This window comes from Thunnus albacares, chromosome 13 (genome assembly GCF_914725855.1).
Source record: "Thunnus albacares chromosome 13, fThuAlb1.1, whole genome shotgun sequence".
Lineage (NCBI taxonomy): Eukaryota > Metazoa > Chordata > Actinopteri > Scombriformes > Scombridae > Thunnus > Thunnus albacares.
In genome coordinates, this window is record NC_058118.1 from 21,674,964 (window position 1) to 21,795,631 (window position 120,668).

Sequence of the window (120,668 nt, forward strand, 5' to 3'; positions counted from 1 at the left end):
TATAATTTCCTCTAGGTTTTACAGATGTTTAGAGATGTTTAGATAGGACTGCAGTGAGGAGTCCAAGAGAATAACCCAGCTGAGCCAAGATGACATAAATGTCACCAAACAAAAAACCCTCTAAAATACCAGTCTTGATTTCCTTGTACACTGTTCATTATTCAGTGATGCTCTATGCATTTTAGAGGTATTTTGCATCAATTTGATGATCTCCATGTTTGTTGTGACCACCTTTTTTTCCAACCTGTTTTCCGTATGTGTGACTGTGAAAGCAACATAGCCTTCAGTTCTTAATAAATAAGAAAAGTGTCCTTCGCTCGAAAATACGAAGTCTTAGCTGCAGTGCATGCTGATGTTTTCTGGCTGCTGCTGTTACTGAGAATATTGGTATCTCTGTGTCCTGCATGATTGCTTTTTCTCTGTATTATTGTTGAATTTCAGTGCAGGATAGCATCTCTAGAAAGAAGTCTGTGCTCTTTGATTCTGACTGAAAGCAGAACAGGCTCAAAAACTCAAGGTTGCATCGTTTTAGTGGCTGTTTTAATCCAGTTTCTTTTAGGAGTCTTTAAAGGTTCTATAGCATTGAGTTGAAGTAAAGCAAAGAAACACTGAAAATGTAACATTTCCTTCCAGTGGTCAAAAATAATGAGGCCAAATTACACATTAGAAAAGAGTGAGATCATTATACTGTCTGACACAATATGGTAAGAGACAGTTAAAGTAAAGTAAAATGTCGCTTTTGTTGTGGAGAGCAACTCTGACAGGTTCATTTAAGTTGATACGTGCTGAGCTTTTTATTGTGGTCGCCATTATTCTGTCCTCGTTTATGGTTTCACCCCCTTTTTTTTTCAAGTATTTAGTTCGCTCTTTTCTTTTTAATGCACTTCTTGTCTTTCCTTCATCGCTCTGATGGGGCTTTAGATCGCTCTGTTGCTCCTCCTTTACTCTGTCTTAGTTTTTCTCTTTCTATCTCTGTCTTTCTCGTGGAGTTTCCAGAGAGACGGTTGGCACCCGAGAACAATCATCAGACTGTAGTGAGGGCTTTAGACCTCGCCACACACACACATATACACACACACACACACACACAGGCCTGGTCTTGGCCCTGTCCTGCTGTTAGTGAATTCCTTACCCTGCACTGCCTTAGCAGCACTGGCTAGCAGATCATTGCTCGCTGCTACAACATCAGCTGTTCTCTAATGCCACCCTAGGGCTTTTTGTAGCTGTGAGGAGGTTTAGTGTGCACTCGCACCAAGGCCAGCTGTTCCCCAAACTGTTGTTGTCATGCAATATAGCCTTGAAAAAGGCTTTAGATGGCTTTAACTGCACCAGGACATTTGGGTGAATAGCATTAGCCTACAGTAGCACTCGCATGGCTAACAGGTGTAGCGTCTAGTTTAGCATCAGATGTGTTAGCCATAGCTAAACAAGGAGGAGGAGTCAGCGTCGTCATCTGGTTTAAAAGCTACAGCTCCTCTGTCAGTAGGCTCCTTCTTGAAATAAATATTGTTTAGGTGGCAAGTTTGATATCAGATGAAACTCAATTAACCCTCTTGGGGTTGTTTTGTCCTCCAACATGTGACAATTTTACTAGTATCATTATTTATTCATTCATTCATTCATTCATTCAAACCTTTATTTAAGCCTCGAAAATCAGTGAGGTTTCCCTCATTTGTAATGATATTTAGATACATAGTTAAAAAGAAAATATGCAGAGTTAAATGGATCAAAAGAAGACAATACTCAGTGAAAATAATGGCACACTGAGGTGAAGTGGTTTGAGATCATAGTCTTGAATTGTCCAGGGTTAGTGAGAGTGTCGATCTTGAGAATCTGCTAATGTGGCTGTAGATTCTTAGTTTTGGTTCTCTATTTTTCCAAATGTGAAGTATAGTGAAAATAATGTCAGGATGTCCAGTATGTGATAGAATTTGAACAAAGCCACAGACTACACAGTTTGCTACCTTCCTCTCTCTCTGAACTCTGCTACTCTCTCCTCCCCTCTGTCACCCCCTCCTCTCTTCTTCACACTTCTTCCCTGTCTCCCTTTTTTCCCTCCGTCACCTATTCCCTCCCTCAGTGCTCTACTGACTCCTGCAGAGACATGCTGCGTCATGGAAACGACCGGCTCTGTGTGTGTGTGTATATGTGTGTGTGTATGTGTGTGTGTGTGTGTGTGTGTGTGTGTGTGTGTGTGGGGAGGATAGCTGGTGTTAAAGCCACCCTAACAGCACCTCCTGCTGTCCTGCTTGGCAGATCATTATAGGCACTGAAGATTTACTGGGAGACTGGAAAGACAGTCGAGAAAAGGAGAGAGAAAGAGGCTCAGACCGGATAAATCTGCATGCACGCCGTACATTTTATAATGTGTTTCTGTGCAGGGTTTTTGTCAACATTATCGGCAGCTCTCCTATGGGTTGTTAAGAGGCAGTTGTTCTCCAAAGTGGATATGACAGATTCGCAGTGTTATTGTGCAGAGGTTAATGGTTGTTCCTGGCTAAACAAGAAAGCTAAATTTCATTATTATTCCATTTACTAGATGATACACCCTCTGGAGTTTAAAGTCATTTTGATTTTGCTGCACATAAAAATTTGCCTGCAGTTACATTATAAGCACACAGTTCTATTTCTGATTGGTCTAAAATAATTAAAGGTTATTTTTCTTTAGCACAAGATTTTTATACAAAATACAGAATTTCCACCAGAGATAGTAGCCCCTCTTGCTCTATGAACTTTATGCACTGATTGGATTTTTTTAGGCAGTTTCAAAAGGTTTTCTGTGATTGTTTCTATGTTTTATGCATGATAGGTATTCATAAAATTAAGATAGAAGGTTGGTTTTAGCACAGTTTTTTTTTGCGTGTAGTCTTCCTGTTCACTTCCTGTGAACACCCACTTTGTAAGAAACTAGATTCTTATCAAATCAGGGTTCATGTCTTAGTTGCATCTGTCTGGGGTTCCAACACATAAACAATGTTTGGAGAGTTTTGTCATCCATAAGAGAATAAAATATTGTCAGTTCCTCTTAGTATTAGGTTTTAATAGCTGTTTACATCTCAAATTTGGGTAGAAAATGAAGTTATTTCTAACTTTTGTTACTAAAAATGTCAAAAATTAAATGATTTTCGAGCATTTCCCTCACGTTCAGAAATGGGGATTTGACACAGGATTCAGATTTGATGAAAAGTTATCGAATGTAAGGATGTGAGGAGTAAAAGACGGGCAAGCCAAAATGTGGGCACCATCTTCTGTGGGAACAGGAGAGAAGAAGCGTATGAGCCGATGGATCCCACCCCCACCCTCTGTTCTCTTCTCTTCAAGCGTCACTGTCTTTACTGCATTGTGTATGAGTTTGTGTGTGTGTGTGTGTGTGTGTGTGTGTGTGTCAGACTAAGAAAGACTAAAAACGCCACAGACAGACACACAGTGCTTTGGCAGCACTTTCACAGCCCACAATGATAGAAAAGGAGCCATGAAAATCTCCTAATTATACAGAGACACACACACACTTAAAAGGAAGGAGCTTTGTCTGTAGCCTCCCACATACACACACAATACCGAACACACACTCATGCTGCACACAGTCCTGTACACAGACCAGAGTGTGGAGAAAGCGGTGTTGGGAAGGAGACAGGAAACAGGATTTCTGCTGTAAAATGGGTTTATATCTTCATTATTGATGAAGCCACAGAAATGGCAAGTTTGGATTTGGAGCTTATTGGCTGCATACAGTTAATGTCACTGTGATAAGTTGTTTTTTTTTTAATTATATTTCAGTTTTTTCAAACTAAAGTGAGCTCTGTGTTTCTGTTTGTCATGTAATAAGACCGTGTGACCAAGCGCCATGTGAGAGATGAACATCAATTTTGAGATGTTACATAACAATTTTGATTATATTCATTCAGAGATGTTTGGTATAATTAACATAAACAAACAAGAATATCACAGACGCAGCCTTCACTTGCCTGTTTTTACTTAATGAACACTCAGACATGTCGTCATATGCTATATCCTTTTTCTAGCAAGGAGACTTTGCAGGTTTCGCATTATTTTGTTTTAGATTTATGCTTTGATTGCTGAACGATAAGTCGTCCCAGATGCTTCTCTTTAACATTCGAAAACTGGGAATGTGATTCATAGCCAGTTTTTAATGAAAAAAATCAAAAAGCCTAATTATTACTATTAGAATTGAAGTGTCATTTTTGAATGGAGTGAATCGACAGTGAATTGAAGCTAACCCTGTATTTAATAGAAGTGTGGGATATTCAGCATTGGAGCTCTATTTGTTCCTTTTACTTCTTGACTTCATTTGAAAGACAATTACTTTCATCTCCTCATTCACTTTAAAGGCACCTTATTCTGTATTTTTTTTTTATGTATGAAAAATGTTCAGCACCCCTTACCTGTCTGCTTTGTCTCTCTCTCCCCCTTCTCTCCGTCTCTCTTTCTTCCCCTCATCCATACCAATTTTCTCCTTTCTCTTTTCCTCTCACCTTTACATCACTTGCCACTACTGCTCAATCTCTCCCCTTGTCTCTGTCTTCTTATAATCCATCTCTTTCTCCCCCTGCTCATGTCCTTTCCACCTCCCCCAGGTTTGTCAAAGTCCTTCCCATTGGACAACTCTTTGTTCGACAGCTGGCTCGCCCAGTCGGTCCAGATCACCGCTGATGACATGCTCAGCCAGTGGGCTCTGGGTGCCCAACATCGGGACAAGAGTGGCAGCCTGCTCTCCGATCAGGTAGGGCTTCAGTATCTACATACAGTAGATACTGCTTTGATAATACAGCAATAGATTGAATTCAGTTGTGGATTTTTGATTTATTTGATACTTTTAAAAAAGTGGAGCACAAGCTGGACTTAATTTCACTCCTAAGAGGGCCAGTGCATGCAGACAGCATGGAGTTAAAAGGAGGAGTAGGATTATATTCGACGGAGCTGCAGTCCGGCTCTTGGCAGCAAACGACAGCGCACATGGCAAAATTCAAAATCAGCAGCACAGTCAAACAGTCCATCACCTCTTGAACTGAATCCCAGTCTACTTCACTGGTGAAAGGAGCCAAATAAGGAAATATCCTGCCTACAGACCTGACTGAGATGGACATCCAAAGTTAGGTGGATGTATTTTTTGCAAGAAGTAAACTTTCAAACAAATTGATTAACTATCATAATCAACTGTATCAACTTTCTCTGCTCATTAATTGCAATAAAAGAATACACAGAGAAGTCGTTTTTGCCCCGTCGATGCACCGAAATCTAGCATGAAGCTCCGTTAAAGAACTGAAACTCCAACCAGGAAGAAAGTGACTTTTCCACACATGTGCTAATCCAAAATCAATTTCCCTCTAACTTATGTTGTCAGTGTTTACAGTGGAGTAAAATGGAGCACTGCTACAACCAGTCATAGTTGTGCATCAGCTTTAATAACAAAATAACCTTAAAGGATGGATTCACAATTTTTCAAGTCTGTCTTAAAACAGTAATCAGGTGCCCAAATGAACATTAAACAGGTTTTACTTGCTGTAATGATTCCCCCTGTTCATACTGAACATTGAGAGATCCCTTCATAATGCACTTTAAATGTAAGTGATGGGGGGCAAAGTCTACAGCCCTTCTTTTAAATGTATTTAAAAGTTTATTTGAAGGTAATATGAGGCTTCAGCCGTCCAAATTAGTCAAATCAAGTCAATATCTTTCAAAGTTACTGTGTTCTTAGTGCCAAATTCCCTCTTTTTGTCATCCTTATACTGCAGCTGAACAGGAAAACACTGTCCGTCGACACACAAAGAGGGAAAATTGACTAAAAAGACTGTAACTGTGTAAGATATCCCCTTTATTTGACAAACTCAGATGGCTGAAGTCTCATATTATCTTCAGATAAACTTTCAAACAAATTTTTGCTCAAAACATGGAGTGTGGATTTTATCCCCTCAGTCTTGCAATACCAGACAATCAGAGATCTTTGAAGCGTTTAGAGACTGACCTGTGAGTCTGTTTTATCCCCCATCACTTACATTGTAAGCACTTTTTTTTTTTTGAAGTGATCTTCTAATGGTCAGTATGAACAGGAAGAAAGATTACAGCGAGCAAAACCTGTTTCAGTGTTCATTTGGGCACCTGACTGTTGTTTGAAGAACCTGTCCTTCAACAGCAAATACTTAATGGCATAAAACTATTCAAGTTAGCAGCACCACCGACACTAAAAGAGATAATTAATTTATGGATCCATTGTATTGTATGATTTATGCTAGGCAGGATATGGTGCATGATGTACAATAGTTCACTGAGCTAATCAGATCATTCTAACAGTTTAAAGGATGAGTCAGGAGTCAAGACTTTTAGACTGAATCTTTTATATGAGTGGAATTTTAAGTTTTGCTCACTTCTCATTGTGGGTTGATCAGTTCAGCGAGAGCTGATGGTCAGAGCAGAGCTGCACTGTGGCTGACCTGCTGTTCTCCTGAGGAATGTTCTGTTTTTGTATTAATTGGCAGGGGGCTCCAACCAGAATGCATGATATAACTCCATTGTTTAGGGACAAGAAAATAACAGGAACATGATCATTTTTCAATAAAATAGAATGAGATTTTGATATGAAAACATGATACGCTTAGGAAGAGAAATCTGTATAAGAGCAATCACAATAATTCAGCTCTTTTATCACAATACAACAGAGCTAGTTAGAGATCTTATGATTATACTAATAATAAACATAAAGCAATAGATTACAATGTAAAATGCTTTTAAAATACCTCGGCTTTGTCGTTTGCTCTTTTGTTCGACAGTAAAAATGTCTTGCTGTTGCTCAAATCTTCTACTGTTGAGCAGTTGGAAATGTGGGTAGGTGGTGGTGGGTGGGGAGTTTCTGTTCCAAAATATTACAGGCAAGAATGTGAGGTTTCAAAACCAGAAACCCGAGTAACAGGCGAGTTAATTGTTGTATTGATCTACAACCAGATTTCCAAATACAGCGTGAACATTTTGTGTAAAACTCATTTATTGCACCTTGAAACATTAACTGCTCTTTTTTTCCCCCCCGTCTGATTTTCTCTTATCGGCCCTCCTTTTAATTCTCATCCCTTTATCTCCTGTTTGCTCTTTCCTTCCCTCTCTTTTTTCTTTTCCTTCTGTTAACCTTTCCTCACCTCCTCTCTTGTTCTCCTCCTCTCTCATGCAGCTCCTGCAGGGCGAGGAGAGCCTGCTGAATCTGATGATGGAGAACTCCATGCAGTCCACCTGGAAAACGCCCCAGCTGGGCCGCAAACCACGAGGGAGCAACAAGCCCCGCGCTCGTGGACACCCGCAATCCACTGCCCCCGCCCAGCCGGACGCGCTACTGTCTGCTGCAGCCGCCTCCGCAGCTAGCAGCCCTTCCACTGCAAAGAGCCTCTGGGCGAGTGTGGCGGAGGAAAAGCCCGGTCAAGCGGCCCGCAAAGGGGAAAGGCCAAGGGGCTCCTCCAAGACCCTACACCACCACCACCTTCATCACCACCAGACCAGGAGCTCTGACCTGCACAGGGACCCAGCGCCACAGCCACCCATCTCCAAAATGGATTCCTGTCACATCTCGGAGGACCGCGGCCCGTGGGACAGCGTCCACACTGGGAACGGTGTTGTATCAGGAGCTGGACCCGGTTTCAGCGCGAGCTCGTCCCCATATCCGGCCTCTAGCCCAGGGGTCACGGTGCCCGTCACAGGGGTGGTCCTTCGCGGCGGGGCCCCGCGGCTCCGTCTGTCCCGCCAGGGTAAATCCAGAGGGAGGGGCATCAGTGGAGGTGTAGCAGAGTCCATGGACCTGCCCTTCACAGCAAAGGACGCGTCCCTGGACACAGCTGAGACTGATGGGTATTTCTCTGATGGCGAGCAGAGCGACTTGGACACGCGCTCCGGTGGGCGCAAACTCCGCTTGCCGCAGTTGCATTCTGGGAACGAGGACCTGCTGAGAATGGGCGTGCTGGCATCCTAGAGAACTGAGACTCATACAAACACACCTACACACACACACACACACACACACACACACACATACACAATTATCCAAGCAGAGTCCCAGTCTTTGAGTCCCGCTGGTTAATTGTTTCTCTATCTGTGCCCAGTATACAATATACAAAACATGGCTGGATGGCTTTGTTCAACCAAATCCCTGTCACGTTTACCAGTGGAAAATCTCTTCAGCTCTTACCTGCTTTGTTTTTTCGGGGGAATTTGAATGTAGCTGTTTGTCTGTCGTACAGTAAAGCTTCTCCACCGGACTGTAGTTTGTTGTTAGCTCACCACAAAATGCGATACCTTCAACAAATAGGAGACGAACATTACCTTGAGTCTTTTTTTTTTGTTTGTTTGTTTGTTTGTTTTGTATTTCAGATTCATTTTGTTTCTGGGCGTTGAAGTACCCAGTTCTGGCCTCATGTCTGTGGTATCTGCCAGACTTGGGAACAAACACTTCGGGGCATTATTATTATTATTATTATTCAAGCTGGTTTCAGGGTCTGCTTCACTCCTGGTCTATATGGCCTGAGATGCATCCAATGAGTCCTTGTTTTCTTGAATATGTTCAGTGGAAAGACAATTTCACACCAGAGTTGGTCTGAATATGTACAGAGGGTGACATGGGACAACACGTATTCAGCCTTGAGAAGCACAACTAGCTAGTCATAAGAGCTGTAACGTAAGCAATTGTGTGTATAATACATGTTCATGCAGGGTTGGGGTCAATTCTCATCATGTCGACTCCAAAATGTACACTAAAGCCTTCATTCTCAAATTTATCTTCACAGACTTAAAAAAAAAAAAAAACCCAACAAAACAAAAAAACACAGATCTCCAGATTTTCCAGTTTTTGAATAGCAGAACAATTGACTCCAACCCTGATGCTCATTCTGATTGTCACACAGAGACACAAACACACACATACTGACACACATACTACTATAAGCAAATCCCTTTTGCTCACAGCCGTTGTTGAAATATTTGATCTGACTTTTTTCAGCTGCTTTTAAATTCTTCCTAATTCTGAGTTCTTTTTTTCCTGAATTTTTTGGAGAAAAATCATCGTAGAAACTCTGTGCCTTCTGTCGCTCGCCCTGTGCCCCTGCCTCCCCCTCAAACCCTCCCCCCCACCCCCCACCCACCCACACCCCACCCCTTACAACCTTCTTCTCAATCAACCAAACAATCAGTAAGTAGATCAATCAGTCATTTCTCAATCGGATTTGTAACAATCAAACTGAAAGGAAATCCCGTTGGATTGGTTTCCAGAGTGTAGCCAGCATCGGGCTCCTCGTCACCTTAATTGTCTAGTGCCTGAAATAAGGATGTAAATGCAGCGTTTGCCATTAATCAACAAAGCATCTGCAACAGTTAGGAAAGCAGAGCCACAACGTACTATCAGCGCAAAGAGCTGCCTATTGTTCTGTGCCCCCCCGCCCCCCCACTCCCCCTCACCTGTGACTAGATCACTGCAGTCCGGAGCCATTGATAAACAAGAGTTTGGTCAGGTTGCACTATGGTCAGCACCATGTCACTGCCTCTGCATGGAAATAAACACCCATCCAAACCATGTTTACTTTAGATGGTGTCAGTGCTCACTTTAGTGGTATGAATCAAGAACGTTATGCTTCATTATTGAAGTTTCTCGTGTAAAAATATACCTAAATATTGGCCTAAATCACAAAGGCTGCAGAAAACAAGAAAGAACCTCCCATTTGCATCTGGTTGAGTCGCTGAAGAGAGTCTCATTCCTTCTCCAGTGGTGAGAAAGCCTTTGACAAAATAATCTCAACACAAAAGTCTACCCATTAGCTTTTTCTGAGCTTTCAACTACATTGGCTGGCATGTTATAAAAATCTGTTTTATAAGTGTTTCTAGGTAGTGAAGTCCTCAAAAGTCACAGTTATTTTTGTTTACTATATCAAGAGAAATTAGTCATACTTTGGACCCAACTATTCTATTCATGATACTGGTTTAGTAAGATGGCCAACATTGTTTTATTTAGTCATACATCGAGCAGGTTTATGGCACAAACATGACTGCGGGTGAAGTTTGACGTGGCCAAGCTCCTGTAACCGATGGCTCTTCTGCAACTGTTCTTCTTAGATGAATGATGACAATGTAATGATCAGCTTCAGAGGCCTGCGCTCTTAAGTTCTTGAATTGAGTTGTTTGTAAATTTGTTTGTTTTTGTTTTTGTTTTTTTTTTAATACTTTTTGTTCTCTCAGAGAGTTGTATTTTGTACCTAAAGCAGTCCGTGGTATTCTCAGGGGTTTAAAAAAAAACTTTTAAAAAAGAATAAAAGGCTTAAAAGATTTATCGAAAAAGCGACGCAAGACGTAGATACATATATATACATATTTTATATCATACAGTATATATATATATATACATATATATATATATAGTGATGTGTGTATGTCTAGAAACTTCCTAATTTGGCAAACTTCACTGTTTGAAATCCTACATGACTACTACTGAGCATGTTTCTTCTCTCAGTATGACCATATGACCATCAGCACTGGGTTTAATAGTCTCTACTCTCTAATAATTAATGCTCATTTGAACTTCTTTAAGTTACCAGATGAGTGGGACAGGTCGGATAATAGTAGTCCCTTCTTGTATTAACTACAAGAAGGGACTTTCCTTTCATTTTCTCAGCCTTCTTGGAGCCAAGACCCCACCCATCTGGACCCAAATTAGGGTGAAATGAAGCATCAAAAGTGATCTTTAAGGGCTGCTTGAAGCAGGCCTCAAGAACAGACACTTAAAGAGAGGTGCAGGTCCAATCTACTTCCTCTGTTTTTTCTGTACGGACAGCTTCTAACCTGCCTGAAGTGACCACGCCAAAGAACAGATCCGTGTAATCAAGGCAGCATATTTACATCTTATCTACACACATACACATGCTCCGTCTCCGGTTTTTCAAGATGAGGAATGTTAGACAAGGAACTCTGCCAGCGCTGCCCAGGTCAGCTCGGTTTTAATCCAGTTTCCGAACCTTGGTCGACCCAGCTCGAGTTCACGGTTCAGTCAGAAATGCCGTAAGCTCAGGCACGGCAGCGCAATGTTATGTGACCTCCTCTACTGCAGGGGGCACTGTTAAATAAACTACACCACCACCAATAAACCCAACCTGGATTCTCCCAGATCTGCATTCACTGGGGTTCACATAGGAAAAAAACCTGTCGCCTCAGCAACAGGCTGGTCATTAAACACACACATATTAACCCCCTTCAGAAAAAGCCAAATGCTGCTGAACTGAACTTGCAACATACAGCTCACACACACAACCACACACACACAAACCAGAGCTGGTATAACAGGGTTATAATGTACAAGATGACTAGTTTTTTATGTATATGTGCGGTCCTGACTGCATCAGGAAGTATGAGTTTACTCAGAGTGAAATGCCCTCTAACAGCAGGAGAGTATTATTACTGGTGACAGCGAAGCGTCTCTGTCTCCTTTGTCCTTCAGGTGTAGCCATCGTAGAAGATTCACATTGTTGGTCCTCCACACATGAGGCTTCCTTCTCTTTTTCGCCATAGAGAGGAAAAGTCTGGAAAAAAAACCCTGTTTTGAAAGACAGGAAGTGTGCAGAATATTGTCTAAAGCTGAATTTTGTAAAACAGCATAAATAAAGGACAGGTGGAGGATCCTGGACTTCTATGTTGGCTACCGCTATTACAACCCCCATGGAAACTGACCATAACGACACATACAACAACAATAACAGCAACAAAGCTTGTGTTTCGAGGTGAGGACGCGGTGAAGTTATCGATACATCCCACGAATCCTCCACCGGGTGGTTGTTACCATTCATGTGTTGCTAAGACAGAAAAATGTAATGTTGGTTTCAATATTCAATGTTCAGAGTAGCCTGACTTTGTAGACAGTGGTATTAGACAAGGCCTCACATGTATGGCCTTAACATGTAGTAGCAAATGCTAAGGCTGCACAGTACTGGCAGAAAAAAAAGATTTTGGCTGAATTTCCTCCACTGAAATTTGTGGAGGTGGTTAAGTGAGATTCTGAAGATTATCTCCTGTTTTAAGCCAACGCCGTGGTACCTTGTCAGGAAAATTGCCATTTTGATGATTGCAAATTAGAATTTTTTTTTTTTTCCCCTAGATACCGTGCAGCCTTAGTAAACACAAACTGGTTATTATTCTATATTTACAGTGTGGCTTCAATGCCCTCTCCTTCCGCTTCGTAGATACTGTAGACTGGAGTCTTTTGCAGGTTCTTTTTATCAATATCCACTAGAATACAACTTCAAAGCATCGCTGTCCTCTGTGTGGTACGCCGGTGTGGGTGTTGGCTGACAGCCCAAAATGTGCTCTGATGATCTTTGAATATTGCAACTCTGTCAGGTCAGATATCCACATGATATGTGATCCGGATTAGGTTTTTTTTTCTGTTTTTTTTTTATTTTTTTGTTTTTTTTCAGGGTTTAATCTGTAACATCAGTCATGAGTGCAGCATCAGTGTCATTATCAGCAGAAGATCTGGTGAAATATTGGAGGTTTTTGTTCTTCTGTGCCAGCTTACTGCGCAATTAAGAGTGCATGGGCAAGACATTATGCGTAATGGATAAATATACAATTTTCTAAGTGATGAGCTGGTGCATGTGTCGGAACAAAACCCTCTCCTCCAGGTGTTGGCATGAATCCTACACCAGAGAAATAAGCTGGTGGGCATCGTAAATGTAATGGTAGGTCAGAAACACACCTACACACACATCCAGCGGAGCGCCGCATTCCATCTAGACTGCTGCTGAAAAGCTGGTTAAAGGCCAACACTGATTGCTGCAGGTAATTGGAACCTCGCCTACAATTCACACAGCTGCTGTCTACTGTACCGACACTGTTGTAAAACTCCTTGGAAAGACATCACTGCACAAGTAGGGCTGGGTTCCTCAGAACTTCCTCAGCTGGGCAAAGATCATGTTTAAAGCAGGAAGGCAGGTTAGGACCATCCACTGACAAAACACTGGTAAATTTTTGTTGTACAAAGCCATTTGTGCAACGCAACCATCTGTTTGACTTTCACAGAAAAACTAAAAATAGCTCCTCGAATCCAGGTGTTACACCAGGTGAATGAAACCGCAACCGCAACACAAAACATGATTATTGCGCTGAGGTGGTTTTGAGGAACCAGAAGGGCATCAGGATGCTGTTCATAGGCTGTCTCTCTTTCTCTGTGGTTGCTCCTTCATCCAATAAGAAAGTGGTTTGAGGCTGTCGTCAGGTCAGTGAAGCCAGGATTGAACAATGCCTTCTTCTCACACCATGTTTTTTTTTCCCCCCACAAAGTGAGCATTCAATTAAGCAAGTGTGATGACATAAAATGCCTGCTGGGCTCAAGTGACAGCTGTCATTATCCTTAACAAAGGCCAGTGGGATTATTAATAATAATACTGGATGATGTATATTGGATTTTGATTATTTTAAATTCTTCTTCTTCTTCTATTCTAATTCTTGAGATAAGTTGAATTTAGAAATGGCTCAAAATGACAGAACTTTCACTGTTTAATCCATTTGGAAATGCAGACTGACTTTTAGTCGTGTCATTGAGCGAGATCCACTGACTGCTCAGTGCTTCCTGTTTGTGATATCATTGTCTAGTCCTTGCTTTATTGTCCTACGCCAGCCATACAAACCCACCCACCTACCGACCACTGGAGTTTATACACATTTACAATAATGTATAATACTGTTCAACTACTACTACTACTACTAGACATTTTCCTTTTCCGTGTTTTGAAAAAGCCTTTGCAAGCTGTTTTTTTTTTTCTTTTCTTTTTTTTTTTTTTTTGGTAACGCTTTAGCTGGCCGTCGTGGCTCGTATCAAACTAGAAAGCTGACTCATTATCTGCTTCCTCTGTTTTTACTGGCGCTTTGCTCTCCTCTCCGTTACAGCAAAGTTATGGCTTCAAGGTCTCAACATCCACAACCCAGACACACTGCACAGATCGGAGGTTTAGTTATGCAAACACTTCTCACAGGCAAAGATGCTGTGGAGGCAAAACAAGCTCAGTTGTTGAGTTAAATCTGAATCAAAGAAGGTGATTTGAATCAGAGGGCTTTTTTTTCCCCATTCATTCATGAAGTTGCGGCGTAGCTAACTGGCACACAAAGATTAACAGACGCAAATACAGCCGGTTTGAACCTCGAAGGTCAGTTAGGAGAACTAGCTTTCTACTATTTTCTGATATTTTATAAACCAAACAATTATCCAAGTAGTTGCAGCCCTGCAGAGATTACACACTTCTGTTGGAACAACACTTCTGTTGCTTGTTGCTCTTTTTTTTGTGGGGCTATTAATGGCTTTATTGGACAGCAACAGTGGCAAGATGACAGGAAATGAGAGGAAAAAGAGATGGGGAATGCCAACTAAGCAACTAAAACCCCTTGATCGGCACCTCCTCCACCTCTAGGCAACCAGGAAACCCCACAGATTATTTGACGATATTTCCTAAACCACTCATTTCACCACCTGACACTTGATTTCTAAGAAATACATAAATCACATTAGGGCTGCAACGACCAGTAATTTTCAGTATCGGTTAATCTGTGGATTTTAAAGTGTCTCTGGCTCCACCTACTAAGGTTCAACACAACCAGTCAGATCACTTCAGCCTCCAGAGCAGCTCCAAGAAATGTTTATACGACTAAAGCTCCCATCTGCATAAACTGCGCACCTTACTCTGCCTCCGCCATCTAACATCTTCCTCCTCCTTCCACCAGCAGCAAAATATCCTCTTCTGCTCCATCCTGAATCCCTTGAAAAAAAAACAAAAAAAAAACAACCTCCCCTCCTGTTGTGTCCCTCCTGCCCACAACTCCTCCTTTCTCCTCTCCTGTCCGGTGATCAGCCTCCTTGGCCGGCACATGGCTCTTTTCAAAACGCTTTTGAAGCATAGGACGATCAAAAAAAAAAAAAAAGAGAGAGAGAGAGAAAAAAAAAAGTCAAAGAAGAAAAAGGGATGTCTGTAGCTTTAAGGACAAATAATGACAGGCACATGTTGTGGAAGTACGTGTGAGGAGGGAAAACATTGCACTCTGCATTGCTTTGCTCTGGCCTGGAGAGAGAGGGGGAGAGAGGGAGAAGAGAGATGGATAGAAAAGAGAGGAGAGGAGGGAGATGTTTACTGAACCGAAGCCAGAAAGGCAGACAGAGAAAGAGTACAACTTGTTCTTTCCCCTGCGTTCTGTTTGCAGCTTGTCCGCACAGTCAAGTTAACAAGCAGCTAATATAAACAACACCAGGCCCTTCCCTCCTCTATGCCGTCTCTCTCGCCTCCTCATCCCCCCCCCCCCCCCCTCTCTCTCTCTCTCTCTTTCTCTCTGTACTTTCTCTGGTCTCAGTCTCTCCACAGCCGGGTCTCCATCCAAATATTTCCTTTACAAACTGTAACAATCGAATCAGGAAAGCAGAACGGAAACAGGTCAAATTTGCATGAAATGGCATGGACAGCCTAGAAAACGATTCAATTTTGTTGCAGAAATTTATTAACATCTACCATGACTTTCAACATAAATAACTCTCTTATTTGTATTCATACAAAAAACCAAACAGCAAAGATCAATGACAAGTCTTAAAAGAGAAGACTGGCAATATTCTTTAATTTTCCTTCTGGGTGACATGTTCCTTCATCATAATGAACATGGCCACTGCAGTTTATTTTTGAGTCAATCCCACAGACAGAGTGCCAGACAGAAACACATCTTTTATTAAAATATGTTGACAGGAAGAAAATTATGAACTATCCCCTGTTTTATCCTTTAAAAATCAATCCACCCAAGCAAGTTTTTGGCTATCTAACTTGAAACCTGGATGGAAACATCGCTTGACTACGCTCTTTTTCTCCTCTTTCATTCTCTCACAACATAATCAGTCCAATTTCTCTGTTTTTTTCCACCCATTTACCGTTCCTCACTCACAATCTGAGCAATTTATTCAACTGCCCTTTACATCTGGTTTTACCATTAGGCTCCTGGGAGGTTCAGACTCTGCTCAGATGTATATCATTGCAGACAAATTGAGGTATAAATGCAACCAAGACCCACTGAAGAGCCAAAGCCGCTCTCTCTCTCTCTCTCTCTCTCTCTCTCTCTCTCTCTCTCTCTCTCTCTCTCTCTCTCTCCCTCTCCCTCTCTCCCACCGCTGGTCAAAGCTACATTTGGTCACATTAAATTTAAATCCTGCTAGAGCTACGCAAAGTGAACAGTTCACATGTTTCACAGTTTGAAAGCCATACCATAGTGCTGCTTGTCATCCTGCTGCAGGATGTAAATATAACAAAAGGTCGTGGGTGGAAATGTGTTTTAAGACGGAAAGAGTGATTTCAGTGCATGCACTGGAGACACTTTACTTCCAGGTGTAAATGTAATCTGGATAAATCACGTCTAGACACAGTCTGGATTTAAGATGCATGTTAAGACCATCTGTGCTGTATTTCTGTCTCTGCTCTCTCCCATTTGTAATTTCACCGCTCTTTCTATCCCTGATTTGTTTCTCTCCCCTGATTTTTTTTTTTTTTTTTTTTTTTTTTACCCATATCTGTCTCCCTCCCTTTACTGGTCTTCTTTGCTGTTTTCATAAACTGACTTCTTCTCTCTCTCTCACATACAAAACAAACGTTTATCTTCTTCCTCTGAGGCAAATATGTATTTATTTGCCTCCACTGTCCAATCTTTACTTCAAGCAGGGAAGGATTATGTGTTTTGATTACATAAATTGGGGAAAGTGCAGTCCCTCTGTATGCTTGTGTGTGTTTCTCTGATAATACTGGCTGTGTGTATGCAGACAGGTGTGTATGCTGTGTGTGTGAGTGAAAGCACACAGTTATCCTGGTCGTGTGTGTGTGTGTGTGTGTGTGTGTGTGTGTGTGTGTGACGAGAGCGACTCTAGGTTAAATGTAGTTAAAACTGTACAGCAGTTCATCTGCTTTCCCAGTAAGGTGACCGACCTTTGTTCTCCTAACCTCCTTTTCTTCCTCCTCCTCCTCCTCCTCCTCTCCTTCATTTACCTCTTAGACTTCGTCCATACCACTCCGGCTAAATTTTGAAAACACTGTTCACACATTTAGGTCATTGTCCTCTAAATCTGCATCCACAATGAAACAACTGACAAAAAAAAAAATGCAAAATCAGCTAAATCGCCGCTTCTTCATCCTCTTTCAGTCAGCAAACAATAAACTGCATCCCAGCCAACATCTGGTCAGCAGTGGGACAGACGGTCTGGTTAAACCTCAGTTCTGTCCCTTCTTTCTCTACGTTAACACTTACACTGTGTTTTAATACTGATAAACTCACAGTTAAGTCATTCTCACTTAAATATTTTTCAGTTTCTGTTGAATTTCTACGCTGCGCCGAGACAAACTCAGACTTTATTTGTACAGCAGCTTTCCTACAGGTTCGTGCAAAAATCAAAGTGCTTTACAGGTGACTGACAAGCTGATAATAAGATAGCACAAACATAAACAGGATAACAGTTTGAGACTAGTGCACACAAGAAATAAAATGGTTAAACCAACAAAATAGATCCAAAATAAAGAAATAGATAAATAAAATGGATAAGAGAGAATAAAAACATTTTAAAACATGAATACAAGAAATGATTAAATAAAATAAATGACGGCCACAATAACAACTTTATGTCCTCTGACAAAATCAGTAGAAATACAGGCTAATAACGACAGCTGTGCGGAGTGATTGGATATATTGATGTCTCACATTACTGATCACAGAGAAGGTTGGAGGCAACAGAAACTTTTTTTTTTTGCTCCTAACAGGCTTAGATCATCCAAAAAGTTAAGTTTTCCACATGCAAAGTGAAAGCATTCATCCACTCTGGTGACCATTTTCAGTTGAGTGAAACACCAGCTCAGAGTGGACGAGGAGCCAAAACGGAGAGAAAACAAAAAAGTGTTTTCAGATTCAGCCAGTTTACTGTGGATGTATCTGTGTGATGCATTTCACTCTTTCCTCCATCTTTCCACCCGACTTTCCTTCCCTCTGATGCTTTTTGTATTTTCTGCTCCACTTCGTGTCTTCTCTCGCTCTTTCCTCCCTTCGTTCTTCGTCCCATCTTCTCCTCCGTGCAGAGCAGGCAGTTTCTGACACTCATAAATAACAAATAGAATTCTCGCTCCTGTCTCTCATGATCTGCGATTCACAAAGTTTTCTCCCTCAGGTTTTAAAAAAAAAAAAAACATTATAAAACAAGAATTCAGTGGAGTTTTGGTGTTCAAAATTTCAGCAACTTTTAACAAGCAACTTTTTTGTTATAACTTCTCAGTACTTTCTCCTATAAGCACTTATGAATATCCTATTTTTATGTTAATCCGTTATTTTAAGCACTTATATGTCCTTGTTGGTTGAAATAAGGTTAATTAATCGAGCTGATTCTTGTTTGAACAGTCTCTCCCTTCTCTCTGCTCTCTCAAGACATTTTTTAAACATTATCGGGTGTCATTCTGCAACACCAAATTGTTTAGGCACTATTTGAATACCAATCAGCATCGTCCAATCAAAGCAGAGCTGGACACCAGCTTCTCCTCCTCCTCCTCCTGTCTTATTTGTCCTTATAAAAAGGTGTTAAAATCTCTGCTGTCGTGTCCAGTTTCTCCTCTACTCTGCATCAGTTCTTCAATACAATAATATGAATGTTGCAGGAGTTTATCCTTCTGTATTCTTTGTTTCAAAGAATGTTGTGCCATTTGTTAATAGCAAAGAGAACTATTGAACATATATGAAAAAGAAGAGCTATTTTAAATTATTTTTTGGCTTTTTTTGCTATATTTATTTTCTTGTATTAGAATCTTCTTTGTAGGAGGGAAAAATCAAAAAATGTATTTTTCATTAGTGCGAAAAACCTATTTTCTTCCTTTTTGTACAATTTCGATGTTTTAAGCGAGACTTTGAAAAGCAATATGATGATGATGACGATGTTTCCTGTGACTGTATCTGCATGCTGTTTGTGTTGCCTTAATGATGGCTGCATCCCACTATGACCCCGCCCACTCACAACCTGTCTGCCCCTACCCTCCCCCCCTCCCCTCCCTCCCCCCACCCTCCCCAACTCTGACCACACACTCCCCCCTAACTCCCACCCTCATCTGGTGGAGTCCCAGTCCCATCTGATCCAGTCCAGACCAATCCAGTCCAGTCCAGTGCAGTCAATAAAGCAGTGCTTTCTGTGTACCCAAAACTCTCTGCCTCTCTGTTCATCACACAAACATACAAGCTGAAGTCTCACTGGTAAACTGACAAAATGCTCTTGTCACTCTTTTTAGTCCTGGTTAACATATATATTCATAAATAGACCTGAATTATCTTAATAATAAATATCTTAGAAAAACTCATGCAGCAAAAGATTTTTGGTTCTATGGGTTTAGGTACAATATACTACATGTGTAAGGTAATATTTCTATGTGGTTTCTGAAAGTTCATCTGTAAAACTCTCACAGATTTTTACATTTTTCACAAACTGAAAATGAGAATATATGTCATGAGATTTCAGGCTAAATTAATGGTGTTTAGGGTGTTTTTACTGCTCTCAAATGTAAAAATGGGTCCAATTTGACTTAGACAGTATGTAAAGGTAAAAACATGAACAAAAATTACATTACCAAGACTTTCCCAAGAGCTGGTTTTTGACCAAACTAAACAAACTGCCAAGAAAGTCTTTGATCAGGAAGGCTGCCAAGAACCTCAAAACCACTTTGACAAGACTCCTGTGATTTTCTTTCTTTTTTTATTATATTAGAGTAACTTTACCAGAACAGAACCGCCCTTCACAAATTTCAGAAGTCAGCCTCTCCTGAAAAACAACACATGGCAGCAGCCAGGCGTCTGTCAAAAGACGTGTGAAAGACTTGAGAGCCTGACGCAAAAGACTCTGAGAACTGATGAGTGAAAATTCTAAACAATTCAGCTGTAGTGCAAAGTGTGTCTGTGAACCGGACAAAGCTTATCAACCCTCCAACACCATCCGTACCTCAAAGCGTGATCAGACTTGGCCAGAGGTCCAAGAGGAACAATGTGGGAATCCAAACAGGCAAATCTCGAGGAGAGAGCATGTTTGTAAGTGCCAAAGGCCTGAGAGTGAGGCCAACCATCTCTGCTCCAACAGGACTCAAACATGCTGCCAAATCAACGCTGGAGTGGCTTCACAACAAGAATGTGCAAGTCCTTCAGCAGCCTCAAAGCCCAGACTTGAATCCCAGAGAAAATCTGTGGAATGACTTCAAGATCGAGCCATATTGGCAAAATCTAAATGTGCCAAGCTGGTGCAGATGTTCCCAAGAAGAGTTGAAGCTGTGAATTATCACTGAATCAATACTGCTTTACATTTTTTGTCTCATTTCCCATATTATATTACATCAAGGAATATTTAAAGTAGGGAGATGCATTTTAAATTATTTTTGAATCCAGGCTGTAGCATTATAAAATGCAGGGAAAAGGCTGGGGTATTAAATACTTTATGAAGGCCCATTAAATACAGACACTACTCTTGTGGGTTTCCCACAGGGCCTAAAAGAGAAAAACAAGGGTTGATTAATCGACTTCTCTTCTTTTTCTGTTTTAGTCCTCTTTTTAGCCATGCTAACGGAACAGCTCCAGGGACGTCATACGGTCAGTCAACCGCATCTAGACTGAAATATCTCAATAGCTACTGGATGGATTGTCATGAAATTTTATACAGACAGTTTTGGTCACCAGAGGATGAATTTTACTGACTTACCCCTCAACTCTTCCCCTAGTGCTATCATCAGGTCAGAATTTCAATTTGTCCAATACTTTTACTACTACTGTTACTTAATAGTACTAAATATTAAACCTCCTTAAAGGATTTGGCTGGTGATTTTCTATATTTTTCTTATTGTCAATAAATCTCATGTTTGGAGCCAAACCAACAATGAACTCATCCTACTTACAAGTATTGTGTGTGTATCCAGAGCCTAATATATCGTATTCCTCTGTGCTGTAGACTTTCGTTGTTGTCCAAAAACTATTAAAAACACATCAATGAGCCACTCCGCTGCACTGGGTGACACAAAAATTATAGTTGACTTTGTGCTATATCGTAAATTTCTCAGAGAACTTCAGTACAAAGTCAAGAGGTTGTGATATGTAGCGCAACAAGCTAGCAAAACACTGTATACGTAACGCATTTCCACACATGTGCAGTGTTGTCTGCCTTACATGGAACTACTCTCCTGAGACTGAAAATGTGATTGATGTTCTCAGTCTGTGGAGCCATTTCTAAACAAACCATTGTGCCCAAACTCTTTGTGGTGAAGGAACATGTCACCCAGTGCCGCAGTGTGGCTCGTTGATGTGTTTTAAATCATTTTACTGCACAGAAGAAAACAATATATCAAGCTTTGGATAAACACACAATACTTAATCCCCTAAGCAGGATGAGTTCATTGTTGGTTTTGTTTTGCTCTGTACATGATTTGTTGACAATAAGATAAAGCCGTATCCTTTAACATCAGCATGTTAGCATACTAGAACACCTCAAAGCACTTCTGTGCAGCCTCGCAGAGCAGCCAGCATGACTTCAGACTCTTGTTCTTGTTTATTTACTAAAGCTCCATTTTCTCTCATAATTTGACCATCTCCTCCTGACTCTTTCTATCTCACTTCTGACTGCCTTATAATCTAAAACCTTCCATTGTATTCAGATAGACCTCAACTCTCCCATCTGTCATCAATTCCCACAAACACACCCTGGAAACAAGCCATACAAACAGACATATTCAAAATAATGGAGATAAATTTAGCAGCACAAAGCAAAAGCACCTGGTTAGACTTCATGCACCTGGCTTTCCTCACAAAGCTCTCATTTTCATTCTTTTCCTCTGGGGAGCTTTTGAAAATCATTTTGTTTTGCAATCTAAATGTTATTTTTCCAGGCTATTGTCAAGGCTTAACGGGCTAAATCTGCTGCACAGTTACACTACTAACCCACTATCCGACCGCAACTTCAGGGACCTCAAAATGGAGCTTTGGATTCCATTTTCTCTTGCATAAATTTGAGGTTTTTCAGCTTCACAACCTCATCTGGTGTTTGCAGAAACAGCAGAATGAAGTTTCAGAGTCAAGTTTGCAATGGGGACTCAGGAGTACTTTTTCATCCACCTGCCATAGTGCCTGGTGTTTTTTTTTTTACAAGCAGCAGTTATTTAAGCTGTGGTAGGCAATTTTTTTTAATGTGAAAATGCACCTGTGTTATCAGACTAAATCACAAAGTAAGGCTGCAACACAGAAGAACATCACATTTTCTCCCAATACCACACACTCTGGTGTCTGCTATGAGCATTTGTTCCCCCACAGGAAGTGAAAGAATGAAACTGTCTCCTATAGCTGAAATCACATTAAACCTTTTGCTTCTTTTAGTGCCTTTGGATTTCTTTGGCATTTTGTTATAAAACAGAATGTAGGTTTTTAACATGAACATGCTGTGTACCCTTTTTTTTTTGTTGGTTGGATGGTTTCTTTGTTATGGAGGTTAGATTTCGTAATGAGCTGAGTTTAAGTCAATTAAACATCTAAATCTTATAACCTTTGACATCTACAGTAGCTCATTACATCACAGGCATCAGAGCAACACTGAAACTGTACAGTATTGTACTGAACTCATAGATCATTTTGCCACAGAACAATTCCCACTTGCAAAAAAAATAAATATGTGACACGGAAAGTTCAGCCGTGTTTTCAAAAAACATATTTTATTACCTAGTTCTAGTGGTGTGCAGCCATGCAGGTAGTTTTGGTTTTATTTCACCAGGTTTTGAGATTACAAAACGACATCAACAGCAACATCTCTTACCAAAATCATTTTTTGGAACTACTTCTACTGAAGAAGCAGTCTCTCTGAAAACTCCTGACAGCAGGGATTATGGATTATCTGTAGTAGTAGGGGCACCGTTTCTGGAAACAAACACAGCTGTAGAATTTTTTTTTAATGCTGTGAGCACCACAAGCAAAATTCCATTCACGCCACTGTATTGGGGTGAAGGTTTTGACAGATAACTCAAAACCTGAACAAATGAAATCAAAACCATCTGCATGATATACACCGTACTACTAGAGATAAGTGAAAACATGTGTTGGTTTGGTTTTTTTTTTATTTGTTTGAGGTGACCATTTAAGAAACGTGTTGGGAAAAAACCCGAAGGACAAAAAGGGACTATTTCTCCACAGTCACCTCAACCTTTTATTATAAAACATTTAAATCTGACAGGAAGAATCTTGATTTAGTTGCAGTTGTTTAGTTGAAGTGTTTGAATCTAGACAGTTCATGTGAACCTCTCCTCTTATTTGAAATGGAGAAATGTGGCAATACCAAGTAATTTTGCAGGTTTGTCTATTAAATGGACTTATCAGTTACTTGCGGCAGCTTTCATGCAGTCTGTCGACTGATCTTTTATCCCCACGGTGCAGAAATTTAAGCTTGATTGACTGAAGTGGCAGAAACCCATGAGAGAAATCCACTGGGATCACCGGCTGATAACTGAAGATTGATTAAGTCTCTTAAACTCTGAAGATCGTGGATTTAATTAAAAAAAAAAAAAAAAAAAAAACTGACCATGCTTCCTGCACAGCCACTTCCCTCATTTGACCCATTGTAGGCTCACAGGATACCAGAACATTTTTGCTTCCCGTTAGATAATTTTATTTCACCAGAAATTTGTGCATTTTACTGGTGAATCACTTCTGTTTCCTGACCTGAAAGAAGGGATTTCAGCATTTCTCGGTTCCTGTCATTATATTATGCTTACAGCTAACTGTCTTCACATGTGTCAGTGAGAAATGCAAAGTATTATGGGTCATCAGCTAGCTCATTAGCCTTCTAGAAAAGACACATGGGTCAATGAGGAATGCTAATAAGCTTTGTGCTAGTCCAAACGATACAAGGCAGGAACTAGTTTCCTCCACGATGTGACAAGTGGCTGGCAAAGAAAAATGACAGATGAAAATTTAAAATGTCAAGGCATCCATTTAACAGCCTTTTCATGCTGGCAGCCAGTTAATCTGACACATTGTTGAAGAATCAATAGAGAACAGAAAGCCGTTTGGATAAACTGTTGGCAGCTGACATTCACCACTGTGAAACCGTGAAATCCACATCAGTTTCAGGACGTCCAGCAAACGACAGAGGAAGGAGGTGGGCGGCTCTGCCCGGGGGGGTTTGCACAATTCTTTCTGTTACAATCTGATATACTGTCCTTCACGCACACACACACACGCACGCACAGCGACTCCATATACACACCAGCACATCATCATAGTCCTGACACGAGCACTTGAACTCTCTTTTCTCTCTTTTTCATTCCCTTCTCCCGGGAGATCCTTATCGACTACAGTAACACATCCACACCAGACCAGTATTTTCACATGTCAGGTGTTGAAACCATCCAGTACAACAGCAGGCTGAAATGTCAAGAGGCCACTGGGGTTTAGTGTGTTCCTGATGAATTATAAGTCATCTTGCTCCTCTTAAAGCAACAAACAATGGACTCAGCAGAGGACTTGGCTTGAAAAGAAGAAGGGAAAAAAAAGACGCCAGACCCTGTGGACATGAAAGATAGTTTGTTTTTGTTTCTCTTTTCCAAGTCCGGACCACTCTGCAGTAAGTGACGCAGTGTTTCCCGTACGAGATTCCTTTTAAATACTTAGTAGAGTCAAAGGGGGGTGGAGGTGAGGTGAGAAAGAGGGATAGCCATGAAAAAATAATACCAGACAGAGAGAGCAAAGTCAGATTAAAAGACCAGTGTGTCTACAAGTTTTAGTTCCTTAACTACAAATATATTTGAATATAGACACGAAAGATATGCAAATATATAAAAACACGGTCCATAAAACGTTTTTTTAATCAAACCTATGATAAACTATACTGAACTGTTACTAAAAAAATGATGTAATCGTAGTCTTTTTGTTCCCATGTGATGCAAGCGACAGGAAAGGATTGAACTGAGAAAACTGAGGAACGCAGATTTAACTCCAATCAATTTATTTGCTAGTTATGCCAATATATCTATGAAAAGCTATGACTGGTCATGCCCTACTAAAAAAGACAGACAGACAGACAGCTTATGGTCATGATTCATTTCTGTTCAACATGGCAATACAGTTTGTGAGCAGATTGATTTGACATGTCGCCACTGCATTATCTCATAATAACAAACCAATTCGAGACGAAAATAAAATAAAACTAAACTTGGCATTCACTGTGACGGATTGCATAACTCAAGCAAGTTTTAAGAGTCTGTTAATAGATTTTCATATTGTATGGAAAAGGATTGTAACCAATAGATGCCAGGAAACATAAAAAAAACTACATTCAAATTTTTAAAGCACAGCATCATGGTCTCTCTGGTGCCTGAGCACTATAAATTAAAATGACAGCGTTTGAACATTTGCCTTTCAAAGCTCTGTTATTGGTGTTTTTATACATAAACTGACAGCTGGTTGTTTCAATGTATAGGCCTAATATTAAAATATTTAAGCTGTGTGATAATGCAAGGCCTGTCTATGGCTGTCTCATTTTTTCATTGTTCCAATTTTATTGGGTCAAAACCTTAAACTTGAATGGTTTCGGAAACAAGTCTCAACTTAACCTCCTAACATCCAGCGGGTCACTGGCAACCTGCTTAAGCCAGATGTAAGCGGTTTAGCATCACACAGTAATGAGTAAAAGCAATTGGCACGATTTGGCCACTTTTGGAGAGGTTTGGGGAAACCAGTGATACCACAAACTAAAAACTCCCTAGCTCCCATAAGGTTAGGCCTAGAGGTCTGAAATTTTATACAGGTGTGGTTGACAAGATGTAGAAGGTATGTGGTGATTTGCATGATTCTGGCATAAAGCATGTCCTAGTTATTGTTATTCAAACATGACTAAAAACACTTTTTTGAGCCATATTTGAACTGATGTAATTTTGGTTGTGTTTTAGCCACATGCTAAAGATGTTACCTTTCAAATGAAGCCTAATACATGCATTTTGGCCTCACAATTATTATGTTATAAGCGTTTCCATTTGGGTATACCAAATAGGTGAAAATTCCAAAAAAAAGGGTGGATTTTAAGAGGTTAAGTCAAGTTATCCAGCCACCACCACAAAGTCAAGTCTGAAGATATAATTTTGTGACTTCAGTCTGACCAGAGTCCAAGACTCAGATTTACTGTTACAATTCCTGTTTATATTTTGTTTCCTTTTCTCATTCTGCCTCGGTCCCTGCCTTCAGACCCACACACTCTTTCCTTGGTTTTTTCCGTTTTCCACTTGATGCCCCCTGAACTTTCTTGCACCTGTTGCAACTCCCCAATTATCCTCACCTGCTGCTCATTATCTTATCAGCCCCAGTAGCTTATACACCTGTCCTGTACCATCCATTCCCTGCCAGATCATCAAAGTTGCATTCCAGCTGCCTGCACCAGTTATGCTGTTGTTCTGTGACCTGTTCCTGCCTTTACCTGTGGTTTAGACCTTCTTCCTGTTCATAAACTGACTGCTTGCTTTGCCTCTTTGTACTTGTTTGTGTGTTTGGACTGCCTTCTCAATGCTGGGCTATAAACCTGTTATTTTTGATACTGATTTATTAAAGCCTCTTTTCTTCAACTTGTCCTGCACTGGTGTCTGCAACTGGGTCCTTCTCCTGTTTGCTTCCGTACACAACTGGCATTTACAGCTCTGGTTTGAGCTAAATACGCTCACAAAATTAAAAACAGCTTTCCCGAAACTACTGCACACTACCATAAAACAAGAAGGTGCTGGATGTGAAAAACAGCAATGAACAAGATCAAAACATCTGCACACTTACTTGCAAATGTTTTTTTTTGTTTGTTTGTTTTTTGTTTTTTTTTAAAATCTTTTTCATTGTTAATGTACCAAAACATTGGATAAGATACTTCCATCTGTTTAGAAATTATGGGTGATACACACATGCCAGTTTGGAAACAGAAGTGGGAAAACTGGGTGGCCTTCATTACATAACAATACAGTCACAGGATGCAAACTGTGTTTTTGTGAATCTATTGACCATGACTTGTTTCAAAAACTAACTATCTTCTCCTTCACTTAAGAAAAAATATTCAACAAAACATTTTTCAAAGTGAGACTGGCTCTGACAGCCGAGTAACATCAGCACAAAGACGTACCTTCAGGAAAGAACATCATCAGTGCTGTTTACACAGCAGCAGTCACTGATACTGTATACATGCAACGTCTGGAAAAATGTTTACAACAAGACTCACAAACATACAACAGTACATGAGACTAAGAGGAGAAACAACTCAGGGATAGTCTTTACTGTGTTTGTATACTTTGATTGACATAAACTTTTTGATTCAACTCCATGGTAGATCATCACCCTCTCTGTTATTATGACTTGGTTCAGTAATCTCTCGACAGGCGACAAGAACAGGTTGCAACATATAGTCAAAGTGGCCAGAAAGAAACTGCCTGATCTGTCCCATATGTTCCACAGGAGAGTAATTTCAATGGTTGGAGTCGTTTTCCAGCGTCCTCTTCATTCTTTGTATGGAGAGTTTGAGCTTCTCCCCTCCAGGCAGAGATTTATACTACCAAAGGCCAGGTCTAACAGGTTGAATAATTATTTTTTCTCTCAGGCCATCAAACTGTTAAATATTCATGACGTATCAGGTCTTGATGAGTTTCCCATGTAACTATTAGGGGGTGATGACACAACCTAGGTTTTATGTTGTCACTGGATGTAAAGGTTTCATGTATTTTTTAAAAATATTTTTGTATGTTTTATGTACCTTAGTCTGTGTGCTTCAGTCTCTGTGCGTTCTATGTTTTACCAGGCTGCAGGACAAATTTCTCTTCAGGGACAACAAAGTTGAAAGTTGATCATAAAGATGGAAAAAGGCCAAAATTTACTGCAACAGACAGGTTAGGTAGAAACTTTAGCCATATGAAGGACCAAAATCGCTTCCTTTCACCAGCTAGAATAGCATCCGGCTCCCCAATAACCCTGAAGAAGAATAAACAGATACAGATTAGAAAATGTGTTTGAGAGATCTACTGTTATATATTCATTATTAATTATTATGTAATCCATTGTGACCCTTCATTTTATTCAAACCATTACTCTCATGACTTCTGTATGATTCCTGATCATATTATTTCATCATCACATTTCATTCTACACATAATATCATGTTGTTCTAGCTGGTAGATTAAAAAAAAAAAATATATATATATATATATATATACTCATACATTATGCTGTGGTTGCCTCACATGTTTCAACACGTCTACAGTGTGTAACGAATGAGTGGACAGGACAAAGAACTTACTATATATGTTTTTTTATTGGCCTTTTAGGTTTTAAGTGCACATGCAGTGAATCATACCTGAACAGATACAATTTAACACTTGTGAATGAGGCACACAAAGATGAACTGAGAAAAGTGTCATTTACAGGTTGAATTGGATGCTTTGACCTCAGTATATCTGCTTGCAAGTCTTTAGTTTTTTTTTTGTTTAGTGCACCCTAGCACCGGAGGAAGATTTCCAGACAATGTATTGGTTACTGTTGTACAAAAGCAATCATGCCCTTTGAATATTCCTCTCTGCCATTATGTGTACTCAGTTTCACATTGCAGGTATTGCTTCACCTCTGTAGATAATATCACACTGTAAAGTGCTCTCTCAGGCCTTCTTTCCATAACAGTTATTGTCTTGCCATATTCCTTTTTCTCAAAGAGGCAATCACCTTTGTAGAAAAAGGACAACAGGATGTTCTGCTCAGATACAGCTGAGCTCAGATGAAGGGTAGGAGCCAGCCATCTAATGCTGCCTACAGTGAGTATACTGTTATAATTAGGAAGAGGAGGACAGAAGAATATGCACCTGAACCTCATTTGTAATCCAGCGGATGACTGTTTGTTTCCCTCTGGTAAATAATTCAAGTGAAATCTAGTTTTAAAGATGCACATGTATATAAAACAGCTCTCTCCCTGCAGGCATAATGTTGACTGAAGAATCTAAATCATCACAAAGAGAAAATAAAATCTGCCTCCACAGCCCACAGCGGTAAACACAACCCTGATACCAAACAAATGCAATGCTGTCAATTAAAAACCGATTACAATAACATTTAATAATGTAAGTCAGTAAGGAGTTGTGTGTTTCTAATACGGCAAAGATTACTGCCATTGTTGCATGAAACGCCATCCAAAATTTAACATAAAACAAGAAACATAATGGCTGGAGATCAGCGTTGCTACACTCTAAGAGCTTGTGAGCAAAACATTATCATCATGGTTAGTGATTTTGGTGATAAGGCAGATCAAATTTGTCATGCATGTAGGCAGTTTGTTTGACTAAAGGCCACATGACAGTCACAAACAGAGCAGAATAATCTTCCATAACTGATGGCTGATAATGTTATCTCTACACTGTGGGCTTTGTTGTTCTATCAACATAAATGTACAAAGCAGTGTAGAGAAGAGGAAAAACTACAACAAATCTTAATCTTAGTGAATCTTTTGGCTAAACTTGGCCATGGCCATTAGCCAGGTTATCTCTGTCTGTGTGTGTGTGGCGTACAGTTTAGTAATAATGAGTATTTGAAAAGAGATATTAGATAGTAGGTCTACACTGGCGCTGGCCTCAATTTAACTCAGATGACATCATTGTGTTTAAAAAAAGGGGGCGGTGCTGCACAAATAGGGGCTTAGTGTCTTTCCAGCTCATAAACACACACTGAGCTGAATACAGTGGATAGCAACGATCAAAATGACAATGGGTCAGTGATTAGGTTCGAAGATGGGCCAGTTTTTCCCAGCACTGCTTACTGGGAGGCCGACATTGACATCACAGGCACGGTGAAATCCACCACGCCTGTGATGTCTTTTGATTCATTCAAGAATAAAATTGGTAAGTTGTACCCAGTTTCATGTGAGAACAGATCATTCCAATTAGTAAATGAGGGCTAATAAGAGTTACAGCAGCTCATGTTAATACTCATCAGGCAAACAAATGACTCGTATACATGAAGATATCTTTTGCACATGTAATTGATGTCTTATTCCACACAATTATGGTTGAAGCAAAGTACTGTTATTGACATAAATCTATTCTGGTCAGATAGGCCATATTATGTTATGTAGCTGTGTTTATATGTTACAAGGTCCTAATTTTTGGAATTTATATGAGCCTTGTGTTTACATTGTTATTTGCTGTACATTTATGAGGGGTAATGTAAATGATTTGATGTAATCTATAAAAGGGAAAAATTCAGCTTTGGTTAGGTGACCAAATATTTATGTTGGAAGGCCAGATTTGGCCCACAAGCCACCATTTTCCTACAACTGTTGGAGGGTTTTCCACAGTGTTTTATAGCGGAGGTGGTCTTAATTTCAGGCGAGATGGACCGCCGAAAAAACAAATACACTTTTAATGAAATAACACATTAACCTTTACTTCACACAGAAAATGCCATATGTATATTTAATGAGTGTGACTCACTCAGGCCATCATCTACTAACTAAATTGATCACGAGACACATTAGAGTCAAGGTCTGAGTGGTTTACTACCTCAGATAAACTATTTTCTTTTGTTTTCTTAAAATAGTCTGGATTCCACATAGAGGTTAAAAAAAAAAGTTTGAACCTCCACACTGTATGAAAGAGAGGGAACTAAAGTTATTAAAGAATAATGAAGAAATTATTGTTCCTGTTTGCATCCCAGGCAGCTTTGGGAACCAATGTTTTGGACAACCAATCGTTTTTTGTCAGTCACAGCAAAAATGAATTGATTTAAAATGAAGTTCAAGGATGAAGATCTTCAACTACCTTCTTCTACTGCCCTCTGGTGGCATCATATGATATGATTTAATAGTTAAACTACACTTTCACAGAGCAATCAGCAAACAGCAAAACTCCCAAATGTAATAAACAGAAAACTATTTATATTGCAAGGGAAAAAATGCATAGAGCTGACGGCACAGATGTGGTAAAGAGGCAAATCTCAGTTATCAGCTTTCTTTACTGTTTCCCACAATACAACTGACCCACATGAACTCTGTGGTACAGTTTATTTTTGCAACATTAAAAGTTTGGATTTGAGAGTATGGGAGATTTGCAGATTATGTTGCAATAGTAGATCACTGACAAATATTCGGTAGTATCTTGAGACATTGACATCAATACTAAAAAAAGTTGTAATTATTTTGATGTGGCCTCCAGATTTTTTTAAACATTATTTTCATCCTCTAATGTGAACACATTAAAATGTACAACATGTTATCCAACTAAAGACCAATTGACTGATACATTTTCTTATTTTTCAGGTAAGCAGCCATGTATTTACAGCCCCCAGTAGTTCAAAAGTCATTTACTTTTTATTGTAGTAACACTTTATTTTACAGGTCCCATAATTTCTGAATAGTTTCCTAGGACGTTTAATTTCCTGGGAAGTGTCCCTAAAAAGAGCTACAGTATGTAAGTTGGTACCCAAGGACCCTTCCTAAGAATTTACAGTTACATATCAGCTTCCTTTTTAATTATTTAGTAAAGTATGGGACTTATGAGATAAAGCGTTTCCCATATTTTCCGTACGTTTTACCTGCTATTCAAACCTAGTTGCATGTGGCTAAGATTACCTCAGTAAAAGATCTTGTTTTCTCAACTTTAAGGTTACTGTATATAAAATAAACAACAACAACAGTAAGGCTGTCCTTCACACCTTCTGGATTTCTGTCATACCAGTTATTTTAACTGTATTCACCTGTCATTGCAGGTGTAACAGCTAATGTGTTAGCATGATAGCAATGTGGAGAATAATCAACCAGGGACAGATTTTTACGTAACATCTCATGATTTAAATGAAAACTAGACCACGGCCAGATCTTGTAAAAACTTTATTCAGTAGCCGCTTTGCTTTTATACATCAGAGAATGAAAGTTAACTCTCCTTTTCCCCTTTCCCTTTCCCTCTGGGTTTCTTTGATGTGTTTTGTGTCTGTTTATAGAGTTAACTTAACTCTCCCTCTCTCTCTTGTCTTGTTTCTTTCTCATGTTTAACATTTATGTGTATACATGTAGCTATGTTTGCTGGTTTGTACGTGAGTCTATAAATGAGATGATATTAATTGAGCCTCTTGCATGCCTGTGTTGAGCGTGGGCGTGTGTATGTGTGTGTGTGTGTATGTGTGTGTGTGTGTGTTCAAGAGTCTGGCAGGCAGCATTGTTCACAGCAGTAGTGAAGGACACATCTCCATGGCCTGTGCTGTGTACCTTTCCCTCCCTGCCTGCTACTATAAATAGCTTCCAATGTTTTTAGTTGGTGTGCGTGCGTGTGTGTGTATGTGTGTGTGTATGTGTGTGTGTGTGTGCCCTCGCTTTCAGGGATATTTACCACACTGTTGAGGAAGGTGAAAGGAGACACAGAGAAAGGACGGAAGAATATGAGAGAGAAAATGAGAGATAGAGGGAGAGGTGGTTAAATGAAATAAACAGACTGAACACATACAAATAATAACTTAAAGAAAGGACACCATTTTTCTTCTTTGCATGTTCAAATCACCTTAGTATTGTCACCTAAAAACTTTATTGGAGCATATCCAGGATATCCATTGGAGCCTCCATGTTTTTTGACCTTGTCTTTATCTGTGACACTACTCTTGAATTTGTTTTGAAGTGTATTATTCCAGCAGATGGTATAAGGAAGCATTACGGAAGAACAGTGTTTGGCATCATTTTCAAGTTTTTTTCACCTTGAAGTTCCCAGGTAATGTGGCTGTTTTGGCCCATTTAAACCCACAGGGACCATGACTGGTGCTTTTAGAGGGACGAGTTAAATTAACCCTGAAACTTGCTTTAAAAATGAATTAAAATATTAATCGATCATCAAAATAGTCGCCTATTCATTTTCTTCCACTGACTAATCAGCTAATCGTACTGCTCAATGTACTTGAGTATAAGCTTTGCACACTGTGTAGGCTACCAGTATATTTTTTTTATGCAAGAAGATGATGCAATGTGGTTTCTTGTATTACACCACCATACAGTCTGAATATGTTAACTTTGTTGATACCTCGTTAAACCTTTTCCTTTTTAGAAGACCTGTCTGACTTTTCAATCTAACAAACATTTCTTACTCACTATTAGCCACAGCTATATAAAAATATACTGGTAACCTGATAGTTGATTAATATTTTAATTAATTTTTAGAGCAAAACCATCAACCGTTCTCTGTTGCAACTTCTGCAATGTGAGGATTTTTTGCTTTTCTCTGTTTTATATCATTAAATTGAGTATATTTGTTTTTTGGACTGTTGGTTGGACAAAACAAGGCCCTGGACTGAGAGAAAGTGAGGGTAGCATTGTGAAGTACTTTTTCACTATTTTCTGACCAAGTTAGTGATTGATTAATCAAGAAAATAATCAGAGGATGAATCTATAATGACAATCTTTAGTTTAGTTTATTTCATTTCACAGAAAAGTTAAAACTCCCATCCAAAAGTATCAGTGCATGTTTCAAATACATGACTTACACATCCCTGTTACCTCTGTAGTGAATAGTTAGCCTATACATTTGTCTACTCTAGTATTTACACATCTTAGTTAATGATTACAGAGCAGCTTAAAAACTAAACAAAGATGAAAATTCAAACAAGCAACTAGCAGATCATCTGCACAGAGTACAAACAATCAAGTAAAGGTAACTTGACTATCAACCAATGCAAAATGAATTTTAAATTATGACTTTATAGTGTCAGACAGCACTCAAAGCAACTTCAGTGTTCAAGCAAACAAGGCACAGTACATTGAATCAATATAAACCACACAGCAAGTACATTCACACACATACATCCACGGTGGGCCAACAACCACAAGTGCCACAAGAGAGCAAACAGGAACAGAGAGAAGAGATACATTTAGCTCATGTTATTTGAAGATGAAGGCCGTTCTTCTTTCCTTCATGGAGACAAAGCGGTACACACAGTTTCTATATCAAATAATGTCTCACTGCTTTGGTTTTGCACCTTAACTCCAGATATAGACCCTCCATCCCCTCTTCTATGAACTCGACTCTGTTTCTATTTATTTTGAAGCCATAATGCGTAGCCTAACTTTTTTCACATGCACTGTTTATTAACAGTGGTGTGATGGCGACCACGTCCGTTCAGGTTGATACCACACAATCTGTGGTTGATACCTTCTCACTGATTAAAGGACATGAACCTGGCCTGAATTTGGCAAAGGTGCACTATCAGTTTGACCACACACACTGAGTCACATTTAAAACATACTGCAGCGCTGTTTCACACAAAGGAAACTCAATGTGTATGGAAGCAATTAATTGCCATAATAATTTGAATAATATCATCAACTGAATACCAAATTTTGAAATGTAATCACTACTGAACACTTAATGTTGAAATTTAATTTCCAATGAATTTATTGCACTGAAATATCTGACTTTGAAAACCATCTTTCTCAATTTATTCACATTGTGAAATTCTCAATAGTCAAATTGTGCAATTTCAAACACTTTATTTGCAGTATGCTTATTATAGGGTTCTCAAATTCAGATAGAAAATTCACCTGCCCAATATCCAAAAGCTATATTCAAGTCACTCTATTTCAATAAGCTCAATTCTGCAATTTCTAAGTTTTTTAGAAATTGCACACGTAGTCACATAATCAGACCACATAGTCGCAAATTGTGATAATTCAAATTATTATGGTAATGAATTGCTTTCACAAATATGAACACTGGGGAAGAGATGACAGTGATTATGAAATATACAACTGAGATGGAAACTGCTAAGTACATTTATACAAGTAGGCTACTGGCCTTTTACTGGTATTTTTCACAGCAGAGATTTTGGTTTCCTAGCATAGTTATAATTAAAATGTTGATTAGTCTGCTTCTCCTTTTAATGCTACTATGAAGCTCTACTCCACTGTATTTACTCAATCACATTGTTTTGACAGGCTACTAGTTACTTCTCACATTAAATATCCCCTCCAGATATGTTTTAAGACACATAAAAAATACTCTGCATTGACTAATAATTAGTGTCCACAAAAAAAAAATTCAATAATCTTGCTTTCCCAGGGGGGTCACATGTGGTCCAAACTTGTTGTCACAGGGGCAGTGGCCCCGCTGGGACCCGCCTCCTCAGCCTCAGTGTCCCCTGGTCGTATCTGTGAGCAGGACACTCTGTTCTCTGCTTCATGTTTGCTTTAAACTTGTTGAATGAAGACTGACTGTCATGCTGCTGCTTGTTATTCATTGTGACATGACTTACTGGCATACTGTCGCTGCCGTTTTAGTCATTTAGTTTGCTTTCCTTTTTATATAGTGTTTCTATTATTTTATCTGCCTCCGCTGTTTGTAATAGCTGTTAACGTGCCCACACACACTCTTTTCTCAGTAACAAGGAAGTACATGTACACGCTTCGTCTCTGACGTACTTCCTCACTCAAATTATCTGATCCAGGTTTTTATTTTTAGAAGATCCCAAACAACAAAAGAGTTTATTACGTCACCTGTTTGTGTTTTTATCTTGGTTACTTTTGCACTCTGTCCTTGACATCTCTGTCACTATGTTTTATTTTATTTCTGTCAAACATTTCATCCTTACCGCGACTGCTTCCACTACGACTGGTGCTACTTATAGAAAAACTACTACTACTGTTACTACTGACTGTACTGCTATGAATAATTATATGCACGTTCATCCTTACATTGATGAGACTGGGGAGGGTTTTTAAAAAAGCTCTCAAAACTCACCCTTTTAAAGCTGCTTTTAACTAATGTTCTTAGTCCAGTTCTTTTTAAGTGAGAGTGTGTTTTTATGTGTTTTTTTATTCTCTTTTGTTGTGTGCATTTGTACTTTAACACTGTGTCTTTCCTGCTGCTCTGTTGTTATTGTGTGTAACCTCTTTTTACCAGTTCATTATAGCTCTACAGTACAGCTCTGCTGGAGCTTGTAGGAATATAGTATCTTGTTCAAGGACACTTCAGCAGGGTGGCAGTCAGTAAGTCTAATTAAAGGATGGTTTCTATACTCACTGCTGCCCTGCAAACAGGTATCATAAATGTAGGGACACTCAGTATCTTCAGAGTTTAAAGCCCCCTTCCACTCAAAAATATATTTTTCTTCTTGTTCTTTCAGTTGGATGTTTGTGATTCACTGTGCAGAATGATCTAAGTGCAGAGTTTGACATTAGAAGGCTGTTTTCACATTCATCTGCAGGAAGTGGAAAGTTTCTCTGTGCTCACCTTAAATTTGAGTGCAAGGCACGTACTTACGAACATCATTTCTGACATTACAATTAGTTTGGAAGACAATCATGATCCAATACACAAATGAGATGTGGAAACTTGAAGCCTTCATTCACTGAAGTAGGAGACATCTTGTGCCCAGTAGTTAAACTTTTGAAATTAACAATATTTGCATATTCATAGATTCTTGTATCTGAAACTATTATTCAAAGCAAAGTATTTTTTATGTGTATTTAAGGGTGCCATTCAGTCAATTCACAGTTTACACCACAAGTCATTCAGTTTTTTTCCCCATACATCTGCATCAGCCAAATCCACAACCACACTGGTGGCCCCAACTGGAATAGAGAGGTCATGATCACAAGACAGTTTTGTATTTAGTTTTTTAGTTTCAGTGACATTTGACTGTTTTTGACGGCGATGTAATAGTTATAGTTTTAACATAAGGTGATTCAAGTCCACTGCGTCTTGATTAAAATGAAGGACGCTGCTGCAGGCTTTAAAATATATATTTTTTGCCTCCTTCATTTCTTGCACATATTATCAGGAAAAAAGGGGCAGAGATTTGTCTTAAAGACCCATAATGACATGTGTGATAGTTCCATCTCTTATGAGTGAGAGAGTTTCCAATGTTCAATATTCTTAAATCATTACATCTGCACCGAGAGTCTTGATAAAGTGAACCTAATGACTGCAAGCACAGGGCCCATGGGCCTCATATGCTGAAATGTCCCGTGATTGAAGATTTTCACTCCATCTCAGTCTATTTTCTCAAATTGTACATTCACCTGATTTATAAGAATGGCTTTAAGTGAATAAAGCTGCGCTCGCAACTTTCGGTTTATAAATTGAAAGCGCCTCAGGAGTGTGTGGGCTTCAGCTCCCACGGGGAAAATTTCTTATGTCAGGTTCAAGCACTATAAATAAAGGTATTGATGTTTCCACTCACTCACATTTCTAGGAACATTTTTATTTCTAGATGTGCCTACGTTGCCATGGCTACAGTATATTTACACACAGAAAAAATTGTAAATTGATGGAGCTTCAGGTGAATATTATCTGTCTGCCGTGTTTAAGTATTTTTCAGTAGGTGTTGGTTTCAGCACCTTACAATCACAAACCTTCTCTGACATTCAAACTAAGAACTTGTGACATTTTCATATAATTAAATATCTCTTTTTCCTCCTCTCTGTTGCTCATAGATGTCACAACATTCAAACAGCAGAGACCTATCGACCACTGGGAGCTGCCATAAATGTTGTTAGTAGTATTTTCAACAGCCCCAGAAGTCAAATGAACCATAGTTATTAGGCACAAACAAAGTGAGCATGAGTGCATGTCTCTCTCTCTCTCTCTCTCTTGCTCTGTATTTGTGCTCTCACCATTTTGAGCTATTTTTCTTCAGCAAATTAAATGTGGATTTAAGATGAAGAGCAGCGTTAGGATTAGGTTGAAGGCTTGTTTAAGGGTTAAAGACAGCGATGCGGATTGATATAATGAGTAAATAAATAGTCAAAGGAAAACCCACATGAAGGCAAAACAAAGGTGTGTGTATATAAGGCAGGTTGTGGGTTTGTTAATGTTTTGATGTGAGATCCAAAAATAATATCAAACATTCCCATGATGACTTCCTCAAACTGTGTGTGTGTGTGTGTTTGTGTGTGCTGAAAATTTCCCCCATCTTATCTTCAACATCTCATCTTGAGCTGACAAAGCAAACTGACTACATTGAATATTTCCTGTTGCTTTTATGTCGCTGGTACGACCGAACACCTGAAAAAGTGCGTGTATGTGTCACACGTAATCAGAGATTGGTGTTTGTGACCAGACTTTCACCAGTGTTAGCTGTGTGTTGGTGTGTTGTACTGCTAAAAGGGAGAACTACACGAACAAAGAAAATGTGTCTTAAATTCATGAATGTTGAAAAATAACAACACGGAGCTCTAATATCTCATCATAGGTCACATTGCGTTTGAGTGCGATACTACTTGGCATCTCAGGGCGAAACTCTGAGACACTTCTGCTTTTATGTCAGAGATAAATCATGCATGCATTCTTGATTGTTTTGACAACAATCTACAGATTGATCAAGATAAAGTTCAGTCTCTTATTTTTAGTAGAAATGTGTTTGATTGTGATGTTTAAGAACATTTTATCAGCAGTTAAACCAGATAAATAATCATAAGAAGGCTCCACACGTATCTCAGCATTTATTGTTAAGTGTTGTAAAGATTCTGAAAGTGCTGCTTTTAGTCTACTAATTTTTAATTATAACATGCCTCCTAGCCATCATTTCATTAGCAAAAACCAATAAATTCATCACTTATAAGAGCCCAAATTGCAAGATAAGGTTGCACCCCTTAAGCTATCCAGCATCTCTTATTTTATAATACAGTACATCTTAAGAGGATTAGTTTCTTTAAAAAAAAATCTCAGGTGAGTATGTACCGTAGATGTCCAACCCCCTCTTGTGAACTTGTGTATTGTTGTGACTTGGTTGAGGTATTTCTTGAATGCTGATTGGAGGGAAGATGGGACATGGGAGTCAAAGTCACTGGTAATAGGAAATCACCTGCTCTGGTGTCTAGTATCCTAAAATCCCTGTGAGGGAGGACAAGCAGTTTCCTCTGCAGAGCTGACCCAAGACTTCACTGTGAGGTAAGACATGATGACACTGCTGCTTTATACACCTATTCAATCAATTACTTACTAAATACTGCTATTAATGCCACTGCAAGTGATTAATTTCCTTGTCCTCACATTCTTCTTATTATCTTATTGTGGGTGATGACTGTTGTATCTGGTGCACTGCTTTGGAAATAACTTCATGTTACTGTATATAATATTAATATATACAGTCAGTGCAGCAACATATTGAGTACGTCTGTCTTTTGTTTGCTGTTTTGCAGACTCAATTTTTAGGAAATGTATTTTTATTACATTATATTTCCGTTTCTTGTTTTTCTCTAATCGTAATAAAATTCTTCCATCTTTTCCATAAACAACAGTCTTTTCTGTAACAACAGTCCAACCAGCTGAAAATCCTCCTCATCACATATTCTTCCATCATGCCAAGTCAGTCTCCCCCTGTACCGGGAACAGAAACTCTGTCCTGCACCCAGCAAACACGCCCAGGGACACCCTCAGCACTGCATCCAGGCCATGGAGCTCCATTTCTGGGTGCTCATGGCTCCACAATCCCCTCAGATCCATCAAGCCAACAGGACATTTTCCTCAGTCACACAGGCAGTAGTAAGTCCATCCAGACTGTGCTTCAGCCAGGGCAGCCACACGGGTCACAAACCTGTTCAGACATTCGCCACCAACGTCTCGGACCTCAGCCCCAAAGCAGAGCCTCAGTCCCCACTGTGAGTGCAGCCCTGGAGGGGGGAGGCGACAGGGGTAAGAGTGATGGAGCAGCTCAGACAGAGAAGTATCACTGTGGGGTATGTGGGCATCTGCTGCTGGCTGTTGTCCTGACTGTCTTCTCCCCGCTGATAGCTGTGGGAGTCTGCATGGCTGATATCCTGACTGGAAAGTGCTGTGATGTGCATGGAAAAGACATAGACTTTGCAGATGATCTAATGTGAAAGAGAGGGGCTATGCGGGTGTTGTGTGTGTTAGAATGTGGCCATTTTACCATTTTTTTTAATGAATTGTGTAAACATTACTAATAATCATTTTTCATAACATATGTTTTTAGACTGACGTCCTATTTTTAATGCAACAACAACCTCTGCAGAGTAATGCTGCAGGTGGGAGCAGGGACGATTTTTCAAAACTCTCCTTGATGCATTCATTGAACCTCCAACATTCAAGTATTTATAGCTGGTTGGTCAATATTACTGCATTCACAAGTTTTGTTGCTGGAAATGGAAACCTTGTAGACAAACAGTAACACCAGTACGCAACACACTGTGTAAATAATATGGTGCTTTTGCTCGATTCATGTATAATAAAGGTTCCTGTTCAGCCAAAAACTCTCAATTTTTTATGTAAGTACGAGTATGTGGCTGCATCCTGTTATATAACATGTGTCACTACAATAAACAAGTGTATAAGATCCGTGCATTTGCTGTGAAGTTGTGTGATTTTTGTAAAATACTAAAATAAAACCATTGGCTGCTTGAAATGTAAATCTAAAAGAAAATGCACGTGATGCTTAAGGAAACTCACTCCATCAATTTCATTATTGGGATAAAACCAATGGTGTGGGCCTTGCAGACACTGGCACATCTGTAAAACTCTAAATGCAAAATTGAACAGGAGAAAAAGAAATGTTTCCTGTTCAACAATAATGTTCGTCTGTTCTAAAAAACTCCTTTGTTGTCATTCATACTAAATATGATCCTCTGTGTAAAGAATGAAGCTCCTAAAAACACACCTTTACATGAGCACCATCTAGTGGCCTGATAGTGCAGTGCTTGTTAGGAGGTACAATATAGAGTTGGTTTGCTTTTTACATAACCTTTACAGTTAACTGTATATGTGCTGCTTTGTAAGCCTACTCCATATTCAAGCTGTCTAACAAAGACATTTCAGCTGCTGTCAATTTAATGTCAAAGAATCAAATATAGTCATCTCACCAAAGAATTGTGACCAAAAAAAAAACAAACAAAGAACAGCCTGTGTTATGGATCAATGTTAAAGACTGTTATTCATTGCAAACATTTATTACATTTTTTTTAATGATGCAAACAACAGCAAGTCCCACCCCTTGTTGGAACAGCTCATCACGTTGTCATGAGGGAATGAAAGAGACACAAAGGGACAGGGACAGAAAAAGTGTGTATTACGCGCAATTCCATTGTTTCCTTTAAAAAAAAAAAAAAAAAACAAACAAACATGACAATCAGCTCTTATTGTAAATTTTGGCATCTTCTTCCAACATGTTGTACTGTCTGGAATAATGGTCATTAAAAATCAAAAGAACAAGGCATGCATAATAGTTTCTGGTAATGCACATAGATAAAAGGATACCACCTATAAGTACAAAATCCATGTACGGTGATCATGTACATTTCATATATATGGTCCCTTTCTTATAGGTGTGTTAGGCCTATCTACCTGTTCCCACTGTGGGACTGTGTCCTCCGTTATCTACGCTTGGTCACTAGATTCACCCTGTAAAAAAAAAAAAAAAAAAAGTCTGTGCTGGAAAATACATCTGTCGATGGACTCCTAATATTGGCGAACACTAGATGTTACAACCATCTGCTTATTCTCCCTTCATCTTTCACCGCATGTTATTTTCAAGCTAGTTATTCCAAATTGTCATTTACTTAAATAGTTTTCTTTGAAGCAACTGACTGTTGTGCTATCTACACGATTTCAACAAACTTTGCTGGGGTTATAGCCAGTATTATTCTCTATTAAAAATCTCTTCCCATTTGCTTTACTACCACCCCATGCTTCTCTTTAAAAAAAAAAGGGAGCCCACAGACTACTCGGATCCACTCAGTGCTACTGTGCCCATGAGATAGAAGTCTGGAACAAAAGTATTTTAACTTCCCAGTAACTTAAAGAGATGGATCTAATTTCTGTTACACTAAGATAAATGCACTGGTTGATTTTAAATGGGTGAAACAGCCGCATGTCTATAATGGGGGCTGTATATGTGGCCACGTTTTATTTATTGAAATCATGTAAAAAAAAAAAAAAACAACAAAAAAAACAAAACAAAAAAAAAACAGGACAAACCAAAATGTGGTGATTAAATATAATGCTGAATTAATGTCTCTACTGTTAAAAAAGTGTACCCCAATGTATACAACTATGTTGCTCTGTCATTGCTCAAAATGAGTTGAAGAAAAGGGGGGAGAGGCATCAGGGATTGTTGATATACCAATGGAATCATGTACAGATTTACAGTTAGAATGCATCTATCATCACACTCAACAGATGGCAGGAAGGGAGGGAGAGAGAGGGCAGCAAACGACAGACACAATATAGAAAAGATTCATCCGTTTGAATTTGAACACCCTTTGCTGTAGAACCGATGCTATGTTACTCTCTTAGAAAAAGAAAGAGAGTGTGAAGAAACGAGTGTGTATGTCTATGTATGTGTGTGTGTGTGTGCACGCGCGTACAGGTATGAATGTTGTAAGTGCGGAACCAAGTGTTCGACCAATAAAAGTCTATTGGGATCAAGTTGTACTGGTTTCTCTGAAGGTGGAGGCAAACTTGTTTAACCGAACATGGGGCTGAGTATGATGATACTGGTGGCAACGGTGGGCGTCTTGAGTGGTTGGGATTAGCACGCCCCCCTCCCCCCCCGATGGTGGTGGTGTTGTTGGTGTGTTACGGGGTTGGCCGCTTTAGTCGATGTACTGGGAGAGCCAGCGGAAGCCCTCGCCGTAGCCCTGCCTCTTCAACACGCTGCACATGAACACTTCCAGTGGTCTCGTGTTCAGCTCCTTCATGGGAATGTTGCCCTGAGAGAAAAGCAGGAAAAAGTTACACTAAATCCACGTTGTATCCACTCCAATCTGGGCCCTCGTTATAAGGACATTTAAGAAGAGAAATCAACTCTAGTCATGTAGTGTGCCCGAAGTTGTAATTTCCAAAGAGATCAAGGGCGAGCTCTGGGTTTAAATGCATTTTTTTTTGAATATGTAAATGTGCTCAAGCTAAAATGGAGAGTTAAGCTTCTCTCGGCAAAGAGCTACAGAATTAAACTGCTGTAAGACAATACTTTACCCCGCAAACTAAAACTTAATATTTGGTAGATTTCTTTTTAATGCTAAACGGCCCTGATGACCCATTTTCTTAATTAGCTTTTACAACGAGTGATGAGCTCTCACAAGAAAACAATATTTCTGGCCGAGTTGGAACAGTTTAGATGATTTTTGGTGTTTTTTTTCTGTGCTATTCCCACTCATCAGAAGTGGGTGGGGCTCTGTTGGAAAAAGGTGATGTCATGTACTTCCATTTACCAATCAGGATTTAGCAATATATGATCAAAACAGTTGTGGGGTTGACTGTTGCTTAATTAGTTATTTTGACAACATAACTGAAAAACCTTCAACCTGACATTTCTTTCAAGGAAGTATTTGTTTTATATACACTTGTCTGACTTATAATAATTAGGATCAGATGCCCCAAAAAAGGGTATAACTCACTGTCCTGAGAGATGAATGTCTACTTACCTTGCCTGTCGTCTGTCCATACAATCCAAAAATTTCCCTCAGCCTCTCCTCACTGATGGCTTCTGGTCTGTCGATCTTGTTGCCCAGGATCAGGATAGGCACGTTTCCAATGGTCTCATCTGTCATTAATGCCTGGGAAGGTAGACAAGGTATTACAATGACGCTTTCATTTTTATCCTCATGATGATAAAAAGGAAAAAAATCTACCCTTGGATACTCTGTTGTTACATATCATCAACTGAGAGACATTTAATGCCTTCCATGAGTGATTTTGTGAGCACTTATCAATTTCTCCTTTAACTTGTCATTTTCAAAATTTTCCAGATTTACATTTGTGATATGAATATGAACTGGACTGAATTATATCTGTGAATGTTAGAGACAAATCGCATAGCATGATTTTTTGTAGGAGATGCAACAGTGCTGTGATGAGCTGTCACCTTATTCAGCTTGCAAAATTGCCCTCAAACAGAGATCGTATTTCATGAGCTATTGCAAGAGCAGAAATTCATATCTTTGCCTCCTCTGCACTGGATTCCTCTTTGCACATTTATTAAAAATTCTCTCTGAAAGGTGCATGTAGAAAAAAAAAAAAACAACCTAGCTCTGTTTCTGAGGGACTGACACTTACTGTAAGTCTGGTTTTAAATCAGCCACTTTAATAAAAATGCTTGTAATTACTAATTTGTGATAATCTACTTGGACGGGCAGCATTTCTTCAACAGTAAAAAAAAAAAATCCACAGATTTAAAAGAATTAACAAGACAGACAACAATTTTTCAAATTGATTGTGAATTAGCGACTAACCTGCCTCTATCTCAACTTTGCTGGTGCTGTAGACACCAGTAAACGGATATTTGACCCAAAACGTGTGTTGTGAACATTTAGGAGATTTCCGCTGCCAAAAAACACAGCTCTACAACAAAACTGTGACCAAGCAGGTAGCAGGTACTTACATCAAGTTCTGCTTTTGATTCACCCAATCTGGTGTGGTCTGCACAATCCACAAGGAAGACAATACCATTTATGGCAGGGAGGTAGTTTTTCCACACTCTGCGGGCTGTGTGAACACACAAACAAACACAAAAACAAACATGAGTTTCTCACTGTCTGGTCTGTCTACTTATAATACACATTATGCATTCACTGACCCTACAATGGTATATCTTATTGACCTCATGTTAGCAAGAGTGTTGGAAGGAAGGAATTTACTTAGTGCGCTCTCTGTCCCCACATGTGGAACTTGCCAGAATTAAAACTGTTAATATCTCAATCCTTTTATTTTCAGCAGTGAAAGAGTGGTATCAGAGCTTCACTAAAACATACGTCGATGAATAAAACTCAAAAAAAATTAGTAAACACACACCTTGTGCGTGGCCTCCAAGGTCAAAGGTGGTGAAAGTCATGCCAGCAATTGTCAACTCTTCCGAGGCTGGAGGAGGGAAGAAGAGATCACAGGTGAAGCTCAAAACACATCTGAAAAGTCAAGCAGCTCAAAAGTCACTGGCACAAAAGAGTTTAGAGTGTTGGCTCACATATGAAGCCTGATTGAATATATTACCAATACTATACTTATTGTCATATCACATCTATTCAATAGTGCCTTGTTTAAAAAAATGGCAAACATGTCCGTGGATAATCTGCATGGGCGGTTTTGAACACATGACTGAGAGAGTGTGCGTGGATGTGCATGTGTGTGACATAGTAGCACCAACTCACTTGGATGTAAAGTTGGCACATGCTGTCCCAATCTGTCATCTTTGAGCATGTGCAGTAGTGTCGTTTTGCCAGCATTGTCCAGGCCAAGAAATACTAACTTGCCGGATTTCTTGTACAGTCCTGAAAGGAAGCCAGAAGAATTTCAGAAAGGAAGCTTGGACACCGTAGATCGAGTTTAGATGGGCTACATCAAAATATTCAACGCTTAGTCTTTGGAAAACCGTCTGCATTGAAGGTCTGTCATGGCTTAAAAACTTAGGTTTGAAAAACAAAAATCAGTCTTTACAGTATAAAAGGTGACACTTGACTGTCAACTGTCAAGCTCAGACCTGTTCTCAGGCACGCACTAGATACTCACTTCACACACACAGCTGCACAAGTAGAGTGCTCCACCTACTGATTTTGATATGCTCCGACATCTACTACACATTTAAATGAACAAAAAAAGCTGCCCGAGTTAACTTATGCTCTCATATTCTCTGTTGTGTCTAGTTGGAAAAAATACATAGTGATTGATTTGTAATTCCTTGGAGGAGTGGCGTTTGATCACTGATGAAAATACACAAATCCTCACAATAAAACTATTTACTTAAAATGCACTTAAGTGCTTTCTGTTTCAAAGGGAAACGGACACGATTTACACTTTTCAGTCCTCTCAGATTGGTGAACCGACTGACTGAATACAGGAGAGAAGGTGAAACTAAGATAACGCCTTCCTCAACTTTCCTGTACTTAGAAAGACAAGATTATAAGGCTTTGTGTTTACCCCCCTCTGAGCCAACATAGTGATACCCAGCGGATTTGTGAATTTTTTTGACTGAGTCAGCTCTACTAGAAGTCACCATTGCTCACAGCACTATGCTACCTGTCTGACAGGGAGAACAGGATCGACAGCTTCGCAGGAGCAGCTCTGACATAGAAACTAGAACAGCACACTCTGGAGAGAAGAGCAGCTGGTACACATAAGATTTTCCACTAGATTTCAAATGGACACATTGAATACAGAGACATTTAAAAAGTCAGGGTGAGAAATCATGTTATCTTTCTAAGAGACACTTACTTTGTGTGTCTTTCATGTTCACATAACACATGCCATTTAGTGGATGCCTTTAGTTGAGTCACTTTACAGGAGAATGACTGCATCAGTAGCTTGTGTGGCCCGAAAGGTAATCAAACTCATTAGACAGCTTGTGTTAGTGCTCTAACCAAGGACCTAAAAAACATCCATTTCAAGCTACACAGTAGCATTTAAAGGAATGGTAGCCACCAGCGATGATGCTGATTCATTCATTTCTTACTACATGGACCACATTACAAGAAACTGTGAAAAGGGGCCTTGTGATGCCTTTGATTAGGAAATAAACTAATGTGTTTTGCCTTACAAAGTGTTTAGCTGAGCAGGCAACATTTGTTGGAAATTAAATGAAATCATATAGCGTGGATCAGCCTTTAAGGAGTAGTGCCTGCTGAACCGTGTGTTTCAGATTTGTGTCTGCAGGTCACAAAGGAAACCAATACTTGTAGAGAAACTCTGTTTCTTCCTATCAAGCTTCTACCACAACTAGGATGGATTTCTAGGAACAAAGCCTACTATTGTGCACAATACTCTGAGCCCCGCTTTTCACTGAACACTCAAAGACCAAGGTCTAAGACGAGGTCTACTGGTCCAAGAAGACCAGTAGCTGGAACAATTAAAGTTGTTCTTGTGATCATTAAAGACATTAATCAGACTCTCACATCATCAACTAAGTTCATCATGTTACTTAAAGAGGACATAATATGCACATTTCCAAGTTTATATATATATTCTGGGGCTCTACTGGAATATCTTCATGTTTCATGATTTACAGTTCAAAAGATTCTTTATTTAACTCATTCAGCCCCTTTACACAGCCCTTCAGTTCAGCCTCTTATCTGAAACAGGTCGTTTTAGCTCCTGTCTCTTTAAGGCCCGTCTCCTGATAAGCCCACTCTGTTCTGATTGGTCAGCTTATGATAGGTTAGCTACATCACCAATGATATCCGGCCACTTGGGAGGCCACGTCAACAAACTATGAAACAAACTAAAGTAGTAGAATTTCACTACTTTTTTGTCATTCTTTACTGGAAATGTCAACTTCTTAAATACATCTGTACATGATTGAACCAGAATCCGATCTGAAATATGTGAGTGGACAGTGCAAACAACACATGGAAAAACCTTAGCAACCAAGGCTATGGAACAGACGGAGGTGTATGGGCACGCGTGACGATCGACAGGGTAGAAAAAAACGTTGCGAACGAAGTGTTCAGAGCACATTGAAGCCCTGGCGTTTGATTTGCAGGGAGCATTTCTACATAGGTTCACCTCAAGTATTGGAACGTTGACCATATTTAACTAGAAATCAAACGTCATAACAGTATATAAATAACAGAAAATCCCAAAAAGCGTGATATGTCCCCTTTAACATTTTAATAGTAGTTCACTGTGGCTCACAATAGGGTAACACCATTTTGATTAAAGACTTAAATACCAAAGCAGTCAAACCTTTCTAAAGCTTTCAAAATTGAGTTAATTAATTATAAGTTATGATGTTTGATCAACAGTACTCACCTAAAAACTGTAGTACACTATTGAAACCGCTATAAATCCAATCAAATATGAAAGCCATATCCGGAGCTGTTCAATCCTGAAAAACAACAAATAGAAAAAAAAACAAAACACAAAGGTAAGCAAACACATGAATTCACACAGACATCCAGATGCAAGGAGAAACAAAACAGCTGCAATATATTATTTTGGCTGTAACATTCATCGTTAACCTACAGTGAGTGACCAAAATCTCACCAAGACCATGTGACCTGATAGATGTCATCTGATGTTTGTCCCTTTTTCCTTAACAATCCCTCTAAATATTTTTCAGTAACTTTAAAATTGTATTTATTTTTGTTGTCCACCGAGTTGCCATTCCCTCTGACAGACTTTTTACCTATACTGTGCAGCGTACATCAAAAAAAGAGTGTCAGCATTAATTTGAGGTGGAGGGAATCTCTGGAGGGGATTAAGACAGTCTCTTCATCCCCAGCATGGACAAAATACTGAAGCTGAAATAGTTTTCACAGTAGCAGCACTTAAGGGGCACCTTAAGAGCACACCTGTAAAATCTCCACAGACAAACATCGGATGGCAGGGAAAGGTGTAACGTTAAACTTATCATATGATATATAATGCTAAGATTAAAATTTTTAATGAAGATAAATTGACAAATTATTGCAATGTATGCATATGGACACAAACGTTTTAACAGTAATACAGTTATTCATTTCAGTGGCACATTGTTGGAATAAATTATTTATTATTTTTTATTAATATTAATTATTAAAATATCTATTACATGCCTAAAGCCTACAGGTGAAAGTACCTGAAAAAACCAAGAGACAAACAGAATATTATTAAAAGTATCAGACAACAGCAGACAGTAAGAACCAATGAGCACCCCTCACCACAAACGTAATAGAAGTGACGGCAATGAGTTCTATAAATATGCAATCAGCCTATCAGATAGATATTGGCAACTGCTGATAAGAACAGTGATTGGCTTCTACAGCAAATGATTAGCTTGTTCCAGCAGGAGTCTTTGGACAGCAGGCCAGAAGATTCAGAGCAATGATCAAACAACATCATCTCCTCAACAGGCAACATGAGGGTTTTGTTCAACAAAGATTGGAAATGAAGCCTAAACTCAGCTTTTTTTTTTTCTTTTAAGATAAACTGACCAGATTGCGTTTCAATCAAAACAAAATGGATCTGAGATCTGCTGTAACTGTGTAAAATCAACATCTCTCTCACTGACAACATGCAACAGCTTGTAGCTTCTGCGTAGAAAAGCTCCTGTTTTGTTCATTTGTCATTCCCATTCACACAAGCTTCTTCTCTCCTCTTCTTTAGTAACATGTGATCAAATATCAGCTGTAAGTGTCATGAATATGAAAATCTGTGAAACAATGATTAGAAAAACAAACTTCCTCTCCATGTAACCAGAGGAGCTGCTTTTGGTTACGTCAAACTTTTTTTCACAATGAAACCACAATGTTTGCTAGACACAAACACTGCTTTAAAACTTCATCTCATCTTCTTTCTAATTTTTTTTTTTTTTTTACATCTGTGACAGTTTCAGAGGCATCAGAACAAGGTGAGCTTGTGCCGACCTCTAGCCCTGATTACGTAACTTGCAAACAACTCTAGGGCTAAAGTATAAGGGAGCCAAAGGTCAAGACCAGGCAAATACAGCTGAACTACACGTCAGCTGCTGCTATACTCCAGTCCCATATGCTCCCACGCCCGCCCCCGCTGGCTGATGTGTGGGCTACGTTACAGACTGATGCTCACACGTGTGGCATGATGCAGCTGTGGATGTGAAACTGTTTGACAGTTACGGACAGCGACCACAGTCAAATATGTGCTCCTACAAGACCAATATTTAACAATAAAGTCTGTTGCAATGAAAAAAGAGAAAGTTTGCTTTAAGGCAGCAGCCTTAACCTGTTTCACAGGATGTGTGCAAACTGATCAACAAGGATGACCTTAAATCGACAATAACAAAAAAGTATGACAAAAACAGTTTGTTGTTCAGCTCTTCAAAGCTAAACTCACATCTCTGAGACATATGTTACAAAATAAACCTACCAGATGAATAAATAACCTATACATTTTCCGCACAGGATTTTTTAAGAGTTAATAGGAGATGTACTAACTCAAACACCACCAAGTTACAAATTTTCATAGTTTTCTCTTGTTACAATTCACCCTCTAAACTATGTCTTCAGTGTCCATTTATAGTGTTATCACACTAAAAATAAGGAAGACTTGAAAATATGTTAATTATGTGAACATTATGAGAGTTATACTTGAGAAAAAAATTGTGTTAGCTCACAAATTAAGATGATAAGTAATAGACACGTTTCTCCCTGGAGACTTGGTGTCTATTAAATCCCATCTACATTACGATTTAAGCCAGATGACGTGAATAAATACAGATGTGATGAATAGTGAATCCATAATAGAGTGAAAGAGACACTCGGCTGTCAAATTAAATTCAATTATCATATCCACTGTCAACGCAGCAGCGACGTCAGCTAACCTTTAACGTTACACGATACATGGATATTAAAAGTTTCCAGCACTACCAGAAAATTAAAACAATGCCCATGTGTCAGAATATCGACGAGTCATTTCAAAGTTAAACATACCCATGAAGTCTAATTTTATAAAAAAAGATTGGGTGAGGCCGGCTAACAGGCTGGCTAGCAGGAAGCCACTAGTTACGTGTCATACTCTCTAACCGGCGACGTTGCACTAGCTGCGTTGGCTAATCGGCTAATATCAGAAATACTTCGCCGAGCAATTGTGATAGAATGAGTATTTTCCATCCAGTGATAAACATAGATGTCAAAATGAATTTAAAAAGTGAGTCAGCTCCAGTTTATACCAATCTTAAGCCTTTAAGATAAGAGTCAAGTTAGCCAATGCTAACGTAGCATCGTTAGCAGCCGGGATAATTTTACTTAGCCGAGTAGCCGAAACGTTAACATAAAAGATGATTTTCTGATCATTGGGGAGGAAATGTATCCGAACACTTACCCGTTATTTAGGTGTAGATTAATTTACTGAGTGTGTTCGCTCTTCTAATCATGTAAATTGGTTTCCCCCTGGTCCACAGAAAAAATGCCAGGTCCTCCTTTCCTTTTTTTTCGTGTTTTGTTACTGAGCCACGACACTGCAATGGCTGTCCAACAACTCCCCAAAAACTCTGCCCGGCCGCTTCCTGTTTATGTATCACAATCACCTTTCCGGCCGGAAAATAGAAACGAACCGATAATATGATCTTCTTATTTTATACAATCTCAACATATGATAAAAATAATATTAAAATATTCCGTAAAATATTTCAAAGAAGGCAGCTGTGATTGATTTAAATATAGAATTTAACAACCGATCACAAATTTTATTGGCTAATTGCTATCTAGCCTGTAAAAGTCATAGAAATCATCTTGTTTTTCACTTAAATATCACTTATAAATATTGAAATAAAGATAAAGAAATCTATATAATAATAATAATAAAGTTTATTTATGTAGCGCTTATCAAAACAAGTAATTATAAAGTGCTTTACAAGGCAGAGATAAAGAGAACAAAATATAGAAAACAATGCCAGATACACACACACACACACACACACACACACACTCCTACAAATATATCATTGAAACAAATATAAAATAAAGACTATATATAGTAAATTAAATCAATAAAGATAATAAAAAATGCTTTAGGATAAAAGTGAGTTTTCAAAAGTCACTTAGATATTGAATTTGCAAGTCTGAGATTCTTGTTCCATAACAGTGGTGCCCTGACAGAAAAGGCTCTGTCTCCTTTAATCCTCAACCTTGCATTAGGAGTTTGGAGGTTCCTGTCAGAGGACCTCAAACTTTATGCAGGTTGATAAGGGGAGACTACCTCTAAGATGTAATCCTGGGCCAGGACAGAAAGTGCTTTAAATGTAATAAGTATGATCTTTCAATCAATTCTTAAACCAACTGGCAGCCAGTATAGGGACATTAAACAGGAGTTATATTGTCTCTTTTCTTGGTTTATCTTAAAAGTCTGGCTGCTGCATTTTATAGAATTCGGAATCTGTAAATTGAGTTCAGATTTATGCCAGTTAGGAGGCCACTGCGGCATGTATGGTAGATTCAGTATCTTTAAATCTCAAAATTGAACGAAATCTGGCAGTATTCATTCATTCGATGACTTTCTACCGAATTTCACACCAAACTAAATGACCAAATTGTTTTATTTTTTAAAAAAAGGACACTGCTTGTACATAAAATCTGAGCTTTCTCTCTTGTTTACGGTACGTCGGATTAGTCGAGAGCACAGGAGGAAATGCCACGTGTACATACTGCGCATGCCCGACGATTTTTACGTCGCTCCTGCTGGGTGATCCCAACTTCCGGTGAAAGAGGAGAAGTGCCTCACACATACGATTAACTCTGACAAGGCCCGTCGTTACTCACCCGTGGGTAGTTGTGAACGGGGGTTTCGATAACAGCCATGGCCCTGTAATCGCCAACAAGTCAGCTAATTAACTTTTTAAGCAGCTACGAGACGCCGCTTTGACTTAAAGGACACGTCGTCGAGTTTGAACGTTACATCGCGACTGCCAGCTAGTTAGCTCGCTAGCTAAAGACGCAGCTAGCTATTCGCCAACCAAGCAAACCTCTAAATTAGAACCTGGTGTATATTTCAAGATGTCAAGTGCGGGATTTAACTCTCAGAATGGGACAGGGCAGGCATATGCGAATGGTGAGTAAAACTTAATTTACGTAAACTTCACACAAGGCTAAGTAGCTAATATTAGCTTAATCGGCTAACGTTGTCTCTATAGCCGTTTGCTAACTGGGATCTACCTGGCTTGCTTAGAAACGCTGTAACTTAACGTAACCAAGCACGAGTGAGCTGTCAAGTATAGCTACGCCAAGATAACTACAGTTAATCTTGCCACGTTACTGAATTCAGTTGGAAAACGAGTTTATATCGCTAAGGCAAACTAACTATAACTGTCTTGCTAACTGGATTTAGCCAGTGTTTGTTAACTTTGGTTTGTCGAGGTGGCAAACCCATCAGGCTGACAAACTGAAAAGTCAACAGGCACTATAAACCTTTAAGACAGGTGATGGGCTGTCCCATCCCCCCTCCCTCCATCGTCCTCCAGTAAACATAAACGGTGATGTTGTGATGTCGTAGCGACAACTTTACAATTATGCATCCCGAGAAGCTACTCGGTTAGCCAGAACTTACCCCTATCACAGTAATTATAACATTTAATGTGTTTAATGTGTTGTCCTGTAGTTTCATTGCCAATGAACAATCTCGTCTTCAGGTCTGTTAGTGTCCTCACAGATTTTCATCAGGCTAAATAACTCTAGCGTGTTGTCGTTCTACGTTTTACTGTACATGTGGCACATTGGGGACGATCCAAATATGTTTCCGAAGATGCTTCTTCAGTCTCCTCTACTTAAGTTAAAGGTTTCTTACACATTGCTGTGGGGTTTCCATGAACGTAATGGAACAACAATCTAAACACACACAGTGACAGTTGACAAAAGTGCAACTGAGGGCAGCCTTCATTAGCTTTCCTTATCAATGCCTTTGAAGGAGCTTTCTTATACTGTGCAGATTAAGCAATTGCAGCTCGAGTTTATAATCCTCGTTTTCTAAAGCTGTAGATAAACTGAACGTGTCTGAATGTCTTCATTATGTTCTCCCTAATATTATTCCTATCTTACTTGTATCAGATGAGTCACTAAAGGATGCTGATCCAGCTCTGTTATTTAGCGCTCTGATCAATCTGAAAACAATGTCTGTCTGACAGAAGAAACAAACCATGAAAATTAAAGCTTGATGGGATTTTCAGTACAATGTGTGTAAAGTAATCATTATCATGGGATATCTGTAATGTGAATGACTAATTCAGAGATTAAGTAACTTTGTACCTTAAAATGATTAAGACCTACACCATTTACATATTTGTCACATCAAAATGTTTCCATGTCATATGTAGTTTCTGTAACTGATGAACATACAGTAACCCACTGGAAACTTCACACTTGAGCAAGTCTGATTTATATTTTCTAGCTATGCCAAAAAATCACAGAAGATGATCCGGTAAAAATTCCATTATTCCACTTTTCCTTGGAAAGTGCTTCCATCTGAACAGGAATTATAAGTGTTAAGGGTTGTAGTTAAAGTTTGATGGTGTTATTTGAAGATGTGTTTATGACTGTTGTAACACACTTGTCTTTAAAGGTCCTTAATCTCTCTTTAAGTGGAGTTATACTGATTGACTCCCTCAATTCTGGATTTTTTTTTGCTAATGTTTACACTAACTGAGCTAAATGAATTGATTTGTTGAGATTGGTGGATAGGTCTGATCCCATATAAGGCTCTTTATGATTGGACAAGAGCTGTGACTGACCAGAAGCTTTAGTTCTTAAAATTTCCCTGCTCTCAGGAAGGACAAAGATTTGAGGTGGATTATGTGCCTTCATCTATCTTTGTTCATTGAGAAGAGTTGTTCTCTAATCCCTTCTCACTCTGCTGACTTAGCTCTACCTCCGGTGGTGTAGTGCAGGACTAAGTGGATAGTAGTGAATCTGTTGGTATTATGCAATCATTTAGAGTGTAAAGAGGGATACACTCACTGATGGTGCAATTTAAGCACTGATGCCTATCAGTTTCTTGTTTAGGTAACACCTTTATTGATATAAATTGCCACTCCAACCACACTTTCTTTTTTCTGCTGACTATTAGATTTAAGATCTATTTTTGATGTAAGCAAGATGATGCAAGATGATCTACTATTTCAGAAAGAGTAAATCAATTCCTTCTTTGATTTTCAGTAAAATACCAGAGTTCTTGGTATTGATATGTGGCATTTAGGAAATTTAAACGCAAATGCAACATTTTAGTGTGGTACCTGAAAATTTTACACCCCAAGCATTCTTAATTTAAAAGCAACACTTATTTATTATTTCTTATCAGTAAAAGCAAAGCCCTGTTTTGTGTCTGATGTTTTACTGCTGTGTCCAGTAAAGAAAGGCCAGACTTGGCTCAGAGATCCACACTCACTGTCACTGAGGGCAGATCATGATTAAGGTAAAGAGATTACACCCCACGCTGTCAGTTCATTGGTCATTTGGTGCATCTGAGTGGTTTTCACTGGCTGTCGTCACTGCCAACACAGTAACACCTGCTTTTCATATAGCTTTTTGTATTGTGCTTCAGATTTAAACCCGAGGATTCGCTTTATTCAAAAGACACTTAAGTCGCAAACAGAAGCTCTTTTAGACTCTGAATCTGTAACATTGCTGTCTTCATCCCTCTGTTAAGCTAATGGATTGGCCTTTGAGCTTTCACATAAGGCTACCTTACAGTAATGGCCCATAATGGTTCTGGTCAAGCATGACAGGACTGTAACCTGGAGAGCTGCAATCCCTGTGCAAATTTTGGCATCTGGTACTCAAGAGGGAGTCCAACAGCCCTCTTTTTTTCTCGACACAGTGGCAGTGATGCTGGAGAACAGTTTGAAAGTAATGACACAAGGAAGAAGAGCGTTCAGCATGTAAAACTGCCAGAACATCTACAAACATGTCTGAAGGAGCTTTAGTGTCATTTTAGTAGATTCGTGTGTGTGTGTTGTTTTCAGAATATAAATATGTAATAACTGAACAAACATCAACCTGTTGTTTTTGACCTAGATTCTCTAACATGCCTATATTTTGATTCCTCTGGTCTCCAGGTCCATCACAGAATCCAGTTGCCATGCAGCAGCTGCCAGGGGTCAGCTATGGCATGACTCACCAACCAACCTACAATCCAATGCAGGCCAAAGCTCCCGCACCCCCCGGCCCTGGACTCTATCCCTCTGGGCCATATCAGCCCGTTCCCCCAGTCAGCTCCTACCAGCAGGGCCCACCACCATCTTCCTACCCAGCTGCTCCAGGCCAGCCGCTGTTGACAAGGCCTCCAATGGGAGTTGCTCCATCCCATACTCCTCCTCAGTCTGCCAGCCCCAGCCCTGGTCCAAGGCTTCCCCCTGCACAGGCCACACCTCCCCCTCCTGCTGTGTCTTCTAGTAACTACTACGCAAACCCCCAGCAGCAGCAGCAGCAGCAGCAGCCCATGCCTCCAGCATGGCAGTACAACACATCACCCCCACCAATGGGGCCACCCTCTTCTATGAGCGCATCGCCCCGCGGCCCTGTGGCAAATCATGTGAACCCAGCTACAAGTGTGAGAGCGCCACCGCCGTCATCAGCTCCTTACAGTGCTGCACCACCAGCGCCGGTGTCCCTTAGTGCCACCCAGCCACCAGGCCCAGGGATGCCCCCCACCTCTTTGCATGGATACATCCAGCCAGGTACGAACATGAAGGCTCCACTGAAAGCCACACTTGTATCAGCTACTGTAGCATCCAGATGCTAGATGGTGAGGGTATGCTAAAGCGTATATCTTTTAATGTATTTATTATGTTAAATGTTTAAGTCTCTGTGTTTTACCTGGCTGTGAGACAACATATTCCTTGGGGACACTAAAGTTAAAGTTGAAAGAAGCACAGTACAGAGGGGACAATTCGTAGTTATAGAACAATGAGTTAATAATGATGCAGGCACACCTTGGGCCAAATCAATAAAAAGATGAATCATTGTTTCTAGTTTCAAATCAGACCAGTGAACCTCAGGCTATTAACTTAAGTGTCCCCATCATCTCATCTGTCATTTCTTTAAAACACACACTGTATTTTTTAAAGTATCCACCATACTCCCCTTCCAATAACTTTTCTATTGCATGACGGATATGTCTCATCTCTTTTATGTTCATTGTCTTGAATAAACGACTGACATGTGCTGCAGATATGATTATCTTGAAATGCTGATATGTTGGAGCTGGACATTGCCCTCTGTTCCTACACTGAACATGTTGGCTGGGTGCCTCCTCTGGATTCCTCCCAGGCACAGAGACTCATTTGCTCTGAATTTGTGCAAAGTTCAAAGAAGAATTTTATTGTTTCCTATGCGACTCTTCTGTAGCAGCATGACGTGGCTGTTAGGGCAAGTCAAAATTTTGAAATTTCAGTTCCTGGTATAGGTTGTATTCCTAAAATTACTGCTTTTTGCTGGGGATATTAGCAGAAATGCAATCAACTGTCTCATGGGCATTTGTCCCATTCTCATAGTTTGATTCATAGTAGTTTGATTTATTGCTTTGATTGCAAAATATTCCAAGAGGGCAGAGAGTTTAACATTTGTCTCCCTGGAGAAATGTGTAGCTTGTACTGTCAAAAACAAAAGACGGCTCATAGTGAATCTCAGTATCTTTGTCAACTAGTCATGACATTTTCTCTGGAGGAAGTGGTTTTGTTAAGTGATGTGAAAACGACAGAATTTGGTTGTGTAATCTGTGGCCTCGGTGTCTCAATAATATGTCAAAGCATTATGTGAATTAACCTTGATTTTTTTTTTTTTTTTTTTTTTTAAAAACTAACTTTAGTGCAGTACTTTTGAACAGAAGCAGAGGTCACATAATCGCTGTTTACATTCACACCCCCAACAAGAAGAGTCTGCTTGATTTTTAGAGACCTTTCCCCCAGCAGCACCGTCAGGACAAATCAGTACGATGGTGGCAGTGAACATAACATCTAACTGGCAAATTATTAGTCGATTATTATGGACTCTGTTGTATGCAATAAAATGTCACATATTTCACCTCTGACCTTGATAATGAGTGTGAGTGAGCTGTCAGAGTGCTGATAAATTAATCAAAAAAGCGTAGTCAACAGTGTGCTGTAAAGAGGATTATCATTGTAATCATAATCACACAGCTTTATCTCAGTCTAATCTCTAATCTAATTAAGACTATTTTGTCTTCCGTTCCTGGTATCATAGATTTCTCATTATTTGTCCTTATAATTGGCAGTTGCCATTTTCTGTCACTGCTGTACGAATAATCAAGCTGTGCATGGTATTACACCATTACTTACACCGTTCCCGAGGGGCATGTATCATTTAGAGAAACAATGGCAATGTGTTATACTTCATACGCAAAAGTAAACATATTTGCCACCTTCATTGATCAGCGATTTGATCAAAGAATTTATTTGGGTTGAGACACATCTGAACTGACTGGTTTGTCAGAGATTGATATCGTTCTGTTGCTGCTCTGACATTAGCCGGCTGTGGGGCAATATCTCCACCAGTTGTTGTCACCTCTAGTCAGAGCTTATGATGTTAGAGCACTTCTGTGATGCATCGTATCTGTTGTCTACATGATCTGTGGCAACAACACGCTCGTGTTTTACATGACACAGTAATGTTGACATCATTTTAGAAGTCATCACTCTGTTTTAATTACCTCACAGTTTCAGCTGAAATGTTGTTCCTCTCGTGTGCACCGCAAGAATGAAAAGTGATTAATACACTGAAAGATAATTACTCAACAACTTTGAGCCATTCATTAAACAAAAATGCCAAATAGTTGCTGCTTGTAGTTTTTTAAATTTGAGGTTTTGCTGCTTTTAACCTCTGGTTAATTGTGCTAACGTGACCCACTATTTGCCACATTTTATATACTAAATGAGTAATTGACTAATCAAGAATGAAAAATATAGAAATGATTCTATAATGAAAATAATGATTTGTTTCAGCCCTAACAATAATCACTGTTGTTGGTGTGTTTCACCAGGCACAGCACCCCCACCAATGAATCCCATGCCTCCCCACACATATCAACCAAGCAGAGCTCCCTATGGGCCCCCACCTACAGGACCCCCACCTACAGGCCCACCACCAACCATGAAACCCACACCGCCTCCCACTGGACCCCCAATGGCCAATGCCACACCTCCACCCCCAAAAGCAGATGGTAAGTTTTTAGTTTTCTTTTTAATTGTGGAAAAATTTCATTGTTGTCGTCGGATATGACAACTTGTAGAGGCATAATTCTTTATACTTGTTTTATGGCATAACTTTGTATATTTATTTACATGTCACTTGATACGGCTGATACGGTGTTAACGGCCTGGTATGAGCTCAGCAAGCTGAGACTAGGAACTTATTTTGAGAGCATTGCCGTTGAAATCAATCCCACTGGACAAGAAAAGGAAGTAGAGTCAGATTTCTGTGAGACAACATAACCAGTCACTTAAGGTGGATTTATAGGTCTGTGTTGAGTGGTTATGGTGTAGCTATAGAACATATGCCTAAGTATAAATCCACCTTTTAGTATTTCAGACTTACTGCAGATGTTTTAACTGGGTTAGCTAGCTTGGTTAAATGTTGGAAGTCAGTACAGCACACTTTCTCCACAAATTAAGCAAGTATAATGTGATGATACTGGGACATTTGTTGTACAAACATTATGTGAGTCTGTGTCATGTAAACATGCTGTAAGTGATAACAAATATTGTATCACTTTGGGCCAGGAACTGTATGTCCTTCTATAAGCCAACCATTTTTGTTCTGATCAGCTTCCGTTGTTTCCCTCCCTTCCCTCCTTCCTCTCCATGCCAGCTCAGTGTGGGGGGGCTGTCAACAGCACTCAGTCCCCCACTGAGCACGACTGCCAGGAGGGGGATATTGAATGTCCAGGTGTGGCTAAATCTATCTGTAGCTGTTAGATGTTGTTTCAGTGTCGTTGTACCCATCCTGTCCTCTCTGTGCTGCTGTTCATTGTGTCTAGGGATGCACTAATTCTTTTTTTCGTCCCTTAATTTGACGGCAAATACGAAGCTCAGCTGATGCGGAGCTCTAATATTGTTACATCTAGAGAACATTGCAGAAAATAAGAAAATGAGTCGAGATATTAGACAAAACGCTTTGCTTTGATCTCTATGACTTGTGCTTATGTAGCTGGGTGTTTAGTATTGAGGAATCTGTCAAGTATGCTGCTTTAGACCAGGAATTTCTTAGTATCAGTGCATCCCTGGTGACATATATTTCTTGTCGGTATTTTATCTTCCTCTCGTCATCCATTCTCACCGTATCTTTCATATGACCTCTGAATAGATGTGTCTAGATAGTGAAGTTTCTTTAAAACACCATACAACAATTTCCATCATTACCATTGTTAGTAATGTCTTGTAAAAGTACCCCTTTTGTCTCCATCTCATGTGTATCTTGTACTGTAGTTCAGATCGTTCCATATCCATCACTTCTGGTTAGCACACTGAGATAGAAAGAGCAAAAAAGTGTCACTAAAATTATTCATATCACATGTGGTTTGCTTTGGAACAGGAACTGTGGCTGGAAATGGCCCACAAGCATCAAACAGCTATAATCATGTTGACAACAAAATGGGTAAGGTCATTTTCTGCCACATCTTGGAATCTTTTCACACCAACCACATGTACAATCTAGGTTTACTAAGTAGAATTTCATAGCAGCTATAGACTTACAGTAAATGAGCATCGTCTCTTGGAGGAGGCAAAACTTTTTTTTTTTTTTAAATGTCTCTTAGTCTCTAAAGTGTTTCTTTACGTTTTATTTCACAATCTTTAACATCAAATCGTTTATTCAACAGAATCTTAAAAATCAAAAAAATATTTTTCTGCACAAATACACAATGACTAAATGTCACAAGATTAACTGCTGTCATGCTATAACAGATTGTCTTCTAATTTCTTCAGGTTTAAAGGATAAGTTTGGCAATACTCAAATCTAGCAAATCTAAAGAAAAGACCAAAATCAATATTTTCCTGTGTATCAAAGGCCTGATAAAGCTTATTCCTCTGTGCCATTGAGCTCCTTCGTTGTCCAAAAACTGTTCAAAACACGTCAGTGAGCCACTCCGTCGAGCTCGGTGTCATTACCATGAACACGGCTACTGAAGTTTATTTTGAGTAAATCACACATACATTATTACACTTATCAGAGCACCAAATATGTATTCATCTGCAGCTGACAATAGTTTCCACCAAATACACTCCTTATACTTGTTTTAGTAAAGTTTGTTAACAACTACAGTGCCCAGCTGTTTCAGAAATTACTGAGCCATGTTAAAAAATAAAACTTTCTTGTTTTTAAAGATTTGTTTTTAGTAGAAAAGAATGAGTTTGGCTCTGAGTACCACAGACAGGGAAGGGAAGTCAGAAAGTGTTGCGAGATGGAGTAAGCCATTGTTGTTGTTGTTGTTGTTTTTTTTTCATGTTGTTTGTTGACTATAAAAAAAAATACAAAATATTGTTTGTCTTATCCTGTAAAGAGGTTCATTTTTACTTTTTTCACTGATTACTGCTGCTCAATGGGTTTGATTCCTTGTGTAAACTAAATTCATTTTTGTTCCCTTTTCTTCCCCAGCTGGCCCACCTCAGCCTGGACCGCCTGGTCGGCACTTGGGCCACTACCCTTCCCTTCCCCCTGGGTACCAGCAGACCCCTGCTCCCCACAACGCCACCTCCCCCATGCACCCTGCGATGCAGGCCGCCACGCAGCCTTACACTCAAGCACCTCAGCCATACCAGCAGGTGAGAGAGGTTTGTCCCAGCAGCCCACTGACTGTGTGCCAGTGTAACACCATGCTCTGCCACTTCTGTCATGCATTTGTTTTTCTCTTAACACACATGCAAAACCCTTCTGTCTGTGCAGGCTATATGGAAATGTTAAGCTGATATTAAGATATAACTTCTGTGTATTTGTAGAGTCAAAGTTGACAAACAACGAGTTAATTTGACAGTATGAAGGAACAATTTGCTTAACTAATTTTTAATTTTATGCCAGCAAATATCTTTTTTAGGTGCCAGACTAACACATGGGTTTACAGATATATCTGACTGTTTTTTATTTTATTTCTCTTTAAAATATTTTTGTTACACATGGGATGGTAGGCAGTGTCATCCACCACTTTAAACAATAATAATGTTGCATTTAATTTTGGGTTAACTATAAGAAAAATATTTTGGAGGAAACATAAAATGTTTGATTAAATGCTAAGATTTTAAAACAGTCATTCATCTGTAAATCAAAGCATGGGTTACCTTTCATGCTAAATAATTTGTGTCTCGCAGGTTTTGGTTAAATGCTTGTTGTTTTTCCTTCTCTCAGCCACCTGGTGGTCCAGGGCCAGCCCAGCTGAGCCCGTCCTTGGCGGCCATGAGCCTCCAGTCCAGCACCCCAGAGGCCCTGAGAGTGGTCAACCTGCTGCAGGAGAGGAACCTGCTGCCACCAAGTCCAGTCCCTGCCCCTACACCCTGCCTGCCCCAAGATCTGCAGAAGATTAACTGCCACCCAGAGTAAGCCATGGTGGACTAATATCAGCAGCATGTGTCTGTAGTCTGTCTATTTTTGCCTCGTAAGTCACTGTGTACAGTGAATAACAAAATGTTAGCTGTGGTTAAGTTGCCATCTGTACATGCACTGTATGTATTTTAGATCAGCATAACTTTTAACTTTTGTCCCTGCATACAGTATTTTTCATGCATGGTAAAAAATGATGTGTTCATCCATTCATCTAACCCAGTCACCCACATATCACATTGGTACACGAGAAATACCAGAGATAACATGATCTCTGGATGCAGTTCAAGTACTGTGTGTTTGTGTCTCTCCAGGGTTTTCCGTTCTACGCTGACCAGCATCCCTCAGACCCAGTCTCTGCTCAATAAAGCCAAGATGCCACTGGGCCTGCTGCTCCACCCTTTCAAAGACCTCTCGGTAAAAAAGCGTCAAGTACACTCAGTTCAGTATTAACTAAGTTGGGGTAAGGGATTAAGAGGAACATGGTAAACACAGCTGAATTTCTCTTGGAGAAACTAAATTTTCTGCCCATGTTGGTGCGTAACACGGCTAGGATAGGATTTGACTAAATGTAGCCCTTGGCAAAATCTGTCAGAATGAATTGGCGTTTGTTCCTGTGGTAATTGAGGACACAGACAACAGAGACGTTGCACAACTTGGACAGCAACAAGAAAGTCTTTATTGAAACGCCAGTTACAATGAGCTGCAAACAAGAAAATGAGTTTGCCTGGAGGCACTTCTCACACAGGGGTTGGTTTTGTTCTATGGTTTTCCTTGCAGCAACTTCCCGTGGTGACATCCAGCACCATCGTCAGGTGTCGGTCCTGCAGAACATATATCAACCCCTTCGTCTCCTTCCTGGACCAGAGGAGGTGGAAGTGCAACCTGTGCTATCGGGTCAACGATGGTAAGAATAGGGGGAGGAATGATGGAAGAGATATATGATCTCTTCCACCAGAGATATCATCTGAAAGTTCCCTCATCATCTGAAAGAGCTGCTGTCAGTGAGGACACTGAAGGCAGCTGACAAGTGTCTAATCTATTACAGCTTAGCAACAAAATGTATTTCCATTAAGTAATAAATGGAGAAAATGGCAAAGCCATCTCTGAGACTGTTAACCTGGGAAATAAGAAAAAAGATGATTTATGATGATTTATTACAGTAAATACCTACATAAACACCTTCATGTGAAGTGGATAAAAGTCTTTAGTATGATTAAATAACTAAAGTTTGTGTGTATTATGTAGCCCCATGTACTCCACAGCTTAAGTACACAGTTTTACCTTTGTGACTGTGGACCATCTTTGTATACAGTCTATGCTGTGGATCTTCACACTCGCCACCGAGTTACAAAGTACACAGCACATTATTTAATACTAAAACCTCACTTGATGGTGTCTGGTTGTGTTTCTGTGTCCCTGTCTCTAGTGCCAGAGGAGTTTATGTACAACCCAGTCAGCAGATCGTACGGAGAGCCACACAAAAGACCTGAGGTCCAGAACGCCACCATCGAGTTCATTGCTCCTTCAGAATACATGGTAGGTTGCAACATACGCTATTGATGAATTTGTACCTATTAAAGATGTGAACAGTTATCTATGTGCTCAGTCTATTGTAAATGAATAGCTCATTTTCATAAAAGTGCTAAATTAATACTAAATTTTACAGTTCCTTACTAAATCTTGTGTGGATGGAAGAAATTTGACAGTAATCTGTGTGTGTGTGATTGTGATGGTGTGTTTTTATTGACCTTGTGTTAAGCTACATGTATTTGTCCTGATTTACCCAGCTGAGGCCACCACAGCCTGCTGTTTACCTCTTTGTGCTGGACGTATCCCACAATGCAGTGGAGACGGGCTACCTGAATGTTTTCTGTCAGTCACTGCTGGACAACATCAATGCGTATGTACAACATTTAATATCCAGTTATTAGAGATGTTGAGAGGATGTTGGAGTTTTTTTTTTTATAATTCTACTAGTGCTTTAAAACTATAAGAGGTCAAATAAACAAATATGTAAATGTTTGAGGATTCAACAGCAGTAGTGTATTTTCTGACTGCCAGGTTGAAATTACGCTCTGAAATACTCTGAAACTGAAATAGGTCATCCTCTTCGCCTAAGTGCTAGTTTATTGAAGCATGTGTGTGTCCTAGGCTTCCTGGAGACTCGCGGACAAAGGTAGGCTTCATCACCTTTGACAGCACCATCCACTTCTACAACCTCCAGGAGGGGCTTTCCCAGCCTCAGATGCTCATCGTATCTGACATTGAAGGTAAGATATAATACAGCAACTTGACAGCTGTTTGTGCAAACCATTTGCAAAAATGTGGAGCTAATAACTATATAAGGTATTAAGAGAGACAAGACTGTTTGGACCAAACTCCATAACTGGCGTTATGTTTTTGGGAACTGTTATCTTCTGTCATACTTGAAACTCAAACACTCAACTGGATCCAAATTTCTTTTATTTCTTTCATTTATTTAATTATTAATGTCACCACAAACAGTGGCTCTTTTTTATTTTCTTGATATGAATCACTTTATGATAGCTGCACTTTTAAAAATTAGTTTCATAACTATTATAATATCAGTGTGTTTGTGACTGTATTTTATGTGTCTAAATGCTACATGTTTGTTCTACACAGATATCTTTTTACCAACACCAGACAGCCTTCTAGTAAACCTCAATGAATGCAAAGAGGTAAGAAACTTGACCTTGATTTAAAGCTTATTGTGAACATGACTATTCAATAGTCCAAAATCTCCTCACTTTGTCATATTTCTGAATTTTAAGCTTAATTTTAGCCATGTGTTTTCTGTTTCTTTACACTTTATAGGAAGTGACAACTACTGTATATTTAATATTTAATTTTGTTTATAACAATAGCAGCCACACTGCTGAGTGACACCCTGACCCCGGTCTCTGACCTCTTTGCAGATGGAAGAAAGATGAAATGACAAAACTAAAGTCTCTCCTCAGGGATCAAAAGTGTCACAAAAATAAGACTCCCTCTCTATATTTGTCTTCCAGCTTGTGCAGGATCTTCTGAAGAGCCTGCCAACTTTATTTGAAAAGACCATGGAGACCCAGTCTGCCCTGGGTTCAGCTCTGCAAGCAGCCTTCAAGCTGCTGTCGCCCACCGGAGGGCGCATGTCTGTTTTTCAGACCCAACTGCCTAACCTCGGTGTGGGGGCGCTCCAGTCCAGAGAGGACCCCAACCAGCGGGCATCTGCCAAGGTAAGAGATCTGATGATGAGGTTTCTCCAGGACATCAATGAGATGTGTGTTGGAAATCTGTTTTGTAGCTTTTCAACTACAATTAGATCTTAAAAACATGTCAAATTTCAGATTTTGAATTCTTTTGGATTGTCAATTTCTGTTCATATTTTGAGCTCATTGTCCTACCTGGTGTGTTTTTCTTTCAGGATATCCAGCACTTATCCCCAGCAACAGACTTCTACAAGAAGCTGGCTCTGGATTGCTCTGGCCAGCAGGTTGCTGTTGACTTGTTCCTGCTCAGCGCTCAGTACTGCGACCTGGCATCGCTTGGTGAGTCCTGGACCGAATGGATGGGAGATGGAGGATAGATGAAAAGAGGGAAGGAGGCTTTACTGGATATTTATGTTTGTTTACATATCTAGCGCTCAACACAGGATACTTTGACCTGACATTTCAGCCAGATTTTGCCAGCAACCTCAGATTTATCATTTACCATCTGGTGGTTTCAGTTTGGTTATATGAAGCCACAGGGTAAAATTATTTTGCCTGTAAAGTTAATGGAATTATGATTTTATGTAATAGAATGGCTTTATACTTATTTTAGACTCATAGCAACCACCACACAAATTAAATAAAAAACTCTTGGGAAAGAAAAGCATCGGAAATCTTCAGTAGAATAAGTGAAAAATGTTTTGTTTTTCACAACACATTTATATATCATATCATCATAGTGGTAAAAATCCAGATACAGACACAAGAAGCATCAGATTTTCTTTTTTTTTTTCAATACCAGGTGCAATCACAGCGGGAGAGAGATGGGGAACTGGGTGTGAATCTATTTTAATCATGTCAAATAGAAGACTATTAGCATCTCATCTTTTCATTTCTCCTCTTGTTTGCCTTCTCTCTCCCAGGCTGCATATCCAGATTCTCGGCAGGGAGCGTTTACTACTTCCCCTCCTACCACCACCAGCACAACCCTGCTCAGGTGGAGCGCTTCCAGAAGGAGCTGAAGAGATACTTAACCAGGAAGATCGGCTTCGAGGCCGTCATGAGGATACGCTGCACCAAAGGTCTGCTGGCACCAGATTTGTTTGTTTGAGCAATGACTACATTACTGCTTTTTTGTTATTTGTTCATCTTATTATGATTAATGCAGCATAATTTTAATCATGAACAGTCAGGATTGGATCACATGTTGCCCTCCCTGTAAACGATAACAGTGGCTGACTACTGCGATAAACTTAATGAGCAAAATGTTTTCACTTTAATTGTTTTGCAGTCGAGTGTTACAGTTTGTCTCTCTCTCTGTGTCTCCGCAGGTCTCTCCATCCACACGTTCCACGGAAACTTCTTCGTGCGCTCCACAGACCTGTTGTCTCTCCCGAACGTGAACCCAGACGCTGGCTTCGCAGTTCAGATGTCCATCGAGGAAAACCTGGACGACATGCAGGTCGTCTCTTTCCAGGCTGCACTGCTTTACACCTCCAGCAAAGGTACACATAAACAGACAGGATAAGAGGTTTAGTCAAAGCTATTATGAAAATCTCTGTCTGTTTTGTTAAAATAATGTGTCTTTTCTCTTTTAGGAGAAAGAAGGATCCGTGTCCACACCTTGTGTCTCCCCGTGGTTAATTCTCTGTCAGATATCTTTGCTGGGGCCGATGTTCAAGCAATCACTGGACTGCTGGCCTGCATGGGTATGTTACGTGACACTTTTAAGGGAGCGCATCAGATTACTTTTTTAGAAGGACATTGTCACAGGGGGTTTAAATACATATAAAACTCACAATACTGAATGATTGGATTCTTAAGTTGAAAAATTCATTGTTTTTTCAAGAAAAACCTGAGGAGCAACATGTTCTAATGCTGTGCATGATGATTAAATGTCACATCAGAGAATTCAGGTTGGGAAAACCTGCAATAGTATCAATTTTTTATTACCCCATATTTATTTTGCAATTGTCCATGTATCACAACTCATTCTTTCATTTATTTAGTCAATTTATGCATCCCTAGTTCTTACCTAATATTTGTTATAATTTTGTATTTACAATTTATGATTTTTAGCTGTTTCCATCCCTGTTTATAGTTATTTCAAGCAGGAGCATGAAGGCATTATAAAACATGAAGTGTTGAAAGAGTTTTGTCTTTTATGCCAATAATAATTTTGTGGACACTCAATTACATCAGATCATCAGAATGTTTTTAACATGAATATTTTATTTCAAACGAGAAGCATCAGTTCGGTGTGTATGTGTTTGGATTTAGATGTAGCAACACTCTGAAATTATTCTTCATTGTTGCACTAAATAGTCTTTTGATTGAATTGATAGGAAATCATTGCAAAGTTTGCATCCACTTCACTGTCATTACCATCGACAGATGGTGGTGAGTGGCGACAGCTGTGGTCACCTAGCAACCAACACCCTGTGCACTCAGATCTGTGCATGCTCAGCTCATGTTCACTTACAACATAGACACTGATATTTTCTACTCTTCAAAATATGGTACCAACAAGTTTAATGTTTAATTCGTTTTAATTTCATCATGAACGTCAGCTGGAGGAGAGCTGCTGTTTCTCAAGTCGTCAACATTTATTCAACACTACCACTGCAAATGTAAACTGTGAATGATGTTGTTTGTGCCTTACTTCAACTGATAATCCACAGCTGTTTTAAACTGATGATTCAAATCTACACAATACAAGACTGAAGTCTTACAGAATAGTTTGACATTTTTGGAAACACTCTTATGCACTTATTTGCCAAGAGTTAGATAAGAAGATGGATATTAATCGCATATCTGTCCTTTTAAATATGACATCAGGAGCCAGGAAATGGTTAGTTTAAAAAAATAAAAATAAAATTATAAAAATAAATTTAACAAACAAATCCACCTACCAGCACCTCTAAAGCTTTTAATCCATACACAAACTGGAATATAAAAAACATCTTGTAATTTCTTTTTTATATGGGGTTAACTGGCAGACTATTTCTTGGCCAGGAGGAGTGATTCCCTGGAGTCTTCACTGGTTGCCTGGCAACCTCACAATGACGACAAGCTAACCTGCTGATGGCTATAGCTTCATATTCAATGAGCATATATGAGAGTGGTATTGATCTTCTCATCTAACTCTTGGCAAGAAGGCAAATATGCGTAACTATTGTAACTAAAAATGCTTAACTATTCCTTTTTAAAGTGGCATTGAAATATTAAGATGTATAGGATGTCATTGCTTTTAAGCCAGTGTTATCCCAAACTATAATGTAGCAGCTATTTATCATTTATCCTTTATAGATTATCATACCTTCATAAATCACATTTTGGTTTTTTTGAAACCTATTGTTTCCAAGATCAAGAATTAACTTTCTTGTACAATTTTCACTAAGTTTATTACTACTAGTTACTTCACAACTTCAGCAACAGGACAATATGGTGGTGCATTGTCAGGCATTAATCCACCTGATTAACATACATGAGGCAAAATATTCAGAATACTTTTCAATATAATGCACTCCAGGACACCACCATCCACTACGACCTCAATAATAAACAAAAAGTAGAATTATCACCCTTCTGACAATGTCAACAAAAGCTGAAAATGGATAAGCTTTGTAAAAGTAGAATTTATGGCAGAGCTGTTGTACTGGATCTTATTACATTGCACAGGTGTTCATTATAAAGTGGCCGATGAGTGTGTGTGTGTATATATAATACACACACACACACACACACACACACGTATAATAATCCTCTTCCTGATGACTGGAAATGTGTTCCCCCTTTCTCTGCAGCTGTGGACCGTTCGGTGACGGCCAGTCTGAGTGACGCCAGAGACGCGATGACAAACGCTGCCATTGACTCGCTGATGTCGTACCGGCAATCTGTGTTGACCATCCAGCAGCCCGGCCTGTTGGCCCCGGCCTGTCTCAGACTCTTCCCCCTCTTCATCCTCGCCCTACTCAAACAGGTCGGCGTTTTCACAAGATCCAGTCGTTACACAGCAACTGCACTCCAACTCTCTGTTTTACTTTAAATTTCTACTTGTGTTTCTCCACTGATTGCTTTTTCATCTCTGTCTACACTTAAACTACACTTGAACTATAATGATCCAACATTTTTCTGGCCCTTAAGACACTGCTTCTACTTCCAGGATCTAGTGTTGGAAAAATACACCATCAAGCCTTGATTGATCTGGTTTCGTGTGTTTTGTGTGTGCACCTTACAGAAAGCTTTCAGGACGGGCACCAGCACCAGGCTAGATGACCGGGTATTTGCCATGTTACAGCTGAAGTACCAGCCGCTGGCCTACTCCATGCTGATGATCCACCCTGCTTTGTACCGCATCGATGACCTGACCGATGAGGTGAGGAGGATGAAATTTCCCTTCACCGCCTGCACATCTCAGCTAGTGGATAGAGATGCTGCAGCGAAAAAAGTAGTGACTCTGGATAAAGTGTCCTTGAAGGCAGATGTTTAGAGGAGGCAAAAGAGACATTATTTATGTTACTTGGTTTATAAATAAGACATTTTTTTTATTCCAATATTTTCCACAGTTATTAAATGTGTGTTACCAAGTAATAACCTTTTTTTTCCTCTCTTTCCTGCGTTGTCAGGGAGCTTTGAACATCAACGATCGGACCATCCCTCAGCCGAGACTGCTGCAACTGTCTGTGGAAAAACTCAGCAGGGAGGCAGCTTTCCTCATGGATGCTGGAATGGTGCGGAGCATTCAACCCCAGTTTTAAAATGAACACTCATAACAAAAGATTATAATGATTACTTTTATCATAGGTTCATCTGTTGATTATTTTTCCAAAACAAAGATGTTTTGGATTTAGCTTCTCTATAACTGGTCTATAGCTGTGGGTTATAGTGTGTGAATTGAGTGGTAATATGGAGTGCGCTTTTTGTATGCAAGTACATTTTGGGCTATCAAGGCTATTGGTGTCAAAATCAGTCCGTGCCTGTATGATAACATTAGTGCAAAGCAGTAGCTCTGTAAGCCTTACCGATATTGATGGAAGATGACATGATCAACTAATTATTTTGAGTCAAATTTTTAAGAAAAAAATGTCAAATTCTCTGATTCCAGCTTCTCAAATGTAAATATTTTCTGGTTTCTTTAGTCCTCTATGACAGTAAACTGAATATCTTTGGGTTGTGGACAAAACAAGACATTTGAGGATGTCACCTTAGGCTTTGGGAAGCAGTGATTGACATTTTTCACCATTTTCTGACATTTTATGGACCAAACAACTAATCGATTAATCCAGAAAATAATAAAGAGATTAATCGATAATGAAAATAATAGTCAGTTGCTACCCTATTGTAGATGTCCTGTTTTATTTTTGACCATGCACCCATGGAAAAAAGACAAATTATACTCTGAAATAACAACAACAAAAAGCATCCATCATCTACGTTTCATAATATTCTCAAGTGGCTCTTTTCTTTTTAAAGCATTTGTCCTGAATAGGCAACACACGAGAAGTATGTAAACACAACATGTTACACAATGAAGTAGCAGAGGTATCCAGTGTGGCTTTGAATTAAAACATCAGTACAAGCTTCTGTTTTTTTATTTTTTTATATATATATCTTAATCAAATCTCTCAAATTTAAGGACCCAGTAACGAGGTGTGCAAGTGTTCACATTAATAGCTCTCAACACAGTACTTACTATTTATTTGTAATTGTATTTAATATATTTCTATTCTGTTCCAAAAGGTGATGTATCTGTGGATTGGACGGAACTGCAACCCCAACTTCCTATCACAAGTCCTGGGAGTTCCCAACTACGCTACCGTGCCTGAAAACATGGTAGGAATGTTTCAGCAGTCACATTTATAACACCGGTTTAACTTAAATAACCACCAAAACACCATCAAATTACTTCCTTCTGTTGTGGTCATCCCTCCACTTTGCCTTGATCTTGATGTATCTGATCCACACTCATGCCGCCCTCCACCCTGCTAATGAAAACTTTACTGTCTCTCTCTCTCCTGTCTTAGTATCTGCTCCCAGAGCTGGACACTGCCGAGTCGCAGAGAACCAGAGCTTTCATTGGTTGGCTGAAGGAACAGAGGCCGTTCTCCCCCTCCCTGCATGTCATCAGGTGAGCAACAGACAGACAACATTTTGGTAAAGAGTGGAAAGAATCAAGGAGCAAGAGTGAGGGGAAGTTAAAATCAGCCAAGAATTGCTGGTTGTTCAGTTCAGTTCTAATGTTAATCTTATCTTCCAGCCTCTATGGTAATCTACTGGTGTTTTAAAGGACCAGTGTGTAAGATTTAGTGGAATCTAACAGAACAGAATTGGCAGAAATAGAATATAATGTTAATGAGTATGTTTTAATTAGTGCATAATTTTCATTACCTTAGAACGAGCCCTTTATATTTACGTGAGGAGCAGGTCCTCTTCTACAGAGCCTGCCATGTTTCTACAGTAGCCCAGAACAGACAAACCAAACACTGACTGTTTAGAGGGCATTTCGCGTTTTTTTGTGGCCACCGTGGGTTCTCCTACACGCTTGGAAGGGGAGGGGAGGTGTATTCATTTGATTTCACTCTGCAACCTCACCGCTAGATGCCACTAAATCTTAAACACTGGTCCTTTAAGTTCCCCACTTTTCTGCTGAGTGGCAAAAACCCTGTGGGTGTCTGGTAAAACCTTGAAAGTTGTGGCTTTATTGATCAATTTACACTCAGCGTAATTGAATGGTTGAGGTTTTGTTTCTGTGGATGAGAATTCAGTGTACATTTAAAAGAAAAAATAAGTTTCATCATAAAACATAAGTGCAAAATTTCCTTCATCAGCACTTTGACATAAAATAGCAACTTATGTCTCTTGACTTACATTACATTTTGTCATTCTCAGGGACGAGAGCCAGCTGAAACCCAGCTTTATGCAGAACATGATCGAGGACCGAACAGAGTCGGCCCTGTCGTACTACGAGTTCCTGCTGCACCTCCAACAGCAAATCTCCAAATAACCCTCAGTGGGACTGTGAGACGGGGGAATACTGAAGCAAGGATGTGCATCAGTGTATGTGTGTGCGTATATGTGTATATATATATACATATATACATATATGTGTGTATGTGTGTGCGTGTGAGTGGAAGCAGTAGGAGGCTGAGGTTCCCTCTTGCTCCATCTCCAGCTGTGGTCCACCGTCTCTCTCTCTCTGACAAAACCTTTTCTGAGCTGAACTGTTGTAAAGCGTCACTCAAATCAAACTATGCGACGGACAGGTTGAGGATGGAGGGACGAGAAATCCATTCTGATGCTTATTTGGCACTTTTTACCCGGCTGAAGCAATGCATTGGAAGGAAAAAAGAAGCAAGAAATCCACGATGATGATGATGATGATGCCGATAATTATGTGTATGTTAATGATCGAATGAATCAGTGTTTATTCTCATAGAACAATGCTGTCTAACTGAGGTATCGTTCAGATACAGTCCAGGCAAATGGTTGTGTGAAGTGTGTTTGTTCACAAAGCACAGTCGTCTTTACTAAAAACGAGTCATATGTATGTATGTATCTATGTATGTATGTATGTATGTATGCTTAAGACTAGGTTTATGAGGAAGGCTAGTATTTCTGCGCTCAAAGACTGTTATTGGGTGTCACCAGGAGTATTTGTATACAGAACACCTGAGCTCTAACAACACTCTAATATCGTACCTGAAGGACAGAATGTGTGATTTTAATTTCTCAGTCATTATATTTGTGTGTGTCGAACAAATCTGTCATAAAAGGCAGAAATGTTAAAAGGTGTTTGAAGGTGGACCGACCTCGCCGTCATCTGCTGCCTTGAATGTGTGGACTCGGCAGCAGAAAGTCGTTTCATTGGTCTGATCTGTCCTTCAGAAACTCTCTGTCATCCTTTTGTCTTTCTGGACATTCAGAACACCTCTGACGACATTGCTGTTCTGTTTGTTAACTTTTTTTTTTTTTTCTCTGATTGTTTAATTTATGAGACTCCCAATCTGATTAAATTCGATAATTGCCTTGTATGGGAACTCACTTTTATTATTAAGCCTCTGTTTAAATACAGACTCTATATATGAAATATTTTAATATAATAGGATATGGGAAATTCTTTAACACAGACATAACAAAGCCATTGTGATCTTTTAATCATACTTATTGATACTTGTATATTGAACAGAATGCGTTATATAAAGGTGAAGAAATGCTGATAATTTTAGTATAAACATTAAGGTGAATGACTAAGAAAATAAAATGTTTGGGACTTTTTAAATGTAGTTCGTGTTTTGGTGAGTGGACAGCGTTTATTCAGTGGAAACAAAGACTACAGAACAGAAAATGGACCAATTTAGTCAGTTTTGCTATTGACTGAACTTGAATCAAGGTTTTTGATTTGGTCTGATTTCATACAGTTTGTAATCTATGTATTATATAAGCAAGATGTATTTAGAAACAGACAAATATGTTTTGGTCTTCGTGCACAAAATTGTCTTTCATATAAAACTGATGAAAATAAAAATAGCCTGTGTTTGTACATAGTAAATTGCGGAGGCGTGGACTCAAGTCACGTGACTTTGACTAGAGTCAGACTCAAGTCATGAATCTTATAACTTGACACTCTACAAAATTAAACCAGACTTGCAACTTGATTTGGACTTTTAACACCAACAACTGAGCTGTGACCTCACTTGGATTTAATTAATGGATAGGATCGAAATTAAGGAAGGAGCACCTCTCCTGCACTCCAGGTTATAGTTAGGATTAATGTTTGCCCTCAAGACTCATCAAGTCAGCACATGAGCCACTAAAAGTGCCTTTCTGGTGAGACATTAGAGCAGAAATGAATAATTTTAGGGCTCAGACACATCCTTCCCATTTGAGACAAAACCTCAAACATTGTGAAACTTGGTGCATGCATGTGCACAAGTAGATTAAATCGTTTTTGTGCATATGCATCATATATACATCCCCAAATCAGTAAGTCTGCCTATGTTGACATTGACTTTTTTGTTTGTTTTGTTTAGATTTCAGGTAGATAGTAAGTAACTAGACAACCATACCTTATTTAACAGGTTAAAGGATAAGTACACCGTTTTTCAAGTCAGTCTTAAACCATCAATCAGGTGCCCAAATGAACATTGAAACAGGTTTTGCTCACTGTAATCATTCCTCCTGTTCATACTGGCCATTAGAAGATCCCTTCCAAATGTGCTTTCAACGTAAGTGATGGGGGATAAAATCCACAGTAGTTGCAAAAATGTATTTAAAAGGTTATCTGAAGATAACATGAGGCCTCAACTGTTGGTTTCAGTTGAGAGAGAGATGAAAAAGATAAAAACACTCTTTAAAACTCTACTCTTTAAAAAAAAAAAAATCTTTAGAGTGAATCTGATTATTGATTGAACTGAATCTTCTGTTTAAATGGAGGATTGTAACAAAAAAGTGGGAATCTGGCAGTGAAAAGACAGTATCTTTGAAATATATTGACTATTTTTGATGGCTAAAGCCTCATTCTAGCTTCAAATAAACTTTTAAATACATTTTTTTGTATAAAATGAGGGCTTTGGATTTTTCTCCCATCACTTACATTGTAAGTACATGATAAAGGGATTTTCTTATGGTCAGTATGAACAGGAGGAAATGATTACAGCAAGTAAATTGTAGAAATTGTAAATCAAATTGTTAATGTATCCCTAAGGCGTCTGTTTCCTGCAAGTCAGCGCTGAGGGCTGAAAAAAACATACAAAACGTCTTTGTCATTCTCAGAGGTGACATCATCGCTGTGCGTCCTTTCTTTCCCAGAGGTGATATCATCGCCGTGCGTCCTCTACTCAGACAACGCTCGTTCGGGTCCACTCCGTCATGTTTACCGCTACCGTTTAACACACAGACCTGAGGCTGTTTGTGTTGTGTTTTGAATGTACTGTGAATCTATACGTTGTAGTTGAGGCTAATTTATATATTTATTTCAACATGGAGTCTGGGGAGGCCGGAGAGGAGAAGACGGGCTCGCTGTCCGCGGCGCAGAGGAGAGCAGAGATCCGGAGGAGAAAGCTGCTGATGAATTCAGAGGACAGGATGAACAGGATCGTGGGTTTCTCCAAAAACGAGTCTGAAAACAACGGTAACTGTCTGACTTTTACCTGCTTCACGTTATAACGTTACATCATCACTAATCATATTCATACAAATGAATAAATAGAAGTAACCAGCAACCACCTGATCCTAACTGCAGCAGTGGTGGGAAGTAACTAAGTACATTTACTCAAGTACTGTACCTAAGCACCGTCTTTATGTACTTGCACTTTACTTGCGTATTTCCATTTTATGCTACTTTATACTTCCACACCACTACATTTCAGAGGGAAATATTGTATTTTCTACTCCACTACATTTATTTGACAGTTCTAGTTATTGTTCAGATGCAGATTTGACACAATGGATAATATAATAAGCTTTGTTAAAGAAGAAACCAGTGGTTTCCAACCTTTTTGGCTTACTTGACGTCTTACAAAAAGCAGTGTGTAGTCAGGGTCACATTTCAGATGTCTATGAGTTGTTAACAGCTCCACCAAATAGGGAGTTTTGCTAATTGCAGTAATTTTTAAGCAAAATGCCACATGTACTGGTTCCAGCTTCTAAAATGTAAATATTTGTTGGTTTAATTCTGTCTGTGGTAGCAAATTCAATATTGTTGAGCTTTGGACTGTTGGTCAGACAAAACAAGTGAATTGGACACGTGATCTTGGGCTCTGACAAAGTGTGATGGCTATTTTTCACTATTCTCTGACATTTTTTAAACTCAATGTATTCATCCTGAAAATAATCAGCATATGAATCAATATGGAAATAAAGAATTAGTTTCAGCCCCGATTTCACGCTTGCAAGGATCAATGCCAGATGTTTGACAGCTACTGTAAGAGCAACAAAAGGTAATGTTTAAAGTGTCCATTTAGGCTTGTTAAGTGTGATAATACATGAGTAGCTTATGGGGCTGCAACTAACAGTTACTTTCATTATCAAATAATCTGTCAATTATTTTCTTGAGTAATCGATAAGTTGTTTGGTCTATAAAATGTGAAAAAAATGAAAAAATGTTTATCACTGTTTCCCAAAATCACAGAAGATAAAATAAACTAGAAAATGTTCACATTTGAGAAGCTGGAATCTGAGAATTTGGACATTTTCTTCTTAAAAAATGACTCAAAATGATTAATCGATTATCAAATAGTTGGTGATTAATTTAATAGTTGGTAACTAATCAGCTAACTGAAACTGAAACCAGATAATAACTTAATTACTCACTTACTCACTTAATTAATGGACTAATCCTTTCAGCATTAATTAAATGTGATGTCACTGATGTTGTCTTACATCCTCAGCGGGAGCATCCCGGCGTCCAACAGAACCCCGCTTCCACCTCGATCTCGACAGGACAGAGACGTGGTCACCATCCTCATCTTCCCCGAGACCATCTCCCTTCCTGTCGGAGGCTTCGGTACTTGGCAGCCACTCCCGTAGCGCCACCCCGGAGAGGAGGGGCTCGCCTCTGCCAGACCTCGGCGAGCCGCTCGGCAGTACTCTGGATGACGACATCGGAGGGATCCGACAGAGACCCAGGGGGGAGCGGGTGTCAGATGACCTCAGCGGCTCCCCGCGCCGAGGCCTCCATAAGTACCTGTCCCGTTTTGACGATGCCATGAAACTGCGGGGTCAGCTGGCCAATGAGAAGCCGGTCCAGGACGGAGGGTCTGATACAGAGGAGTTTGATCCCTTCAGAGTCTTCAGGCTCATCGGCAGCATCCTCCTCGCTATTTTTGTCAGGGTTTTCGTCTGCAAGTATCTGGTGAGACTCACTATAGCCGCTGTGTTTCTGTGAGATTTGCTCTTTGGTCATTTTACACGTTAACGATGAGCTTTCACAACTACGAGCTCAGCTAACCAATATGCCACACATAGATTGCAGGTTTTGACATTGCATGTGAATTATAGAGGTTATACGTAATACCTTTTGTGTCAGATATTTATTTTGTGGTAATATTACATTAATGTTGATGTCTCTGTAATAATGCATCTTACTACCAGAGACATGACGTTGCTATGGTGATGTGACTCTCGTATTCTTTCATTCTAGTCAATATTTGCTCCATTTCTGACTCTCGAACTGGCCTACATGGGGTTGTCCAAATACTTTCCAAAGGTGAGTTTGCTCTAGATAGTTTTTACAACCTCTTTCCCATTTTTTTACAGATGAAAATACTGTATCTACACATACTGTATACACAGAATGTAAATAACATGCAGACAGTGTGAATGCAGTTTCAGAATACTTGACACATACTTTTCAAGAAGAATTATTTTGTAACGATTGATGTCAGCAGCCACTTTGTAAGTGTCAGATTTGATATTATTTTGGCATTACTTTTGACAAAAGTTGGCTTCCTTCCACATATGACCCATTTCTGTTGTTGTGACTTTCTTATGCTATGGCTGACAGCCAGGTCTCGGTAGCCACAACCATATCATTACTGGCCACACCCACAGTGAATATCAATGAAATCACTGCAACCTGGGGAGTGATGTAGGCTCATAGACGTATTATTTTTAATTATACAAACACTTTATTTAAACATGATAGTTACCAGCTGCAGCTTTTATTCATACCAGCGATGGACGGATTATTTGATCAAGAGAAAAATAGCTGACAACAATTATAGCTTAATCAATTAAAAGAATATAAACATTTTGGGAAATATGCTTATTCATGCTGAGAGATAAGAAGATTGAAACCACAAGTAATATATTGTTTAATAGTTATATTAAACAATATATTACTTGTGTTATCAATGTAGATGAATGACTATAGAACTATAATGGGTCTTTAGTCATATATATATAGAAAAAAAGCCAAATATTTGCTGTCTCCAGCTTCTCAAATGTGAATATTTTCTGCATTTCTCTCAATTATAGAATTGTAAACTGAATAATGCAGAGCTTGTGATGGGCAAAACTGAGAAAGTAATAATTATTTGCAGCCATACAATCACAGTGTTTTTTCATATACTCCTGTCTTTCCAGGTAGAGAAAAAGACCAAGACCACTGTGCTCACTGCTGCCCTGTTGCTCTCCGGCATCCCCGCTGAGGTCATCAACCGCTCCATGGACACCTACAGGAGGATGGGCGACGTCTTCGCCGACCTCTGCGTTTACTTCTTCACCTTCATCCTTTCTCATGAGATCCTGCTGCTCATTGGTTCAGAGACTCCCTGATGGACCAGCAGGACCTCAGTAACCCCGCCCCTCTCCTTGTTGTCCCCTCCCTCTGCCTCCCAACACAACAAGGCATGTTCATCCGCGTCGGCTGACGTGGGTTTGTTTTTGACGGTCTGGAAATGAATCCTTGCTGCCTTCATGATCAGGTTCGCGCGTCAGCAGGACTTGTGCTCATTACTTCAGCGCTTCAGGATTCTACGAAAGCTTCATGTGACCAGAGAGTCCAGTGTTTGTTACAGATCTTCATGTTACTTTTACTCTGGGCAGAAGCTGAGAAACAGAATGACTGTATGTGTTTGTGTGTGAAGAATGTACGGTGGCATTTATTGTGCTGGGAGATATTCTTTTGTCCGGTCTAAAACAGAAAATGGTAAATGTCATACCGAAGTACGGTTCATACAACAGTACGGTACTTTATCAGTTTGACATTACATTGGGCAGCCACAGATTCAATTTGACTTATGAACAGGAAACACTGGAACTCCCCAAGGGCTGGGCGATGTCTCTGAACTAAAAGAAATTCCAATATGGATGCATATTACAATATGGCAAAGGTTATAGAGATATTGCGTTGTGCACATCTCCATTATGATATTAAATATTCCGACCAGTTTGGCAGCGCTCCAAAAGGTAAAAGTCGAGTCTCGCAGCATCCAAGTCCGAGTCTCAAGTCTACAGCTGTGGGCAAATATATTACAGATCACATAGAAAATAATCCAACTGATGTTCAATGCAGTGGACTGTCCTCCACAGCATTACATCAAAAAAAAACTCTTTGCATATAAAACAAAAATGTTAACAACTTGGATCATTAGTTATAAAACTGAACAGCAAACTCATATAGTCAGCACAGTCACTCACTAAAACCTGTTACAGAGAAATAGCATTAGCCACTATAAGCTAACGGTCACATCAGACCAAGTAATAGCTGCATAACCGCTGAGTGTATTGAACTGACCAACGATGTGTTTTATTTCTTATGAATACAGCTTTTTTTATTTGTAAGAGGAAGAATGTGAGGTTAAACATGACACAGCCTTGCTTTAAACAACAGAATTTTGTAAAAAAAGACAACACAAACTGTTCATATTTCACTTAAATCAGACAACGGTTATCACTCAGCCTTGAGTGCTTCTAAATACTAATGATTTCCAAAGATAGTGCATAAGCTGGGCAGGGTGTCATGTTCTCAGCTAGTGTCTGTCTCTTTTGTGGGGCTGCAGTGAAACCAAATCTGCCGGTAAAGTGATGAAAACTGCTAGTATACATCTATATGAATGCCTTTTTGTCATGTGAGTCAGCCCTGCGGTGCATCAGGCAGGCAGAGTTGGGGGTCAGTGCATTTCATCAGTTCATGACATTCAAATCCTGGATCTAAACTTACCCAGTTTATGATTTTTGTAAATAATCCAGCTCCTGAATTGACTGAGGTGTAAATGAACTGACCGTGACCTTGGAGTGAAGAGGTTTATTGAGGTTCTTGATCCATTATGATTGACAGCTGATGATCAAATTAAGCAGAGGGCTTAAGACAGAGTATCATCAGAACCGACAGAAGCAGGTGGCTCCCTTTTCCCTCATACAGATTACCATCGCCTCTGCTGATTTGTTACAACGTCTGCCCACCGAGCTGTAGGCTGCATTGAGGCTTTGCAATTGTGTCACAAATGGCAGCTATCGAACCACTGGGTGTCAGCATGGAGGTCCAACAACAAGTTTCCTGTTAACAAAGGATTCATTACAGAAGAGGATTAGGGCCATTTTAAAAAAAAAAAAAAAAAAAAAAGTGTTCTGAGATCAGTTTCAATATTCTGAAAATTGGATTTCTGACTTCATTCTCAGGATTTTGCCTTTTTAAGTTTGAAGTGTTTGTTCTTTTGTGAATTCTGTGGTTACATTTTTCACATTTAGCCCTTCTCTCTGCCATAAGCCACAGCTGCACAAGGACCTCCAACATGGCTGCACAGTCACCTTTTAAAACTTTCTGTCCAGAACAAGAAGTTCATGAAGGAAATGCAGAGACAGCCCGGCAGTTAGCATTTATTTAACACATTATCGATCTAATTTTAGTTGAAACAGCCGTGAGATCCGTGAAGGTCTACCGGAAAGTGCTGACAACTGAATATAAAAATAAAACTGAGATCAACAGCTTTGATTGCGGTCTTCTATCTTGACACAGGGGTGACACAGAAGGCTAGAGAGGGTGAAACTACTCTGGATAAATGAAATAAATGAGTATGAATGGATTGCAAATAGTAAACTTTCTTCAATCACATCAATCTTGATGCTAGTTAATTTGAGAATATAATACATGAGGGACAGTTACACACTTGACCCTCCAGCCTTCTGGTTATTTAAGGATTAAAACAATAGTTTGAGTATTTAAGAACATTTTTTTGTAGATTTGTAGTGCATCAACTGAAAAACTGAACTTTTTCAATAGAGCAACAGAAGTCAGTTCCTGCTGGCTCTAATTGGTGTCTTTAAAAACTTGAACTCTCTGTTAATCGGTGGATATGAATCACGTTTTGTTTGTGTTGTGACAGATTTCCTCTTAGGCAGTGCTTAAAGTTATATTTTCTGTCGTGATCTGTCATCCAGTGTTCAGAAAGGGTCCACCTATATCACGAACGAGTTTTCCTCCTTCGTTTAAAGTCGTGAAGTAAGAAGAAGCATTTCGTCCTTGAATGTGGAGTGTATATTTTGCACGGCTATGAGCTTACAAACGCAGTAAACTTCATCATATATGTACGTGTAATGTGTGATTAATGGGAATGTTTTGGGTTTCACTGGAAGGTACTGTCACTGCAGTTCAGTGCGAGGCAGTGGGAGTTTTATTTTGTTTTTCGAGTAATTCTGGTGACATGTCCCGCTTTGCTTTGTTCAAGCCTCATTCATACATACTTTATATATATAAATACGTATGTATACTCTATTTCTGTGCTGTTATTTTCTCGCTCCTCCGTTTTAATTTCATCCAAATTAATTTATTAATGTGAATATTTTTTCTCATGTAAATGGATTGGTGTGATTTATCCTAAGACTTGTCTGAATTACTTGATTGTTTTTTTTTTTCGATAATGTTTACAGAATAACTGTTTTTAATGGCTCTTATCATATCTGATGTAGTTGAACTTCAGTAACAAATTTAGTGTTGAAATGATGTAAAGAGTCTCTGCTTAAAGACATACACAGGAATGAATTACCGGACAGTTCATACCAAATAAATACTACTTGTGTGACACACCCTGTTTTGACTCACCTTCTTAATGTGCAATATTTATTTTATTGAATTTATTGATTTATTTACCAGAGACAGGGCACATTAATAAACATTGCAAAAGCACTAGAATAAGTCAAAAGGCTTTTTTTTCATCTGTTGTCCCTGGACAACAGATGCTGCTGCCCATAACCTCAAACCCCTGCTGTGTTGATGCTGTGTATCACAGCTCTGTTAGATTTATTACGGGTGACAGTTTTTGAACCCATCATCTTCGATGAGAGAGTGGAGTGGACATCATGTTCCACTTGAAGGGAACAGCACTGTCTTGTTTTTATTTATTTATAATCCTAAATAAGCCTTTATTTATCATCACTTTTAAGACTTAGAAATATGGGATACCATACCAGTTCACAAGAATGCATTAGTTTGGATATCACTTATATGAATAGAGAAGTGGGAGAAACTGCATTCACCTACAAATAAATAAAATAATAAATAATAAATTTTTATCCCCTAGAACATTTTAAGATTTGTTGGATGATGTTTTATATATTGAATGTTTTTCTTAATGTGTCTGTTTTATCCCCATGTAATGTACATATATTATCATTTTCTTTTTGTTCTTTTGTAATTATATAATTAGTTCTGGTTGATGTAATTATAGATATATATGTATATGTTATAAAGGTGCAGTAATTAATCCAAAACAAATTAAATATGTGGTAGTGTCACACACTTGAATGAGAAAATATGTCCAAACCTCTGACTGGCATCATACATACATACATACATACACTGTATATCTATGTATACACATACACACACATACACATATGCATATAGTACATATGCATATACACACATATACATACATATTCACAGAATGGAGGAGTGTGTGGGGTGGAGATTACAGTGGTGTGCCTTCACAGCTGTTTTGTCCTGTTGTCACAGTTCTTGTTGTAAAGTCTGATTTCTTATGTATGTACAGTATATACAGCCTAATCAAATATACAGCAATGAGTGAAATGTATTACACATTTTGTATTTTAAACAAAATAAATATGTAATATGTAGCTACTGTTCAAGGGTTAATGCACAGTGCCTGAGTTAATTGTACTTAGTACATTCCACCACTGTTATTAAATATTAAAATTATATATATATATACTAAATATAATACAAAGTCAGTACTACAAGATCCTATTTAAAAAGGTTTGTGGTCCAAATGTGTTCATATTCTCATATTCCTGTCTATCTGACCTCCCACCACTGGGCGGCGCACTACGGAATTGACGCAAGTTTTTTTTTTTAAAACGTAGTGTCGCAGGTTTCTGACGTGCAGGTTCAAAGACACAAACAACCGTCCATGAAGCAGACGCACTAGTGTCGTTATTAATTGTGAACTAATTTGACTTTTTATAACGCCAAACTTCGTGGAATATCAATGGGGCGTGAGTCGAGGTATGTCAGAATCTTTTGGTTTAATTTTCTGTTTCTGTCCTCGAAGACTTTACATGTTAATTTCGATGGCTAACATTAGCATGCTAGCTAACACGTCCAAACGTTAATGCAAATCAAACAAGAGTTAATCACATATAGCTTTGAAATGTGGCTTATTTGTTTAAACAACAAAATTTTGCATCTACCGTTTGTCAGCTACATGATTATTCTGGTGTTTGTTCCCTCAGACACTACAGGAAACGCTCCGCGTCTCGGGGACGGTCAGGTAGCCGATCAAAGAGTCGCTCCCCGGACAAACGCTCCAAGAAAGACGACCGGGACCGAAGCAGGAGGGAGAGGTCACGGAGCCGGGACCGCCGCCGGTCTCGGTCCAGAGACAGAAAGCGAGCCAGGTGAGTTTTCCAATTGCCAAGTGGATTACGGTCTATTTGTATTCACAGTTATTATAACTTAAAGGTAAAGTCAGTTTTATTTGTGTAGCACCTTTCATACACAATTGCTGTTCAAGGTGCTTAACATCAGCATAAAAGCAATTGATCAACATTATTAAGCAAAGTTTAAAAACACAGAAAAAAACAATTAAAAATACACACTAAGTCAAGCACACACACATTCTCACAAACAAAAAATAAAAATATTATAAAAGTTCAATAACAGTTGTCCAGCCATACACACTCAGGTAAGAAATTATCTAGTCATGCGCCTGAGAAAACAGAAAGGTTTTAAGTTTTCTTTTAAACGTGGAAACAGTGACTGATTGCAGGTTTATCTGGTAGTTAGTTCCAGAGAGCAGGACCAAAGTAAGTAAAAGCTCCTTCTGAAGACCTGGATCTTATTCTGGGTTAGTTTGGTAAGTTAGATGACAACTACCAGTGGACATGAAGGGTCTGGTTGGACTGTAGTCGGTGAGCAGGTCAATAATATACTGGGGAGCCAAACCATTAAGTGCTTTATAGACTATCAGCAGAATTTTGAAGTTGATTCTGTGCTGTACAGGATCAACTTTACAGCTGTAAAGAGGACTTAATTCTCTTTTTGGTCTACATAAGCCACATCCACAAGATCTCAGACCACTTATTCTTCACTCAACAGTTTCTTCAACACAGATATTATCTCTGAGTAACCCTTGGGCATCTTTTTACTTTCCCATGGCATAGTACAGCTCATCAATAATTGAGTTGTGTAATACCAAAAGTGCCCAATAAGACCAAAGAGAAGGATGAAGAAGATCATGTTGCTGCTGTATCACCAGAAGCAGGTGCTTTCTTTACCTGCAACATGATTTATACCCAAAAGAACTATTCAATCACTAAAGACACTGACACGAAGACACGTAAAGTTTGTTTTTAGAAAGGTCTGTTGTTTCATCTGTTAACACATGCTCAATAAATTGATGGTTCAAGGTGTTATAATTGTCGAAAGCCTGAGAACTGCAAGAAAACTGTTAACTCTATCCTGTGATTGTGATTTCTTGTAATGCTTTTTGTGGTCCAGACGCTCCAGGAGCAGAGACAGGAGGAGGTCCAGAAGCCGAGAAAGGAGGAGGTCGGGTAGCAGGAGCCGGGCCAGGAGGTCCCGATCTGGCAGCCCCAGCAAGAGCAGGAGAACAGATGAAAAGTGAGGCTTCTTTAATAATAATCTCAATACATAACTCCTTCCAATTCCGACGTTGAAAACTTTTGTTGATCCGACAAGCACGTTGTTGGAAGCACACTGCTTACATCAGAGTTCACAATACCTTTCAATAACTCACAAGGGAAATTTCAACATGCTTCTTTTTTTCTCATGTTTTTTTTTTTTTTTTTTTTTAAATCCCAACAGGTCAAGGAGCAAGGAGAAAGACGTTCTTGATCCTTTATCTGAGAAGAAAAAGACTAAAGAGGAGAAAGAAGATGAGAAGGTTGAGGATGTAAGTTCCATGAATGCAGTTCATGCTCACCTCTAAAAGGTCACCACATAGCAGATGGGAAATGGGACGAATATAGAGTAAATAAGATTTTGATAAAAGACATAACATTAGTCACTGAAAACAAACAAAAAACTTTGCTTATTGCTGCTGATTTGTGGTTTTTCCTTTGTGTCAATGTAGCAAGACTTTGACCAGAACAAGCTGGAGGAGGAGATGAGGAAGAGGAAGGAGAGGGTGGAAAAGTGGAGAGAGGAGCAGAGAAAGAAGGCTATCGAAAACATCGGAGAGATCAAGAAAGAACTGGAGGAGATGAAACAGGGCAAGAAATGGAGCCTGGAGGATGATGATGGTGAGGAAGCAATGTTAAATATATTCAGCAACACTTTTATTTAAATGTGCCCGGCTGTAAGTGAGCCAAGGTAACTTAATTGACTCTTCCTTTCAGATGATGATGAGGATGGGTCAGCTCCAATGGAGGCAGACGACGATGAAGATGGGGATGGGAAGGGGGATAGGAAAGAGAAGGAGATTAAGGAGGAGAAGAGAGAGGAGGGTGAGAAAGAGCAGGAGACTGCCATGGAGCAGCAGAATGAGGAGGACGACGTGGATCCTCTGGACGCCTACATGGAGGAGGTCAAACAGGAGGTGAAGAAGTTCAACATGGGAGGCATGAAAGGAAATGATAAGGTGAGTTCTGCTTCACTTTAGCCTGGAGCCAAATCATCTGATGTTTACTGCTGTCAGAGTTATGAAACATTATTTTGAAACTGTGTTAAAGGACAGTTTCACCCTCTGCCATAACTAGCTGGTAATCATGAAAGGGGGTTTAAATAATGTATGAGTATATATCAGATTGATACTAGTGGTAAACACAGCATTGACAACCACCTCCCATCCACCTGAATTACTGTTGACACAAACAATAAAGTACTATTTTTACAACAGTAAAAAAAATGTACAGATAAGTAAAATCACTAATTGGAAATCAGAATGGACGCCCCATTTTTGGTATTATGTCATTTTTATTGTCCAATGTTGGTTTTCAACATCAGTTTAACATTAGTACTAGTGTTGCACTAGATGTTGTCTTCGTGGATGTTTTCCTCCTCTGTTTTTCCGGGTGATATGTATGTTCTTTCCGTCTTCAACAGAAGGGAGCCATGACAGTAACCAAAGTCGTGACAGTCGTTAAAACAAAGAAAGGGCCACACACTCACAAGAAGAAGGGTGAGCTGATGGAGAATGACCAGGATGCTATGGAGGTGAGTTTTTTTTCCCCATAAATGTTTTGTTTGTGAAGGAAGTCGTACATTCACCTGCAATTATTCAATACCGATGGCCTTTCTGAAGGATAAAACTGATAACTATCTAAAACCTGACTGATGTGTGTGACAGTACTCATCAGAGGAGGAGGAGGTGGATCTGCAGACAGCTCTGACAGGCTTCCAGACCAAACAGAGGAAGATCCTGGAGCCCGTTGACCACGGGAAGATCCAGTACGAGTCATACCGCAAAAACTTCTATGTGGAGGTGCCTGAGCTCGCCAGGATGACTCCAGAAGGTCAGTAAACAGAATATTTGGAATAGATGATGATGTCAGTTATACCATGACAATCAGCTAGAAATCAACATATAATATTGCACTTGTTTCCAGAAATAAACCTGGCAAATACTGTACACGCATATATTTATTTCCTTGGTAAAGTTTTATTACTGCATTTTAGCACAGAATATATCTCTTTGTAACCCTTAACTACTTGTCTAACACTTCTGTGTGACTGTTTAATCAATTCAGATGTGAATGCGTACCGGTTGGAACTGGAGGGCATTACCGTTAAAGGGAAGGGCTCTCCCAAACCCATCAAGACCTGGGTGCAGTGTGGGGTGTCTATGAAGATCCTCAACGCTCTGAAGAAGTGAGTCTGACTGAGAGTGACAGTAATGTGATGAACTGGGCAACTTCCTTTGGGCAATATAGTAATTATGCTAATATCCTGCCAATGGGAAAATTCAGAAAGACTGCAGTCAGCTTATGTATAAATAGGTTAATAGCTGATTTAGATTCATGCGCAGAGAACAGCTTCCCTTTTGTTATGTGAAATACACGTTCATTCACATTCAGCTGGATATGACGCAGCAGTGTTGAGAAATATCTTTGTTAAAACACTATTAACGAAGTATTTGCCCAGTGTGTTTGTGTCATTTTATCTTCATACAAATAAGGAGAATTTCTGAAGATCTGCTGGCCTATAAGATTCTAACCGCTCATATCCAATTTGAAATAGTCTGCCCTTTGAAATGTATAGAAAACTAAAAAAAAAAAGCATTTTTCCCTCCCAAGTCTGCCAAAAAAGTGTTTCAGATTGTTAAATCACTTATAGATTCTTTATAATTATGTCAAATGTTCAACATATCGTCATACTGTTTTTTTTCCCCCAGGCACAGCTACGAGAAGCCCACCCCCATTCAGGCCCAGGCCATCCCTGCCATCATGTCGGGCCGAGACCTCATCGGCATTGCTAAGACCGGCAGCGGGAAAACCATAGCTTTCCTGCTGCCCATGTTCCGACACATCATGGACCAGAGGCCCCTGGAGGAGGCTGAGGGACCCATCTGTAAGGAACAGATCATTTTATACTTTCTTTTTCACTTGAACATTTAATAAAATGTGGTCTGTTGTCTTTTGAGCATATTAAAATGTAAAATTGGAATAACTTAAGTGGTTTTAAATTTAAGTTGCGACGTCCTATCCCTGTTCTTTTCAAAGACTTGGTTAAAGAGTGTTCAAAAGATACAAAACATATTTCCTCATTCTGTTTTGCTCCTTTTCCCACAGCTGTGATTATGACTCCAACCAGAGAGTTGGCTCTGCAGATCACCAAGGAGTGCAAGAAGTTCTCTAAACCGCTGGGACTCAGGGTGGTGTGTGTTTATGGAGGCACGGGTATCAGTGAACAGGTAAACACACTCACACTGAAATTGCCTGCTCATTTTATTCCCAAAGTGCTTTAATTGGCTTATGATGGTCTGATTGTTTAATTGAAGTCCATCTAACACAGCAGCAAAATATAGGGAAATACTGCACAATATTACACTATGTTATTGTCATGGTGCAGGACAGTCTCCGATAAATGATCTCATGAGAAGGCCTTTGTAGAACATTATGCTTGCTATGTGATTTGTCACATGCAACTGGACTGTATGTCCCTTATTTAAGTTCCTGTTCTTCCTTTTCTGCTCTTACCCATTCATAGTTTCATTAACTGTGTTAAAGAGCAACTCCACATTCATTCTCTCTTGGCAGAAAAGCCACAAATATGAAACTATGAAACTTCATATGAACATATGAAATATGTTCTCTTGTTTCTTTTCTATTCTCACTGAGTGTAGTTCTTAAATCTCTATTTTAAATGTGGAGTTTCTGCTCTTTGTGGTTCCCACAAAATTTCCCACAAGGGAACGAAAAGTTAAGTGTCTAAAGCGTACACTACATACACAACAACTTTTTGGAAAGAAACATCACACAGGGAAATGCTTTTCCTTTTCTTCTGTGATGACAAACAGTTATCTGGCACCACGCCTCAGTCATGAAGCTAAATACTGATGTGAATACCCTAGCAACCACTTAGTAACACTGAACAGTCCCCTAGCATCACCATATTAGTCAGCAAACACCCACGAAAGTTTGACTTTTCCTGGTTATTTTTTATGTTTTTTAAACGGAACATTGAATCCATTAATTAAAGGACCAGTGTGTAAGATTTGGTGGCATCTAGCAGTGAGGTTGCAGATGGCAAAAAACTGAATACCCCTCCCCTCATTGTCCCCTACCAAGCGTGAAAGTGTACCAATGGTCACAACTTGATTAATCGATAATGAAAATGATTATTAGTTGCAGCCCCAGCTTGGCAAAAGTGAATTCAATTGTATGGAATAACATTGTCCGCAAATAAGTAAACACTGCGTCTTTTGGTCATCTGTCCTATTTGATCTTTGAACGTTGCATTAATGTCAGTGGTTGTTATTTGTTCCAGATTGCTGAGCTGAAGCGAGGAGCTGAGATCATCGTGTGCACACCTGGAAGAATGATTGACATGTTGGGAGCCAACAGCGGTGAGTTTTGGACACCACTATAATAAGTGGATGCAGATAAGCTTTTATGATGCTTTGAGAGACTTTTGTTAATTAGCTTGCATGGAATAAATGTTCTAGTATGATTTAAAATACATGATAAACAAAGTCAGTACCACTTACTAAACTGTTGACATTATCTGACCACCTTTGGGATCAGTCATATCTACAAGACAGTGATTGATGTGTTTCCTGAAGATCAGGGCAAGTACAGGTAGGTGGACCTGGTGCTGCCTCCGCGGTTCCTCAATCTACAAGCCACAGATGATCAAAATGTTTGATGACTGTACTGTTATATGAATGTTGGTTGGTCAGCCTCTGTAACTTATTATATTAGATAAGAGTAGCCAGAATGCTCAACCAGGGTTCTACAGTGTTGATGTTTAACAAGCATATAATCTCATGAATAGATTCAAACTGCCAAAAAGAGTTAAAAGGCACACATGTGCATCTTGAGATTCAAAGCACAGAGAGATTTTCCTGTTGATTTCACAGACCACACATCCTCTGTCTCCCTAATTATTTTTAATTAGGAGCTCATGTGGCTTCCGAGGATAAATATCAGTGTAGAGCCCTGTACAGAAACGAGCATTTGCATAAAAATGTGAATAAATACTGGAAATGTTTTTAGAATAGTAAGTAGTTGTTTTAATTGCTGACACTGTTATTATGCATTATGTAAATCTTTTTTGAGCAGTTATTATAATTGAAGGGGTTTTATTGTTTCCACACATGCGAGGTAATCTGTAATATGTTTCCCTTGTAGGTGAAAAGGCGCTTGGTCAGATAATGCTTGATGGGGCTCCATCTCTTGTATTGTATCTTGAGGCTGTTTTCTGACTTTTACAGGTCCCTCATGCGCATGAGATGGTACGCAAGATCAGAGACAACCAAAAAAAATGAACATAATTTTAAAATTTCAAATAAAAGAAACCCTGGCCACTTGAAAGTAGTCCTTAGAGGAATGTGCTGAAGTTAGGATGCCTTTGTTTTATTCTCAAGTAATGTCAGATAGTCTCAAGATGGAAAACGGTTTTCTGTGTTTTGAAAGATTAGTTTCATATGTTTTGAAGAAGGCAGGATGCGTGTGAGGACAGACTTTTCTTAAAGTTAACTGTTTTCCTCATGCTCCTCTTCCTTGGTGTTTAGGTCGTGTCACCAACCTACGCAGAGTCACGTATGTGGTGTTGGATGAAGCAGACAGGATGTTTGACATGGGCTTCGAGCCGCAGGTAGGTGCCACACAGATGTATCATCATTACCATATCTAAATCTGGCACTAATTAAAAATTAAAGTTTGGGGGGAAAAAAATCATTTTTTATACTAATTAAACCAATTACCAATTTCTTGTGTTACCTAATGTTTAAAGGACTAGTTTAAAGGATTCGCTAACCTCCAGGTGTTGTCTGGTTCCTCTACCAGGTAATGCGTATCGTGGACAACGTGCGTCCAGACCGTCAGACAGTGATGTTCTCTGCCACCTTCCCCAGAGCCATGGAGGCGCTGGCTCGTAGGATCCTGTCAAAGCCCCTTGAGGTCCAGGTGGGAGGCCGCAGTGTGGTCTGCTCTGACGTGGAACAACATGTGGTGAATCATCTAATCATCTCTATATTATTAGAAAGGATTCATTTGAAAGGCAACATTTGGTTACTATGTCCAGTATCTAGACAGACACAAGGGCTAGCTGGTGTGTCTTTTTTTTCTGATTCATATTTATAATCCCGTTCAAATTAGGCCTCGCATCTCTCATTGTCTCCCTGTTCCCGTTTCTTTACATATTTGTTTCTGTAGTTGGTGATTGATGAGGACAAGAAGTTCCTGAAGCTTCTGGAGATCCTTGGCCACTACCAGGAAAAGGGCTCAGTCATCATCTTTGTGGACAAACAGGAGCACGCAGACGGACTTCTCAAAGACCTGATGAAAGCCTCGTACCCCTGCATGTCCCTGCACGGAGGTAATGGGTCATATTTACACAGGGAATAAATATTTTCACTGTCAAACAGGCTCTGATTCCTGTCCTGTCTTGGGAAATAACCCATTCTGAAGAGCATCTGTTGACTGCTCTCTACGATGGACATGTTTAGTCTTTCATATTCCTTTCCTGTGCTCATCTTAGGAATTGACCAGTACGACAGAGACAGCATCATCAACGACTTCAAGAACGGAGCTTGTCGTCTGATGGTGGCCACCTCGGTGGCCGCCAGAGGCCTGGACGTCAAGCAGCTGATCCTGGTGGTCAACTACAACTGTCCAAACCACTATGAGGACTACGTCCACAGGGCAGGACGCACAGGCAGAGCTGGAAACAAGGTCAGCTATTTAAAGCTGAATCTGTGTTATGCTGAGTGTGTTTTTGGTTCTGATTCTGAAATCCTGTGGAATTACTTGTAATTTTTCTTTTATTAGAGTTTAAATCTTGACGTGTGCAACATCTGTATCTTGTTCCTTCTCCCAGGGCTATGCTTACACCTTCATCACAGAGGATCAGGTACGCTATGCTGGCGATATCATCAAAGCCTTGGAGCTGTCCGGCTCTCCTGTCCCACCTGAACTGGAGCAGCTTTGGGCCTCCTTCAAAGACCAACAGAAAGCGGTAAGATGAGAGAAAGGGTGATCTGAAACATTTAGTGTATGTGCATCAAACCTGCATTCAATCTTAAAGCTGCACTCTGCCACACTTAGAGGTAGCAGGATATAACTGTTTGAATTCCTGAAAATTTAAAGGACGTCATCACCCAGAAATCATTTATTGTGATGCTGGAAAACTAACTGACGTAAATGTTGTCTTCTTAAATTGTGTTTCAATCATTGTTGTAAAGTCCAGCTGTCTTTATACTTCGCCACAGTTCTAGCTTGCTGTCTTATATTTCACTCATCATTCAATCATCACTTGCTTTGTATTTAAGATGATTTGTTAAGAATAATGATATCAATACCTGAAATTAATCAGGGTAAATAGGTTCAATCTGTGGTGTCGCAATTAGCAAGTAGACACATCTAGAAACACATATGTGAGAGTTAAATCTACATTTCCTCTTTTTTTTTTTTTCTTCTTCGCTCTTTCATCCTTGCAGGAGGGTAAGACCATTAAGAGCAGCAGCGGCTTCTCAGGAAAAGGCTTCAAGTTTGACGAAACAGAACACGCCCTGGCCAACGAGAGAAAGAAGCTGCAAAAAGCTGCTCTCGGGCTGCAGGACTCTGATGATGAGGACGGAGCCCTGGATGTAAGAGATGTCGAATTTTCGCTGTTCATTTTATGTTTGTCATTTCATTGCAACATATTAGTGGAACAAAATGTAGAACTTTAATTTTCATACATTCATATGAAACTGGATCATCAAAAATGTATTTACTTGTTGGTATCTAAAGTATGCCATCCTTCTGGTTACGATTACATAATCATTACTGATTAGTTGTGTCACCCTCCCAACCCATCTCAATCATCTCCCCTACCTTGTCCCCTCCTCAGATTGAGGAGCAAATCGAAAGCATGTTCAACTCGAAGAAGAGGGTGAAGGATCTGTCTGCTCCCGGGGCGGCCACCGGTCCTGCGGGAGCAGTTACGGCCACAACAGCCGCCCCCGGAGGGCTGCCAGGCCTCGGCCCCACGTCTGCTGGAAACATCCAGAAACTGGAGATGGCCAAGAGGTTGGCTCTCAAGATCAACGCTCAGAAGAACCTTGGTGCTGAGGCTCAGGTACGACGGACAGAGATGAAATATTATATCGTGTCTGTTTCACTGCAGGGTGTGGAACGCAAAGACTGAGAGGAATCTAAATCATCACATACCCTACTTAGTGACTTCAAATTGAGTTGTGTGTCAGTCAGAAAATTGACCTTTTGTCAATTGGACACCAGCATTTAGACTTTGACATCACAAAGATTAGCCACCTCTGGTTACTCCTAGACATGAGCCAATATAAAAACATTTAATTAATTTAATTCACTCATTCATTTTAACCATTTTTATTTAAATATATCTCAAATACTGAAAATGAAAGTTCTTAGTATGAACATATTCTCTCCTATTTAACACAAAAAAACAGTTTTCAAATACCAGTATTAATAGAAAATGTGAACTTTCTGTTGTCACTGCCATCAGGTTGTTGGTCAAGTAACTATAAACTTAATTAAAAGTGACACTAAGTTCTGTTTTATATGGTTTAAAGTGAAAATGGCAAAATCTCCACCTATTCCCTCTTTTCTTTAGGTCATTTTCTGCCATTTATTTCACGTTTCTTATATTGTTTTTTGTTTTTTTCTGGTCTGTTTGTGATGTGTTTGATGTGTCGTGTTATTTCCCCACATGTACCAAATAAAGTCAAACTTGCTTTCTCTTTCTGTGCAGGATGTGATGCAGCAGGCCACTAACGCTATCCTGCGGGGCGGCACCATCATGACACCTTCCGTATCAGCCAAGACCATTGCTGAGCAGCTGGCGGAGAAAATCAATGCCAAGCTGAACTACACCCCTGTGGAGAAGCTGGAGGAGGAGCGACAGGCGGCTGAACAGGCCGAGACCGTCAAGAGATACGAGGAGGAGCTGGAGATCAACGACTTCCCCCAGGTCAGCAGCACACGGCGCAGGGCTGCGATTTTTTGACTGTCATCTGTGTTTATTCACAGTTTTAGGCTTTTTTTCTTAAAGCTGGGAGACTTTGTTTAGGTAGCAAGTATTTTAGAAACAGTGCTGTGTGTGTGTATGTTTTTTTCTTGTCTTCATGTCTTGAAAAAATTCAAAATGTGCTTCTTTTTTTTTTTTTTTAAGTCAATGAAATTTATATCATCCAACTGTTTTCTACTTTAATGGAAAACAATGCAAACGGAGAAAGAAAGTATCCAACTAAAGTCTTAAAAAAAACTTTGCTTCCTCTGTTCTTTCCCAGACTGCCAGGTGGAAGGTGACGTCAAAAGAAGCTCTGCAGAGGATCGGTGAATACTCTGAAGCCGCCATCACCATCAGAGGAACCTATTTCCCTCCAGGCAAAGAGCCCAAGGAGGGAGAACGCAAGATCTACCTGGCTATTGAAAGTATGTGTCAGGAAGATAATTTCAGGGTTGATTTTCATGAATTCTTACACTTTCAAAACGCTGCTCACACTCTTTTCCTGTGTTTGATAGAATTGCTTTTACTCTGTATTAATGTTGAGTTTGTTTTCAAGGTGCAAATGAACTGGCTGTGCAGAAAGCCAAAACGGAGATTACAAGGCTAATCAAGGAGGAGCTCATCAGATTAGTAAGTATCTTTTTGTTTCTTGAAATGAATAACCAGTACAGTAGATATTTAGAGCAAGAAACATGACAGGTCGTTATTCAGCAAATATCTTTGAAAAATGTCGCTAATTGCTCTTTTTCTTCTTCTTCTCCCATTTTCTCTTTGCAGCAAAATTCCTACCAGCCGACGAGCAAAGGCAGATACAAAGTGTTGTAGAGGAGGAACTGTGGCTCGCTGGAGGAGTTTCCATCTCTCAACAGTCTCCTGTCATCTCTACTTTTTCATCAGATTGGTTAAAAAATATTTTAGTTTATATTTTTAATAATGTTCCATTCAATTACCTAAGTTTAGCGTATGGTTTTGTTTTTATTTTTCCTCTTTTTTTTTTTCTTTAGTTTCATATGTGCTTCACTTGAGTTTCAAGTGATTTTATACCTACAAATCCATAAATCCCCAAATGTCTGATGTTGTTTTGACCTCTAGTGTCATTGAACCGTCATAAATCAACATCGAGCTATTGCAATATGTCTTTGAATATAGGAAAATTTTTGTTTGACGTTATTTTTGTCAGATTTCACTCTGTTATATGTATAAGCAACATAGTCTTTATGAAGAAATCATCAGATGAAAGATGTTTTTACTTTTTCTCACAATAAAACAAGGTGTTGCTAAGGGAAAAAAAAATTGATGTGTCCATTTGTTTGCTTTAACAAATCTGGTGTACACTGAATTCTTACCAGTTTAAATTATTCATTAGCCTTTCGTTTGTATATTATTCATCAGTTGTGGGAAGCGCATGCTTGGTAAGCATTAAAACTGGATTATGACTCTAATTCAGGACAATTAATTAAAAAAAAACATTAAGCAAGTTTTTGAAGCTTTATTTCTGCTTGTAGGATGCAAAATAACAGTTGTAGGATTAAGAAAAAGCAGCGTTTGGATGTTAAAGTGGTTCAGGAGAGGAAGGAGAAAACCCCTCTTCACATCCACGGTTTGGTGTTCTGCGCATGCTCAGACTGCGCTCCCGTCTTATTAATTTTTAATGGAAAATGGCTGCGTTTCTTATCCAAACCTCTGGAGCTCGGAGATAAAAACCCTTCAGACTGAAGCAGCTCGCATCTTGTCAACGTTCACACCCGAAACAATCCGATGCGGTGACCTTACGCCAGCTAGCTGATGTCCTGTGGTGCGAAAATATTTGGGAAAATGGATCGACTCACGCTTTGAGGGATGAAAGAGCATTTTTCTCCTTAACCCTTTCTGCTCCCGAGATCTGCGAACAATCGAGGTACAGTATCGTTAGTGCCAAATGTTGGTGGCCGGAGGGTGTATTTAGGTTCATTATATAGCCTCGACGTGAGCATATAAATCAGATATATGCGCACCTTTTTCCGCTGTTTTACCGAGATTTTTAACCGTTATCTACAAAACCGTTATTCGGGCCAAAATGAGGCTAAATTCAGCCGTTGGTGTTGTACACACACAAGGGGGCAAAAGAAGTGACTCAGAGAGCAGGAGGTTTTGTCGTCTGGACTCAAAGATGAGCAATCCGTGTGTATATATATAAATATTTTTTTTGTGAATGAATATTACTACTGACAGTGTTGTATGTGTAGTAAGTCCACACCTCCTCCTCCTTGCATCCTGTGTCCTCTGCAGAAGAGAGAAGACCGAAATCTCATCAGCAGCAGTCTGTTGTTTTGCTTTTTTGGAAAACTATTTATAGCCTCATGGTTGATTATGAGCTGTGTGTGTGCTGCTGAAACTAAAGAGCGGTAAGGTGTGTAAGCAGTCAGAACTAGTTGTAATCGCAAGGCTATTGTGTTTATGATGCTAGTAGTGAAAAAGAAAGTTCATTACCCCCCCCCCACCTCCCCTCCTCCTCCCTCCCCTCCTCCTCTACAGAGAGGTCAGGGTCAACAGCTGGTGGTGGTTCAGCTTCTTTCTCAATGGCATTTAAGCACCACTTCTGTAATGTGGATGCTTTGTTTTCAAGCTCTTTAAAGATCTCCTTCAGACATGTTTATATGATATACAGTACCAGTTGGTCACACCTTCCCGTTCACATGAATGAGAAAGTGTGTCCAAACTGTTGATTGGTACTATGCATGTATATAAAATAGGAAGTTCAATCATCTTCCTCAAAATGGCATCGACTCCTTCTCTCCCTCATTAAAAATTCCTGAATCTATAAATATGTAAATGAAATGTGTTTCATTTCAGAAGTTTAACTGCTGGATAGAAAATGTCTCCTGCTTCACTGAAAAGTCAGTTCTCAGTGTTTGTGTGCTGGACGTTTCAAGTGTCTTCAACTTACACTTGTGTAACTAGCAAACTATTTGTGATGTCACAAATCATGCTCATAGGCCCACCCCCTTGAACTCTTTTTTTTTCTTTCACTTTCAGCAGATGAATGTGAAAACAGCCTTGTAGTGTCAAACTCTGCACGGTGAAGCTCAAACATCCAACTGTAGGAATAAGAAGAAAAAAAAAACATATTTTCAAGTGGAGGAGGACTTTAAAGTTTGTAATTTTTCAAGTCTGTCTTAAAACAACAGTCAGGTGCCCAAATGAACATTGACACATGTTTTTTCTTGCTGTAATCATTCCACCTGTTCCTACCGACCATTAAGAGGTTTTAATTTTAGTGCCAAATTCCCACTTTCTGTTACTATTCTTCCACTGCAGCTCAATAGAGAAACATTTTCTGGGAAAACACAAAGAGGAGACTGTAAATGTGGCAGATGTCCACTTGATTCGACTAATTTGGACAGCTGGAGCCTCATATTAGCGTCAGATAAACTTTTAAATCCATTTTCCCCAAAATAAAGACTGGATTTTTATCCCCCATGTCACTGTGAGCGCTTTGGACAGAATCTTTTAATGGTCAGTATGAACAGGAGGGATGATTACAGCAAGAAAAACCTGTTTCATTGCTCATATGGGGACCTGACTATTGTTTTAAGACAGACAAATAGTGAGTTTATCCTTTAAATATCCTCTCCAGACATATTTTAAGACATAGAAAAATACTCTGCTTTGATTAATAATTTGTATAATGTGTCTTTTACACAAAAAAGTTCAGTAACCAAGTTAGAAATTACCACCATCCACCCCTTCACCCATGAATATGCAAATATTGTTCATTTCAAAAGTTTAACTACTGGACACAAGATGTCTCCAGTGTATGTGTTTCCACATCCACGTCCAAGTCGCATACTGAACCATGATTGGCTCCAGACTAGTTGTGATGTCACAAATCATGCTTGTACGTGCACGTCTTCAACTCAGATTTGAAGTGAGCACGGAGAAACTTTCCCCCCATTCAGCAGATGGATGTGAAAACAGCCCTCTAGTGTTAAACTCTGCACAGTGAAGCTCAAACATTCTGTTTTTTTTTTTTTGGTTCTTTATTTATAACAGTGATTTATTGTTTGTACATGGATGGGGGGGTGGGTATTTGTATGAAAAGTGCTAGACAAATATAGTCTGATTGATTGAAAAAAAGTAACTATAAGCAAAACACATTTTTCAGTGTTGGGGGGCCTATTTTAACCAATTTTAGGGACCCAGGGATCTTTAAGTAGCCCCCAGGCTCTCTTTAGATTATGGTTTAGGTTAGAAATGAAAAGCGTAAATGTGTCAAACTGATTCTTTGCTCATCTAAACTCTTTCTTCAGTACTGTAATTTAGTTTTTCAGTTCTTAAAAAGAAAAAAACTATATCCATCATATTCATTTTATGGTATCGTAGTATGCAGACAAATGTATTGGCTCTACTGGGAGATATTTGTTCTTTTGCTGTATCTGCGTATGATAATAATACACTTGCAACTTATTTCCGGCTCCTAGCAGAAGATGATGCGCCAGGTGACAAGCAGTGACTTCTGCATGAACAGCAGGCCGTCGTGTCTAGCAGAGGACGGCCACCACCCCGCCTCCCACTTTGACCTGTGCACCTCACAGTCCAACAAGTTCTACCCTCCTCCTCCTCCATCGTCCCTCCAGATGACGCTGGCTCCCATGGCTTTACCCGCCCAGAGCCACAAATCCATGGTGTGCCAGAGACAGGAAATACTCGGGGGTGATCCCCGCTCACCTGCAGAAATACCAGGCATTAAAAGCACTGATCAAGCAGCAGATGATGCCAAGAAGAAGAACAAGGCTGTCGGGAAGACGGGCAGACGTGGAAGGCCCTTGGGAACTACCAAGCTAGCCGGATACAGAACCAGCACGGGACGACCCCTCGGCACCACCAGAGCTGCTGGGTTCAAGACGAGCCCGGGAAGGCCGCTAGGTACAACCAGAGCGGCGGGGTACAAGGTCAGCCCCGGTCGGCCTCCCGGCAGCATCAAGGGCCTCTCTCGCCTCAACAAACTGGCTTACGGTAGCACCTGCAGCGGAGCGGCTTTTCCTTATCCGCTACCGCACAAAGAGATCCTCTGTGAACCCTCCTGCAAAGAGAAGACAGCTAATGAGTAAAGTCTCTGCTCTGTTTCTACGCACCCTCCACCGCTGGAATGAGAGACGCATGTGTACAGGTTTCCTGCCAGATACTGAGGATGATTGTAATCCGTCTGTAAACCAGTCTGCTGCGAGGCGGAGTGGAGGAGATTTTCTATATTCGTGTTGGTGTCATCTGTGTGCCTGCCACCTGATATAATACTGTTAGTTTTACAGTGCTACTGTTGGAGGTCTGTAGTGTATGAAAGGTTTCACTACACATTACTGTATCTGTTTTCCTGGAAAAAAAAATAATACCAGATGTTCATTGCGCAAGGGGTTGACTAATAACTGTAGTGGTAGTTCATGATAAGTATCATTTTTAGTGTGCTATATGTAGCATTTAACACCATTAAATGATCTTAACATTTATTTTAAACACCAGTTCAATGACCATAAACAAAGGAGACCATTGTTGAGAAGATTGATAGAAACTACTAGGGCATTCAACTAGTTCCAGATCTCTGAATCAATGGCCACATCTGATGATCTGATGTTACTCTCTCTGATGTTTGTTTCCCCCTGTTGGAAAAACAACTCAGAGGATGGGAAATTTATAAGTGGGATTGAGAACAGAGTCTTTCTCTTCTTCTGCCAGAGCCATAAAAATAGTGACTGAAAAACAGGTTGATTTAGAGATATATAAAAAAATAAAATGCAAAATAAAGACTGAATGAATAATAAAGAGAAAGGAAATCAGGTCAGTTTGGTTATCAGGCTATTTGCATTCTATTTTATGAACAATGTGTTTTGTTACTTTACAGCCCAAAACGAGCATGGATTTCACATTTTATGCATGTTAATCACACTGCAGTTTCAGTGTCATATTAGCTGCTGTCATTGGATATTCACTCTTGTTCTCTAAACAAACACACGAAGGGTAAGAAGCCAGAGGAGTGACCACATTCTCTTCGCAGCAGAAAGGAAGGAGGTTTGTTTGCTTCATGTAGCTCCTTTATATCACATTTGTAAAACTGGAGGCATCTCACTTTGGATTCAAACTCTTTATTTTGAGTGACTGCTTTTAATTGGAGCAGAAGTTAACTGGATCAGTGAAGTGGTCGGTCAGGGTGCTAAAGTATAATCTGATTTCCTGTTTGAAACCAAAAACGAAAAGTGCCTTGGTCAACGGCACTTCAACTCACCCTTACTCACCTTCACATACATACGTTTGTTGTGAGAAATAACATAAACCAATTTTTAAAACTAAAATAGCAAACTAAAATATGCATAAACATTGTCAGCAACTCCCACTAAATATTTTTTTTTTCCTTTTGACCTGCTAAAACATTTGCTCATATGGATCACGGTTGTCTTGTTTTTCCATTTGTTAAAGTTGTCCATTTGGATTTGGAGTTTGGTTTATGCTCAGCCTGTTACTGCACCATTCTTCCAATACCTGAGTTTTCACTCCTAAATAAAACAACCTTCAATTACAATTCATTTCATTTAAATGAGGGAATACTTAAAAATAAGTAAAATTTCAATATCTGACAGGTTTTTATTCTTGTTGCTACAGGCACAATTCATTTGGTACTCAAAAAGTTCTCAAAGTTCTTCACCCAGCCCCAATCTTGTCATCCTGAAAATTCTCTCTGGGCATTGTTTCTAAAAAAGTCACTTTTGTAGTTATTATCAAATCTGACACACAAAAGTTGTATTTTTATTTTACATTCTCAACTCTCACGACAAAATCTGGCCTCATCAGCTCAGTTCAGAATCATTGCGACTGTGTTAATATATGTATATATACAGCATACTTTACTTTAAAAGGGACATTTGTAATGTGATGTCTCGTCACATTGAGGGGAAAGTCTGTCACCCAAAGAATTACCGTGTCTTTTGTGTTATCCAACATAATCACTGGCTGCATTATCTGGAGTAAACATGGATGCAAACTTGACTAATAAGCGAAATTCAAGTATGTATGTCGCTGTAATGTTACATCCCAAGAAAACGAGCAGATTGATATTCTAAATATCAACTTATCTGTAACGTGGATGTATCACTGTATGCACTGACTATGATTGATATGGCAGTTCCATTGTAGTTATAAGACATATTTACAAAAACTATATTTGATATATTTGTGTGACAGACATTTACTGAACTAAAGCCTCAAATATTGATATTCTTCCTCCAGATAAAAATGTTCTTCCTAGATATTTTGGTGCTCATTTTAGTCAGTTGAGTCGTGAACAAATGAGACTCTCCGATTTTTACACTGTGAACCGTCTTGTTAGATTAGAAAAATCATCCTCTTCAATACACGCCAGAAATAAATAACTCATAGCTACGTCTGTGAAAGCTTATGGAGCATTTATAACCACTAGCACTGGTGTGAGACAGAGACTACCAATCATCTCATTCATGGTCTCATTTGTTTACAATGGTCACACCAAGATGTAAGAATTTGACAATTATGTGTTGACATTTTAATTGCTTCTTAAATTGCACAGCCAATCGTTTAAAAAAAAAAAAAATCGTATGGTATGTCTTATCAATCTTTCAAGTTTTGATTTGAACAATGGCAAGGTGAAGTCATGTGTTTTTTTAATGTTGATATTTATTAATGTTTTTTGTTTTTTTTTAAGGTATCATAACCCTGTAGGACACTTGAATCTGACTGTTGGGGAATCATGTGTTTTTGTGAAATGCTGATGTAAAATTACATGACGTAATTTAGTACAAACAGGATTCAGACAGAAATGAAGAGATGCATTCTTCGTTTAATATTTCACAACATGCTTTATGCACCGTAAATAGATCATAAACAGTCTAGTCAAATATGATTTTGATCCAGAATAACCAATTGGCTATTCAAGTTTTTAAGCAAAAGAGGTTTTGTGCAAACTTTTAAAATTTTACAACTTTCACTCATGAACATTCAGTTTCTCAGTTATTATTCATACAATCCTGAGAGAAAGAAAAACCATCGCTTCACTGAGTCGCTCTCTGGTGTGAACAACTTAAATCAAAATAACATGACGAAATTTCAAACGGTTAAATTTGGTGCAATAATCTGTCGTATGTATTGTACTGTGGTAACTTTGATACTATCAATTTTTATTATTGTTGTATTTTGATACTTGTGTACAAGGCCTTCTATCACTTGTTCTGTTGATGTGTGTAGTGTTATCAGAAGTTACTGAAACGTCACATGAAAACATCACCCTCCTTTACCAAAGAATATTATGTTCTCTGACTGTAGGCATTGATGCTATTTGATTTTAAAAATATATATATATTCCAACATCTCACAAAATAACCATTAGCATGAAAGTTTTTGTGTAAACTATAAATGAAAAAAAAAACACACTTGGAGACCACTATCCCATAAAAGATAGTATGATTGTTTGGATCAGTAAAAAGAACCTTTAAATTGTCACATCTGAAGCTGCAGGTGAATGGTTCAGATGATTAAAATGACAGTTTCTTGAATGCATTGTAAATTGCTGTACGTTGACAATGTAAACGCAATTCCTTCCATTTCATTGTTTTTATTCCCATCTGTTATTCTTTTGAAAGTAATTCTCTTTTTTTATATATAATTCATATGTAGTCATGTCTGACATTTAATATATCTTTTATTTGAGGTTATGGCTGACTGGGTGCCTGGCTGTCTCACATTCTGAAGTTTGTGTTTTTGTACACAACATGATTATTAAGTTGTATTTATTCTTTTTTTTTCACTCATATTGTTTTTTTTAGGCTTTAGGAGCACACAGGAAGATGGCAGGATGCAAAGTTAGCTAGAAATCCCTTTTCACAGAAGACATTTTTACATGTCCCAGCAGGAAAAACACAGGTGTAAATAATCAAATTAATGATGGCTGAAACCCATTTAGCTGTTTTAGCTTCAGGGTCCTGCTATTGTGCATGCTGGCTCACTGTTAGGCTTACTGGGACACTTGAATAGAACAGAGCCATCATTAATGTTATTAGTAACACCTGTGATTTTCCTCCAAGTCAAAATGTCTGCTGTGAAAAATGTCTTTCCTGCTCCATCTCCCAGGTAACCCTTGTTCTACCACATTTTTGCAACTTAATGGCTGAAACATGTTCTTGGGTATATTTGTGTCCATTATCTAAGCTAAAGAATTATTATCTTTTTTGTTACTCTTGAACAGCTAGAGCTTACATGAGGTTTTGACAGCGTGTTAGTGGAGCAGCGGCTTCTGTGACTCATTGCAATCTCTGATGGGAGGTTTCTTTCTAAAAAGAGTGAAATGTGTTCCTGGGGGCTACTAACCAAATCCTTGAAGATCCACAAGGGTCTTGGGCTTGTGGGAAATGGTGTTTGATAAATGCAGCTAAAAACAGAAATGACTGAATGTTTTTTAAAATGTATCATTCTCGACATATGGAGTGAACACCGTCCTGTTGATCCTGCAAGATTATGTTGTAAAGTTGGATTTTGGATCATTTGCGTTTTTACAAATGTAATCTTCATTGAGGTTTTCTCACATCTTCAGCCGTCCATGATTTAATGGGATATATTGTCATTTTTGAATACTAACAAATTATTGTTGTATTGTCTCGGGTAATATTATGAATTGTGCAAAGTTTACCTTTCAGCACAGTAGTAGTAGATACTTGTTTAGCTCAGAAAATGAATATAAAACCCCAGGAACATGTTTCAGCTCATTAGAAAGACAGAGGTGGCTTAACTAAGGGTTTTGTATGGTTACGGTTTGGGCAGCTGGTTAAAATGTCATTTTAGCCTGCAGCCCAAACCACAACCTTGACATATAAAAAGCCCCCCCCCCCCCCCCCCCCCCCCAACCTATTTTGTGGAAAGGGATGTCATGATGGCATTGGAAGAGGCAGCATTTAAACATAATATCTACTGAAATATAAGAATTAAATCTTGATTTTACATGGGAATATACAGAGAACCCTTACAATCCTCAAGATTAACTAACATTTCAGCCTTTATTGTATTTCATTGGTACACTGAAACCTGAGGCAGTAGCCTGCTTTGCTCGGTTGATAATCCAGCGTTGGGCTTGGGTAAAAATTTTAATAGAACTTCCTTCTCCATAAGAACGCTTCAACAGCACAATCATTTTGTATTTTTGTTAGCCTGTCATGGTATCCCAGATGTTTGGCTTACTACACTGTTAACAGACTTGTTCTAAAAGGTTAAAATCAAAGAGCATGTAATGTTAACGGGGTGATGACTGATTGAATTTGCCAGCATTTTAACACACTGAAGTTAATCTGTTTCACTATGTAGCTCTGAGTTATAATGTAAAATACTTTGTTAAATCTAAGAACCTGGTGTAAGAAATCATATGTTACTGAAAACAATTTATTTTCCCAATTTTGTTTACTTGATGGAGGGCGCTGACATTTTGGATCTTGACTCTTAAGGAGAACCAAAATGAAAGATGGTGTTGATATAAAGCAACTAAAGGTATGATGATGGAACGTGGATCACCTTAAATAGACTAAATAATCAATTAATAGTTAATTTATTGACAGTCCTGTCATTTTTAGCTGTAATACTACATATTAAATCAGTGCTGACAAAAGACACAGATATTAATAGTTTGTGTTATATTTGCTATTTTCATTCTTTTTTGAGTGTTTTTTCTCTCACCATCTTCAGCATTAAATCAACACATGGTCTGTTGTCTGTAAATGATTTAAAAAAAATATTACTTCACATTTTGAGTGTTTTTGAGGAGACGTGATGCCCAGTTATTACTAAAGTGTGATTGGCGAAGCCGTTAAAGCTTTGTATAATTCCCATTTTATTCCTGCATGATTGTTGTGGAATGTTCAAAAGTTGTGTAATAAATCTGAAAGTAACACCGTTTGTTGACAAGTTGTTTTGAAATGTTTCCTTTGCAAACATTTCACAAACTTAAAATCAATATCATGATTATGCTTTTCTGGTGAAATTACCTGTCACCTCCACCATAAAGTTGAGGTTATTTGATCACTTGATTGATCTCTCTGAGTGTTTGTCTGATACCAAAATATCTGGAAAAACTGACGATCAGAAAGAAATGTGTTCTGTAACGAGTACTGCAAAATTCTTGCCCTCCAGAAAGTCTTATGGGCAGGTGTGTCGGATCATAAACTAAAAGTGTGAAAAGACCAAAACATCACACACACTGTCGATCACTTCTAATCACTTTATTAACAATGTTTAGGTCCTCAGACCTTCATCAGTCAAGATTCAAGAAATTTAATACAAAAACTATTGATTTTTGTGATATATTACAGTGAAAGAAGCAATATACAGCATTTGAAGTGAAATCTAAAACATGTTGTCTGTGCAAAGTTTTTTCATGTACTTTTACTATTTATTTATTTCTAGAATCTTCCTAAAAATCTTTAACATGTAAAAATACCTGAAGTCACACTTGCAAAAATGATTTTTTTTTTTAAATTAAAAATTATATATACTACCACAGAGTACTGTACCAACTTTTACTAATGTTTTGTCATGTACTTTTTAGGTAATGTTATACATTATTTTTTAAAAAAAATTAAAAAACAGAAATGCAATTTTGCAATATCATTACAAGAGCTAGTATGCTGCACAGACAGCAGTAGACTAAAAAGTAAACATTAAATCTCACAAATTACATTCATGAAGGACAAAAATTACATTGCTTAGAGGATATTACAATCATTTGACAAATGCTTTTGTCTAAAGCGAAAAACAAAAATCCAAATACATATATATGTTTATTACAGACAGTACATTATTTATTTTGTAGTTTAAATTAAGCCCATTTATATAATCACCAAATTAAATTTTAAGTAGAGCAAAAACTGAATTGTTATTAGACATTTGCATAATATTTTTCATTTTTTGTAGCAAATTCACAGTTCTACTAGATCGTAGTGCCACCCATGATGTTCAATCTCTAAGAGATGCAGTGTAGACGCACTCTAACAAATACCACATAGCACCACAGATAAACAGCACAACATCTCACTGTGTAATAACTCATTTATACTTGAGATCACATAACTCAGCAGTGTCTCCAGCAAGATTTGGAAGCCAAAATCCAGGATAGAGAGGCTGAGTGAATGTAGTCTGGACTCTGTGGAGGAGAGTCAAGGTTTCAGAAACACTGTAGAAAGACAGAATACCTGCACTGTGATCCAGGTACACTCCGACTCTGGAGGACAAAGGACCTGAGATGGGAGTTAAGATATCGTTATGTCTGAATTGATAACCTCTGCTGTAACATTCTAATGTCCATGACTTTTCATTTAATCCAAATCCACATTTGTCCATGGTCCCTGTTCTGCTAATATCCTTGTATGCAACTGCTATATAAACCTCCCCGCTCCACTCCACCTCCCAGTAACAACGTCCAGTCAGACCCTCTCTACTAAGGACCTGCCACATTTCTAAGAATCTGTCTGGGTGACTTGAATATAACTGTTCTACTGCCATTAATGTTGCTTTTTTGTTGCTCTCACACAGTGACAAAAGTGTGTGTGCTGTATTAGGATCCAATGTGATTTTCTGTGAATATCTCAAAAACTCAGCTCTGGTCTTGGGCTCGTCTTGTGCCATTAAAACATCCACTTCAGTCACTGTCTGTGAGATTTTTGTCCATTCTTCACTCAGAACAGCCTGCAGTTTAGTTGTGGCCTCTGACACAGCTGTAGTCACATCCTCAAAGTACCGGAGAGAACAGATATTGATGCTGGGTAAGTCTGTAGATTCACTCACTTGAGAGAGTGAGGGGTAGTTGTTTAGAAAATGAAGGTGATCTTCTGTGTGCGAGAGCTGGTCCAGCTCAGCATCTTTCCTCCTCAGCTCACTTATCTCCAGGTGCATCTTCTCCTCAAGCTCTTTAACTAGACTCACTTCATATTTCTGCTGAGATCTGATCTGCTGCTTCACTTCAGAGCTTCTTTTCTCAATGAGACAGATCAAATTCTTGAAGATTTTCTCACTGTCATTCACAGCCTTATCAGCAGACAGATTGATACCCTCCACCTCTTGTTGAAGCACTTTCACGTCTTTCTCTCGGTCCTGGATTCTCTGTTGGATTTTTTGCTGACTCACTCCCAGCTGTGTCTGCTTCTCAGCCCTTTCTGCTGCAGCTGAGACTGTGTCGTGGCCTTTATGTTCATCCATGGAGCAGAGATAACAGATACACTGCTGATCAGTGCGGCAGAAAATCTTCATCACCTCGTCGTGGTGAGAGCAGATGTTCTCCTGAAGCTTTAAAGTAGCTTCAACCAGCTTGTGTTTTTTTAAAAGCGCTACATCATAGTGAGGCTGGAGGTGTTGCTCACAGAAAGAAGCCATACACATCAGACAGGACTTGACAGCTTTCAGCTTCCTCTCAGTGCAGTAATCACAGGCCACGTCTCCAGGTCCCGCATAGCACCGATCAGGTGGAGCAGCATTGAGTCCTACTTTCTTTAGTTCCTCCACTAACTCTGCTAACATGGTGTTTTTCACCAGGACAGGCCTTGGTGTGAATCTCTGCCTGCACTGAGGGCAGCTGTAGATTTTCTTTTGATCTTCCACATCCCAGCAGTCTTTAATACAGCTCATGCAGTAGCTGTGCCCACAAGGAATAGTTACTGGATCTTTCAGAAGATCCAGACAGATCGAACAGCTCAGTTTTTCTCGGTTCAGCTGAATCACTTGCTGCGCCATTTCTTCTCTAGACGACAGTGAATGTCAGTGAGTTTCACTTTCTTTTACCGGGTAAAAGCTGTGATCACGTTCATTCGCTGATCTGCAGCGTATGGGCTTTTCAGCTGTTGCATTTCATCACATGGTGTTTACACCCATCCTTACACTGGCAGATCTGTGAAAGGGGAGGGAACTAAAATATCTCAACTGAATGCAGTTTCTGTGGGGGTGGGGTTATACATTTGTGCTTCATTCCAGGTAGAGGAGTTGGCTGAGAACTGCAGTGTGTCTTTAGTCTTCCATTATAGTCTACAGTTCAGATAACTACAGAATAAAAATGGACTACATACACTGGGAACTACACTGATATAAACAACACCCTTCATATCCAAAATGAAACTCAACGTGCTTTACATAAAGAGTAATGACAGAGCAGACCATTTAGACAATTAAAACTTCAAATACATCCAAAAAATGAGGGAAAAGAGGATAAAATACTAATAAAATACAGTTTGAATAAATGCTTACAAGCCTCAGTTGATATTTCTCTTCTCAGATCCAGCAGTAGAGAATTTGACATCTTGGATTCAGAACTACAAATGGCGGCTTTACTGTAGGTGTTTGTCTTGTTTGGTAAAGTGAGCAGCAGAGAGTTTGTGGATATAAGGGACATATCTTTGCATCATGTCAACCAATTGTCAGGGGCAAGTCTATGAATGCATTTACAGACAAGCCAATGCATTTCCATCACCGTAGGGTACTGGAGGAATACAATTTACCGAGCTTTGAGAATTTTAGATTATTCTTAAATTTGTGCCTAGTTTATAAAATTTTTAATGGTTTGGCCCCTCCTCCACTATGTGACTTTGTGTACACTCACTCAGTAAGTCCTCTATATAAGATTTTACCATACCATTTCATCGCACTGCATTTGGGCAATCAGCTTTCTCTGTTAAAGCCACAACTCAGTGGAACGTCCTACCTGATGATATGAAGAACTGTAGTTCAATCAATACATTCAAGGCCAAATTAAAAAATCTACTAAAGACCAATCAGCTCTGTGACCACTGAGTCTAAACTTCATCTATGGTCTTCTCATCAGTGCAGGTAGTCTTGCTTTTAATTTGACAAGTTAAATTATCAATTTCTAATTGACATTGTGGGTGTATGTGATGTGCTGTTGTGTGTAGCTTTGTATTTTGTATTTTGTATGGTGTGTTCTATGTGTTTTTTTTCTTTGTACTGTTTGTTGTTGTGCTGTTGTATGTTTTGATTGTGGCGAACTGCGGATGTAAATTAGTTTCGAGCTAACTCCAGTGCAGTGTATCTTTTATGTTAAAAACTGTACACTGTCCCAATCAATAAATACAATCAAAAAAAATACAAGTATCACACAGAAAAAAAACACTCAAAAAACAATGAAAACAGCAAATATAACACAAACTATTAATATCTGTGTCTTTTGTCAGCACTGATTTAATATGTAATATTACAGCTAAAAATGACTGTCAATAAATTAACTATCAATTGATTATTTAGTCTATTTAAGGTGATCCACGTTCCATCATCATACCTTTAGTTGCTTTATATCAACACCATCTTTCATTTTGGTTCTCCTTAAGAGTCAAGATCCAAAATGTCAGCGCCCTCCATCAAGTAAACAAAATTGGGAAAATAAACTGTTTTCAGTAACATATGATTTCTTACACCAGGTTCTTAGATTTAACAAAGTATTTTACATTATAACTCAGAGCTACATAGTGAAACAGATTAACTTCAGTGTGTTAAAATGCTGGCAAATTCAATCAGTCATCACCCCGTTAACATTACATGCTCTTTGATTTTAACCTTTTAGAACAAATCTGTTAACAGTGTAGGAAGCCAAACATCTGGGATACCATGACAGGCTAACAAAAATACAAAACAAGTGTGCTGTTGAAGCGTTCTTATGGAGAGAGAAGTTCTGCTAAAATTTTTACCCAAGCCCAACGCTGGATTATCAACCGAGCAAAGCAGGCAACTGCCTCAGGTTTTTGTGTACCAATAAAACACAATAAAGGCTGAAATGTTAGTTAATCTTGAGGATCTGTCATGTAAGGGTTCTCTGTATATTCTCATGTAAAATCTAGATTCAATTCTTATATTTCAGTAGATATTATGTTTAAATGCTGCCTCTTCCAATGCCGTCCTGACGTCCCTTTCCACAAAATGGGTTGGGGGGGGGGGGGGGGGGGGGAGCTTTTCACACATCAAGGTTGTGGTTTGGGCTGCAGGCTAAAATGACATTTTAACCAGCTGCCCAAACCATAACCATACAAAACCCTTAGCTAAGCCACCTCTGTCTTCCTAACGAGCTGAAACATGTTCCTGAGATTTTACCACTGGACTAAACTAACTAACTGTATATAAAGTAGTTGAAACTAGCTCCACCTCCAGCAGCTACAACAGTAACATGCTGCTCTAACACTGATGCTTCAGTATTAATAATCTAATAATGTCATATATAATAATATATCAGTCAGAGAGACCAAACCACTACTTTTACTTTAATACTTTTGCTGCTAATACTTATGTACTTTTTGATAAAAGTGACAGCATTGTTAATAAAAGTTTCTAAATCTTTTCACAGTTTCAGTTTCAGCTGTAAATTCTAGGCTAAGCAAAGAGTGTGATTCTTGTATTTGTCTGTAAATGCATTCATGGACTTTCCCCTGACAATTGGTTGACATAATACAAAGATGTGTCCCTTATATCAACAAACTCTCTGCTGCTCACTTTACCAAACAAGACAAACAGTAAAGCTGCCGTTTGTAGTTCTGGACTCAAAATGACAAATTCTCCACTGCTTGATCTGAGGAGAGAAATATCAACTGAGGCTTGTAAGCATTTATTCAAACTTTATGTCATTAATATTTTATTTATATTTTTAATATCTTATCCTTCTCCCCCTCATTTTTTGGATGTATCTTGAAGTTTTAATTGTCTAAATGGTCTGCTCTTAATTTTATTTTATTTTCAGCCATTACTCTCTATATAAAGCACGCTGAGCTCCATTATGCATATGAAAGGTGTTGTATAAATGGAGTTCCCAGTGTATGTAGTCCATTTTTATTCCGCAGTTATCTGAACTGTAGACTATAAAGGAGGACTAAAGACACACTGCACTTCTCCAGTCACTCCTCTTCTTGGAATGTAACACAACTTCATAATCCCTCCTTCTTCACCTCTTCATAGAAACTCTGTTCAGAGTCCATTCAGTTGAGATATTTTAGTTCCCTCCCCTTTCATGGATCTGCCAGTGTAAGGATGGGTGAAAACACCAAAAAATATTACTTCACATTTTGAGTGTTTTTGAGGAGACGTGATGCCCAGTTATTACTAAAGTGTGATTGGCGAAGCCGTTAAAGCTTTGTATAATTCCCATTTTATTCCTGCATGATTGTTGTGGAATGTTCAAAAGTTGTGTAATAAATCTGAAAGTAACACCATTTGTTGACAAGTTGTTTTGAAATGTTTCCTTTGCAAACATTTCACAAACTTAAAATCAATATCATGATTATGGTTTTCTGGTGAAATTACCTGTCACCTCCAACATAAAGTTGAGGTTATTTGATCACTTGATTGATCTCTCTGAGTGTTTGTCTGATACCAAAATATCTGGAAAAACTGACGATCAAAAAGAAATGTGTTACGTAACAAGTACTGCAAAATTCTTGCCCTCCAGAAAGTCTTATGTGCAGGTGTGTCGGATCATAAACTAAAAGTGTGAAAAGACCAAAACATCACACACACTGTCGATCACTTCTAATCACTTTATTAACAATGTTTAGGTCCTCAGACCTTCATCAGACAAGATTCAAGAAATTTAATACAAAAACTATTGATTTTTGTGATATATTACAGTGAAAGAAGCAATATACAGCATTTGAAGTGAAATCTAAAACATGTTGTCTGTGCAAAGTTTTTTCATGTACTTTAACTATTTATTTATTTCTAGGATCTTGGAAATAATCTTCCTTAAAATTTTTAACATGTAAAAATACCTGAAGTCACACTTGCAAAAATGATTTTTTTTTTTTAATTAAAAATTATATATACTACCACAGAGTACTGTACCAACTTTTACTAATGTTTTGTCATGTACTTTTTAGGTAATGTTATACATTATTTTCAAAAAAAATTAAAAAACAGAAATGCAATTTTGCAATATCATTACAAGAGCTAGTATGCTGCACAGACAGCAGTAGAGTAAAAAGTAAACATTAAATCTTACAAATTACATTCATGAAGGACAAAAATTACATTGCTTAGAAGATATTACAATCATTTGACAAATGCTTTTGTCTAAAGCGACAAACAAAAATCCAAATACACATATATATGTTTATTACAGACAGTACATTATTTATTTTGTAGTTTAAATTAAGCGCATTTATATAATCACCAAATTAAATTTTAAGTAGAGCACCCATGATGTTCAATCTCTAAGAGATGCAGTGTAGACGCACTCTAACAAATACCACATAGCACCACAGATAAACAGCACAACATCTCATTGTGTAATAACTCATTTATACTTGAGATCACACAACTCAGCAGTGCCTCCAAGAGGATTTGGAAGCCAAAATCCAGGATAGAGAGGCTGAGTGAACGTGGTCTGGACTCTGTGGAGGAGAGTCATGGTTTCAGAGACACTGTAGAAAGTCAGAATACCTGCACTGTGATCCAGGTACACTCCGACTCTGGAGGACAGAGGACCTGAGATGGGAGTTAAGATATTATTATGTCTGAATTGAGTTGAACCTCTGCTGTTACATTCTAATGCCCAAGACTTTTCATTGAATCCAAATCCGCATTTGTCCCTAGTCCCTGTTCTGCTACTATCCTTGTATGCAACTGCTATATAAACCGTCCCGCTCCACTTCACCTCCCAGTAACAACGTCCAGTCAGACCCTCTCTACTAAGGACCTGCCACATTTCTAAGAATCTGTCTGGGTGACTTGAATATAACTGTTTTACTGCCATTAATGTTGCTTTTTTGTTGCTCTCACACAGTGACAAACGTGTGTGTGCTGTATTAGGATCCAATGTGATTTTCTGTGAATATCTCAAGAACTCGGCTCTGGTCTTGGGCTCGTCTTGTGCCATTAAAACATCCACCTCAGTCACTGTCTGTGAGATTTTTGTCCATTCTTCACTCAGAACAGCCTGCAGTTTAGTTGTGGCCTCTGACACAGCTGTAGTCACATCCTCAAAGTACCAGAGAGAACAGATATTGATGCTGGGTAAGTCTGTAGATTCACTCACTTGAGAGAGTGAGGGGTAGTTGTTTAGAAAATGAAGGTGATCTTCTGTGTGAGAGAGCTGGTCCAGCTCAGCATCTTTCCTCCTCAGCTCACTTATCTCCTGCTGCATCTTCTCCTCAAGCTCTTTAACTCGACTTACTTCAGTTTTCTGCTGAGATCTGATCTGCTGCTTCACTTCAGAGCTTCTTTTCTCAATGAGACAGATCAACTCCTTGAAGATTTTCTCACTGTCATTCACAGCCTTATCAGCAGACAGATTGATAGCCTCCACCTCTTGTTGAAGCACTTTCACGTCTTTCTCTCGGTCCTGGATTCTCTGTTGGATTTTTTGCTGACTCACTCCCAGCTGTGTCTGCTTCTCAGCCCTTTCTGCTGCAGCTGAGACTGTGTCGTGGCCTTTATGTTCATCCATGGAGCAGAGATAACAGATACACTGCTGATCAGTGCGGCAGAAAATCTTCATCACCTCGTCGTGGTGAGAGCAGATGTTCTCCTGAAGCTTTAAAGTGGCTTCAACCAGCTTGTGTTTCTTTAACGGTGGTACATCATAGTGAGGCTGGAGGTGTTGCTCACAGAAAGAAGCCATACACACCAGACAGGACTTGACAGCTTTCAGCTTCCTCTCAGTGCAGTAATCACAGGCCACGTCTCCAGGTCCCGCATAGCACCGATCAGGTGGAGCAGCATTGAGTCCTACTGTCTTTAGTTCCTCCACTAACTCTGCTAACATGGTGTTTTTCACCAGGACAGGCCTCGGTGTGAAGCTCTGCCTACACTGAGGGCAGCTGTAGATTTTCTTTTGATCTTCCACATCCCAGCAGTCTTTAATACAGCTCATGCAGTAGCTGTGCCCACAAGGAATAGTTACTGGATCGTTCAGAAGATCCAGACAGATCGAACAGCTCAGTTTTTCTCGGTTCAGCTGAATCACTTGTTGCGCCATTTCTTCTCTAGACGACAGTGAATGTCAGTGAGTTTCACTTTCTTTTACCAGGTAAAAGCTGTGCTCACGTTCATTCGCTGATCTGCATCGTATGGGCTTTTCAGCTGTTGCATTTCATCACATGGTGTTTTCACCCATCCTTACACTGGCAGATCTGTGAAAGGGGAGGGAACTAAAATATCTCAACTGAATGCAGTTTCTATGGGGGGCGGGGTTAAACAATGGTGCTTCATTCCAGGTAGAGGAGTTGCTTGAGAACTGCAGTGTGTCTTTAGTCTTCCATTATAGTCTACAGTTCAGATAACTACAGAATAAAAATGGACTACATACACTGGGAACTACACTGATATAAACAACACCCTTCATATCCAAAATGCAACTCAACGTGCTTTACATAAAGAGTAATGATAGAGCTTCAAATACATCCAAAAAATGAGGGAAAAGAGGATAAATCGCTTCTTAAATATCTTATATTTCAATAGATATTATGCTTAAATGCTCAAGGTTGTGGTTTGGGCGCAGGCTAAAATGACATTTTAACCAGCTGCCCAAACCATAACCATATGAAACCCTTAGCTAAGTCACCTCTGTCTTCCTAACAAGCTGAAACATGTTCCTGAGATTTTACCACTGGACTAAACTAACTAACTGTATATAAAGTAGTTGAAACTAGCTCCACCTCCAGCAGCTACAACAGTAACATGCTGCTCTAACACTGATGCTTCAGTATTAATAATCTAATAATGTCATATATAATAATATATCAGTCAGAGAGACCAAACCACTACTTTTACTGCAATACTTTAAGCACATTTTGCTGCTAATACTTATGTACTTTTACTTAAAAGTCATTTGATAAAAGTGACAGCATTGTTAATAAAAGTTTCTAAATCTTTTCACAGTTTAAGTTTCAGCTGTAAATTCTAGGCTAAGCAAAGAGTGTGATTCTTGTATTTGTCTGTAAATGCATTCATGGACTTTCCCCTGACAATTGGTTGACATAATACAAAGATGTGTCCCTTATATCAACAAACTCTCTGCTGCTCACTTTACCAAACAAGACAAACAGTAAAGCTGCCGTTTGTAGTTCTGGACTCAATTCTGGACAAATTCTCTGCTGCTTGATCTGAGGAGAGAAATATCAACTGAGGCTTGTAAGCATTTATTCAAACTTTATGTCATTAATATTTTATTTATATTTTTAATATCTTATCCTTCTCCCCCTCATTTTTTGGATGTGTCTTGAAGTTTTAATTGTCTAAATGGTCTGCTCTTAATTTTATTTTATTTTCAGCCATTACTCTCTATGTAAAGCACGCTGAGCTCCATTATGCATATGAAAGGTGTTGTATAAATGGAGTTCCCAGTGTATGTAGTCCATTTTTATTCCGCAGTTATCTGAACTGTAGACTATAAAGGAGGACTAAAGACACACTGCACTTCTCCAGTCACTCCTCTTCTTGGAATGTAACACAACTTCATAATCCCTCCTTCTTCACCTCTTCATAGAAACTCTGTTCAGAGTCCATTCAGTTGAGATATTTTAGTTCCCTCCCCTTTCACAGATCTGCCAGTGTAAGGATGGGTGAAAACACCAAAAAATATTACTTCACATTTTGAGTGTTTTTGAGGAGACGTGATGCCCAGTTATTACTAAAGTGTGATTGGCGAAGCCGTTAAAGCTTTGTATAATTCCCATTTTATTCCTGCATGATTGTTGTGGAATGTTCAAAAGTTGTGTAATAAATCTGAAAGTAACACCGTTTGTTGACAAGTTGTTTTGAAATGTTTCCTTTGCAAACATTTCACAAACTTAAAATCAATATCATGATTATGCTTTTCTGGTGAAATTACCTGTCACCTCCAACATAAAGTTGAGGTTATTTGATCACTTGATTGATCTCTCTGAGTGTTTGTCTGATACCAAAATATCTGGAAAAACTGACGATCAGAAAGAAATGTGTTCTGTAACGAGTACTGCAAAATTCTTGCCCTCCAGAAAGTCTTATGGGCAGGTGTGTCGGATCATAAACTAAAAGTGTGAAAAGACCAAAACATCACACACACTGTCGATCACTTCTAATCACTTTATTAACAATGTTTAGGTCTTCAGACCTTCATCAGACAAGATTCAAGAAATTTAATACAAAAACTATTGATTTTTGTGATATATTACAGTGAAAGAAGCAATATACAGCATTTGAGGTGAAATCTAAAACATGTTGTCTGTGCAAAGTTTTTTCATGTACTTTTACTATTTATTTATTTCAAGAATCTTCCTTAAAATTTTTAACATGTAAAAATACCTGAAGTCACACTTGCAAAAATGATTTTTTTTTTAAATTAAAAATTATATATACTACCACAGAGTACTGTACCAACTTTTACTAATGTTTTGTCATGTACTTTTTAGGTAATGTTATACATTATTTTAAAAAAAATTAAAAAACAGAAATGCAATTTTGCAATATCATTACAAGAGCTAGTATGCTGCACAGACAGCAGTAGACTAAAAAGTAAACATTAAATCTTACAAATTACATTCATGAAGGACAAAAATTACATTGCTTAGAAGATATTACAATCATTTGACAAATGCCTTTGTCTAAAGCGAAAAACAAAAATCCAAATACACATATATATATATTACAGACAGTACATTATTTATTTTGTAGTTTAAATTAAGCCCATTTATATAATCACCAAATTAAATTTTAAGTAGGATGAAAACTGAATTGTTATTAGACATTTGCACAATATTTTTCATTTTTTGTAGCAAATTCACAGTTCATCGTAGCGCCACCCATGATGTTCAATCTCTAAGAGATGCAGTGTAGACGCACTCTAACAAATACCACATAGCACCACAGATAAACAGCACAATATCTCACTGTGTAATAACTCATTTATACTTGAGATCACATAACTCAGCAGTGTCTCCAGCAAGATTTGGAAGCCAAAATCCAGGATAGAGAGGCTGAGTGAATGTGGTCTGGACTCTGTGGAGGAGAGTCATGGTTTCAGAGACACTGTAGAAAGACAGAATACCTGCACTGTGATCCAGGTACACGCCGACTCTGGAGGACAGAGGACCTGAGATGGGAGTTAAGATATCGTTATGTCTGAATTCATAACCTCTGCTGTTACATTCTAATGTCCATGACTTTTCATTAAATCCAAATCCACATTTGTCCATGGTCCCTGTTCTGCTAATATCCTTGTATGTGACTGCTATATAAACCTCCCCGCTCCACTCCACCTCCCAGTAACAACGTCCAGTCAGACCCTCTCTACTAAGGACCTGCCACATTTCTAAGAATCTGTCTGGGTGACTTGAATATAACTGTTCTACTGCCATTAATGTTGCTTTTTTGTTGCTCTCACACAGTGACAAACGTGTGTGTGTTGTATTAGGATCCAATGTGATTTTCTGTGAATATCTCAAAAACTTGGTTCTGGTCTTGGGCTCGTCTTGTGCCATTAAAACATCCACTTCAGTCACTGTCTGTGAGATTTTTGTCCATTCTTCACTCAGAACAGCCTGCAGTTTAGTTGTGGCCTCTGACACAGCTGTAGTCACATCCTCAAAGTACCGGAGAGAACAGATATTGATACTGGGAAGGTCTGTAGGTTCACTCACTTGAGAGAGTGAGGGGTAGTTGTTTAGAAAATGAAGGTGATCTTCTGTGTGAGAGAGCTGGTCCAGCTCAGCATCTTTCCTCCTCAGCTCACTTATCTCCTGCTGCATCTTCTCCTCAAGCTCTTTAACTAGACTCACTTCATATTTCTGCTGAGATCTGATCTGCTGCTTCACTTCAGAGCTTCTTTTCTCAATGAGACAGATCAACTCCTTGAAGATTTTCTCACTGTCATTCACAGCCTTATCAGCAGACAGATTGATAGCCTTCACCTCTTGTTGAAGCACTTTCACGTCTTTCTCTCGGTCCTGGATTCTCTGTTGGATTTTTTGCTGACTCACTCCCAGCTGTGTCTGCTTCTCAGCCCTTTCTGCTGCAGCTGAGACTGTGTCGTGGCCTTTATGTTCATCCATGGAGCAGAGATAACAGATACACTGCTGATCAGTGCGGCAGAAAATCTTCATCACCTCGTCGTGGTGAGAGCAGATGTTCTCCTGAAGCTTTAAAGTGGCTTCAACCAGCTTGTGTTTCTTTAACGGTGGTACATCATAGTGAGGCTGGAGGTGTTGCTCACAGAAAGAAGCCATACACATCAGACAGGACTTGACAGCTTTCAGCTTCCTCTCAGTGCAGTAATCACAGGCCACGTCTCCAGGTCCCGCATAGCACCGATCAGGTGGAGCAGCATTGAGTCCTACTGTCTTTAGTTCCTCCACTAACTCTGCTAACATGGTGTTTTTCACCAGGACGGGCCTCGGTGTGAAGCTCTGCCTACACTGAGGGCAGCTGTAGATTTTCTTTTGATCTTCCACATCCCAGCAGTCTTTAATACAGCTCATGCAGTAGCTGTGCCCACAAGGAATAGTTACTGGATCGTTCAGAAGATCCAGACAGATCGAACAGCTCAGTTTTTCTCGGTTCAGCTGAATCACTTGTTGCGCCATTTCTTCTCTAGACGACAGTGAATGTCAGTGAGTTTCACTTTCTTTTACCAGGTAAAAGCTGTGCTCACGTTCATTCGCTGATCTGCATCGTATGGGCTTTTCAGCTGTTGCATTTCATCACATGGTGTTTTCACCCATCCTTACACTGGCAGATCTGTGAAAGGGGAGGGAACTAAAATATCTCAACTGAATGCAGTTTCTATGGGGGGCGGGGTTAAACAATGGTGCTTCATTCCAGGTAGAGGAGTTGCTTGAGAACTGCAGTGTGTCTTTAGTCTTCCATTATAGTCTACAGTTCAGATAACTACAGAATAAAAATGGACTACATACACTGGGAACTACACTGATATAAACAACACCCTTCATATCCAAAATGCAACTCAACGTGCTTTACATAAAGAGTAATGATAGAGCTTCAAATACATCCAAAAAATGAGGGAAAAGAGGATAAATCGCTTCTTAAATATCTTATATTTCAATAGATATTATGCTTAAATGCTCAAGGTTGTGGTTTGGGCGCAGGCTAAAATGACATTTTAACCAGCTGCCCAAACCATAACCATATGAAACCCTTAGCTAAGTCACCTCTGTCTTCCTAACAAGCTGAAACATGTTCCTGAGATTTTACCACTGGACTAAACTAACTAACTGTATATAAAGTAGTTGAAACTAGCTCCACCTCCAGCAGCTACAACAGTAACATGCTGCTCTAACACTGATGCTTCAGTATTAATAATCTAATAATGTCATATATAATAATATATCAGTCAGAGAGACCAAACCACTACTTTTACTGCAATACTTTAAGCACATTTTGCTGCTAATACTTATGTACTTTTAGTTAAAAGTCATTTGATAAAAGTGACAGCATTGTTAATAAAAGTTTCTAAATCTTTTCACAGTTTAAGTTTCAGCTGTAAATTCTAGGCTAAGCAAAGAGTGTGATTCTTGTATTTGTCTGTAAATGCATTCATGGACTTTCCCCTGACAATTGGTTGACATAATACAAAGATGTGTCCCTTATATCAACAAACTCTCTGCTACTCACTTTACCAAACAAGACAAACAGTAAAGCTGCCGTTTTTTAGTTCTGGACTCAAAATGACAAATTCTCCACTGCTTGATCTGAGGAGAGAAATATCAACTGAGGCTTGTAAGCATTTATTCAAACTTTATGTCATTAATATTTTATTTATATTTTTAATATCTTATCCTTCTCCCCCTCATTTTTTTTGGATGTATCTTGAAGTTTTAATTGTCTAAATGGTCTGCTCTTAATTTTATTTTATTTTCAGCCATTACTCTCTATGTAAAGCACGCTGAGCTCCATTATGCATATGAAAGGTGTTGTATAAATGGAGTTCCCAGTGTATGTAGTTCATTTTTATTCCGCAGTTATCTGAACTGTAGACTATAAAGGAGGACTAAAGACACACTGCACTTCTCCAGTCACTCCTCTTCCTGGAATGAAACACAACTTCATAATCCCTCCTTCTTCACCTCTTCATAGAAACTCTGTTCAGAGTCCATTCAGTTGAGATATTTTAGTTCCCTCCCTTTTCATGGATCTGCCAGTGTAAGGATGGGTGAAAACACCAAAAAATATTACTTCACATTTTGAGTGTTTTTGAGGAGACGTGATGCCCAGTTATTACTAAAGTGTGATTGGCGAAGCCGATAAAGCTTTGTATAATTCCCATTTTATTCCTGCATGATTGTTGTGGAATGTTCAAAAGTTGTGTAATAAATCTGAAAGTAACACCGTTTGTTGACAAGTTGTTTTGAAATGTTTCCTTTGCAAACATTTCACAAACTTAAAATCAATATCATGATTATGCTTTTCTGGTGAAATTACCTGTCACCTCCAACATAAAGTTGAGGTTATTTGATCACTTGATTGATCTCTCTGAGTGTTTGTCTGATACCAAAATATCTGGAAAAACTGACGATCAGAAAGAAATGTGTTCTGTAACAAGTACTGCAAAATTCTTGCCCTCCAGAAAGTCTTATGGGCAGGTGTGTCGGATCATAAATTAAAAGTGTGAAAAGACCAAAACATCACACACACTGTCGATCACTTCTAATCACTTTATTAACAATGTTTAGGTCCTCAGACCTTCATCAGACAAGATTCAAGAAATTTAATACAAAAACTATTGATTTTTGTGATATATTACAGTGAAAGAAGCAATATACAGCATTTGAGGTGAAATCTAAAACATGTTGTCTGTGCAAAGTTTTTTCATGTACTTTTACTATTTATTTATTTCAAGAATCTTCCTTAAAATCTT

At 39.1% G+C, this 120,668-nt stretch overlaps 9 protein-coding genes across 11 annotated transcripts in view; 5 read left to right on the top strand and 4 right to left on the bottom strand.

The window, feature by feature from the left end:
- Window positions 1-9,102, top strand: part of jade2 (jade family PHD finger 2) — a 202,614-nt gene extending 193,512 nt beyond the window's left edge. Inside the window, exons 13-14 of the mRNA XM_044369919.1 lie at window positions 4,596-4,741; window positions 7,178-9,102. Of these exons, the coding sequence (XP_044225854.1) occupies window positions 4,596-4,741; window positions 7,178-7,966 (935 nt within the window). The 3' untranslated portion in view covers window positions 7,967-9,102. The remainder of the gene's footprint in view (window positions 1-4,595; window positions 4,742-7,177) is intronic.
- A 31,808-nt stretch (window positions 9,103-40,910) lies between these two features.
- On the bottom strand, window positions 40,911-50,948 carry sar1b (secretion associated, Ras related GTPase 1B). Its single transcript, XM_044370872.1, has 7 exons — window positions 50,772-50,948; window positions 47,745-47,820; window positions 45,152-45,271; window positions 44,799-44,864; window positions 44,389-44,492; window positions 43,433-43,564; window positions 40,911-42,718 (listed from the first exon to the last, which is right to left on the bottom strand). The coding sequence occupies exons 2-7, from the start codon at window positions 47,800-47,802 to the stop codon at window positions 42,602-42,604; spliced, it is 597 nt and encodes a 198-aa protein (XP_044226807.1). The 5' UTR covers window positions 47,803-47,820; window positions 50,772-50,948; the 3' UTR covers window positions 40,911-42,601.
- Window positions 50,949-52,123: 1,175 nt separating this feature from the next.
- Window positions 52,124-73,474, top strand: sec24a (SEC24 homolog A, COPII coat complex component). Of its 2 annotated transcripts, XM_044370365.1 has the most exons (23): window positions 52,124-52,496; window positions 55,492-56,112; window positions 58,434-58,613; window positions 59,984-60,046; window positions 61,046-61,212; window positions 61,790-61,977; window positions 62,296-62,398; window positions 62,762-62,888; window positions 63,411-63,520; window positions 63,772-63,884; window positions 64,136-64,254; window positions 64,628-64,683; window positions 65,014-65,220; window positions 65,409-65,532; window positions 66,117-66,275; window positions 66,525-66,698; window positions 66,792-66,902; window positions 69,000-69,175; window positions 69,434-69,571; window positions 69,822-69,926; window positions 70,936-71,028; window positions 71,220-71,323; window positions 72,085-73,474. In XM_044370365.1, exons 1-23 carry the CDS (start codon window positions 52,442-52,444, stop codon window positions 72,197-72,199), a joined length of 3,408 nt encoding a protein of 1,135 aa, XP_044226300.1. In that variant the 5' UTR covers window positions 52,124-52,441; the 3' UTR covers window positions 72,200-73,474. The 2 variants fall into 2 exon arrangements, with proteins under 2 accessions (XP_044226300.1, XP_044226301.1); XM_044370366.1 differs by lacking the exon at window positions 59,984-60,046.
- Window positions 73,475-74,983: 1,509 nt separating this feature from the next.
- camlg (calcium modulating ligand) lies at window positions 74,984-81,718 on the top strand. The gene is made up of 4 exons (XM_044369570.1): window positions 74,984-75,325; window positions 76,584-77,047; window positions 77,336-77,401; window positions 78,280-81,718. The coding sequence occupies exons 1-4, from the start codon at window positions 75,175-75,177 to the stop codon at window positions 78,469-78,471; spliced, it is 873 nt and encodes a 290-aa protein (XP_044225505.1). The 5' UTR covers window positions 74,984-75,174; the 3' UTR covers window positions 78,472-81,718.
- A 1,300-nt stretch (window positions 81,719-83,018) lies between these two features.
- ddx46 (DEAD (Asp-Glu-Ala-Asp) box polypeptide 46) lies at window positions 83,019-95,089 on the top strand. The gene is made up of 23 exons (XM_044369569.1): window positions 83,019-83,158; window positions 83,386-83,550; window positions 84,653-84,775; window positions 84,980-85,067; window positions 85,248-85,416; window positions 85,513-85,754; window positions 86,219-86,329; window positions 86,463-86,628; window positions 86,863-86,983; window positions 87,507-87,682; window positions 87,904-88,025; window positions 89,102-89,180; window positions 90,348-90,430; window positions 90,622-90,786; window positions 90,991-91,153; window positions 91,316-91,509; window positions 91,655-91,792; window positions 92,274-92,423; window positions 92,669-92,896; window positions 93,548-93,766; window positions 94,086-94,230; window positions 94,362-94,435; window positions 94,583-95,089. Exons 1-23 carry the CDS (start codon window positions 83,142-83,144, stop codon window positions 94,628-94,630), a joined length of 3,186 nt encoding a protein of 1,061 aa, XP_044225504.1. The 5' UTR covers window positions 83,019-83,141; the 3' UTR covers window positions 94,631-95,089.
- A 287-nt stretch (window positions 95,090-95,376) lies between these two features.
- Window positions 95,377-104,746, top strand: c13h5orf24 (chromosome 13 C5orf24 homolog). 2 transcript variants are annotated; one of them, XM_044369572.1, is made up of 2 exons: window positions 95,377-95,702; window positions 98,266-104,746. In XM_044369572.1, the coding sequence occupies exon 2, from the start codon at window positions 98,272-98,274 to the stop codon at window positions 98,893-98,895; it is 624 nt and encodes a 207-aa protein (XP_044225507.1). In that variant the 5' UTR covers window positions 95,377-95,702; window positions 98,266-98,271; the 3' UTR covers window positions 98,896-104,746. The 2 variants fall into 2 exon arrangements, with proteins under 2 accessions (XP_044225507.1, XP_044225506.1); XM_044369571.1 differs by having other exon boundaries at window positions 95,380-95,702; window positions 98,269-104,746.
- Window positions 104,747-105,333: 587 nt separating this feature from the next.
- On the bottom strand, window positions 105,334-107,607 carry LOC122996241 (tripartite motif-containing protein 16-like). The gene has a single exon (XM_044371888.1). The coding sequence runs from the start codon at window positions 107,564-107,566 to the stop codon at window positions 105,887-105,889; it is 1,680 nt and encodes a 559-aa protein (XP_044227823.1). The 5' UTR covers window positions 107,567-107,607; the 3' UTR covers window positions 105,334-105,886.
- A 4,410-nt stretch (window positions 107,608-112,017) lies between these two features.
- On the bottom strand, window positions 112,018-113,874 carry LOC122995997 (tripartite motif-containing protein 16-like). Its single transcript, XM_044371495.1, has one exon. The coding sequence runs from the start codon at window positions 113,793-113,795 to the stop codon at window positions 112,113-112,115; it is 1,683 nt and encodes a 560-aa protein (XP_044227430.1). The 5' UTR covers window positions 113,796-113,874; the 3' UTR covers window positions 112,018-112,112.
- A 2,057-nt stretch (window positions 113,875-115,931) lies between these two features.
- On the bottom strand, window positions 115,932-118,466 carry LOC122995998 (tripartite motif-containing protein 16-like). The gene has a single exon (XM_044371496.1). It carries the CDS (start codon window positions 118,375-118,377, stop codon window positions 116,698-116,700), a length of 1,680 nt encoding a protein of 559 aa, XP_044227431.1. The 5' UTR covers window positions 118,378-118,466; the 3' UTR covers window positions 115,932-116,697.
- Between the last annotated feature and the right edge of the window lie 2,202 nt (window positions 118,467-120,668).

What these genes read in the sequence shown, in the direction of transcription:
- sar1b (XM_044370872.1), bottom strand. Translation starts at nt 47,802, where the DNA reads ATGGCTTTCATATTTGATTGGATTTATAGCGGTTTCAATAGTGTACTA. An exon ending in AATCAAAAGCAGAACTTGAT is followed by an intron (nt 43,565 to 44,388) that starts GTAAGTACCTGC and finishes CTACCTTCCCAG; the next exon opens with GCATTAATGACAGATGAGAC. An exon ending in ATGGACAGACGACAGGCAAG is followed by an intron (nt 42,719 to 43,432) that starts GTAAGTAGACAT and finishes CTTTTCTCTCAG; the next exon opens with GGCAACATTCCCATGAAGGA.
- sec24a (XM_044370365.1), top strand. Translation starts at nt 52,442, where the DNA reads ATGTCAAGTGCGGGATTTAACTCTCAGAATGGGACAGGGCAGGCATAT. An exon ending in CTGCGACCTGGCATCGCTTG is followed by an intron (nt 65,533 to 66,116) that starts GTGAGTCCTGGA and finishes TCTCTCTCCCAG; the next exon opens with GCTGCATATCCAGATTCTCG. An exon ending in CTACCGTGCCTGAAAACATG is followed by an intron (nt 71,029 to 71,219) that starts GTAGGAATGTTT and finishes CTCCTGTCTTAG; the next exon opens with TATCTGCTCCCAGAGCTGGA.
- camlg (XM_044369570.1), top strand. Translation starts at nt 75,175, where the DNA reads ATGGAGTCTGGGGAGGCCGGAGAGGAGAAGACGGGCTCGCTGTCCGCG. An exon ending in AAACGAGTCTGAAAACAACG is followed by an intron (nt 75,326 to 76,583) that starts GTAACTGTCTGA and finishes TTACATCCTCAG; the next exon opens with CGGGAGCATCCCGGCGTCCA. An exon ending in TTTTCGTCTGCAAGTATCTG is followed by an intron (nt 77,048 to 77,335) that starts GTGAGACTCACT and finishes CTTTCATTCTAG; the next exon opens with TCAATATTTGCTCCATTTCT.
- ddx46 (XM_044369569.1), top strand. An exon ending in CGCCAGGATGACTCCAGAAG is followed by an intron (nt 86,629 to 86,862) that starts GTCAGTAAACAG and finishes TAATCAATTCAG; the next exon opens with ATGTGAATGCGTACCGGTTG. An exon ending in GCACGGGTATCAGTGAACAG is followed by an intron (nt 88,026 to 89,101) that starts GTAAACACACTC and finishes TATTTGTTCCAG; the next exon opens with ATTGCTGAGCTGAAGCGAGG.
- c13h5orf24 (XM_044369572.1), top strand. Translation starts at nt 98,272, where the DNA reads ATGATGCGCCAGGTGACAAGCAGTGACTTCTGCATGAACAGCAGGCCG.
- LOC122996241 (XM_044371888.1), bottom strand. Translation starts at nt 107,566, where the DNA reads ATGGCGCAGCAAGTGATTCAGCTGAACCGAGAAAAACTGAGCTGTTCG.
- LOC122995997 (XM_044371495.1), bottom strand. Translation starts at nt 113,795, where the DNA reads ATGGCGCAACAAGTGATTCAGCTGAACCGAGAAAAACTGAGCTGTTCG.
- LOC122995998 (XM_044371496.1), bottom strand. Translation starts at nt 118,377, where the DNA reads ATGGCGCAACAAGTGATTCAGCTGAACCGAGAAAAACTGAGCTGTTCG.